Below are 135,518 nucleotides of genomic sequence, written 5' to 3' on the forward strand. Positions count from 1 at the left end.
CTACACTCTGTACACCTGTGACCGTATCACCACCCACACAGACGACGTCATCGTTAAGTCTGCGGACGACACCACCTTAGTGGGTCTCATCTCTGGAGGCGACCAGAGGGCTTACAGGGAGGGGGTCCAGAGGCTGGTGGGGTGGTGTGCAGATAACATCCTGGTCCTCAACACCTCCAAGACAGAGGAGGTGATTGTGGACTTCAGGAGGAGGAAGACTGATCTGCAGCCCATCTGCATAAACGTTGAGTGTGTGGAGAGGCTGTCCAGCTTCAAGTTCCTGGGTGTGCACATGGACGCAGACCTCAACCCGGGTGGTGAGGACAGCACAGGGGATTGTGGGCTGCAGTCTACCAGATCTGGACTCAGTTTACACTGCCCGAGTCCAGAAGAAGAACTGTTTGTACCACTTCCATCAGGAAGGCGGTACAGGAACATTAAAACCAGCACCAACAGACTCAGGGACAGCTTCTTCCCCAGAACTGTTAAAGCAATAACCCCCCTACAGTGAAACACTCACGTCCCACCCCCATACAGGACCTCACACACACACCCTCCCCCGTCTATCTGCATACACACATAGTCTGGCACTAAGTGCACTTTGTTTTTATCTACCTCATTTTGTATTTTGTATTTCTTTCTTAAGTGTGCAATTTCAATTTTCTCCTATTTGTAACTGTGTTTTTAAGCTGAGAATCTGCACAAAATTTCGTTATGCTTGCATAATGACAATAAAGACTCTTGAATCTTGAATCTTGAATCTTGAATCTCAAGTGGAGCTCTAACACCTCGGCGGTCGTGAAGAGGGCCCGACAGCAGCTCCACTTTCTGAGGATCCTCAGGAGGATCAACCTGAAGAGGGAGCTACTGACCGTCTTCTACCGCCGCTCCATTGAGAGTGAGCTGACGTACTGCATCTCTGTGTGGTTCTCCAGCTGCACCCTGGCACACAAAAAGGCTCTACAGAGGGTTATTAAGACCGCCCAGAAGATCATCGGCCACCCTCTCCCCTCCCTACAGGACCTCCACAGCACCCGCTGTGTTCTGAGAGACAGCACACACCCAGGACACCGGGTGTTCGAGCTGCTGCCCTCTGGCAGACGTTTCAGGGTGCTAAAGACTCGGACTAACAGACTGAGGGACAGGTTTTACAACAGGGCCAAAGTCCTGTTAAATGAAACCATCTGACACCATCATGTGTCGTTCCACCCACAGGCAAGACGGGTGCAATAAACATGTGCAATAAATGTTTTCTGTGCAATATTTTGTTTTATCTTTTTTTATTGTGTTTATAGTGTCTCACTTTTTGATAAGTGCATTTTTAATTCAATTTCAATTCAGTTTATTTATATAGCGCCAATTCACAACAAAAGTTATCTCATGACACTTTCCAATGTGAGCAGGTCTAGACCAAACTCTTTAATTAAATTGTAAATAGAGAGAGCCCAACAGTGGCGAGGAAAAACTGCCTTTTAGAAGGCAGAAACCTCGGAGCAGACCCCGGCTCAAGATGGGCGGCCATCTGCCTTGCTTAGTTATTTATTTATTATTTATTGGATACCTTTGCACCGAGGGGAGAATTGTGTCCCAATTTCGTTGTACTAAAGTACACTGACAATAAAGACTCTTATCTTATCTTATCTTATCTTATTACTCCAAGCTGAACTCATGCAGCTGTTTGTTGAAGCAGGTATTGATTTCATTACTTATTTCATAAGCATATTTATTAATTTGAACAACTCCAACAGCAACAGAGCTGAGCGCCGCTTAAAGCTCCACATGTTCTCCCTCTGTACCTGGATAGCACCTGCCCTGGCAGCAGCACCTGACACTGTGCTGTCCTCTTCTGTCCGCCTCACCATGAACGCCTCGTATTCTGTGTTGTGGTTTAACCTCAGGTGTTTCACGAGGTTTGTGGTGTTGCCACAAACATCACAAACCGCGTCTTGGCTGTTCAGGAGCCGAAATCGCTCCACACATGACATGACATTGTGTCTACACACTGAGACTGACTGGCTGAGCAGCGTGCCGCATTACGCACTTACAGGGCGGAAGAAAAAGTAGTTCCCACCAACCGCGTATCATTTAGACAAGATCTCAGTAGTTTAGTTACTTTCCACTGTGTTCCTGTTAATGATTTACATCACCTCAAATGACTGAAGTATCAAAAGTATCGATATTTTGATTTTAGAATCGATTTAGAGCATGAAGATCCTCAGATAAAGGATTTCAGTATCGATCCGCACATCACCTGACCGCAGTGCTGCCGCCACCTGCCTTCAGGTGAGGCGCAACAGGTAGTTTGTGTTACTTTCACTTCCTCTCAGCTGCTGACGCAGATTATTTAGTGGCTCCGCACTCAAAGGTAAACGTGTGTTTTTCTCTCTGTTGTTCTCTAATGACTCGTGTTATGTGACTGTTTGTGCCTTCCGGTACTTTGACTCGATCCTCAGAGTCCAAAGTGTTTGAATGTGTGGCAGGAGTCGAGTCTGTCGGCCGACACGATCGACCGCTCGGCTCTTGTGCTTTTTAGCAGAATCAGAATCAGAATTCCTTTATTTATTCCTGGAGGGAAATTCTTGTTCTTACAGACATTGCACCTGCAGTATTCCCGACCAAGAAAGGTGAAAAGTGCGGAGTATAAAAAATAGGATAAACAATAAAGACAGGATAAACATAAACTAACATCTCAAAGTACAGGTATTTACAAAAACTGTATTCAAATTTTTTAAGAAAATTTAAAATGCAGGTATGTACATGTGTAGAAAACCAATATATACATTGTAAAGTGAGTGTGTCGGTCACAGTGCTGAGTTTAACAGTTTGATGGCGACAGGCAGGAATGATTTCCTGTGTCGCTCTGTGGTGCATCGTGGGAGTATGAGTCTGTTGCTGAACGAGCTCCTGTGGCCGATCAGCACATTGTGGAGAGGGTGAGAGGGAAAGTCCAGCATCCTCCTCTCAGACACCACTGTCAGAGAGTCCAGTTCCTCTCCCACAACATGGTGGCCTTCTTGATGATTCTGCTGAGTCTGTTAGTGTCCCTCACCCTCAGGCAGCTGCCCCAGCAGGCAACGGCATATGTGATGGCACTGGACACCACCGACTCATAGAACATCCTCAGCATCGTCCTGCAGATGTTGAAGGACCTCAGCCGCCTCAGAAAGTAGAGGCGACTCTGGCCCTTTCTGTAGACCATGTCCACGTTCTTGCACCAGTCCAGTTTGTGGTCAAAGTACACCCCCAGGTATTTGTACTCCTCCACCACCTCCACAGTGTCCCCTTTGATGTTGATAGGGGTCACTGGAGCCTTAGTCCTCCTCAGGTCCACCACCAGTTCCTTGGTCTTTGTCACATGGAGCTGTAGGTGGTTTTTCCCGCTCCATGTGACAAAGTTGTCCACTACCGTCCTGTACTCTCTCTCATCCCCCCCAGTAATACACCCAACCACTGCAGAGTCATCAGAACATTTCTGAAGATGGCAGGACTCTGTGCAGTGCGTAAAGTCTGTGGTGTAGATCGTGAAGAGGAAGGGAGAGAGGACAGTCCCCTGTGGAGCCCCGGTGTTGCTGATCACTTCATCTGACAGGCAGCACTTCAGACGTACATACTGCTGTCTGCCCATCAAGACGTTTGAAAGAGTGAAAAGCGGCTTCAGCTGTGATGCTAACAGCTGCTAACAGTCAGGAGTCAGTGGGAAAGCTTGTTTATTCTCACACTTTGTTTGTTTGTTTGTTCGGGAGAAAATACATAAAGGAGGGCACGTTCATTACCGTAAAGATGAGAGTAGAGCCGCACTGCAGTCTGTCCGTCTGTGCTGTGTGGGTCATGAGCTCCATCTCCACAGAACTGCTCAGACTGGTTTCATGTTTCTACACTTGGATGTTAAAGTTTGAACGGGGCTTCACTTTAACTTTGTGAAACAAAAGGACAAAAAGCCAAAGTCTGTCAGCCTTGAAGAATCCAGCAGACAAAAGGCTGTTCAGAACGTCACTTCTGAGATGTTACAGTGAAGCCCAACTTCCTGTTTTTTGTGTGATGGAGACGTTGTTGTCATGAATGTTGGAGCTCTGACAGCATGTTGTTGTGTTTGTGTGAAGGTGTGGGCTCTGCTATGAATCAGTGTGAGGAGACAGAGGAGGGAGTCCCTCCCTCTAAAACCACTCTGTGTGGGGAACATGACAGCCAGACCAAAGCTCAGAGGTGAGATGAGGATCTCTAACTGTCCATGACTCTTCTCCATGTCACAGCTCAGCACTCACATCACTCCACCATCATTATTCACACTCAAAGCTCTGTGTGTGTTGTGTTGAAGCCCAGAGCAGCAGCAGAGACCAGACTGTCCTGAACCTGAACCCAGCTGTGTGTCCATGAAGAGTGACAGGTCCATGGTTCAACCAATATATTTTAAAGGACGACTTCCTTCAGAGACTCAGTAAGTCAACACAGTCCCAGTTAGCAGGAACTTTCCCATAACTTCCTGTGATCCTGGCTGCTTCAGATTCTTCTTCATTGACTTCATATTTCTTCATATTTACTGAGGAGCTGCATGAGAGCAGGTAGAGACCATCATGGATTTGTTCTGCCCCCCCACATGCTGTCCCTTCACTTTGATTGTTCCTTCTAATCAACTCATCAAGTGAACAAAATAGACGAGGTTGGATTTTATTTTCCAGCAGCTTTTTTCAGTGTCAAAGATTCAGAGCAGTTTGTTGTTCACTCTCACTACAGAGCTGGGCTGAACAATTGAAATCAGCCAATAGCACATCTGGACTGTTGACTCCTTCAGGCTGTTCATTTGAGGTACATGACATCAGGGTCAGTTAGAGTCCACATCAGAAAGCAAAGGGAGGCTTCCAGTGTGTCGTCATCACATTCACACTGAAGTCAAAATGCTGTTTGCTGACGAGCACATTAACTGTCCCCTCAGTCCTGCATGAAGGCTTGCAAATCCTCATGAGACAGAGGAGCGTCCCCTCCTGTCCTGCTGTCCTCCTGCCTTTGTCATGTCTCCCTGGAGAGCTCCTGTTCCCTCCTCTTCCTCTCTCTGACCTTCACTGAGATGCTCACATCTCCAGGAGTCGGCAGAGCTTTGAATGTTTTGTCTCCAGCTTGACCATCAAAGTGAAGGTTTGAGAGGCGCATTAGTTTGTCTGTGTGTTTCTATCAGTGTGGACCAGCAGACAGCAGACTCTCCTGTACCCAGCTGTGTGTCCATGAAGAGTGACAGGTCCATGAATGAACCTCTTAACTTCAGAGGACACGACTCTGCTGAAGGAAGGTAAGAGTTTAAAGCAGATGAGTTTGATGTTCTGCAGCTTCTCCTTCTATCAAGTCAGTCCACAAAAAGATCTACCAGTTGGTCTCAGCTTTCAGACTCCACTGGCTCCAGATTTGTCATTACAAAGTTACTGTAAGGCAGCTGCTCGGTGGTCTCAGTCTGCTGATTCCAGCAAAGGTTTTTCAAACTCATTTTGTTTCCTGTAGCTTTTTCACTTTTCTGTAAGCAGGAGATTCAGTCCACAGAAACACATCAGTTTTCCAGGAAATTTGGATGAAACTCCAAATTTGACCAACCAAACACTTTGTCAGCAGGTGACAGTGAGCTGCTTCTTAGACCAACCTGAAGGTGGCCTCATTGGAGCCAGAAAACTGGATCAGCTGATCCTTGAAAAGCAACAAGTGCTAAAATGTGTGTAATCATCATACGTCCTGTTTTCTCCACAGAGTTCAGCAGCAACAGTCAGATGTTCTCAGTGGTCAGTCTGTCCAGCAGAATCCAGCAGACCTGGACTCCATATTCATGGTGTGTAAATGTCCAACAACAACTTTTAGCTCAGCTCCAAATCAAATCAACACAATTTTTATCTTTGTTTCATTCTTTTCCAGCATCTTGAGGAGAACGTTGTGACTTTTGTGAAGAACGAGCTGAAGAAGTTCCAGAAGGTTCTGAGTCCAGATTACCCAGAAAGCTTAGAGAGGCAGTGTGAGGATGAGGAGGTGTTGGATGGTGAGGATGAAGAGCAGAGGAGCAGCAGCACAGACGCATTTCTGAAGATCACACTGCACTTCCTGAGGAGAATGAAGCAGGAGGAGCTGGCTGACCGTCTGCACAGCAGTAAGAGGATTTTCCACACTCCACTTTTCTCACATTAACACCAACATCCACTCACTGATTTGTTGTGTTTTCATTCAGGAACTGTTGCTCCAGTTTGTCGACGTCAGCTCCAATCTGAGCTGAAGAAGAAGTATGAGTGTGTGTTTGAGGGGATTGCTAAAGCAGGAAACCCGACCCTCCTGAATCAGATCTACACAGAGCTCTACATCACAGAGGGAGGGACTGCAGAGGTCAATGAAGAACATGAGGTCAGACAGATTGAAACAGCATCCAGGAAAACCACAAGACCAGAGACAACAATCAGACAAGAAGACATCTTTAAAGCCTCACCTGGAAGAGATGGACCAATCAGAACAGTGATGACAAAGGGAGTGGCTGGCATTGGGAAAACAGTCTTAACACAGAAGTTCACTCTGGACTGGGCTGAAGACAAAGCCAACCAGGACGTCCACTTCACATTTCCATTCACTTTCAGAGAGCTGAATGTGCTGAGAGAGAAAAAGTTCAGCTTGGTGGAACTTGTTCATGACTTCTTCACTGAAACCAAAGAAGCAGGAATCTGCAGGTTTGAAGAGTTCCAGGTTGTGTTCATCTTTGACGGTCTGGATGAGTGTCGACTTCCTCTGGACTTCCACAACAATGAGATCCTGACTGATGTCACAGAGTCCACCTCAGTGGATGTGCTGCTGACAAACCTCATCAGGGGGAATCTGCTTCCCTCTGCTCGCCTCTGGATAACCACACGACCTGCAGCAGCCAATCAGATCCCTCCTGAGTGTGTTGACATGGTGACAGAGGTCAGAGGGTTCACTGACCCACAGAAGGAGGAGTACTTCAGGAAGAGATCCAGAGATGAGGAGCAGGCCAGCAGAATCATCTCCCACATCAAGACATCACGAAGCCTCCACATCATGTGCCACATCCCAGTCTTCTGCTGGATCACTGCTACAGTTCTGGAGGATGTGTTGAAGACCAGAGAGGGAGGAGAGCTGCCCAAGACCCTGACTGAGATGTACATCCACTTCCTGGTGGTTCAGTCCAAAATGAAGAACATCAAGTATGATGGAGGAGATGGGACAGATCCACAGTGGAGTCCAGACAGCAGGAAGATGATTGAGTCTCTGGGAAAACTGGCTTTTGAGCAGCTGCAGAAAGGAAACCTGATCTTCTATGAATCAGACCTGACAGACTGTGGCATCGATATCAGAGCAGCCTCAGTGTACTCAGGAGTGTTCACCCAAATCTTTAAAGAGGAGAGAGGACTGTACCAGGACAAGGTGTTCTGCTTCATCCATCTGAGCGTTCAGGAGTTTCTGGCTGCTCTTCATGTCCACCAGACATTCAACAAATCTGGTGTCAACCTGCTGGTTGAAGAATCATCAACATCCAAGTGGTTTAAACTGTTGAGAAATGACTCAAAACTAACTCATCTGTACCAGAGTGCTGTGGATGAGGCTTTGCAGAGTCCAAATGGACACTTGGACTTGTTCCTCCGCTTCCTCCTGGGTCTTTCACTTCAGACCAATCGGACTCTCCTACGAGGTCTGATGAAACACACAGGAAGTGTCTCACAGGCCAATCAGGAAACAGTCAGGTACATCAAGAAGAAGATCAGAAAGAATCTGTCTCCAGAGAGGAGCATCAATCTGTTCCACTGTCTGAATGAACTGAATGATGGTTCTCTGGTGGAGGAGATCCAACAGTCCCTGAGGTCAGGAAGTCTCTCCACAGATCAACTGTCTTCTGCTCAGTGGTCAGCTCTGGGCTTCATCTTACTGTCATCAGAAGAAGATCTGGACGTGTTTGACCTGAAGAAATACTCTGCTTCAGAGGAGGCTCTTCTGAGGCTGCTGCCAGTGGTCAAAGCCTCCAACAAAGCTCTGTAAGTGAACACAGAACTGCAGATTCTGACTGGATCACATGTGACGGGTTGTTCTCAAATAATATGTGTTTTGGTCAAATAAGAGTCGAAAAATGGAGTTGATAGGTTGATCAGTTGAAAAATCTGCAAACTGTTAGAATCACATCAAAGACCCGGACCCAAAGTGCAGACCCTGACACCAGAGTTGAGGTGAACAAAAGGAACTTTAATGAACTTTAATGAAACAGAAGCAGGCAAACAAAAGGCGACTGTGAGTCCTGGTAAAAATGGTCCAAACAAAGAAGATCCAGAAACCATAAGCAACACTGAGACCACCGGAAAACAGAGAACGTAGGGTTTGCCAGGGAACTCAGAGAAACACAGCAAATCCACAACAAACACAAGGACAGCACAGGTGTATATAGGTGATGTAACAAGACACAGGTGAAACTAATCAGGGAGGAGCAAACTGTCAAAAAAGGAGGGAAAACAGACAAAGACAGGAAATGACAAGCTAAACAAGACACAAGAGGAGACAAACTAGAAAATAAAAGTGAAAACTAACTAACTGAAACTTCAACGTGACATAAACTGTTTCTTCACTTTCGCTGACCCTCCACAGGAGTGAGATGAATTAACTTGTGAAGGGTGACCCATAACTGTTATATAGTGAGTCATATCAAATATACAATGAGATGTTTTCTTATATGTCCTGTATGTTTTGTTTAGGCTGAGTGGCTGTAATCTGTCAGAGAGAAGCTGTGAAGCTCTGTCCTCAGTTCTCAGCTCCCAGTCCTCTAGTCTGAGAGAGCTGGACCTGAGGAACAACCACCTGCAGGATTCAGGAGTGAAGCTGCTGTCTGCTGGACTGAAGAGTCCAAACTGTCAGCTGGAGACTCTCAGGTCAAGACTAATTAATTTGTGCAGGATGAACCATCATTGTTTTTTGGGTTTGTCGTTGCTGTTCTCCAGTAATTTAATGACCAACCTTTTCAGATATATATAGATCTAAATCTGACAGAAATGTTTTCTTATGTGTCTTCTATGTTTTTAGGTTGAGTTGCTGTAATCTGTCAGAGAGAAGCTGTGAAACTCTGTCCTCAGTTCTCAGCTCCCAGTCCTCTAGTCTGAGAGAGCTGGACCTGAGTAACAACCACCTGCAGGATTCAGGAGTGAAGCTGCTGTCTACTGGACTGAAGAGTCCAAACTGTCAGCTGGAGACTCTCAGGTCAGAATTAATTAATTTGTGATGGATGAACCATCACTGTTTTCTGATTTTGTCATCACTGTTCTCTAGTAATTTAATGATCGTTTATTTCAGGTAAATATAGATCTAAATCACATGAGAAGAGAAGGAGGGGTCTTTTTCAAACAGTTAACACACCAACACAATGTGTGGAAGAGGAGCTCCATGTTAGGGGGGCAGCCGTGGCCTAGAGGTTGGAGAAGCTGTGATTGGAGGGTCACCGGTTCAATTCCCCCACCCGACGGGCAGGAAGAATTTGGGTGTGGTGGAGTGATTAATGCGAAAAATGCCCCCCCCCCCCAATTAGCCGGCTGATGTGCCCTTGAGCAAGGCATTTAACCCCCCAATATGCACCCCGGGCGCTTCATGCTGCCCACTGCTCCTGTGTGTGTTTCACTGCATGTAATTTGCTGGGTGTTGCATGTGTGTGTTCAACTAAGGATGGGTCAAATGTAGAAGTCAAACTCAGTGTGTGTATGTAAAAATATATATACTGTCAATAAAGCTGATTCTTCTTCTTCTTCTTCATAGAAACATTTTCTTGTCCTGTATGTTTTGTTTAGGCTGAGTGGCTGTAATCTGTCAGAGAGAAGCTATGAAGCTCTGTCCTCAGTTCTCAGCTGCCAGTCCTCTAGTCTGATAGAGCTGGATCTGAGTAACAACCACCTGAAGGATTCAGGAGTGATGCTGCTGTCTGCTGGACTGAAGAGTCCAAACTGTCAGCTGATGACTCTCAGGTCAGGATTAATTAATTTGTGCAGGATGAACCATAATTGTTTTCTGATTTTGTCATCACTGTTCTCCAGTAATTTGATGACTGTTTTTTTCAGATAAATATAGATCTGAATCAGACAGAAATGTTTTCTTATATGTCCTGTATGTTGTGTTTAGGCTGAGTGGCTGTAATCTGTCAGAGAGAAGCTGTGAAGCTCTGTCCTCAGTTCTCAGCTCCCAGTCCTCTAGTCTGAGAGAGCTGGACCTGAGTAACAACCACCTGAAGGATTCAGGAGTGAAGCTGCTGTCTGCTGGATTGAAAAGTCCAAACTGTCAGCTGATGACTCTCAGGTCAGGTTTAATTAATTTGTGCAGGATGAACCATAATTGTTTTCTGATTTTGTCATCACTGTTCTCCAGTAATTTAATAACCGTTTTTTTTTCAGATAAATATAGATCTAAATCAGACAGAAATGTTTTCTTATATCTCCTCTATGTTGTGTTTAGGCTGAGTGTCTGTAATCTGTCAGAGAGAAGCTGTGAAGCTCTGTCCTCAGTTCTCAGCTCCCAGTCCTCTAGTCTGAGAGAGCTGGACCTGAGTAACAACCACCTGAAGGATTCAGGAGTGAAGCTGCTGTCTGCTGGATTGAAAAGTCCAAACTGTCAGCTGATGACTCTCAGGTCAGGTTTAATTAATTTGTGCAGGATGAACCATAATTGTTTTCTGATTTTGTCATCAGTGTTCTCCAGTAATTTAATAACCGTTTTTTTTTCAGATAAATATAGATCTAAATCAGACAGAAATGTTTTCTTATATCTCCTCTATGTTGTGTTTAGGCTGAGTGTCTGTAATCTGTCAGAGAGAAGCTGTGAAGCTCTGTCCTCAGTTCTCAGCTCCCAGTCCTCTAGTCTGAGAGAGCTGGACCTGAGTAACAACCACCTGAAGGATTCAGGAGTGAAGCTGCTGTCTGCTGGATTGAAAAGTCCAAACTGTCAGCTGATGACTCTCAGGTCAGGTTTAATTAATTTGTGCAGGATGAACCATAATTGTTTTCTGATTTTGTCATCAGTGTTCTCCAGTAATTTAATAACCGTTTTTTTTTTCAGATAAATATAGATCTAAATCAGACAGAAATGTTTTCTTATATCTCCTCTATGTTGTGTTTAGGCTGAGTGTCTGTAATCTGTCAGAGAGAAGCTGTGAAGCTCTGTCCTCAGTTCTCAGCTCCCAGTCCTCTAGTCTGAGAGAGCTGGACCTGAGTAACAACAACCTGCAGGATTCAGGGGTGAAGCTGCTGTCTGCTGGATTGAAAAGTCCAAACTGTCAGCTGATGACTCTCAGGTCAGGATTAATTAATTTGTGCAGGATGAACCATAATTGTTTTCTGATTTTGTCATCACCGTTCTCCAGTAATTTAATGATCGTTTTTGTTCAGATGAATATAGATCTAAATCAGACAGAAATGGTTTCTTATATGTCCTGTATGTTTTGTTCAGGCTGAGTGGCTGTCATCTGTCAGGGAGAAGCTGTGGAGCTCTGTCCTCAGTTCTCAGCTCCCAGTCCTCTAGTCTGAGAGAGCTGGACCTGAGTAACAACCACCTGCAGGATTCAGGGGTGAAGCTGCTGTCTGCTGGACTGAAGAGTCCAAATTGTCAGCTGGGGACACTCAGGTCAGGATTCAACTTCTGTTTAACAGATGTCCATGTCAGTTTTTTTGGACATATACATGCTGATGTCACTGATGAGAGCCACCAATCTGTTTGCTTCTCTGTGTGTGTGTGTGTATCCAGGTTGTCAGGCTGTATGATCACACAGGAAGGCTGTACTTCTCTGGCCTCAGCTCTGAGATCCAACCCCTCCCATCTGAGAGAGCTTGACCTGAGCTACAATCATCCAGGAGACTCAGGAGTGGAGCTGCTGTCTGCTGGACTGGAGGATCCACACTGGAGACTGGACACTCTCAGGTATGAACAGACAACAAGAGCTCACACACAGTTTGTCTGTCACAGTGACAAGCTGAGGACTGTTGGTTCACAGTGTGGACCAGCAGCACTGCTGATAACAGTGAAGACAGTAACTGATGTGCTGAGAGTCCCTGTCCCCACTGAGACTGACCTCCTAACTAATATCACACCAGGATCTGCTGTCCATCATTTACTGACCACCACACACACTCTGTGACAAATACAGTCAAAAAGGATTTATGAATAAAATAATATAAAGTGCTGATGAACCATCATGCAGAATCCTCAAGAGGTTCAAAGTTCAGTCTTGACAATCCGTGTACCTTCGTTTCAGTTGATTTCCTGTTGTGAAACAAAAATTGCAAAATGAAAAAGATTTAGTTTGTTAAAATAAAATCTCTTCTTTCCATCACTGGTGACATAAAACAAAGCAGATAATCAGAGTTCAGTCAGGTTCTGCAACAAGGACTCTGACTGCATCCCAGCAGCTGGAGGCTGTTGATCTAAATACACAACAGTGAACATGCATATCAGGAAGTGGATCTGCTCTCCTCCAGTAGTTCATTGAAGACCTGATGTGAGTTATGAAGGAGATGATGCACAGGCAGACATGGAGCTCACACAGTGTTGCCTGTGCTGCTCTTTGGGCCACACAAATGGATGGAGAGGCCACGAAGCAGAAGCTGACCATCTCTAAGGTTCTTCCAGCACATCAAAAGGCTCTGAAGGTTCTGCCTGATGTCCTCACAGTCAAATCTGTCCTTCAGTGTCTTCACTGCTGTGTCTCAGCATTTCTTTTCCACTGGAAAGATGACTAAAGGCGAGCGCAGACCAGCTGGAGACTGACGGCGCTCAGTGGCTTTGGTGTTTCAGTGTGGACTCTGGAAGCTCCTGACAGGCCAGATCAAACTTTCTTCAATTGCTGATCAATCAGGAAAGGAATCAAACGTGAGCTCAAACTGAAGGTCAAAGAACAATCGATCTATCAGAAAAACACATATTTAGCAGGTTTGTGTGCATCATGAATCACACAGTTTGGGAGCTTCATCACATGTGAGTCACAGTCAGAAAAGTGGACGTCAGCTGGTTTCTTCTTCTCTTGTTGTTTTCTTCTGAATGTTTGATGTCAAGTTGAACTGAGTCTGTGTATGAAATGTGTTTTCTAAATGCAGCTGTTTTGTCTTCATGGTGGATCTGAGTGAAGGTTGATGAAGATCATTGATGAGGAAGCTTCTGAAGGTTCATTCTGACTTTGTTTCTTCCTCCAGGGTGGAACATGGTGGACAGCAGTGGCTGAAACCTGGTCTGAGGAAGTGTAAGTGTGTGTTGACTTTGATTGATGAAAACAAGGCAGCACATGTTAAAGTAGTTTCAGTCTAAAGCTTGTGTATCTGCATTCAGCTCTCAGTTTGATAGAAGATCCAACAAGATGAGTCACTGTGAAGTTTTGATCTAATGAACAGTCAGTCTGTTAATGAAGCAACAAATGAAGCCATCAGGTGTGTTAGATGATAAACTGCTGCTGTATTGTGTCTTGTTCTCTCCATCAGATGCCTGTGAACTCACAGTGGACACAAACACAGTAAACACAAACCTCAAACTGTCTGACAACAACAGGAAGGTGACATTTGTGATGAAGAAGCAGCCTCATCCTGATCATCCAGAGAGGTTTGACTGCTGGCCTCAGCTGCTGTGTAGAACTGGTCTGACTGGTCGCTGCTACTGGGAGGTCGAGTGGAGTGGAGGAGTTTCTGTATCAGTGACTTACAGAGGAATCAGAAGGAAAGGAGACACTGATGACTGTGTGTTTGGAGGGAATAATCAGTCCTGGAGTCTGATGTGCTCTGATGTTGATGGTTTCTCTGTCAGGCACAATAAAAGAAGAACAGACCTCCACTCCTCCTCCTCCTCCTCCTCCTCCTCCTCCTCCTCTGTCTCTCACAGAGTTGCAGTGTATGTGGACTGTCCTGCTGGCACTCTGTCCTTCTACAGAGTCTCCTCTGACACACTGATCCACCTCCACACCTTCAACACCACATTCACTCAACCTCTTTATGCTGGATTTGGGTTCTGGTCGTTTGGTTCCTCAGTGTCTCTGTGTTCAGTGTAGGAGGGAGAGTCTCCTCCTGTTAGAGAAACACACACACACACACACACACTTTTTGTGAGGCACACTGACTCATTATCACAAGTGTTTTTGCAGTTTAGTGTTTTTTGAAATAACTTGAAATCCTTTTAAATCTGTTCTCATTCAGGTTTTGTAACAAAGATTTTAGTTTGATGTTTTCTGTACTTTACAATCTGAACTGATTTCTCACATAAATAAGCGTGTTTATCCAATAAAATCAGGTTCCAGACTCTCACATCATCTAAAGATTTTTTCTTGATCACTTTGATATTAATGTTGATGTTATTGGTGTGTAATTGATCCTGGGAAGGTTGAAAGCTGTCAGAAATCCTTCAGAGTCATTTCCACAGTAAATCTGTGTATATGAATGGATGGAGGTGAGTGTCAGTGTTCCAGGGATATAAGAAACATGTTGATGAGACATTCTGACACTTCTGTCAAAAATCAACTCATATTGTAAAACATCAAAATGTTCATTTTCATGCATTTTGTCTTTCTTCTTCACTTCTGCTGTTTGTCTTAAATTTGGGCTGAATGAGACGTTTTTAGCACTACACTTCCCATCATTCTTTGGGTGATGTAACAGGAAGTGTAGTGTTGCAGTGGAGTCAGTCGCTGTGTGTCTGTAGTTGCTAAACTTCCCCTCAGGCCCTGGTACTACAGAACAGCATCCGTCACACAGAGGCCACTTGGAGAGCAGGAGAGTCAGGAGTGAGAGTCACAGTTGGACATGTTTAAAGCCTCTATTGCAGGGGCAGCTGTTTGAAAATGAGTTCAAGTGACTTGGGGACTCGTTCACAAACGAGGGTGGATGGGCTCAACCTTGGAGACAGGATGAGGAGCTCATAAATCCTGAAGTTCATCCATTATACATCCTTGAGAGGAACACTAGGGGGTTGTGGTCTATAAAGACCTGGATGGGTTTAACACTCAACCCCAGGTAAACCTCATAATGCTGTAAGGCCAACAGCAATGCCAGAGTCTCCTTCTCAATAGTAGAATACTTGATCTATTAAACTTGTGAGAGAAGTCACTTACAGGATGGCCAGTACCTTGATCCTTCTCCTGCAGGAGAACAGCCCCAGCTCCAGCAGCACTGGCATCAACTTCAAGCTTAAAAGGTCTGGAAAAATCTGACAGACAGAACAGGGGTGCAACACAGGATACCTTTAAGACTTTCAAAGGCCTTTTGGTACTGACCAGTCCACACAAAGGTCTGGGAAGGACTGGTCAAAGCAGTTAGCAGGGCTGCAACAGAAGAACCGGTGATAATATCCAGCCATTCAAGGAAACGACACAGCTGTCTCCTAGTGGTAGGTACGGGGAATTCTGCAATAGCTGAGACCTTGGTGTAAACAGGACACACTCGTCCACTACCAACCTGATGACCAAGGTAGAGCACAGTACCTTTCCCAAATTCACATTTGGCAAGATTTAAGGTAAGGGATGCAGCTGAAAGGCACCTGAAAACTTCCCTTAATGTAGTTACATGACTTACCCAGTCATCAGAGTAAATAACAATGTTAAAGGAACCTGCCAATATCCTTTTAACAGGTCAAGCTAGGTGACATATGTTGCAGGCCCAACTTCAAAAAGGATGTGCATCTGGCACAGTGACTGCATTCACTTTGTGATAGTCAGTACAAAACCTGGGACTTCCATCAGACTTAACATCTAGAAGACAAGATGAACTCCACAGGCTTGAACCTGGTACTGCAAAGCTATTCTGCACAAGATCGTCAACCTCTTTCTTCATGATTTCCCTCTTAACTGGATTAACCCAATAAGCATGCTGCTTGATTGATCTGGAGTTAGAATCAGAATCAGAATCAGAATCGTCTTTATTGCCATGTAAGTGAAGAGGTTTCACATTACGAGGAATTTGTCTTGGTGATTGGTGCAAACACAGAACGTAAGAACGAGTAACATATAATAGTAGAATAAAATAAAATAGAATAAGGCAAAACAAAGTAAAATAAGATAAGTAAAATAAATATGGTTCTGGAGGTAGTACAAAAGTGGAAGTGGTAGTACAAAAAGGACATACTCAGTACATTGTCTTATTTTTTACTGTTTAGTATTTTGAGTCTACATAATTTAATTAATTGTTACTACATTTATATCTATTGTATTTTGCTGTTTAAATTTCAATGGGAACTATGTAATGTGGCGTACTTTACATGCAGGTATGGTGAGTTATGGTTAAAAGTGGCGGAGTGATATGAAAGGCATTTTTGCGGTGCGCAGTGTTGAGTGTTGGTACGCTTGGCTTCATGGAAAGAAATGATAAAGAGAGTGACTGAATGCTACAGAAGAGGTCGTCTCCGTGCTCTAACTTTACCCACAGCCCTTCGATAGCTTAACGACGTAACAAGTAAGCCAAGAGTTACAAACCTCCAAAAACCCCGTCTTACACTGGTGGCAGCGGGTTTGTTTACTGCTAATCTTTGCAGAGTTTTGACTTTTGCCGGAGATTAACGAGCCGACTGCCTGCGCGACGACGGCGCCTTTTTTTCCCTCCTCACCGTGAACTGCTCCTGCTTCAAGCTAACGCCAAGCTAGCGACTCAGTCAGTGTGCTGGTGGAATGTAACGGACTGTGGTGGACATTAAGTCTTCAAGATAACAACAAAGCAACACAACAGTGAGTTACAGAGACTGACAAAGTGGATATAACGTTTTCTGCTCTCTTCGTGGGTTTTCCTGCTGCTTCATGTGGGAGTACTGCTGCTGAACTTTTCTACGGAGGGCGGTTGCGTGGTAAAGTTGTTTATGTGTCACTGTGGAAACTTCTACTGCAAAGTGGACTCACCTGGCTCACCCAAGCTAAGACTGTTAAGCTGCACAGGCCCATTCTGAACTTTAACTGTATTTTTATGAGCTGTGCCCTTGCCAGTTCATACAGTGTGCACTGACAATAAAGATGGCAAATCACAATGACCTTTGGAACGAACTGCCCTTTCCTCTGAGCTGTAGCCACGTTATGCCACAGTTTTGTAAAGGGGATTTTCCTCATGTTTTCATGGGCGATGGAAAAGAGGATTTTTCTAAATGGTGCAGACGTTTTGAAGTGGCTGTCGACGCTGTGCCTAATTATGATGAAGATAGTTTTGCTAAACTGCTGCCCACACGCCTTGGTGGTGCTGCTTTTAGTTACTGGGATGGCCTACCTGATGCAACTAAATCTGACTACAACCTTATGAAAGAAAAACTGAAAGCTGTTTTTGGACAGACTGCTTATCTTTCTACATTTCAAAGTTATGTCAACGCACGCACTCGCTTACCTGGAGAGGCCCTTCCAGTTTTTGCTGCTGAAATTAGTCATCTAGTGGAGGAAGCTTTTCCCACGTATGGACAAAATGCTAAAGATGGCGAAAAAATTCAGACGCTTCATTGCTGGACTTGAGCCATATCTTCAGCTACGTTGTCATGAGCAGGGTGTCAAAACACTGGATTCTGCACTTCAGTTTGCACAACAGATCGAGACAGCTCACCAAGCTAGCAGGGTGTTTTCATCTCCAAACACTCTGCCATCTTTTCCTCAGGCTCCTGCCACTTTTACTATCCCTTCGTTAACACCTACTCACCTTTCTACGTCCTCTACATCTCTCAGTGTCCACTCTGCCACCTCAGACGATCTTCGTAAAATGCAGAAAACACTGGAGACACTCTCAGAAAGAGCTGAACAATTACAGCTAGAGGTGAAACATCAGTGACAAGACACACGACGTGGCTCATCAGACCACAGATCTCGTCAGCGGAGCCTCACTCCTGATAGTGCACAAGGCCGCAGCCATTACTATTCCTCCGACAGAAACGCCTATAGAGACTCCTCCTATGACCGATATTCAGCTCGAGATAGCTCCTACAGACATCCACGGCATGAAAGAGACCGCTAAGGCAGAAGGGATTCCTACACTGGTTCTGGATCATCTGAGCGCTACACACACGGTTACAGCCCATCACCCAGAGACTACACTCTGGCATGGCATGGCCGTTCTCCTGAACGCTGTGAGGACAAACATCCCTCACATTTTTGTCATCGCTCCCATCGCTCTTCAAGTCCTGGACATGTACGCTTCCACTCTCCTACTCACACAAACAAGGTAAATTACAAGTAGTTGACAATGTGGGCCAGTTGCCAGCTACAGACAATGACCAGGCCCATAAAGACAGTAACACCCCACCTACTGACAAAAAGATATGTGTTAGGTGTGATAGAAGACACCGTTGTGCATGCTTTTGTTGACACTGGAGCAGACATTTAAGTCATCAGTGAAGATTTTAGGATGTCTACAACTTCTCTCTACAAAAAGCCCATAGTGAAACAGTTTGTCCCTCTCACTGGTGTCACAGGTGATCTTCTGGTTCAATCTCAGTCAATTTAAGTATTGCTCACAAGCCAATGACACATGCCCTTCAAGTTGTCAGAAACTGTACTAAACCACTGATTCTCGGTTGGGATTTTCTGGTTGCTAATGGCATTACTGTAAACACACGCAACATGGCTCTCATAGTAGATGATAAAGTAGTGCCACTGGTTAGCCCACATCATTATGTCCCAAAACTGACCAATGTTATAGTATCTTCTACAGAAACAGTTCCAGCCATGTCAGAGATGGTCATCACAGCTAAACTAGATGTGCCACTCAAAGGACTAGTACCTCATGACTATGCAGGTGTGTTTGAACCACACTACACTGATCATTCATCTGCTGGTTTTGCATGGACTGTAACAAAAGTTGAACAAGATTCCGTCTATGTGAAAGTAGCAAACCCCTCTAGTGAGGAAGTCATGTTACATTGTGGTACTCGGATAGGAACTTTTCATGCCACATCTGGCAACAACAACAACAACGACGAGTACACTGTGATGGAAAGTTCTGTGTGTAATGTTAACATTCAGCAGCCTGTCATATCCAAGCAAACTGTACTACCTGATATTTCAAACCCAGACCTTACAAGTGTGCAACAAAAGAAACTGAAAGACACTCATTCTCAGATGTGTTCAGTCAGCACTCACATGACTTTGGAAAGACAGACCTGGTCACACACAAAATCTCAACTAGCTGTGACACTCCCATCTCACAAAGAGCTTATCGTACCTCTCCTTCCATTGAGAGCAGAAATCCAACGTTCTTGTTTTGCGAGGTCTTCACTGGACAACATGTGTCATTTACCTCAATGACATAATTTGCATGGGACAAGACTTTCTGCAAGGGAGGCAACCAGGATCAGGTCCCACCTGCTGTGACACAGAAACTCTGTCTGAACGGGAAGAAGACACAAACACATTTTTATGTGTCAACACAAATTCATCAGCCAATATGGCCGCTTTTTGATGTCACATCCGGTGCCGCTACGAATGGACGCCTGCCAGAGTTGCTCCGTGTCTTTGTGTTATGTTTTATTAATTTCTTTAGTTAGAATTCTCTCTTTTTGAATAACTTATTTTAAACATAGGGTGCTTTCTTGTGGTTTTTTCTTCCGTTGCCATTCTGCACCTTATCTGCCATTATCTGCCGTTATCTTTTTACAGTACTCAGCTATTTTTTATATTACTCTGTTATTTTATATTTTGTGTGATAACTTGATACTTTCGTTTGCTTCTTTGTACTGCAACCCTGGCACAACAATTTCCTGTGGGATCAATAAAGTTCTTATCTTATCTTTTGCAAATAAGTCACTTTCTGCTCAATGAGAAAAACTACCACTTTATCTGGTAAAGTATTCTTGAAATCCTCACAATCCTGATGTGAATGTGACGTCACTAACAGTAATGTGTTTATTAGACAAGATTAAAACACATTTCTGACAGGACTTCAGTCAGTAACTTTAACTCGTCTTTTTCACGAGTTAACTGTTAGTTTGAGTGTACGTGACAGTGAAAAATCTTCTTCTTCTTCTTCTTCTGAGCTTGTTGATGCAGTTTGTGTTTGTCAGTGTCTCCAGCTGCGGTTCAGACTGACTGACAGACCTTCAGTAACACTGCCACCTGCTGCTGACTGGCAGCACTGCAGCTCACACTGGCTCTCTGCTCTCACGTCAGACTGACGTTTCTGGATTTGGATTTGAAGGTATGAGGATGTGACGGCTGTCGGTCGGACGAACACCAGCAGCGTCTGTCGGCGTCTGCGGACGAAGAAACAAAGTGTGTTTGATCTCATGTGGAGCTGAACAGGTGAGACCCCTGACAGGTAACACGACACACCTTTGATGAAGAAACTGTTTGCTGTCACTCGTTATGTTGGGAGCTACATAACAGACTTGTAGATGAGAGCAGTGATGCATTCTGACAACACTGTTGTTTCCTGTTTGTAGGTCTGAATATTCATGAATGAATTCACTAATGAGTCTATGAGATGTGACTTTTGGTCCAAAATGAGCCTTTTCATGTTGAGTTTATTCACATTTCATCTGCACCAGGAAACAAGTCAGAACTTGAGCTGAGCTGACTTCACTGCTGAGAGATGAGGGACAGTCAGAACTGGTCTGACAGCCTGAACTGGTTTTTATCTTTGACTGAAACTCGATCAGCTGTTTATTCTCTGACGGTACAAAACGACACCCAGCAGTGAATCAAAGAACTCCTGCTGCTTGTTGTCTTCACCAGGAGACAAATTTAGGAAAGTTCATGTTGTGATGTCAGACACTCGAGGAGGCGGGGCTTGTGTTGTGGTCCCTGGGTTTGGTTTGTCAGGTTGGTGCCTCTGATTGGCAGGTGTGTGTCACAAACCTCCTGCTATCAGAAGTGTGAATCTTTTAACTGGTGGACCCCCATCGTCAACAGCAGCAAAGCGTCCTTTTAGTCCTGACCCACAGACTGAATCCAAAGACTTCCAGAGTGTCTGTGAGGAAGCCCAGAGGTTTCTGATGGGAAACTTTGAACCCTGCAGTCTGGGTTTAACACTCGCCACCGTCTCTGTCAGGAAATGCTAATATGGTTTGTGTTGCTGTGGTGGGACAGGACTATCAGTCCAAGATAAGACAGCAGAGAACTTCAGTCAGGGCTTTCAGCTGGAGTTTCTGCTTCACAAGACAATAAAAATATGATGAACAAAGCAAATATGACGACTTTCTTATTTCTTTATCGTCATGGAGCCACAGGCACTAAACTCAGGAACTGAACTATAAACCCAAACTTTGCGTTGCACATTCCTGATGATGTTTCCACTGAATCTGAGGGGCTGAGATTACAAGTTGGACAGAAAATCGATCAAAAATGTGGAGTTTGAGTGGATGTAATGAAGACTTGTAGAGGTGGAAGAGGAGAACAAAAACTCCAGAGAATGGAAGCTCCAAAGTGGAAGCTCTTTTCTGTTTTAGAACAAAGATGTGATGATGTTTCAGTCAGATGAATTCATGTCCTCATGTTGACTCCAGTTCCACCCAGTGATGTTAACTGTGTGAATGATGGAGAAGTTGTTGCAGCTACAAGCTTCATGCTGACCATCACTGAGGTTCAGACTTTTCCACCACAGGAACTGAAGGCGGTTATGCTTTGGTTTCCACTGTTCTCTCCTCACGTTGGGGGCGACTTCCTGCAGCTAAATGTCAGCTCAGCTCAGGATGTGATACTGAATCCAAGTTCATGTACTCTGAGGGGGAACTGAATCCAACAGCCACAACACAGAAAACACAGCAGGACGTCCACCAGCAGGACAGCAGCAGAAATCTTGTAACGTGTGATGGAGACGTTGTTGTCATGAATGTTGGAGCTCTGACAGCATGTTGTTGTGTTTGTGTGAAGGTGTGGGCTCTGCTATGAATCAGTGTGAGGAGACAGAGGAGGGAGTCCCTCCCTCTAAAACCACTCTGTGTGGGGAACATGACAGCCAGACCAAAGCTCAGAGGTGAGATGAGGATCTCTAACTGTCCATGACTCTTCTCCATGTCACAGCTCAGCACTCACATCACTCCACCATCATTATTCACACTCAAAGCTCTGTGTGTGTTGTGTTGAAGCCCCGAGCAGCAGCAGAGACCAGACTGTCCTGAACCTGAACCCAGCTGTGTGTCCATGAAGAGTGACAGGTCCATGCGTCAACCAATACATTTTAAAGGACGACTTCCTTCAGAGACTCAGTAAGTCAACACAGTCCCAGTTAGCAGGAACTTTCCCATAACTTCCTGTGATCCTGGCTGCTTCAGATTCTTCTTCATTGACTTCATATTTCTTCATATTTACTCAGGAGCTGCATGAGAGCAGGTAGAGACCATCATGGATTTGTTCTGCCCCCCCACATGCTGTCCCTTCACTTTGATTGTTCCTTCTAATCAACTCATCAAGTGAACAAAATAGACGAGGTTGGATTTTATTTTCCAGCAGCTTTTTTCAGTGTCAAAGATTCAGAGCAGTTTGTTGTTCACTCTCACTACAGAGCTGGGCTGAACAATTGAAATCAGCCAATAGCACATCTGGACTGTTGACTCCTTCAGGCTGTTCATTTGAGGTACATGACATCAGGGTCAGTTAGAGTCCACATCAGAAAGCAAAGGGAGGCTTCCAGTGTGTCGTCATCACATTCACACTGAAGTCAAAATGCTGTTTGCTGACGAGCACATTAACTGTCCCCTCAGTCCTGCATGAAGGCTTGCAAATCCTCATGAGACAGAGGAGCGTCCCCTCCTGTCCTGCTGTCCTCCTGCCTTTGTCATGTCTCCCTGGAGAGCTCCTGTTCCCTCCTCTTCCTCTCTCTGACCTTCACTGAGATGCTCACATCTCCAGGAGTCGGCAGAGCTTTGAATGTTTTGTCTCCAGCTTGACCATCAAAGTGAAGCTTTGAGAGGCGCATTAGTTTGTCTGTGTGTTTCTATCAGTGTGGACCAGCAGACAGCAGCCTCTCCTGTACCCAGCTGTGTGTCCATGAAGAGTGACGGGTCCATGTTTCATCCTCTTAAGTTCAGAGGTGGACACGACTCTGCTGAAGGAAGGTAAGAGTTTAAAGCAGATGAGTTTGATGTTCTGCAGCTTCTCCTTCTATCAAGTCAGTCCACAAAAAGATCTACCAGTTGGTCTCAGCTTTCAGACTCCACTGGCTCCAGATTTGTCATTACAAAGTTACTGTTACTGCTCGGTGGTCTCAGTCTGCTGATTCCAGCAAAGGTTTTTCAAACTCATTTTGTTTCCTGTAGCTTTTTCACTTTTCTGTGAGCAGGAGATTTAGTCCACAGAAACACATCAGTTTTCCAGGAAGTCTGGATGAAACTCATGGTTTGACCAACCAAACACTTTGTCAGCAGGTGACAGTGAGCTGCTTCTCAGATCAACCTGAAGGTGGCCTCATTGGTGCCAGAAAACTGGATCAGCTGATCCTTGAAAAGCAACAAGTGCTAAAATGTGTGTAATCATCATGCGTCCTGTTTTCTCCACAGAGTTCAGCAGCAACAGTCAGATGTTCTCGGTGGTCAGTCTGTCCAGCAGAATCCAGCAGACCTGGACTCCATATTCATGGTGTGTAAATGTCCAACAACAACTTTTAGCTCAGCTCCAAATCAAATCAACACAATTTTTATATTTGTTTTATTCTTTTCCAGCATCTTGAGGAGAACGTTGTCACTTTTGTGAAGAACGAGCTGAAGAAGTTCCAGAAGCTTCTGAGTCCAAATTACCCAGAAAGCTTAGAGAGGCAGAGTGAGGATGAGGAGGTGTTGGATGGTGAGGATGAAGAGCAGAGGAGCAGCAGCAGAGACGCATTTCTGAAGATCACACTGCACTTCCTGAGGAGAATGAAGCAGGAGGAGCTGGCTGACCGTCTGCACAGCAGTAAGAGGATTTTCCACACTCCACTTTTCTCACATTAACACCAACATCCACTCACTGATTTGTTGTGTTTTCATTCAGGAACTTTTGCTCCAGTTTGTCGACGTCAGCTCCAATCTGAGCTGAAGAAGAAGTATGAGTGTGTGTTTGAGGGGATTGCTAAAGCAGGAAACCCGACCCTCCTGAATCAGATCTACACAGAGCTCTACATCACAGAGGGAGGGACTGCAGAGGTCAATGAAGAACATGAGGTCAGACAGATTGAAACAGCATCCAGCAAAACCAGAAGACCAGAAGCAACAATCAGACAAGAAGACATCTTTAAAGCCTCACCTGGAAGAGATGGACCAATCAGAACAGTGATGACAAAGGGAGTGGCTGGCATTGGGAAAACAGTCTTAACACAGAAGTTCACTCTGGACTGGGCTGAAGACAAAGCCAACCAGGACGTCCACTTCACATTTCCATTCACTTTCAGAGAGTTGAATGTGCTGAGAGAGAAAAAGTTCAGCTTGGTGGAACTTGTTCATGACTTCTTCACTGAAACCAAAGAAGCAGGAATCTGCAGGTTTGAAGAGTTCCAGGTTGTGTTCATCTTTGACGGTCTGGATGAGTGTCGACTTCCTTTGGACTTCCACAACAATGAGATCCTGACTGATGTCACAGAGTCCACCTCAGTGGATGTGCTGCTGACAAACCTCATCAGGGGGAATCTGCTTCCCTCTGCTCGCCTCTGGATAACCACACGACCTGCAGCAGCCAATCAGATCCCTCCTGAGTGTGTTGACATGGTGACAGAGGTCAGAGGGTTCACTGACCCACAGAAGGAGGAGTACTTCAGGAAGAGATCCAGAGATGAGGAGCAGGCCAGCAGAATCATCTCCCACATCAAGACATCACGAAGCCTCCACGTCATGTGCCACATCCCAGTCTTCTGCTGGATCACTGCTACAGTTCTGGAGGATGTGTTGAAGACCAGAGAGGGAGGAGAGCTGCCCAAGACCCTGACTGAGATGTACATCCACTTCCTGGTGGTTCAGTCCAGAGTAAAGAACATCAAGTATGATGGAGGAGCTGGGACAGATCCACAGTGGAGTCCAGACAGCAGGAAGATGATTGAGTCTCTGGGAAAACTGGCTTTTGAGCAGCTGCAGAAAGGAAACCTGATCTTCTATGAATCAGACCTGACAGACTGTGGCATCGATATCAGAGCAGCCTCAGTGTACTCAGGAGTGTTCACCCAGATCTTTAAAGAGGAGAGAGGACTGTACCAGGACAAGGTGTTCTGCTTCATCCATCTGAGCGTTCAGGAGTTTCTGGCTGCTCTTCATGTCCACCAGACATTCAACAAATCTGGTGTCAACCTGCTGGCTGAAGAATCATCAACATCCAAGTGGTTTCAACTGTTCAGAAATCACTCAAAACTAACTGATCTGTACCAGAGTGCTGTGGATGAGGCTTTGCAGAGTCCAAATGGACACCTGGACTTGTTCCTCCGCTTCCTCCTGGGTCTTTCACTTCAGACCAATCAGACTCTCCTACGAGGTCTGATGAAACACACAGGAAGTATCTCACAGACCAATCAGGAAACAGTCAAGTACATCAAGAAGAAGATCAGTGAGAATCTGTCTCCAGAGAGGAGCATCAATCTGTTCCACTGTCTGAATGAACTGAATGATGGTTCTCTGGTGGAGGAGATCCAACAGTCCCTGAGGTCAGGAAGTCTCTCCACAGATGAACTGTCTCCTGCTCAGTGGTCAGCTCTGGGCTTCATCTTACTGTCATCAGAAGAAGATCTGGACGTGTTTGAGCTGAAGAAATACTCTGCTTCAGAGGAGGCTCTTCTGAGGCTGCTGCCAGTGGTCAAAGCCTCCAACAAAGCTCTGTAAGTGAACACAGAACTGCAGATTCTGACTGGATCACATGTGACGGGTTGTTCTCAAATATGTGTTTTGGTCAAATAAGAGTCGAAAAATGTAGTTGATAGGTTGATCAGTTGAGAAACCTGCAAACTGTTAGAATCACATCAAAGATCAGGACCCAAAGTGCAGACCCTGACACCAGAGTTGAGGTGAACAAAAGGAACTTTAATGAAACAGAAGCAGGCAAACAAAAGGCGACTGTGAGTCCTGGTAAAAATGGTCCAAACAAAGAAGATCCAGAAACCATAAGCAACACTGAGACCACCGGAAAACAGAGAACGTCGGGTTTGCCAGGGAACTCAGAGAAACACAGCAAATCCACAACAAACACAAGGACAGCACAGGTGTATATAGGTGATGTAACGAGACACAGGTGAAACTAATCAGGGAGGAGCAAACTGTCAAAAAAGGAGGAAATAAAACTGAAAACTAATCCATCATTGTTTTCAAGTTTCGTCATCACTGTTCTCCAGTCATTTTATGACCATTTCTTTCAGATAAATATAGATCTAAATCACATAGAAATGTTTTCTTGTCCTGTATGTTTTGTTTAGGCTGAGTGGCTGTAATCTGTCAGAGACAAGCTGTAAAGCTCTGTCCTCAGTTCTCAGCTCCCAGTCCTCTAGTCTGAGAGAGCTGGACCTGAGTAACAACGACCTTCAGGATTCAGGAGTGAAGCTGCTGTCTGCTGGACTGAAGAGTCCAAACTGTCAGCTGGAGACTCTCAGGTCAGGATTCAGGTTCTGTTTCAGAGATCAGCCTTTACATCCAGACTGACATAGAAGATGAAGTGGATTTAAAAACAGATGACCAACATTTGTAGTATTTAACAGTGTAGATTATACTAAAAACACTGTGTGACCAATTTTGTCCAAAAGATCGATCTTGAACGTCCACAGTCTAATTCTCAGGCTAATCATGGAGATTGTGGAATTCAAGGTCACTTCTGCCTCCAAACTTTCCATAACCTGATTGATGAGCAGATCCACACGACCTGAACAGATCAATAAAGTGATGAAACAAACTGTACAGCAGAAAGAAGAGATGCTACACTTTTAATATTTTGTTTTCTTGATAACTAACCCCTTTCCAACATTTTGCCTGCATTATTATCTTATTACCGTGTGGCTCAGGGAGATGATTTGCTGTTTTGTTGTTAACACGGTGACAATACAATTTACTAAAATACAAACAATTTATTGTCATTACACTAAATGTACAATGAAATTTGGTTGGCTGTGCCTAATGTGCTCACAACAATTACACGAGCACCAGTCATGACAACATTCACATTCACATGTTATTAAACATGAAGTACAGAATAACAGATTAAACAGTAAAGATATATTGCACTGTTAACATAAATACATTGAACTGTCAGATCAGATATTTGACCTGATCAGTGTGTGTGTGTGATCCCTGGGGTTGAAATTGGGATTTGAGACAGACTGGACTCTGCAATGTCGTATTGCTGCCCTCTAGTGTTTGATTTCACTGCTGTTTTGACAGTTACTCATTAACTCATTAGGGGCAGCCAGTGAGATATGATATATTTTATGTTGTATACAACAGAAACCTTATCAGAGTTTGTCTTTATCACTAAATCTCCTTCAGGCTGAGTGGCTGTAATCTGTCAGAGAGAAGCTGTGAAGCTCTGTCCTCAGTTCTCAGCTCCCAGTCCTCTAGTCTGAGAGAGCTGGACCTGAGTAACAACCACCTGCAGGATTCAGGAGTGAAGCTGCTGTCTGCTGGACTGAAGAGTCCAAACTGTCAGTTGGAGACTCTCAGGTCAGGATTAATTCATTTGTGAAGGATGAACCACAACTGTTTTCTGGTTTTGTCATCACTGTTCTCCAGTCATTTAATGACCAGTTTTTTTCAGATAAATTTAGATCTAAATCACACAGAAATGTTTTCTTATATGTCCTGTATGTTTTGTTTAGGCTGAGTGGCTGTAATCTGTCACGGAGAAGCTGTGAAGCTCTGTCCTCAGTTCTCAGCTCCCAGTCCTCTAGTCTGAGAGAGCTGGACCTGAGTAACAACGACCTGAAGGATTCAGGAGTGAAGCTGCTGTCTGCTGGACTGAAGAGTCCAAACTGTCAGCTGGAGATTCTCAGGTCAGGATTCAGCTCCAGTTTAACAGATGTCCATGTCAGTTTTGTTGGACACATACATGCTGATGTCACTGATGAGAGCCACCAATCTGTTTGCTTCTGTGTGTGTGTGTGTGTCTCCAGGTTGTCAGGTTGTATGATCTCACAGGAAGGCTGTACTTCTCTGGCCTCACCTCTGAGATCCAACCCCTCCCATCTGAGAGAGCTGGACCTGAGCTACAATCATCCAGGAGACTCAGGAGTGGAGCTGCTGTCTGCTGGACTGGAGGATCCACACTGGAGACTGGACACTCTCAGGTATGAACAGACAACAAGAGCTCACACACAGTTTGTCTGTCACAGTGACAAGCTGAGGACTGTTGGTTCACAGTGTGGACCAGCAGCACTGCTGATAACAGTGAAGACAGTAACTGATGTGCTGAGAGTCCCTGTCCCCACTGAGACTGACCTCCTAACTAATATCACACCAGGATCTGCTGTCCATCATTTACTGACCACCACACACACTCTGTGACAAATACAGTCAAAAAGGATTTACGAATGAAATAATATAAAGTGTTGATGAACCATCATGCAGAATCCTCAAGAGGTTCAAAGTTCAGTCTTGACAATCCGTGTACCTTCGTTTCAGTAGATTTCCAGCAAAATGAAAAAGATTTATTTTGTTTGTATAAAATCTCTTCTTTCCATCACTGGTGACATAAAACAAAGCAGATAATCAGAGTGCAGTCAGGTTCTGCAACAAGGACTCTGACTGCATCCCAGCAGCTGGAGGCTGTTGATCTAAATACACAACAGTGAACATGCATATCAGGAAGTGGATCTGCTCTCCTCCAGTAGTTCATTGAAGACCTGATGTGAGTTATGAAGGAGATGATGCACAGGCAGACATGGAGCTCACACAGTGTTGCCTGTGCTGCTCTTTGGGCCACACAAATGGATGGAGAGGCCACGAAGCAGAAGCTGACCATCTCTAAGGTTCTTCCAGCACATCAAAAGGCTCTGAAGGTTCTGCCTGATGTCCTCACAGTCAAATCTGTCCTTCAGTGTCTTCACTGCTGTGTCTCAGCATTTCTTTTCCACTGGAAAGATGACTAAAGGCGAGCGCAGACCAGCTGGAGACTGACGGCGCTCAGTGGCTTTGGTGTTTCAGTGTGGACTCTGGAAGCTCCTGACAGGCCACATCAAACTTTCTTCAATTGCTGATCAACCAGGAAACGAATCAAACATGAGCTCAAACTGAAGGTCAAAGAACAATCGATCTATCAGAAAAACACATATTTAGCAGGTTTGTGTGCATCATGAATCACACAGTTTGGGAGCTTCATCACATGTGAGTCACAGTCAGAAAAGTGGATGTCAGCTGGTTTCTTCTTCTCTTGTTGTTTTCTTCTGAATGTTTGATGTCAAGTTGAACTGAGTCTGTGTATGAAATGTGTTTTCTAAATGCAGCTGTTTTGTCTTCATGGTGGATCTGAGTGAAGGTTGATGAAGATCATTGATGAGGAAGCTTCTGAAGGTTCATTCTGACTTTGTTTCTTCCTCCAGGGTGGAACATGGTGGACAGCAGAGGCTGAAACCTGGTCTGAGGAAGTGTAAGTGTGTGTTGACTTTGATTGATGAAAACAAGGCAGCACATGTTAAAGTAGTTTCAGTCTAAAGCTTGTGTATCTGCATTCAGCTCTCAGTTTGATAGAAGATCCAACAAGATGAGTCAGTGTGAAGTTTTGATCTAATGAACAGTCAGTCTGTTAATGAAGCAACAAATGAAGCCATCAGGTGTGTTAGATGATAAACTGCTGCTGTATTGTGTCTTGTTCTCTCCATCAGGGGCCTGTGAACTCACAGTGGACACAAACACAGTAAACACAAACCTCAAACTGTCTGACAACAACAGGAAGGTGACAGCAGTGAGAGAGAAGCAGCCTCATCCTGATCATCCAGAGAGGTTTGACTGCTGGCCTCAGCTGCTGTGTAGAACTGGTCTGACTGGTCGCTGCTACTGGGAGGTCGAGTGGAGTGGAAGAGTTTATGTATCAGTGACTTACAGAGGAATCAGAAGGAAAGGAAACACTGATGACTGTGTGTTTGGATGGAATAATCAGTCCTGGAGCCTGAGCTGCTCTGATGATGGTTTCTCTGTCTGGCACAATAACAGAAGAACAGACCTCCACTCCTCCTCCTCCTCCTCCTCCTCCTCCTCCTCCTCTGTCTCTCACAGAGTTGCAGTGTATGTGGACTGTCCTGCTGGCACTCTGTCCTTCTACAGAGTCTCCTCTGACACACTGATCCACCTCCACACCTTCAACACCACATTCACTGAACCTCTTTATGCTGGATTTGGGTTCTGGTCTGACTCCTCCTCAGTGTCTCTGTGTTCAGTGTAGGAAGGAGAGTCTCCTCCTGTTAGAGAAACACACACACACACACACACTTTTTGTGAGGCACACTGACTCGTTATCACAACAAAGTGTTTGAATTTAGTGTTTTTGCTGACTGCACTGCACACACACAGTTTGAAATAACTTGAAATCCTTTTAAATGTGTTTTCATTCAGGTTTTGTAACAAAGATTTTACTTTGATGTTTTCTGTACTTTACAATCTGAACTGATTTCTCACATAAATAAGCGTGTTTATCCAATAAAATCAGGTTCCAGACTCTCACATCATCTAAAGATTTTTTCCTGATCACTTTGATATTAATGTTGATGTTATTGGTGTGTAATTGATCCTGGGAAGGTTGAAAGCTGTCAGAAATCCTTCAGAGTCATTTCCACAGTAAATCTGTGTATATGAATGGATGGAGGTGAGTGTCAGTGTTCCAGGGATATAAGAAACATGTTGATGAGACATTCTGACACTTCTGTCAAAAATCAACTCATATTGTAAAACATCAAAATGTTCATTTTCATGCATTTTGTCTTTCTTCTTCACTTCTGCTGTTTGTCTTAAATTTGGGCTGAATGAGACGTTTTTAGCACTACACTTCCCATCGTTCTTTGGGTGATGTAACAGGAAGTGTAGTGTTGCAGTGGAGTCAGTCGCTGTGTGTCTGTAGTTGCTCCACTTCCCCTCAGGCCCTGGTACTACAGAACAGCATCCGTCACACAGAGGCCACTTGGAGAGCAGGAGAGTCAGGAGTGAGAGTCACAGTTGGACATGTTTAAAGCCTCTATTGCAGGGGCAGCTGTTTGAAAATGAGTTCAAGTGACTTGGGGACTCGTTCACAAACGAGGGTGGATGGGCTCAACCTTGGAGACAGGATGAGGAGCTCATAAATCCTGAAGTTCATCCATTATACATCCTTGAGAGGAACACTAGGGGGTTGTGGTCTATAAAGACCTGGATGGGTTTAACACTCAACCCCAAGTAAACCTCATAATGCTGCAAGGCCAACAGTAATGCCTTCTCTCCTTCTCAATAGTAGAATACTTGATCTGGTGCCTATTAAACTTGTGAGAGAAGTCACTTACAGGATGGCCAGTACCTTGATCCTTCTCCTGCAAGAGAACAGCCCCAGCTCCAGCAGCATTGACATCAACTTCAAGCTTAAAAGGTCTGGAAAAATCTGGGGCTGACAGAACAGGGGTGCAACACAGGATACCTTTAAGACTTTCAAAGGTCTTTTGGCACTCACCAGTCCACACAAAGGTCTGGGAGGGACTGGTCAAAGCAGTTAGCAGGGCTGCAACAGAAGAATCGGTGATAATATCCAGCCATTCCTAGGAAACGACGCAGCTGTCTCTTAGTGGTAGGTACGGGGAATTCTGCAATAGCTGAGACTTTGGCGTCCACAGGACACACTCGTCCACTACCAACCTGATGACCAAGGTAGAGCACAGTACCTTTCCCAAATTCACATTTGGCAAGATTTAAGGTAAGGGATGCAGCTGAAAGGCATCTGAAAACTTCCCTTAATGTAGTTACATGACTTACCCAGTCATCAGAGTAAATAACAATGTCATCTACGTACGATCAACAGTTCGGAATACCTCCTAGCACCTCATTTACCAGCCTCTGAAAGGTTGCAGGAGCATTACACATTCCAAAGGGCATTACTGTGTACTGGAGGAAGTTGTCAGGGGTCACGAAAGCAGAAATTTCAGAGGCACGTGGCGTTAAAGGAACTTGCCAATATCCTTTAAACAGGTCAAGCTAGGTGACATATGTTGCAGGCCCAACTTCATCAACACAGTCATCAATGAGAGGCAAAGGATGTGCATCTGGCTCAGTGACTGCATTCACTTTGTGATAGTCAGTACAAAACCTGGGACTTCCATCAGACTTAACATCTAGAAGACAAGATGAACTCCACAGGCTTGAACTTGGTACTGCAAAGCTATTCTGCACAAGATCATCAACCTCTTTCTTCATGATTTCCCTCTTAACTGGATTAACCCGATAAGCATGCTGCTTGATTGATCTGGGGTTAGAATCAGAATCAGAATCAGAATCATCTTTATTGCCATGTAAGTGAAGAGGTTTCACATTACTAGGAATTTGTCTTGGTGATTGGTGCAAACACAGAACGTAAGAACGAGTAACATCTAATACTAGAATAAAATAAAATAGAATAAGGCAAAACAAAGTAAAATAAGATAAGTAAAATAAATATGGTTCTGGAGGTTGTACTACCTCCAGAACCATATTTATTTTACTTACTTAAGTGGAAGTGGTAGTACAAAAAGGACATACTCAGTACATTGTCTTATTTTTCACTGTTTAGTATTTTGAGTCTACATAATTTAATTAATTGTTACTACATTTATATCTATTGTATTTTGCTGTTTAAGTTTCAATGGGAACTATGTAATGTGGCGTACTGTACATGCAGGTATGGTGAGTTATGGTTAAAAGTGGCGGAGTGATATGAAAGGCATTTTTGCGGTGCGCAGTGTTGAGTGTTGGTACGCTTGGCTTCATGGAAAGAAATGATAAAGAGAGTGACTGAATGCTACAGAAGAGGTCGTCTCCGTGCTCTAACTTTACCCACAGCCCTTCGATAGCTTAACGACGTAACAAGTAAGCCAAGAGTTACAAACCTCCAAAAACCCCGTCTTACACTGGTGGCAGCGGGTTTGTTTACTGCTAACCTTTGCAGAGTTTTGGCTTTTGCCGGAGATTAACGAGCCGACTGCCTGCGCGACGACGGCGCCTTTTTTTCCCTCCTCACCGTGAACTGCTCCTGCTTCAAGCTAACGCCAAGCTAGCGACTCAGTCAGTGTGCTGGTGGAATGTAACGGACTGTGGTGGACATTAAGTCTTCAAGATAACAACAAAGCAACACAACAGTGAGTTACAGAGACTGACAAAGTGGATATAACGTTTTCTGCTCTCTTCGTGGGTTTTCCTGCTGCTTCATGTGGGAGTACTGCTGCTGAACTTTTCTACGGAGGGCGGTTGCGTGGTAAAGTTGTTTATGTGTCACTGTGGAAACTTCTACTGCAAAGTGGACTCACCTGGCTCACCCAAGCTAAGACTGTTAAGCTGCACAGGCCCATTCTGAACTTTAACTGTATTTTTATGAGCTGTGCCCTTGCCAGTTCATACAGTGTGCACTGACAATAAAGATGGCAAATCACAATGACCTTTGGAACGAACTGCCCTTTCCTCTGAGCTCCAGCCACGTTATGCCACAGTTTTGTAAAGGGGATTTTCCTCATGTTTTCATGGGCGATGGAAAAGAGGATTTTTCTAAATGGTGCAGACGTTTTGAAGTGGCTGTCGACGCTATGCCTAATTATGATGAAGATAGTTTTGCTAAACTGCTGCCCACACGCCTTGGTGGTGCTGCTTTTAGTCACTGGGATGGCCTACCTGATGCAACTAAATCTGACTACAACCTTGTGAAAGAAAAACTGAAAGCTGTTTTTGGACAGACTGCTTATCTTTCTACATTTCAAAGTTATGTCAATGCACGCACTCGCTTACCTGGAGAGGCCCTTCCAGTTTTTGTTGCTGAAATTAGTCGTCTAGTGGAGGAAGCTTTTCCCACGTATGGACAAAATGCTAAAGATGCTAAAAATGCTAAAAATTCAGACGCTTCATTGCTGGACTTGAGCCATATCTTCAGCTACGTTGTCATGAGCAGGGTGTCAAAACACTGGATTCTGCACTTCAGCTTGCACAACAGATCGAGACAGCTCACCAGGCTAGCAGGGTGTTTTCATCTCCAAACACTCTGCCATCTTTTCCTGAGGCTCCTGCCACTTTTACTGTCCCTCCCTCAACACCTACTCACCTTTCTACGTCCTCTACATCTCTGTGTCCGCTCTGCCACCTCAGACGATCTTCGTAAAATGCAGGAAACACTGGAGACACTCTCAGAAAGGACTGACTGACAGACCTTCAGTAACACTGCCACCTGCTGCTGACTGGCAGCACTGCAGCTCACACTGGCTCTCTGCTCTCACGTCAGACTGACGTTTCTGGATTTGGATTTGAAGGTATGAGGATGTGACGGCTGTCGGTCGGACGAACACCAGCAGCGTCTGTCGGCGTCTGCGGACGAAGAAACAAAGTGTGTTTGATCTCGTGTGGAGCTGAACAGGTGAGACCCCTGACAGGTAACACGACACACCTTTGATGAAGAAACTGTTTGCTGTCACTCGTTATGTTGGGAGCTACATAACAGACTTGTAGATGAGAGCAGTGATGCATTCTGACAACACTGTTGTTTCCTGTTTGTAGGTCTGAATATTCATGAATGAATTCACTAATGAGTCTATGAGATGTGACTTTTGGTCCAAAATGAGCCTTTTCATGTTGAGTTTATTCACATTTCATCTGCACCAGGAAACAAGTCAGAACTTGAGCTGAGCTGACTTCACTGCTGAGAGATGAGGGACAGTCAGAACTGGTCTGAACTTGTTTCTATCTTTGTCTGAAACTTGATCAGCAGCAAAGCATCCTTTTAGTCCTGACCCACAGACTGAATCCAAAGACTTCCAGAGTGTCTGTGAGGAAGCCCAGAGGTTTCTGAAGGGAAACTTTGAACCCTGCAGTCTGGGTTTAACACTCGCCACCGTCTCTGTCAGGAAATGCTAATATGGTTTGTGTTGCTGTGGTGGGACAGGACTATCAGGCCAAGATAAGACAGCAGAGAACTTCAGTCAGGGCTTTCAGCTGGAGTTTCTGCTTCACAAGACAATAAAAATATGATGAACAAAGCAAATATCAAGACTTTCTTATTTCTTTATCGTCATGGAGCCACAGGCACTAAACTCAGGAACTGAACTATAAACCCAAACTTTGTGTTGCACATTCCTGATGATGTTTCCACTGAATCTGAGGGGCTGAGATTACAAGTTGGACAGAAAATCGATCAAAAATGTGGAGTTTGAGTGGATGTAATGAAGACTTGTAGAGGTGGAAGAGGAGAACAAAAACTCCAGAGAACCGAAGCTCCAAAGTGGAAGCTCTTTTCTGTTTTAGAACAAAGATGTGATGATGTTTCAGTCAGATGAATTCATGTCCTCATGTTGACTCCAGTTCCACCCAGTGATGTTAACTGTGTGAATGATGGAGAAGTTGTTGCAGCTACAAGCTTCATGCTGACCATCACTGAGGTTCAGACTTTTCCACCACAGGAACTGAAGGTGGTTCTGCTTTGGTTTCCACTGTTCTCTCCTCACGTTGGGGGCGACTTCCTGCAGCTAAATGTCAGCTCAGCTCAGGATGTGATACTGAATCCAAGTTCATGTACTCTGAGGGGGAACTGAATCCAACAGCCACAACACAGAAAACACAGCAGGACGTCCACCAGCAGGACAGCAGCAGAAATCTTGTAACGTGTGATGGAGACGTTGTTGTCATGAATGTTGGAGCTCTGACAGCATGTTGTTGTGTTTGTGTGAAGGTGTGGGCTCTGCTATGAATCAGTGTGAGGAGACAGAGGAGGGAGTCCCTCCCTCTAAAACCACTCTGTGTGGGGAACATGACAGCCAGACCAAAGCTCAGAGGTGAGATGAGGATCTCTAACTGTCCATGACTCTTCTCCATGTCACAGCTCAGCACTCACATCACTCCACCATCATTATTCACACTCAAAGCTCTGTGTGTGTTGTGTTGAAGCCCCGAGCAGCAGCAGAGACCAGACTGTCCTGAACCTGAACCCAGCTGCGTGTCCATGAAGAGTGACGGGTCCATGATTGCAGAAATAGATTTTAAAGGACGACTTCCTTCAGAGACTCAGTAAGTCAACACAGTCCCAGTTAGCAGGAACTTTCCCATAACTTCCTGTGATCCTGGCTGCTTCAGATTCTTCTTCATTCACTTCATATTTCTTCATATTTACTCAGGAGCTGCATGAGAGCAGGTAGAAACCATCATGGATTTGTTCTGCCCCCCCACATGCTGTCCCTTCACTTTGATTGTTCCTTCTAATCAACTCATCAAGTGAACAAAATAGACGAGGTTGGATTTTATTTTCCAGCAGCTTTTTTCAGTGTCAAAGATTCAGAGCAGTTTGTTGTTCACTCTCACTACAGAGCTGGGCTGAACAATTGAAATCAGCCAATAGCACATCTGGACTGTTGACTCCTTCAGGCTGTTCATTTGAGGTACATGACATCAGGGTCAGTTAGAGTCCACATCAGAAAGCAAAGGGAGGCTTCCAGTGTGTCGTCATCACATTCACACTGAAGTCAAAATGCTGTTTGCTGACGAGCACATTAACTGTCCCCTCAGTCCTGCATGAAGGCTTGCAAATCCTCATGAGACAGAGGAGCGTCCCCTCCTGTCCTGCTGTCCTCCTGCCTTTGTCATGTCTCCCTGGAGAGCTCCTGTTCCCTCCTCTTCCTCTCTCTGACCTTCACTGAGATGCTCACATCTCCAGGAGTCGGCAGAGCTTTGAATGTTTTGTCTCCAGCTTGACCATCAAAGTGAAGGTTTGAGAGGCGCATTAGTTTGTCTGTGTGTTTCTATCAGTGTGGACCAGCAGACAGCAGAATCTCCTGGACCCAGCTGTCTGGGTCGGAGAGGGTCCATGGATCAACCTCGTAACTTCAGAGGTGGACACGACTCTGCTGAAGGAAGGTAAGAGTTTAAAGCAGATGAGTTTGATGTTCTGCAGCTTCTCCTTCTATCAAGTCAGTCCACAAAAAGATCTAAAAGGTCTCAGCTTTCAGACTCCACTGGCTCCAGATTTGTCATTACAAAGTTACTGTAAGGCAGCTGCTCGGTGGTCTCAGTCTGCTGATTCCAGCAAAGCTTTTTCAAACTCATTTTGTTTCCTGTAGCTTTTTCACTTTTCTGTAAGCAGGAGATTTAGTCCACAGAAACACATCAGTTTTCCAGGAAATTTGGGTGAAACTTGTGGTTTGACCAACCAAACACTTTGTCAGCAGGTGACAGTGAGCTGCTTCTTAGACCAACCTGAAGGTGGCCTCATTGATGCCAGAAAACTGGATCAGCTGATCCTTGAAAAGCAACAAGTGTTAGATTTACCTCTACAGGCTGTAATCGTAGATAGAGGCTTGATAGCCCAATTGGAAGAGAGAAATAACCCCTGGATTAATCTTACGTTAAAGATTTGGCAAAAAGTGGTTAAAACAAGCGAAATTCACAACATGCTCAGGCTCTTTAGATGGTGTGCTTATGATACAGAATTTATCCCCAATAGAGGGGATAAAAGATTTAAGTCCTGGATACAGAAAGGCCTTACAACCTACCTTTCATTCACACACAAAAACGCAATACAGAGTTTCCAATACTTGCGAGACAAACATGGCCTAGAACAGGGGGATTTCTTCAGGTACCTTCAGCTGCGACATTATTTCAACCAGAAGTGCAGGCCTACTGACTTCTCAAAAACAGAGTCGGAATTCTTCAGGATTTTAAGGTCGGCCCTCGATTCGGTTCCCTCCAAATCAATCTCAAAATTGTATAATGCTCTGTTTCTGATTAAAAATGAAAATACCTTGTACATTAAGGAAAAATGGGAAAAGGAAGCAGGAATAGAAATTTCGGAGGAGGCGTGGGGGGAAATATGCAGCTTTCAGTGGTCCTCAACTAACTCTATGGAGTGGAGGGAACACTGCTGGAAAAATATAGTAAGATTTTTTAAGACCCCCCACCAGGAAAGATACAATAATGAAGGTTCAATCTGTTGGAGACAGTGTGGGTCAAGGGAGGCAAACCACTCACACATATTCTGGGAATGTCCTAAGCTGAGTTCATATTGGAAGGGTATCTATAAAATATTGTGCACAGTATTCAAAATTTATCTACCCATGGACATAGAGTCACTTTATTTGGGCCATATAGTGTGTTTGAAACAGAGGAGGGATATAAAGCTACTCCAGGCCCTTTTGGCGGCGAGTAAAAAATCAATCACCAGAAGGTGGCGAACTACAACTCCGCCTACCATACACGATTGGTATGGGGTAACCTTAGAAATATTTAAGATGGAAAAATTGACTTACTCTCTGAGGGCTCAAAAAGATAAATTCTACCAAATTTGGCAAAAATGGATTGATTTTGTAACCCCAACGAGAACAGATTTTGTATAACTTTGTATAACACCCGGTTTTAACAACTTTCCCTCTATAGTTGAGAAGAATGTAAAAATGTAAACTCCCTTCAGTTCAATTGTATATAGTTACTGTTTTTTGAAATAAGTGGGTGAATACGGATGAGCAGTGTCATCTTAATTATACGGACTGTAAGGCATTTAAGGACTGAGTCTTGTCACTGGAAAACTGCGACATCTGGATGTTTTCTTTTTCTTTTTTCTTTCTTTCTTTTTAAATTTTCTTTTTATTACATATGTATAGGACTAAAACAAGGAAAATGGGCAGAGTGTGCTATGTAAAATGTCGAAAAGCTGTAAGTTTAATTGTGGTCTTTTTCCAAATAAAAAGATAATTACAAAAAAAAAAAAAGAAAAGCAACAAGTGCTAAAATGTGTGTAATCATCATACGTCATGTTTTCTCCACAGAGTTCAGCAGCAACAGTCAGATGTTCTCGGTGGTCAGTCTGTCCAGCAGAATCCAGCAGACCTGGACTCCATATTCATGGTGTGTAAATGTCCAACAACAACTTTTAGCTCAGCTCCAAATCAAATCAACACAATTTTTATCTTTGTTTTATTCTTTTCCAGCATCTCGAGGAGAACGTTGTGACTTTTGTGAAGAAGGAGCTGAAAAAGTTCCAGAAGCTTCTGAGTCCAGATTACCCAGAAAGCTTAGAGAGGCAGAGTGAGGATGAGGAGGTGTTGGATGGTGAGGATGAAGAGCAGAGGAGCAGCAGCAGAGATGCATTTCTGAAGATCACACTGCACTTCCTGAGGAGAATGAAGCAGGAGGAGCTGGCTGACCGTCTGCACAGCAGTAAGAGGATTTTCCACACTCCACTTTTCTCACATTAACACCAACATCCACTCACTGATTTGTTGTGTTTTCATTCAGGAACTGTTGCTGCAGTTTGTCGACGTCAGCTCCAATCTGAGCTGAAGAAGAAGTATGAGTGTGTGTTTGAGGGGATTGCTAAAGCAGGAAACCCGACCCTCCTGAATCAGATCTACACAGAGCTCTACATCACAGAGGGAGGGACTGCAGAGGTCAATGAAGAACATGAGGTCAGACAGATTGAAACAGCATCCAGGAAAACCACAAGACCAGAAACAACAATCAGACAAGAAGACATCTTTAAAGCCTCACCTGGAAGAGATGGACCAATCAGAACAGTGATGACAAAGGGAGTGGCTGGCATTGGGAAAACAGTCTTAACACAGAAGTTCACTCTGGACTGGGCTGAAGACAAAGCCAACCAGGACGTCCACTTCACATTTCCATTCACTTTCAGAGAGCTGAATGTGCTGAGAGAGAAAAAGTTCAGCTTGGTGGAACTTGTTCATGACTTCTTCACTGAAACCAAAGAAGCAGGAATCTGCAGGTTTGAAGAGTTCCAGGTTGTGTTCATCTTTGACGGTCTGGATGAGTGTCGACTTCCTCTGGACTTCCACAACAATGAGATGCTGACTGATGTCACAGAGTCCACCTCAGTGGATGTGCTGCTGACAAACCTCATCAGGGGGAATCTGCTTCCCTCTGCTCGCCTCTGGATAACCACACGACCTGCAGCAGCCAATCAGATCCCTCCTGAGTGTGTTGACATGGTGACAGAGGTCAGAGGGTTCACTGACCCACAGAAGGAGGAGTACTTCAGGAAGAGATCCAGAGATGAGGAGCAGGCCAGCAGAATCATCTCCCACATCAAGACATCACGAAGCCTCCACATCATGTGCCACATCCCAGTCTTCTGCTGGATCACTGCTACAGTTCTGGAGGATGTGTTGAAGACCAGAGAGAGAGGAAAGCTGCCCAAGACCCTGACTGAGATGTACATCCACTTCCTGGTGGTTCAGTCCAAAGTGAAGAACATCAAGTATGATGGAGGAGCTGGGACAGATCCACAGTGGAGTCCAGACAGCAGGAAGATGATTAAGTCTCTGGGAAAACTGGCTTTTGAGCAGCTGCAGAAAGGAAACCTGATCTTCTATGAATCAGACCTGACAGACTGTGACATCGATATCAGAGCAGCCTCAGTGTACTCAGGAGTGTTCACCCAGATCTTTAAAGAGGAGAGAGGACTGTACCAGGACAAGGTGTTCTGCTTCATCCATCTGAGCGTTCAGGAGTTTCTGGCTGCTCTTCATGTCCACCAGACATTCAACAAATCAGGTGTCAGTGTGATGTCAGGAAAACCATCAACCTCCAGGTTGTCTCAATTGATCAGAAACAAACAAGAACAAACTCATCTGTACCAGAGTGCTGTGGATGAGGCTTTACAGAGTCCAAATGGACACCTGGACTTGTTCCTCCGCTTCCTCCTGGGTCTTTCACTTCAGACCAATCAGACTCTCCTACGAGGTCTGATGAAACACACAGGAAGTGTCTCACAGACCAATCAGGAAACAGTCAGGTACATCAAGAAGAAGATCAGTGAGAATCTGTCTCCAGAGAGGAGCATCAATCTGTTCCACTGTCTGAATGAGCTGAATGATGGTTCTCTGGTGGAGGAGATCCAACAGTCCCTGAGGTCAGGAAGTCTCTCCACAGATGAACTGTCTCCTGCTCAGTGGTCAGCTCTGGTCTTCATCTTACTGTCATCAGAAGAAGATCTGGACGTGTTTGACCTGAAGAAATACTCTGCTTCAGAGGAGGCTCTTCTGAGGCTGCTGCCAGTGGTCAAAGCCTCCAACAAAGCTCTGTAAGTGACCACAGAACTGCAGATTCTGACTGGATCACATGTGACGGGTTGTTCTCAATTAATATGTGTTTTGGTCAAATAAGAGTCGAAAAATGTAGTTGATAGGTTGATCAGTTGAAAAACCTGCAAACTGTTAGAATCACATCAAAGATCAGGACCCAAAGTGCAGACCCTGACACCAGAGTTGAGGTGAACAAAAGGAACTTTAATGAACTTTAATGAAACAGAAGCAGGCAAACAAAAGGCGACTGTGAGTCCTGGTAAAAATGGTCCAAACAAAGAAGATCCAGAAACCATAAGCAACACTGAGACCACCGGAAAACAGAGAACGTAGGGTTTGCCAGGGAACTCAGAGAAACACAGCAAATCCACAACAAACACAAGGACAGCACAGGTGTATATAGGTGATGTAACGAGACACAGGTGAAACTAATCAGGGAGGAGCAAACTGTCAAAAAAGGAGGGAAAACAGACAAAGACAGGAAATGACAAGCTAAACAAGACACAAGAGGAGACAAACTAGAAAATAAAAGTGAAAACTAACTAACTGAAAGTTCAACGTGACATAAACTGTTTCTTCACTTTCGCTGACCCTCCACAGGAGTGAGATGAATTAACTTGTGAAGGGTGACCCATAACTGTTATATACTTTTATATTTTTGTTGTCATTTTATTACTCAATTAACTTCCAGTGTGAGTCATATCAAATATACAATGAAATGTTTTCTTATATGTCCTGTATGTTTTGTTTAGGCTGAGTGGCTGTAATCTGTCAGGGAGAAGCTGTGAAGCTCTGTCCTCAGTTCTCAGCTCCCAGTCCTCTAGTCTGAGAGAGCTGGACCTGAGTAACAACGACCTGCAGGATTCAGGGGTGAAGCTGCTGTCTGCTGGACTGAAGAGTCCAAATTGTCAGCTGGGGACACTCAGGTCAGGATTCAGCTTCTGTTTAACAGATGTCCATGTCAGTTTTTTTGGACATATACATGCTGATGTCACTGATGAGAGCCACCAATCTGTTTGTTTCTTTGTGTGTGTGTGTGTGTTCAGGTTGTCAGGCTGTATGATCACACAGGAAGGCTGTACTTCTCTGGCCTCCGCTCTGAGATCCAACCCCTCCCATCTGAGAGAGCTGGACCTGAGCTACAATCATCCAGGAGACTCAGGAGTGGAGCTGCTGTCTGCTGGACTGGAGGATCCACACTGGAGACTGGACACTCTCAGGTATGAACAGACAACAAGAGCTCACACACAGTTTGTCTGTCACAGTGACAAGCTGAGGACTGTTGGTTCACAGTGTGGACCAGCAGTACTGCTGATAACAGTGAAGACAGTAACTGATGTGCTGAGAGTCCCTGTCCCCACTGAGACTGACCTCCTAACTAATATCACACCAGGATCTGCTGTCCATCATTTACTGACCACCACACACACTCTGTGACAAATACAGTCAAAAAGGATTTACGAATGAAATAATATAAAGTGTTGATGAACCATCATGCAGAATCCTCAAGAGGTTCAAAGTTCAGTCTTGACAATCCGTGTACCTTCGTTTCAGTAGATTTCCTGTTGTGAAACAAAAATTGCCAAATGAAAAAGATTTATTTTGTTTGTATAAAATCTCTTCTTTCCATCACTGGTGACATAAAACAAAGCAGATAATCAGAGTTCAGTCAGGTTCTGCAACAAGGACTCTGACTGCATCCCAGCAGCTGGAGGCTGTTGATCTAAATACACAACAGTGAACATGCATATCAGGAAGTGGATCTGCTCTCCTCCAGTAGTTCATTGAAGACCTGATGTGAGTTATGAAGGAGATGATGCACAGGCAGACATGGAGCTCACACAGTGTTGCCTGTGCTGCTCTTTGGGCCACACAAATGGATGGAGAGGCCACGAAGCAGAAGCTGACCATCTCTAAGGTTCTTCCAGCACATCAGAAGGCTCTGAAGGTTCTGCCTGATGTCCTCACAGTCAAATCTGTCCTTCAGTGTCTTCACTGCTGTGTCTCAGCATTTCTTTTCCACTGGAAAGATGACTAAAGGCGAGCGCAGACCAGCTGGAGACTGACGGCGCTCAGTGGCTTTGGTGTTTCAGTGTGGACTCTGGAAGCTCCTGACAGGCCAGATCAAACTTTCTTCAATTGCTGATCAATCAGGAAACGAATCAAACGTGAGCTCGAACTGAAGGTCAAAGAACAATCGATCTATCAGAAAAACACATATTTAGCAGGTTTGTGTGCATCATGAATCACACAGTTTGGGAGCTTCATCACATGTGAGTCACAGTCAGAAAAGTGGACGTCAGCTGGTTTCTTCTTCTCTTGTTGTTTTCTTCTGAATGTTTGATGTCAAGTTGAACTGAGTCTGTGTATGAAATGTGTTTTCTAAATGCAGCTGTTTTGTCTTCATGGTGGATCTGAGTGAAGGTTGATGAAGATCATTGATGAGGAAGCTTCTGAAGGTTCATTCTGACTTTGTTTCTTCCTCCAGGGTGGAACATGGTGGACAGCAGTGGCTGAAACCTGGTCTGAGGAAGTGTAAGTGTGTGTTGACTTTGATTGATGAAAACAAGGCAGCACATGTTAAAGTAGTTTCAGTCTAAAGCTTGTGTATCTGCATTCAGCTCTCAGTTTGATAGAAAATCCAACAAGATGAGTCACTGTGAAGTTTTGATCTAATGAACAGTCAGTCTGTTAATGAAGCAACAAATGAAGCCATCAGGTGTGTTAGATGATAAACTGCTGCTGTATTGTGTCTTGTTCTCTCCATCAGATGCCTGTGAACTCACAGTGGACACAAACACAGTAAACACAAACCTCAAACTGTCTGACAACAACAGGAAGGTGACATTTGTGATGAAGAAGCAGCCTCATCCTGATCATCCAGAGAGGTTTGACTGCAGGCATCAGCTGCTGTGTAGAACTGGTCTGACTGGTCGCTGCTATTGGGAGGTTGAGTGGAGTGGAGAAGTTTTTATATCAGTGACTTACAGAGGAATCAGAAGGAAAGGAAAGACTGCTGACTGTGTGTTTGGATGGAATAATCAGTCCTGGAGTCTGGAGTGCTCTGATGTTGGTGGTTTCTCTGTCAGGCACAATAAGAGAAGAACAGACCTCCCCTCCTCCTCCTCCTCCTCCTCCTCCTCCTCCTCCTCCTCCTCCGTCTCTCACAGAGTTGCAGTGTATGTGGACTGTCCTGATGGCACTCTGTCCTTCTACAGAGTCTCCTCTGACACACTGATCCACCTCCACACCTTCAACACCACATTCACTCAACCTCTTTATGCTGGATTTTGGCTCTGGTTTGGTTCCTCAGTGTCTCTGTGTTCAGTGTAGGAGGGAGAGTCTCCTCCTGTTAGAGAAACACACACACACCTACAATCTGAACTGATTTCTCACATAAATAAGCGTGTTTATCCAATAAAATCAGGTTCCAGACTCTCACATCATCTAAAGATTTTTTCCTGATCACTTTGATATTAATGTTGATGTTATTGGTGTGTAATTGATCCTGGGAAGGTTGAAAGCTGCCAGAAATCCTTCAGAGTCATTTCCACAGTAAATCTGTGTATATGAATGGATGGAGGTGAGTGTCAGTGTTCCAGGGATATAAGAAACATGTTGATGAGACATTCTGACACTTCTGTCAAAAATCAACTCATATTGTAAAACATCAAAATGTTCATTTTCATGCATTTTGTCTTTTTTGTCGAGTCTGTTTACTCCTGGGCCTGCAGGAGGATGTGAGCATCATGTGCTCGGATGGAAACAAGGCTGATGGTTTTTGCAGTCCCTGTTGGTCCCCAGCAGGGTGCAGGAATACTTTGGATTACTGAGTGTTGCTTTAGCAGCAGCGTTTTCATGCGACTCGTCCCAGGCTTCACTTCACTTTTATCCCCAAGTTTACGAGCTGAAGTGGTTGGAAACTGCTGTGGCAGAGAAAGCGGGAGGCTTAAAAAAACGATGCCACTGCCTCTGTGATGCTATTAATCTTTAACACCATGAGAGGAGAAGACATCCACAGTGTCATGTGACAAACTGCACTTTACACTCTGCCGGAGGACACCGGGACACCGACACGTCCATCAGACGCCGTGTGAGACCACATTACAGAAGCGGTCCCGGACTCAGACTGGACCCGGACTGCCCCGGAGGAGAGACGCCACAGCTGAGTGAGTGACTTCACCACAGATCACACGTCCAGTCGTAAAGCTGCACCGTTAAGGGTTGGTTTGTCTGTGAGCTGACTCACAGACGACAATGAAACTGACGGATGTTTTCCAGCATGTTGAACCTCCCCGGGCTGCCGACGTGCACGCGGTCCGTACGTTCAGTGTGAGGATGACTGTGAAACTGCTCAAGTGAAAGTGAATCTGAACATCTGTTTGAGGAGAGATGCTCTCTCTTCCTGCGGTTACAGATCTGACAGGAGGGTTTGTTTTCACTGTCCTACCTGCTCAGGTTGATGTGCGCAGAGTCTGCGTGCTGCTTTTAAATCTTTAATAAAATATGGATTAGTTCAGGTTTAAACATGTCTTCTCCTTGTTTACCTGCAGCTCTCTCTCTCTCTCTCTCTCTCTCTCTCTCTCTCTCTCTCTCTCTCGTCGTTTACTGCACTTGAACCATAAAAACACATCTGACTCTTATATCCTGTGCAGGTTCAAAATGTTAACCAGGTGGTTAACTTTCACAGCTTTTCTGGCAGGCTCAGCGAGTCCAGGAAGAGCAGCTGTCACCGTCGCTCCGGCCTGCAGGGTCGAAGGTCATCCGGAGGCACAGCTGACATTAAACTGTGGAGACGGCACGAACGCAGGTCAGTGAAGGGGACACATTCAGCATCAGAAGCACGAACAGCACTGGGATGAGTAATCTGTCAGCACATTATGTTTACTTACTCAAATCTGACTTGTGGGTACTTTGTGCAACACTGAGTGAGTGTGTGTGGTGTGTTAGTTTGTAATTAGAGAGTGATTTCAGACACAAACCAAATCAAAATGCACTAGTTGATCTCTCAACACTTCACTGATCGGTCTGAAGGAGCTTTGGGTCCTACTTAAATCTGTGGCTCACAGAGATAGTTTCATTGTTTTAAAAAGGTTAAATAATTTCCTGAAACTGCTGGACTCAAAAATGTTACCAAAAGTTACTGAGACAGAAGGAAAATATGCATTTTTTTAGGGACTATTTTCAGTGGCGGATGAATCCACATCTGGTGCAACGTGTGACTGTGCAATAAAAAAGGAACAACAGTGTGGCTCGCTGATGGGTTTTGTATTGTTTAAATTTGAATATCAAATATATTTAACGTAATTAAATATAGTTGATATAATATAGTGGAGCTTTGATATGCACATGAAGCTCGTTACTCAGGACTTTCAGTGTTTCTGCATGGCTGTCACACATCAGTGAATACATGAGGCTCTGTGACTTCTCACCTGTGGCTCCTCCTCCTTACATGTGTAGGTGTGGTCCAGTACTGGCACACCCCCTTTGGAGATCTGCACAGGCCTGGTTTCCACAGTAAACTGGACCCTGTCTTCATGCATCAGGACGGAAGCCTGGTGGTCCCCAACGCCAGCGTTCTCCATGGCGGCTGGTACTACTGCCTCCTGCAGCACACAGAGGGAACTGCACTGTGGCCCTACAAGCTCCACATCAGTCCCGATACTCAGAAGAACCAAGAACACGGCCAACATGAGCGCCGCAGCAGCTGTGATGCGTTCAGGTGCAGGAGGGATGTTGGGTCTGAGGCGGAGCGACAGGCAGCCGTTTCAGACGGGCAGTTTGCAGGAGCCGTGACAGCATCAGTGCTGCTGACGTTTGTGCTGGGCTTCAGTGCTGGGGCTTTGGCCAGGACTCAGGTTCTCAGGTGCGTTCAGGTCCTCCCATTTCAGCCTTTATTGACGCTGGGATCAGATGTCCAAATCTGACATTTCTGTTCAGTTACTTTTTTGTTGGTAATTGCTCTGAAGAGGACGTTCTATTAATGGACGGAGCCTTTCTATGTATTTTGGATAATGTTATCACAAATGATCCACAGAGGGACAAATTGAAGTTTAACTGCTCAAAATCTTTTCACATTTGAACTTAGCAGAAAAATCTGTACATTAATAAAACAATTTGCATCTAAAGTATCTCAGTTTAAAATCTTCACCATGAGAAGACGGCGTGTTAATGTAATGACTCCCACCACGTTTCTCTCAGGTGTTTAGGTGCAGTCACTAAGAGGCTGCAGTCACCACGGAGACGACGACAAACCGACACACCTGACCATGACCCCGAGGTCACCATGACAAACCTGCCCTCCATGTACAACAACCAGGTCTTTGAGGCGGCGCAAACCGAGTCGCCGATTTCGTCGACGGCCTCGTCTCCACCCGCCAAACCTCAGAGAAGCTTCCGGACCAAACGACACGAGGAGCAGGAGGCCGCTGCTTATCTGGAGGGATGCAACTACATGGAAGAAGAGGAGGGAAGGATGGAGGAAGAGGAGGAGAAGGTGGAACGAAGGAGTCTGGAGGACAGCAGTCAAGCATGTGATGGGGAGACGGCGGAGGACGAGGCAGAAAGAAAGTTCTACCTGTTAGAAGACGAAGGGAGTCAAAGTGAAACAGATGAGGACAAGTTCAGCGAGGGAGGAGGGGACAAGGAAGAAACGAAGGCAGATGAAGAGGAGAGTAAGAGCGAAGAGGGAGGGGAGGGGAGGAGAAAAAGAGAGGAGGAGGAGGAGGAAGATGATAAAGAGAAAGAAGGAGACGATGGAGAAAATATGAGGAGAGAAGAAGACGCAGAGACAGACACCTGCAGCAAAGACGATGAGATGGACGGTAAGAAACAGGAGGACACAATGGAAAGAGGAGGAGACCTCCCAGCAGCGTCCTCCCTGCCCCGCCCACGTCGTCGCAGCCGCGTCATTCGCCTGTACCAGTATGACGACGAGGGACAGCGATACTGCCACCTCCCCGACCCCGTCCCAGACGAGCCAGGCCCCGCCCCCAGGCTTAAACATCGCTCCGTCTCTCTGACACGCCTCAACGCCATCATGGACACCGCCTCGGGTGGTCCACTGAACAGCAGGGAGGCGGCGGGGGAGGAGAGGCTCCACTTCCACATGGACATATGACAGACAGGAAGTGCAGGCTTCCTTTGGTGAATTACAAACTACTGCGAGACACCGAGCGAGAGGCTGTGCCAGTCATTCAGAAGCAGCCTGCCACACTTCCATTTCCTCTTTATTAATGTGAAAACATCTACAAACAAGACACAAAATGGGAAAAAAATAATTATCAAGAAAACAGAAATTCCACAGCACTCAGTTCATTTTTTCTGAAAACTTTTTCTTTTCTCCAAATTAAGGCTATAAAAAGTCGGTGTGTTGAGCACAGCTGGGACGATCTCTGGGGGGACGCGGGTGATGTCCACAGGGACGATTCAGGAGCCTGTGAGCGTGTGTGTTAGCTGTTGGAGTCCATCAAAATGTTGACTTGGCTTTGAGTTTCGTCTTCCTCGGAGACGACAGAGATCCCTCCTGTGTTTGTGGTTTTTGTTTTCTCTCCCTCTTTCTCCTTTCTGGTGTTGTGATGCTGTCTGCTACGATGCCGACCAAGTTTTTAGCCATTCCACAAACTCGTCTAGCAGCACCGGCCCTGAGGACAGCAAGGACACAAATAATATTAATATAACACAGGAGTGATTGGAAATGTCATGATCACACAAGTCACGAAATCCTACGCAGGAACCTCAGGAACCCGATCCTTCGAACAGTTTGTACTGATGATACGTTTATCTGCAGCTGTGCAGGTTTAAACACATTTAACAGCAAAAGAAAAAAAAACTGCACAAGATTCAAATGTTGATTTAGAATTTGAATGTAAATGAGGCCTCAAACTCCAGTGAAAACTGAAGAAATCCTGATGAGCAAAACGTCAAAATAAATAAATATTTTACCATAACGAGTCATCGGTGGTACATGATCACTTTTGTTAGAAATGCTTTGTTCTGGACTGTCACATCTCTGTAATATAAAAATGAGCTTCTTCCATTTACAATAAAAACACTTGTTTGTTCAGACAGCTCTTGAAAACAGCATAAACTGGTCTCTAATGTGGATCAGCGTTCCCACGTCGACAGATTTTGTTTGAGAAAGTTGAGACAAATTATTAGCAAAAGTTTTGGCATTTATATAAGTGACTACCTTGGTAATTTATTCTTATTTTAGCACTTCAGTCTGTCTCTCAATTATTTCTTAAAAAGGCAGTGATGACCTTTGAGGGAGTGAAGCAGGGTCTAAATGGGGGATGCTGTCATATTAGCTGGGCTGCATGACCCAGGATCATATAACCTTTGCTCTGCTCAGTGAGAGCACACAGCAGATCTCCTCTCTGTCCACCACCACAACTCAACAACACACGAGGAGCCACAAAGCTGGATTTATACTTGATGCAAAGGGTTAAAGGGAGGAATCTGAGAGGTGACTGCAGCGAGCAGGAGGTCTGCAGGCAGGATGACTTTGCTAGATGTTACTAAAACAGGAGACAATAAGTGATAAGTGAGCCTTCTCTCAACCCGCTGCATGTCAGCTTCACTGCCTACAATCATGGCCGCCTCAGAAGCTTGACACAAAAGCAGCCCACGCTGACCAATCACAGCTCTAGTGTCAGCTATAGGTCGGCACAACATCCACTCTTCATTCAGAAGTAGAAATCCAGCTCAAGTCTCCAAGCCTGTCGCATCACAGAAAGCTGCTCATATACTCACAAGCTCCGTCTTCGTCGTAGTTACTGAGGTCTGTGTTGATGGTTCTGCTGAACTCCAGAACGTTATACCACTGGTCCTTATTCATGCCCTTGTATTTGGACTGCTGTGGGAGAGACGAATGGGAGACAGGAAGTGACAGCGAGGGGGTGAGGATGAAACATGGATGGGCACATTTACACACTTGCTTTGCTGGTAGCTGAATAATTTTTTCCCTCTGAGACAAACTGAAGTCCTTGTACATGCTTTCATATCCATGCAAACACATGAGAGCAAAGTGTTTTACCTCCAGGAACTGGTGGAAGACTGGGAAAAGAGGCCAAGTTCTCCCCAGCAGCAAGGCCAGCATGGACTTAGCTGTGTCCATGTCCAAAGTCCTCTGGTCCTTATCCTGATGACAGGACAAAAGCAGCAGTGAGTGGGAGGTGCTGGGACCACTTCAGGCTCTGCTTTGAACCCACGGACGCCTGCTTTTGGTCCCTCAGGTAATATTTAACCTGACTGTTAGAAAACAAGGCTGCACACTCAGGAGGAGTTTGTTACTCTAAAAACAGAAAAACAAGACAGCAAACTCACTCTGGCGAAGTCAAAGGCGTATCTGTAGATGTTTTTGAAGACCGCAGAGTCGTTGACCTGATTGCGCAGGTAATCCAGTTTGCTCTGTAACCTCTCTGTGCAGTCACACCTGTGAAGAACAACACGTCACACAAACACACGCAGCTTTTCTCTGTTGTCTGCTGACAGTAAGACAGCGAGGCGAGACGTCCGAGTCTCAACAGTACACAAACACAGCTTTCACCTGCAGTATGTGGCTGATGATATCAATGCACACGTCCATTGTTAGCAACAGAACAGTGAAAGCTATAGTGAAAAGTTTTCTTACTGTAGTACTGTCATTCCCCTGAGCCACTCGTCCTTTGTGAAGAAGCCCATGTTTGCTGCTTCGAGATGCCAGGCTAAAACTAACATGATAATCTGCAAGGAAGAGAGCATCGATAAATGTAATCTTCACCACTGATGCATATGAAGAGGATCATCTCACTGTGTGTCAGAGGAGGAAGAACACTCAGATACCACAGTGCAGCAATAAGGCGGTTTAACTACTTTATGTAGTTAATCTGCTGGGCAGCTTGTGAATTTCCCTTCAGGGATGAATCATGCATTATCTGAATCCATGACTTTAGATCATAATTTACTTGTTGATTATATTTGAAATAATTAAACTAAATCAGCAAAGTAATGAAAGACTTGCTCATATTGTTACTTTCTCACTCTCTCCTAAGAATCCAGCTTCTCTGTGAGGAAAGTCGCTGTGGCAGCTGATCTGCTCCCTGAGGTTCGAGGGATTTTAATGCCAAGTTACCGCTCAGCTAAGTGTAAACCCGACACATGCAGGATAAAGAGACTCACATTCTCCGGTTCCACTCCAATGTCTTCACAAAACTTCTCCATGGCCTCCGGGCCGACCACCTTGTCGGGGCCGGCGTACTCGTGGAACCAGGCCAGGCACTTCTTGTTGGAGAAGAGCTTCTCAGAGATGGGCCGGGCACCACGGATCTGAGGTCGAGTGAAACTACAACACAGACCGAAGGTTTATGCTCAGGATCACAGGTTTAAAATACTAACATTGTGTGAAAGGTGCTCAAAACGATGCAGTGTGCTGTGCTGCTGAATTCTCAGGAGGTGCTTCTGATTCTATTTTGTCCTCCCAGTTTAAAGCCACTGCATCCAGGACAGGCTTAAGGCACCGAATGAACCTGCAAGTTTGATGATTCTCTGCAACAGTCGTCCTCCTGTGCACTGAAGCAACGCTGATTAAGAGGACAAGTATGTGCTGAGTGCCAGTAAGAAAGGAATATAACTATGAAAACACACACACACACACACACACTATGCCTACTGCCAGATGAAAGACAACCCTGCCAGTCCTTTTCCTGGCTCTACTGCAGGGTTCAGTCAGGCCGTCCTCCCCCACCAAGAGCCTCATTAGTGTAACCAGCTACTCATTAGAGGTTGAACCAACATGCTACAAAAACACACCGAGGACCCAAACTCAGCAATGAACTACAAACCTGCACTGCTGACAGATGACCAGAGAGGACAGACATACAAAGTTATAGTGTGAGTGTCTGTTTACCTTGTGATTTTACACTTGTGTTCATTATCATCAGCATCAGGGAGCTTCCTCTTCTTCTTCACAGGCATCACTGAACCTTTCATGGGCTTCACTAGCTGGGCTACGCAAAGGAAGAGATTTTTTAAGTCACATGTTGGTGGGAAGTAGTGGAATGACACACCCACACACACACCTATAGAAGACAATACACAGGAATAATTGATAATCTATGTCAGGATGTGAGTCATACCTGTGTACTTCTGGCTGCCTTGTCCATTCAAATCTAAGAGCTTCTGGAGGAAAAGAAATCAACATCTCAACATTTTGATAACATTTCAAGACTGAGATATTGTACTACAGTTTAAGTTTATTTAAAAATTAACACAACTGCTTACAAGTTTATCCAGCATAGCTCAGACTGTATTGACATCCGCCAAACAGCCTCAACTGTTCGTACATAATAAACACTATGGAGATATCATTAGAACTCAAAACAATGTCAAACATACACATGCTGGACATCACTTATTTTTCATAATCATTAAATCCTAAAAAAAAAAGGTCTGGTCACAAGTGAGTACCGAGCAGCATTTGGACTAAACGTTGAGAGTTGGCTCAGCTGTATTCAGTAGTTTTGGTGGGCAAAGTTTGTCAGAATAAAAAGGCCCAATTTGCAAACGTTACAACAATTGGGAAAACAATTTAGTTCTGACAAAGATGTAAATGTAACAGCTTTAAACCAACGTTTAATGCACATATTATATAAGATTAGGGAAAACTGGGTTAGTGTTCCCTTTAATTTTTGAGCAGTGTGTAACGATAACATCTGTGACGCTTTGAACCATTTTTTAACGTAAATGACGGTACACGACCACTGCGTGACTGCTGCGTTTAAAGGCTGTAGTACATGAGAAGGATTACATTTATGTGCGAATAAAATAATGTTTTTGACCCACTGAAGCAATATTTACTTTCAGGTAAAACCGGTAAAGAGTAAAAGGCTGAGATTTGTCTGGGGAAATCAACAAGTTCATCAAATTTATTGAGTGAATATAACACCCTGACGGCGGTTTCAATGTAAGTTATCATTTAAACGACTTTGGGATTCTTCCCTATGCTAGCTGAACATGGCTAACAAGGATGACTAATACTACAAATCGTGACTAGACTTCGCATCTGAATGTCAATTAGACTTCGCAGAGACACAAACTACAATATAAAACATGTATTTTGTTAATTTTTACATTCTTCTGGACAGCCAGGATTCGCTGCTTGGAGACCTCTTTTGTTTGCTAGCTAGCGGAGCACCGCTCGTGTCGGTGTCAGAACCACTCGGCTAACGTTAGCTAGTTTGTCAACAACAACGTCATAGGTTCTTCAAATTCAGTCGAACCCAATGAAAACAAAGTACACGCGAGTTGTTTGTTTACACCATCAAAAACGAATAACGTCCTTTAAATACTTCCAGTCACTTACTTTCTACAGTTTGTAGCTGCCTGACAAGTCAGTTCTCTTGCTTCGCCGGGATTTCGACTGTCGCCGGCGCTTCCGGGGAGTGGACGATACTACCGCTTTATGGGGGTGTAAGGCGAAATAAAGATTTTCATGTCTGGGAAATCGTTTGCATAAACGACTTTTAGGAGGATAATTTAAAAAAAGGAGAATTTTTAAATTCCTATTCAAAGAATCATGCGTTTATTTTAGCCAACAGTGAGCAACCCAAGAAAAAACGTAAGGATAAAGTATACCCTACCGGACTGAAAAGGTGAAAAGGGCTTCTTTTTAAAGGAACAATTCTTTATTTTTGGCACTCACATGGAGATCTCACAATTTACCCTGTGCACACTTTTTACTGCAGGTTGTAATCTCTTATCACTGTCACGAATCCATGTACTTTTATGTTTTGGGATTATATGGTGCTAATATATTTTTTCACTGCCGAGCCACAACAATCTAGAACACCTCAACTTTTATGCATCTCTTAACAGTCTCTAATCGAAAAGCATATAAACTACAACTCTTCTCACTGTGAAGTTCATTTTATGTTTATCAACAGCTTATTTCGGTATTTACCTAATTATTATTTTATTATAATTATATTATTATAATTATTTTTTATTTGTTGGTACTATCAGCTGAAGCAGCTCGAGCACAATGTCGTCTTTGGCAGTAGATGGCAATAGCAGCTTTGTAAATGTCAGTGACAGGCGCTGCTTTGCAGGCGGGTCTACCGAAAGCGTGTGGCGCTAAAAACTACAAGTCCCAGAAACAGACTAAACATAAAGTCACCGGAAGTTAGGCAGTTTGGTATAAATGCATTTCCGCGTCCGTAGAGGGTCCTTTCCTGTCTACGGCCTATCGGAAGATGGCGGTGCAAATCTCCAAGAAGAGGAAGGTTAGCTATATTTTACCCAGTTTTCCTTACACAGACAACGGGTTTATATAAAAATCGAGTCATGTTGGTTAGGATACAACCATTTCGCATTCACCTAGATGTTAATCGAGCTTGTCCACCTTCTGTCTGGAGAGGATTAATCCAGATGCTGCCGGCGCTGCGTCCCCTCATTTGGCGAGCTATCATGGCTCTGTCCGCCGCAGCCGGGCTCGAGTTATAAACCGGGACATACAGATTTACAGCCCGGTACTCTGTTAAAGCTCTGACTCGGGCTGTGTGCAAGGCATACAGCAGACCTCAAACCTTGTGAAATCTCTCTGCTCGTCTCCTCGTAATTGTAGTTTAAATCTAATGTGGTTTAGCTAGTTTAGCTAGCTTGATAGTCAAATGAACGGACTCCGAGAGACACCAACCGACAGAAATTAGGACGTTTGGGGCAATAGCAAATGATATATGTAATTCATGACGTTTGAGTTAACAAATTAATATCTAGACTGTACAGTTAATTTTAAAAAGCAGTTAACGGCTGACCGTTGCAGTCATATTTGGATATTTTGGAAGTGAACTAAATGCTCGTTAAATCAGATCTAATGTAAAGTTTCGTTATTTTTGGTAGCTTAAAGAATATCAAAACATGTTAATTCTACTAAGTATAGCTGACCCAAACAGTGGAGCATCCATTCTTGGGTCTAACTTAAAGCTCACAAGTATTTGAGAGCCACATGATCTGTATTATATTGATCAGTCCTGTAATTCACATTATCAGTGCAAACTACCTCTGAGTGATAGTCTGTAAGTAAATACTATTAAATGCCTCCAACAGTACTCATACACCCTACTTGCAGTCTGTATGCGTCCTATGTTTTTCCCCTGGGTGATGGTTTTATGGTAGGGATGCTGACCCTGTACTCTCTTCTTAGTTCGTCTCAGACGGTATCTTCAAGGCCGAGCTGAACGAGTTCCTGACTCGTGAGCTTGCAGAGGATGGCTACTCCGGTGTGGAGGTGCGTGTGACTCCAACCAGGACAGAGATCATCATCCTGGCCACAAGGTGAGCGCGTCGACTCTCATCACGAAAATCGTAGCATGGCGTCTCTTTTTTTGCACTAAGACTAAAAGAGAAACAATTCCTGGACTGTAAGCTGGCATTTTGTGAAATAGATTTCAACGTCTACTCAAAGCATGTTTTCATCTATCGTGCTTCAAAATGTTAACGGCTCATTGTCAGGGCTTAAGCCACATGCTTCAGCTCTGTCATACAGCAAAACTGAACTTTGAACACGACAGTGAACTTTTTCATTAGATGCTGCTGACTGGCCCAGGAGAGTAATCCATGATGTTGTTAACAATCTTTAGGACCCAGAATGTTCTGGGAGAGAAGGGCCGTCGGATCAGAGAGCTGACTGCTGTGGTCCAGAAGAGATTTGGCTTCCCCGAGGGCAGTGTGGAGGTAAGGAAAGCAGGATGAAGTGCTCTCTGATGTAAAAACACAGTATTGTGGTAATGACAGTGTTCTAAGAAAACAAGTTAACTTTATTTGACCCACAGTAGGGAAGTTTGTTTATTATATTCATGATATATATTGTTTATTATGGTTGGATATGGGGAAGTAAATTCCAGACGATACTATAGGTAGCACTTAGCTGATCTCAGTTTAAATTTGTGTAAACTTAAATAAATTCATACAGACTTGTTAGATTTTAAGACATCTTGCTTCAGAATAAAGTGCATGTACGTGCACAGGCTTCAGAATTTTGATTGTCCTCCCTTCAGTGATGATACGATGACGAGACAGAGCAGGACTCAGCCTGGTTCTGGTGGTTACTGGTTCAGGTCCACGTTCTGTGGTTCTGCTCCAGTTCCCTGGAGCAGGGAGCCCTTTTCAGTTGAAGACACAGAGGCATTTGTCTGAGAAGGGTTGAAACATCAGGAGTGTGTTGTATTTCCAAAAACAGATCCAAGAAAGATTAACCTCCTGACGGTAGTTGTGAGATTTTCTGTTCACTTCTCAAAACAGGATGCATGTGAAGTCTCAGACAGAGCAGATTTATGTGTCTGCATGTTAATCCAGTGTAGTGAAAACTTGATGGTACGCACTCACCCACTGAATGAATCGCTGAGCTGTTGTGGCCCTGACCTGAAGTTTTACATTGGCAGGATGTTTGACTGAAGTGTCTCCCCTCTCTGTTAGCTGTATGCTGAGAAAGTTGCCACCCGTGGTCTGTGTGCCATCGCTCAGGCAGAGTCTCTGCGCTACAAGCTGCTGGGAGGCCTGGCTGTGCGTAGGTAAGCACTGCTGTACGACAGCTGGTAGGGACTGACTGTCACCTCACCTCACCTGTGGCTCGTTGTTTCAGCTGTTCTACGACCCCAGTTCCAAAGAAAAGTTGAGATATGTGCCATCGTTTGTAAACAACAGTTTATCATCACACCTATACACAGTGGACAGTTTGGCTTTAATTTAAGTTGGGCAGCTTGTGTCTGATCTGCAGCAGTTTGGATGTTTACGCTGTTGATTTGATTCAGTACATCCCCAGACTGTGATGCAAACTAAATTTGATTTGAATGCAAAATGATGTGAAGTGAATAAAGTAATGTTCACAACGTCCACAAAGTTTATTTTAATATTGGGCAAACTAGAGTTTTAATTTCATTGCAGTATAAAATGGGGAATTCAACTGGATAATAATTTCATTGTTTCATACAGAGCCCTGTTTGCCCTCAGGGTGACTTGCTTGTTCTGTATCTTAGTTTTTATCCCTTCAGTGATGATACGATGACGAGTCGGATCAGGACTCAGCCTGGCTCTGGTGGTTACTGGTGCAGATCCACGTTCTGTGGGTCTGCACCAGTTCCTCAGAGCAGGGAGTCCTTTTCAGGTGAAGACATTGAGGCATTTGTCTGAGAAGGGTTCAAGCAGTACACATGCATGCACACACAAACTCCTCCTACCTGCTGATAGTAACGTAGTGGAGGCCCAGCAACGAACTGATGATATCAACCTCTAGTTGTTCACACTGTTCTTACCCTCTTTTCTCTCAGGGCTTGCTATGGTGTTCTGAGGTTCATCATGGAGAGCGGCGCCAAGGGCTGCGAGGTCGTGGTGTCCGGCAAGCTGAGGGGTCAGAGGGCCAAGTCCATGAAGTTTGTGGACGGCCTGATGATCCACAGCGGAGACCCCGTCAACTACTACGTCGACACAGCAGTCCGCCACGTCCTGCTGAGGCAGGGTGAGTACAGCTCAATAACCGCTGTGGCTTTTCTGTTGGGTCCCGTTAGAAATCCTAACGCCACGATGACAACCCGACCAAATGAGACTTCGCCTTTGGGAGGAGGATGCACTTTTATTGAGGCTTGGTGCTAATACGTGTTTGTCGACGTGCCTTTTGGTCATCCTCAGGTGTGCTGGGCATCAAGGTGAAGATCATGCTGCCCTGGGACCCCAGCGGTAAGATCGGCCCCAAGAAGCCCCTGCCCGACCACGTCAGCATCGTGGAGCCCAAGGAGGAGACTCTGCCCACCACACCCATTTCTGAGCAGAAGGGGGCCAAGCCAGAGGTGCCTGTCATGCCCCAGGGAACACCTGTACCCACCGCATAAGAGGGTAAGAGACGGTGGGGTCCCAGCACCAGCAGGCTGGGTTTCTGGGGCTCGCAGTCACCCTACTTTAATCTTTTTGGATGTTAACACTGAGGCAGTGATGGAGTAATAATCACCTTGTCAGGATAATCGGTTATCTCCATCATGACATAGTGACTCAATATTACAAGAAGACATCTTTGAAGTAATTGTGATCATAAGAAAAGCTACTTCAAAACAGTTTGGCTGAAGCTAGTGTTTGTTTGTGACGTAGGTGTGCCTTTCAGGTGAACAATTAGAAGGCAGTCCAGGAAGTAAAAGTCAGACTATCTGTTTTTGTCCCTTCAGTGATGATACGATGACGAGTCGGATCAGGACTCAGCCTGGCTCTGGTGGTTACTGGTGCAGGTCCACGTTCTGTGGGTCTGCACCAGTTCCTCAGAGCAGGGAGTCCTTTTCAGGTGAAGACATTGAGGCATTTGTCTGAGAAGGGTTCAAGCAGCATGCAGACCTGCTGTGAAATAACCGAGGAAAAGTGACTGTAGTGAATCTCAGTGATGATTGGTTGATGATTGGTTGATGACAGGCCTGAGAAATGGACCAAAGCAGAGCGGCGCTGCTTGTCATAAATACTGCAGTACAAATACAGCGAGTCTTTTAACGCACGTAAAATTGCCACATAGCTTTACCAAATGTTTAAAACGGTATTGCTCCAGATGTAGACGAAATGAGATAAATATCTGTAGCGTTTTTGCTTTTGGCTAAAATAATTAATGTATTAGAAAGCAGAAGTGTGTTTATAACCTGGTTAAGTCTGATTGTTTTCTCTCTTTGCAGGTTTTCAAGTTTTCCACCAGATGGAAGCAAGACCCCCCCACTGTTTTTTGTGTACAAAAACAATAAAATCTGGAAAATACATTCATTTGTTGTTGTTGCTTTGTTCACACATCCTGTGAAATAAATTAGCGAGGTCATTTCACTCAAATGTTTGACCATAAAGGCTTGAAAGTAGACTACAGCCTGGTGTGACTTCTGCTCTTGAATTTCCAAACCTTTTTAACACGTTGGACGCTCGGGTAGTGGATTATCTTGGGAATGACTACGCAAGAGTGTTTCATTTCCTCGTGTTTGTGTTGGACAAAAGTGGCTCGAGCTTGATCTTCCTTGAAAGGAGTGACGTTTAAAGTCACGTGAAACCTACCTGACGCGAGAAAGCAAGATGTCTCACTCTGCGCTATTTCCTGTGAGAGAAACAGTCCGCATGCGCAGCGAGCCGCTGCTGTGAAAGTGTGAGGGGTTTTATCTTCATATTTAAGGCATTAATAATATGAACACGATGGTGATGTTTTCTAGTTTGGCTGTTAGTACACCATATCTAATATCAGTGTACGATGCCATTAAATGCACCTTAATATTTACATGTTATGTCAAAACACGAAATGCACCAAATAACATGAAGCTGTGGGATTTATAAGAAGATATTTATATCTGTACATGTGTGTTTTAGTGTCATGCAATTCCGAGATAGCCAAGAAAATGGTCAAAGATTTTTACCTCTGAGTGACTCATCCACCTGCACTAAACCCTCAGGTCCGGGTTTAAGCCACGCCCCCTGCCTCCTACCTGTCGAAAAGTGCAAAAACTTTCTCCTGCTCTCACCTGGACTGAACATTTGAGTGAAGATGAGTCTGCCGGACTACAGATCAGCTGAAAAACAGTCGTCACCCGCGGCTCCAGTAAGACAAACACATTTTAAACATCAGTCTGGAGTTTAGTGGAGATAAACTTTCTACCTGTTCGCCTACTGAACAGGTGCATGGAAGCACAGGCACGCAGACAGGACAAACTTCTGTTTACCTGCACGATGAGCTCATTATGTACTGCAGGTTCTTTTTGCCTTTTGGCAGTTTTAAGGTCTGGAAGAGGTTGTTTAAAGTGGTCTGTTTAAAAGCCGACGTGTTCTACAGGAATTTGAAATCCGACTTCGAGGAAACTTCCGAGTTTATCAGCCGGCACAGGAGTAAACCTTCATGTGTCGGAGGATTATAAACCCTTTAAATGTGACTCAGAGCGAAATGTACATTTAAGACCACGTGATGAATTGTAGTGGAGTTTAAAAGCTCGCTTCTTAATGGTAGTGGAATAGAAACAAAGTGACTTAAAATGGTCGTAAGGGGAGGACGGCGTTCATCGCGACGCTTTTTACTTTCATTTGAATCCCTCAGAAACCTTTAGGCTAAGTTCAGCTTGAAATGGAAGCCTGAGGTGCCAGCTAGGAAGGAAGTGCCCTCACTCTCCTTACGCTCATTTAGTCCAACACAATGCGGATTATCAAATACCTGCTATGCACCTGTGATGACCATCTCCAGTGGCGGACTCAGGCTGTCTGAGGGCTAAAAACAGACAAAGGGGCACCAGCATGCACAAAGTTTGTGATGCATTTACAATGAAAGAGTTAAGACCAGATGAACATTAGAATAGTTTTATGTGACTCAGATGTGACAGCTTCTGCATGTAATTCCAACACACAGATTAATGATTTAAACACTTAGAGACACGTGGAGGGAAACTAATTTTTTATCATGCAGGCAGCCAATACAACGTTTTCTCCACTTCCTCATGTTCTGTCCACTGAAAGGACGTCTTAGAGGACATTTTGTCTTTTTTTTTATCCATTGAAAGGATTATGAAGTGTGAGTGTGTGAGTTACAATCAGATAGGTTAACACATGGATTACGACAAGATGAGTGAGTGGAGGAGAACAACGTGGCTGTTGTTGCACAGTAATCCTCAGGTTTACAGAGCAGTTTATTGTGTATCATTCAGTTGTTATTATTCACGGTGACTGACTGGGCGTTCCAGTATTATCAACCTGAGCAAATCAATATGTAGGTGACGCCCTTCCACTGTGCACACAGTGAGCGTGTGTGTGTGTGTGTGTGTGTGTGTGTGTGTGTACAGCTGATTGTTCAGTCTGCAGCATCAGTTATGTTCTGTGTAGTTGATATGATGGCATCAGTCATATTAAATTTGTCACTTGTTCTCAGGCTCCAAAGTTTTCTCACTCTTTTCGCATCTGAACTTCATTATGTTGAATATTAGATGTTTTTTAGTCTTCTGTCATTGTAAATTTCCTCGATCGAAACAGCACTTTGGGATTTTTCTAGATTTCTATTTTCTGATAGTCAGTCAATTAAAAAATCGATTATTAGCTGTAGCCATAAATTTCGTGTTGCACCAGCACAGATATTATCTGTAGTGAGTGATGCAATGTGGATCATGGCATCTGGTTAAACTTGACTTTTTAAAGATAAAAACCAAACAGTTGTTGCCTCCTGCTTGAGAGGCAACTCAAACATCTTTTACTATGAAGTGAATTTGTTTCCTTCTCGTGCAGCTGCAGATCAGATCTTCAACAGGCCACGTTAAAATGGAAGCACGATGCTGAAAAGCGGCAGTGCACAGAGGGAGGGTGAAGCTGAAATAACCTTTCCGCTCTGCAGGCTCCAGTTGTGCAGCTGAACGTCGGGGGTCACCTGTTCAGCACGTCACTGAGCACGCTCAGGAAACATCCCGACTCCAAGCTGGCCGAGCTGTTTGGCGGACAGTCCAAACTACACGCCGACGCACAGGGACGTTTCTTCATCGACCGCGACGGTTCGCACTTCGGTGTCATCCTCGAGTTCCTGAGGTCGGAGCAGCTGCCCACAGAGAACATCCAGGAGGTCCGAGTCCTCTGGTCCTCCTCCTGTGATCAGCCCAGTGCAGACAGAAATCATGAAGAACTCGTCTGCACGTTGAGGTGCCGTTTAGTCTTTAACAACAGCGTGACACACAAACCAACGTGTGTGTGTGTGTGTGTGTGTGTTTGTGCAGGTCCACAGGGAGGCGGTGTACTATAACATCAAACCGCTGATCAAACGTCTGGAGGAAACTCCTCAGCTGTTTGGGGAGCTGGTGGGAAGGCAGCAGTTCCTCTCCAGAGTCCCGCACTACAAAGAAAACATCGAGGTGGGCGACGTTCACTGATGGAGTGACAGCACAGAAATCCACTTCCTGTCCAGAGAGCTGTAACCTTTGAACTCATAGCCCTCTTCAAGTTACATGTCAGCTGATTTGCACCACATCTTTTATCCTTTATGCGTTGATGTAGCTTGAGTTTTTTTTTCTTCTTTTGTAAAGTGAGGAAGATTAAAACTTAAAACAACAAAGAAATCAGAGTTTAACTACTCATTGACACATTTAAAGATGGCCGACACTTCTCCACTTCCTCCAAATGTACAAAAGCGAAGCCAAATCATCGCAGATACGAGTGCTGCCATCTTGTTCTGGTGATGTCATCTGGAGCCAGAGTCTGTGCAGCAGTGACTGGGAGGTGGAGCTGCGGTATCGAGTTCCTCCCTGGGTGGTCCAGATGCTTTGGCTTGGCTTTTGAGCAGCTGTCATGTCGACCATCTTTATATACAATCAGTGTAACTATGGAACTGAATATAACTGCATTAAACCGTCCATGTGGCTCGATTCAAGCGAAATGAGTGGAGTCCAGCGATGCTTCGTTCCCCCTCATCGACGAGTGAGCTGCTTGCCTGCTGATGAATAATTTCACTTCTGTTCCAGGTGCTGATTCGTATCGCCAGAGCCGAGGCCATCGCCACCCGCCACTCCACCATCATGATCTGCGTGCTGCGGACGGAGGAGGATTTGGGTTTCTACGAGAACGCCATCAACAGCCTGGAGGCGGATAAGGAGTCGGTGGTGACGTTCGGACCGTGGAAGGCCGTCCCGTCCGTCAAAGACCTGCTTGACTGTGTAAAGATGGACATCGAGAGTCAGGGCTACAGCGTGAACATCCAGCATCACGTCATGGAGAAGAGCTTCCTGTCCAGGAGCTACAACTTCTTCTACAAAGTCGTGTTCACCTGGTGGTGATGAGACGGGCTGCGTTCCTGTTTTTAATCGGCGCAGAAGTGAAAGCTGTACATACTGTTTCTGAAAATGACCAACAGCCTTGTGATAAATAACATTTGTTCAAAGCTGGTTCGGTTTTTCCTACACACTTTGAAGTCATGCTGCATGTAAAAAAAAAAAAAAAAGAAATTAAAGGGAGTTTTGATTTGGAACATCTTAGACACAGGAGGTCAGTGAAACGTCTGTAGATAATGAACTTGTCTGAAACGTGTTGAATCTCTGTTAGACATGTTTTAGAAATGTCCATTAGATGCCGCTGTGTCTTCAAATAGTTTGCCTCCTTACAGGAAGCTAAGGGTTAGTGAGGTAAGCAAATGTAATTAAATTATCCCAAACATCCTAACAGGTAACATTACAGCAGTCTGAGAGCCTGCAGGGGGGGTCTGATCTAAACATCCCTTCCAAGATGTCACGATTTCAAACACACATAAGTTTCTCCTTTACAAAAATATCACGAATTCCACGAAAAGGGTCCTCGACCGCAGAGGAAGCTCTCGGCGTCCCTAAGAAACTCCTTTGTGCTGGTGTTTAAAATAAAAAACTAACCTGAATCTCTCTCAGTTTGGAGCTTGAGTTTGCGTATTGGCTTTGGTGTGAAGTCCAGTATGATATGTCGCCCCGGGGAATTTCAGTGAGTGAGGAGAAACACTGCGTCATTTAAACAACACCGGCAAACCCACGACCCAGTTTAAAAGAAGCAAAAAGGTCATTAAAAGCTGCACCAGCATTTCAGCAGTGCAGGGTATGGCAAACCGCCGTGCCTTTATGTCACACCACTTCCTGTGTGAGCAGAGGGGGAAAAAAACAACAACAAACAGCAGGTACAAACACTGTCCTGCAGCAGAGAGGTCAGAGGTCAGAGCGGGCCGCGATGGTGTCCATCGGGTGTCCATCAGGGGTCCATCGGGTGTCCATCAGGTGTCCTGCTGCTCTCCAGGTGTCAGCTCAGTGACTGATAATTAATGTCAAAATATGCTCATGTTTCTCAAATCAAAAGATCATGAAGCAGCTTTTAGATTCAGTGGGCTTCAGCTGATATTTGTTATGTGCAAGAGATTAAATTCGAAGTGTACTTGGAGCTTTTAAGTGGGACACTGAAACTGACTATTTGTGCAGTTTTTAGGGTTAGCAGCAGAGTGACAAAATGTTAGAGCCTTTACATAAAGTTTAAACTTCATTAAAACATTTATTGGCTAAAGCACAGGGAGGATTTCACTGCAGGTTGATTTTGTTCAGGCTTATGTTCATTATCGAATGAAAACAGTTTCATCAAAATAACCTCCAGCGTCACGGAAACCTGGAGGCTTCGCTGTTCGCCGTCTGATTACGTGCTGACTGGGCTTTCTGTCCAGTTGTGTGGCTTTTGTGTGAGAAAACTGAATGCTGTCTGTCTGTCCACCACTTTGACCCGCACTGAAATACCTCATCAGGGTTTTTTGCTTTAGTTTAGCCTTTTCCTGTTTTATTTCAAAGGTGTCACTTTCACGTTATTTTTTTTGTGCTTCACTTCCTGTCTTCCCTGATCAGTTTCACCTGTCCCCGATCGTCCTCCTGCGTTTGTTGTCCATCTGTGTCCCCATGGTGACAGGTTAAGTTTTTGTCTGCTTTGTCACCTGCCTGTTTTACTGTCTTGAGTCAGATTTGTTATTAAAGTTTGTTTCTGTCGTCGAGAAGTCTTACATTTGGGTCCTTTTTGCACAGCCTTGATAGCTATATTAGGTCAAGATGTTCCAGTTTGTCCTGTACTTTGGTTAATGACTTTCCCATCAGCCTCAGCTCTACTCCTGTGTCTCCGGCTGATTAGCTAACATGCTCCTCTAACCTTAGTCACACCTGCTGAGCAGAGACGTGCAGGTGTGTGTACCTGTGTCTGCTGAGCATCACCTTGCGAACACGAGTCGTCTCACCTTCACTCGATCGTGTACTTCGTTCACACGTTGGTCTGCCTGGATGCTCTCACGCTCCTGGACAACATGTTTTTAACTTCACCAGAGCTGTTGGAGGTAAACGAGACAAACAGTTTGGGAAGATGTGAAAGGTTTTGTTGGTCCTCTGCTGCAAAATCAGGCCAGAGCGACTTTCCTTCCTTTGTTCAGAGAAACGGGAGGTGTGGACAGTAGCTTCACCACAATGCGTCACAATCAGACTTCCTCTTAAAACCCCCCACATGGAGAAAAACTGCACACTGTTCAGTTTCACGCCTTCTTTCACATAAGAAAAGTGAGAGTAGAAAAGGTCACAAGGTGGATGCTGCTGACTGGCTTTAAGTTGAACATTTCTTCACTGTCATGTGTGTTTCACCTCCAGTGTAAACATGTTTCAGCTTTTTAACGCTTACAATTATTTTAAAACGGAGTCAATGGCACGGAGATGATGTGTCATTTATGCGTGAGTGATAACAATTTTAGTTATTCTTAAAAAATCAGTGGGTCACTAAAATAAAGAAGAAAATTTGTCCTGGACACTTAAATAGAAATGAACAATTAAAAATAATTCACTCTGTATGAAGTTCAGTCCGTTGGTTTGGTATTCATTTTTACATAAATGTCCAGTAGCTTGAAAACAAATTGTGGACTTTTTTTAAAAATTTCTTTAAAGGAATCCTTAAAGGATTAACAATAATAAAATATGCAATCTGAACTCTTTAAAAATGTACATTTCAGTTTCAGTACAGTTTCATTATGTCCAGTTTTCAGTTTGCTGTCCTCAAGGTCCACTTTGGACCCAGAACATCAGGCTTTGGCTGCCTGACGTGGTTGTGACGTCTCATCAACAGCACCTGCTTGTCTCAGGCCGCCGTCGATCCCGCCGCCTCCTGATGAACGGAACTTATTGGAGAAGCGTTGATACACAACGTGATACATGGTTTTGCAGAAATGTGCACATTATATAATATTGTCTTGAATAACAGAACGGTAGTTTAACAAAACAGCCTCAGGTCAAAGCCCACTTAGGAGCTTTTTCCAGAGCTTTCAGCTGCATGTGATGAAGCTCTGGAGAAAGCTGATAACACTGATTTGCTCTGTGTTGGTAGAGTAATGTTAGAAGTTATTTGCTAATAAATGTAACACGTAGTCCAGCAGCAGACTAAGCTCATCGCTCTGTCCTCGTGACGGTGAGGATGAGGGCAGGTGTGTGCGTGTCCTGTTCACTTCAGCGCCACACAGGAAGTGAAGACAGTCGTGTAGAAAGCTGCTGCCGCCGCACAGAGACAACCAGAGCTGCTGCACAGGAGACAACATGACGGACATGCACACCTTTCTGCTGCTCACCTGTCTGCTCCTCACAGGTACGCTTTTGTTTGTTCTCTTTATGGTTGGATTTCATTTGGCTGATGTAGAAGTACTCAGATACTTTTCTTAAATACTATAATACAACGCTGGAAAAACACTTCACTTTAAGTAAATGTCCCGCATTCAAAGTAGTACAATCATAAATGTACAGAACTACTGGTGGAAAAAAGGCCTGATGTTGTAGTAAGACACAGACAGTTTGTGAGAAGCATCTTATTGTTGTAGCTGCTCCACCAGATTAATCTGAGAGCCAGCAGAAGATTCCTGAAGGACAGACAAGAAGAACACATTTCTGCTACATGAATCCGTCTTAATATTTGTGGACATTTTCTCTCAGCTTATACTGGATAAGTTGACATCAGTCTAAAAGATCACAGATTTTTTGTGTAATGCTGGTCACGATTTACTTAAATCAGAAAAAAAGACTTTGCAGACTGATCACACGACCTTTCAGTCTTTGTGTTTCCAGGTATAAGGTGTGAAAAGGACTCAGTGTTTGTGTACAGCAGACTTGGAGGTGAGGTGATCCTGCCATGCACCAAACCGGTTTCCCGGGACTGCTCCCTCATCTCCTGGACCTTCTACATAGGAGGCCAGGTGCGGTACACTGTCGAGGTCAGCAGGGGGCAGGTGAGGATGGACTCAGACAAGTCCAGCCGCATGTCCGTCACATCCAACTGCTCACTGAGCCTCCGGGACCTGAGGGTGGACGACGCCGGCTCCTACGTGTGCCTGTTGGACCGACAGCCCGTCACTGACGTTTACCTGTCCCTCCTCACCATCACTTCACTTTCCACCATCACTGAACTGCAGCCTGGAGGAACCCTCAGCCTGAACTGCATCCTGTTCACGTACTACGACGTCGGGAGCTGCAAGCCTTATTCCAGCACGTTCAACCTCAGCTGGGTGGCTGAAGATGGGACTCAGCTGCCCGATGACAGCAGGTTGTCACTTTTCTGTCAGCAGTCACTGCTGCCTTTGAACAACGTGTGAATGTTACAGCCCAAAGGAAAATTTCCTTTTATTTGTCGAAATGCCTGTTAGTTTTATTTTTTTAAGCATAACTTATATCTTCTAAGCTTCTCATTTCATATGAAATTAAGACCCTTAATATGGACTCCTACTTCAGCCTGGAAAAGAAAAGAGAAGAAAAGAATTTTGGGTTAAAACTCTCTTATCAATTAATTAATTATTTTTTCAATGGAACTCGGCTTCCATAAATCCTAATTAAGATCAAATCTGAGTTTTCTTAACATTTGGGCTCATTTCAAGTTTTATTTCTCTTTTTTCTCAACAAATCCCTCAAAAACCCACAAAACCAGCAATGTGTTGGTCCGACGTCTCCTGTCCAGTGCTCCATTGGTTCCTACTGGAGAAGCAAATCTTCTCGTCTTTATTATATAGTTTAAATCTTAAAACAAAGCTCACTGATTTCCTAAAACAGCTCATTACTTTAGCTATTAGCAAAAGTCACTAAAACATGATGAAGAAGGAGGGGACTATTTTCAGCGGCGGATTAATCTACATTGGGTGGTCTAGTGAGTACTTGGGGCATTGAGTTAAAATAAACACGTTTCTCTGATGATCCTGCACAGATACGAGCTGATTGGCCACACTCGCTGCAACATCACGCTGGTGACTAACCTCGGGAGGGAAGACAACAACAGGAAGTGGAGGTGTCAAGTGAACACCAAAGACAACAGCAGGGTGTCGTTTCTGGACTTCACATCCACCTTTTTGTTTGACGGTCCTCCCTCCAACCAGAGTCTGGTTTCTTCATCTGTCTCCGACCGTCTGGTCCACCTGCCCATCAGCCGCATCATGCTCTGCGTGGCTCTGCCGCTCATGGCGTTCATAGTGGCAGTCGTCACACGGAGAGAAGACCGTCAGAAGGCCAAAACATCCGCAGCTGCCATCGAGCTCCAGGAAGTCAACTGACTGTTCATCTCTGCATCCGTTCTGGTGTGACTGCAGGCTTCAAGGAGCTTCTGTCCTGCACGTCGTCTTTCCTTTATGAGTGCTAAGATTTGGGTCAAACTTATCAGCAGGCCTGTTTCATAGAGCTTATAGATATAGCAGTTTGCAAATGTATGTCACATACTGTATTTTTATCAGGAAAAATGACAATAGAACAGACAGAAAATGAGAGAAAGTTGTTTCATGCAAAAGATGGCGTGATATAATTTGCTTAATATGCACACAGATTGCCTCAAAGTTCAGAATAAACCTCGTTTTTTGTATTTATTTATTTTCTTGGCATTGAACAGCTTTGAAATGTCATGTTTTACCATTTGGGCGTCAAGCCATCAAAGTCCTGCAGGAAACGTTGAGCCACTCATGTGTTCCTCCGTCCCATCGGGTTAAGGAGCAGCAAGCTCATTCAGCTGGAGTTTAAAACCAGGAGTGACTTTGTGAATAAATCTGACTTGATTCTGTTGTTACAGAACACAAATATGTGTGTTTGTGTGTTTTGCTTGTGTATTTGAATGGTCTGTAATCATACACAATAATGTCTTAACCGCAGAGGGATAAATCCAACCTCAAATGTAACGCAGGCAGATCATAGTAAGAGTACAGCTGATTACTGTTCAATACTTTTACTCACGATGCTCACATGAAGTCAAAGGTCACTTTAGTAAAAAGTGGATTTAGTGAGTACGTCAAAAGGGGCGTAATTTACGAAACGCGTTTTACTTTTCTTGCCGTAACTACGGGTCGGTAGGGGGGACAATATTATGTCGCAGCTGAAGAAGAAGCTTGGTCTATCATTACCTGAACATGGCAGCACATCTGAAAAAGCGAGTTTATGAGGAATTTTCCAAAGTTGTACAGGTGAGCACATGAAAGCGACTCCTGAGCTGTTAGTTAGCTGAAGCTAAGTTAGCCTGTTAGCTGAAGCTAAGCGGCTAACTAGCGGAGGCTAACACAACAACAGCCGGCCGCTCACACGCAGCTCTCCTCTATGGGCTTTGTACGAAATAAAAACTGTTGTTTAGTGACAGCTCTAAATCTCCGTTGGGCTGCTGGTTGTCGTCCATGTGTCTAAACTAACCCAAACAACCCCACACTGAATACGTAATCAGACGTTAGCTAACTGTTACGTGGAAGATAACACGGCTAACGCTACACGTTTAGTAGTAACGTTAACTTAAACACGTCCCTTGTGTGGCGTTTGCTTGCTAACTAGATGCGTTACCCCGCTGAAAGCCTTAAAGACCGGGTGTTTTCTGACTCAGCATTTTAATTTAACCTGTATGGTTATGAGGAGGTCGTTATTACACCTTCAAACCGTGTAACCGTGTCAGCTCGTGGTCTCCGTTTGGTTGTGTTTATTATTGGACCGACACTGAGAGCAAATTGGCTAAATGTTAAGTGTTACAAGGAACCAGAAGGACGCAGCGACGGTCCAGACTGACAAGAGTAAGGAAGGGAAATACTGACTATACTGCACACCTTGAGGGGAGATGAGGACGCATTTTGCATGTCAATTCAAGCTGTTTTATGCTGGCAGATCCCCCATGAAGAAACTCCTGCCAAGAAGCTGCGTCTGTCCAAACCCAGCAAGTCTGCGGCTCTGCACATCGACCTCTGTAAGGCCACCAACTCCACTGACGCCCTGCAGTACCTGCTGCAGTTCGCACGCAAGCCCGTGGAGACGGAGAGCGTGGAGGGGGTAGTCAGGATCCTGCTGGAGCACTACTACAAGGTAAGGAACTACGGGTTGAAACCAGCCATGTGTGTGTAGAATCTGTTACTTAACTGGGAGCTTTATAAACATAAACTCTGTTCAGCTGTATTAAAATAGCTCTGTTGTGCTCATACGTGCCCAGTGGTGCCTTTTATTGAGATTATATTTTGCATTGAAGAGATAAAAACCAGTAGTTTCCCAGACAAAACACATGTGATGGTGTCCTCCCCCAGGAGACGGATAACTCTGTGAGGCTGAAGATTGCCTCCTTGCTGGGTCTGCTGTCCAAAACGCAAGGCTTCAGCCCCGACTGCATCATAGATGATGTCATCAACACACTCAGCAATGAGAGTAAGACGCATCAAACATGTCAGCACTGGAGTCACTCACTGCCTTACACATCAGCTGAGAAAGTCAGAATGCTGCAGGTCTAATCTGCAGCAGAACCACCTCTGGCAAATCACTTCAACACTTACTAAAGTTAACAAGGTGTTTGGTTCTGTTGCTCCCTGCAGAGTCCCATCAGGTCCTGGCCCAGCTGCTAGACACTCTGCTCGTCCTCGGTACTCAACTACCTGAGAGTCCTGCGGTCAGGCGGAGGCTCGTAGAGGTGGCCTGCAAGGTGCCCCGCAGACGGCCTGCACACAGCACTCATCACAAAGTGTTTTCTTACTGTGTGCACAGGAAAAACTCAACTCTTTTTCTCTGTCTGCCTCGCAGCACATGTCTGACATGTACTTCGGGGTGAGGAACAAGTGTCTGCAGCTGCTGGGATGTCTCGGCACGGTGGACTCTCCTCTGACCAAAGACAGCGAGGGACCGGGCGCATCATTAGGTCTGTGCCACCACTCAGTGTCCTCAGTGTTCGAGACCATACGTTTGTTTTTGCAGAATTAGTAGAATTGATTGGAAATTTGACTTTAAATCGTCTGTCTGTCTGTCTGTCTGATTGTGGTTCTGTGTTGCTCCAGGAGGAGTGAGGGATGTCCAGAGTATCATCAGCGACTACTTTGGAGACCAGGACCCCAGAGTCCGCACTGCAGCCCTTAAAGCCATGGTAGGACACGTCCAACCCCCGCGCTCACCAGCCAACACCACACACTATGAATTTACATACAGAAAAGCCAGTCCACCGTCTTCTCGCATAACTGAGCTCATTGTGTCTGTGCTTTAGCTGCAGCTGCATGAGAGAGGAATGAAGATCCATGAGATCATTTATGAGCAGGTAACCGCACAGGAAGTCAACACACCTTCCTCACAGTGGACACGTCGTCTTGTCACATGTTGTGCAGCGTGTTACTGTGGTGTCTGTGCACCAGGAGGAAAGTAACGATAATAACAACAAAATTGGTGTGTGTGTGTGTTTGCAGGCCTGCAGGCTGCTGTCAGATGATTATGAGCAGGTTCGCTCTGCAGCTGTGCAGATGGTTTGGGTGCTCAGCCAGCTGTACCCTGAGAGGTGAGAGGACGCTGGTACTCAGAGAGACTTTCTGACTCTCCTCTTTGTGTGTGAGCATCGCAGGCTTTCTGGTGGGAGGCCTCCTTCAGACCGCCAGCTGTTTCCAGCCCTCCCCTGCAGAAAGCAGCGTATAGAAGCTCAGATCCCTGAATGCGTGTGACCTTCTATGATCTTATCTGTTTCAGCCTGACAGCAAACTGTTCTCATTGTTCTGTCTGTCCAATCAGCATTGTGCCCATCCCGTCATCCAATGAAGAGATTCGACTGGTTGACGATGCATTTGGGAAGATCAGTCACATGGTCAGCGATGGATCCTGGATGGTCCGAGTGCAGGCCGCCAAAACACTGGTGAGGCAGCAGGACAACACGCACGCACACACACACAATATTCACACAACTGTTATCATTTTGGGAGAAATTTGCCTTTACAGCCACAGTCATTATTAGTCCAGCCGTGTCCCTCCTTTTCATTTTTCATCCTCACCGACTGCAAAGATGAAGTTCAGTAAAGATTTGCAAACAGGAATGAATGTTTTCCTGTGCGTCAGGGTTCGATGCTGCAGGTCAGTCCTCACTTCCTGGAGCAGACTTTGGATAAGAAGCTGATGTCAGATCTCAGGGTGAGCGACTGACGTTTGTCACTTTCTTACTGACAGTCTGTCATCACAGTGAAGTCCAGTCATGTCAGTCAGCACACTAACTGCCTTTTCCTCCTCCGCTCGTGTGTCCGTGTGCAGAGGAAGCGCACGGCCCACGAACGGGCCAAAGACCTCTTCATCTCGGGAGAGTTCTCCTCTGGCAGGAAGTGGGCCGACGACGCCCCCAAGGAGAAACTGGACACAAACACTGTCAACCTCATCGCCTCAGGGGCCTGCGGTGCCTTCGTTCACGGCCTGGAGGACGAGATGTTTGGTACGCATACTTTCAGTCCATGTTGTTCAGCTCCCAGTCTCAGGATGTTGCTGATAATTTTGACATAAAAATGATGATTTATTTGATTCGGCCTCAAAAGAGGCCATCGTGTTACAAAGTGTCGTTTAGGCTTTTGTTTTGATTTCTTCCAAAGTTTCATCATGTCGGCAAACTACACACTTAACATCTAAGAAGGTCAGAGAATGTGATTTTCTGTGGTTTCAGTTCTTTCCTCTCTCATGTTTTCTCTGTCTTTATTCAGAGGTTCGTATCGCGGCGGTGGAGGCCTTGTGCAAGCTGGCTCGCTCGTCTCCGAGCTTCGCCGAAAAGTGTCTGGACTTCCTGGTCGACATGTTCAACGACGAGATCGAGGAAGTGAGGCTGCAGTCCATTCATGTGCTGAGAGAAATCTCCACCCACATAACCCTGAGAGAGGACCAGCTGGACACCGTCCTGGCTGTGCTGGAGGTACACGTTGCAGGTACTCAGTATTCAAGCCTGGTAAAACACACACACTAATGGAGTCGCTTTCGGCCTGCAGGACTCGTCCCGGGACATCAGAGAAGCCCTCCATGAATTGATCTGTTACACCAACGTCTCCACTAAAGAGTGCATCCAGCTGGCCCTGCTGGAGCTGCTGAAGAACCTCAACAAGTATCCTACGGACCGCAGCTCCGTCTGGAAGTAAGACTGAATAAACGTGTCTGAGGTCTTTGTGACGTTTTCGGACAGTTTGGGAACTGCTTGTTTTGCTTGTGTTTTTGTTGTTGTCTTTCTCCGTCAGGTGTCTGAAGTTCCTGGGTTCCCGTCACCCGACGCTGGTGTTGCCGTTGGTTCCTGAACTGCTCAGCACGCACCCGTACTTCGACACACCGGAGCCTGACATGGACGATCCGGCTTGTATCCTTCACGTACCTGAAAATCCAGCACCTGCGTTCGTGCAGGCAGAGCACACCCGCCTCGTCCTGCGGCGGCTGAACGTCTCCGTGTTAGCTGTCCAGTTCACTGGTTTGATTTGGTTCAGGCAGCAGCTTACGGCCACAGCGAGCTTCAGTCTGTGGATACGTGAGCGCCCGTCGAGTGCTGGCAGCTCCAACAGAACGTGCACTGCTGTGATTGGTCTGTTTTCCCGAGTCCGAGCTGTTTGTGACGTCCTGCTGTGGACTCTGGTTGTCTCCCTTGACTCTAACCGTTGACCTCAGACATTGCGGTGCTGGTGTTGGTGTTCAACGCCGCCAAGTCGTGCCCCACCATGCCGTCGCTGTTCTCCGACCACACCTTCAGACACTACGCCTACCTGAGGGACAGCCTGTCGCACCTCGTCCCGCCACTGAGAGTGAGTCAGTCAGCAGTATTACTGCAGTCCATGTTGACAGTCCAGGAGGTTGCAGGGCCAACCAGAGCTGCAGTTGACAGCTACAGACTGTAATCGCTCATCGTAAATACCAACAGTTTGTGTGTTTCGTTTTGTGAGACGGATGGTCGTTCACACGCGTCGCTTCACGTTTTCAGGACAGTCGGTGACCTGCTTCCTGTCTCTCCTGTCTTTCAGTTGCCCGGCAGCGGTCTGGACTTGGTGGACTCGCGCTATGGTTCTGGTTCTGTGGAGTCGGCTCAGCTGTTCCTTCAGCAGAGTCTGAACAGGGTCAGCACCATCCAGAACCTGGAGGCCCCTGGAGCCCAGGACCTGCTGGACTTCACCATACGGTACACGAAGCCCCGCTTTAGACGTACTTTGGTGTTTCCCCTCTTGGTTTTATTTTGCACCACACAAGGATTTTTGCTTTAACGTATCATGAAGTAAATGTTGATTTCACAGAAGAAATCAGAAGAATCAGTAAGAACCCGAAGTGACGTCTTCACGTTTCTTCTTTTGTCCAGCGTTAACTATTTTTGATTAGTCGAATATCAAAATAGCCAACTAATTTTCTTCTGATCGACTCATTGTTGCAACTGTGATATTGACCTGTCTTTCTGTCTGTCCGTCCGTCCATCCGTCCATCTGTCTGTCCGTCTGTCTGTCAGAGACCTGCGGCGTCTCGGGGAGCTGCAGACAGAGCTCGCTGGAGCTGCTGATTTCTGTGCGACATACCTGCGCTGCCAGCTGCTGCTCATCAAGGTAGGAGTGTGTGTGTGTGTGTGTGTGTCACATGTTGTGGTATGTGATGGCGTCTGCACGGCGTTTTCAAAGTGAGGCCCTCGATGTCTTTCCCTTCGCTGCGTTTCTTCAGGCTCTGCAGGAGAAGCTGTGGAACATGGCCGTCCCTCTCTGCCTCAAACAAAACGTGACGGCCACAGCAGCAGCTCAGCAGGTCAGCACTCACACGCACACACACACACACACACACACACACACGCTGGTACTGCTGCACCTGTGAGGTCATGTAGGCTGACTGTTGTGTGTTTGCAGATCTTAGAGGAAACCTACAAGCTGGAGTTCTTGTACGGCGGGTTGGACAGCCGGCAGGTGGCCATGATACATCATGTTCGCCTCCAGGCCAAAGCCCTGCAGCTCATCCTGACTGCTCGCACCAGGCAGGGGTCAGCATGCACACACGCACACACACACACACCATATACATTCACATGTGGACCACAGCTGTATGCAGCTGTTTGTCTGTGCTCTCTCTACAGGTTGGATGCTCTCATCAGCAGCTGTGAGAAGTTCCTGCAGGACCTTGAGTCTTTCCAGAGGTAAGATCTGCACCTGGTGGTGCGTGAGGACATTAGAGCTTTGGTTTGGGAGTCCAAACAAACAAACAAACAGTAATCTGTTTAGGTTCCAGCACACCTGACTGAATGTTTTCAGGTGTAGTTTCAGAGAAGAAGTCAGACGTTAAGATTTCCAGATGTGAGGAGAGTGAAAGCTGTTGAATGCGGCACAACTAAAGCAGCTCCTGAGACGTCTCTGTCTTTGTCCCTACCGCTCACTGTGTGGGGTGGCCTTTGAGGGCGGAGTCTTCGTGTGCAGGGTTTACAGTCTGCACTGTGGACTTGGTAGACTCGGTAGACTCCTTACCGGGTTTTGTGGGTCCACACAGACCTGTCGGTCCGTCTCTGAATGCTCTCCTGTTGCTGTGTTTTCAGGCTGTTTCTGACGGAGCTGCACCACCTCCAGGACAGTTTTGTGGACAAGCTTTTGGAGCTGATGCCCCGGCTGTCGTCCTGTAAGCCGGTGGAGCTGGTGAAGATCCTCCAGACCACCCTGAGACAGAGCAGCCTGCTGCAGCTCAGACTGCCCGAGCAGGTAGCACAGCCAACTTCCTGTTCGCGCATTCACAAACACGCCATCGCATGAGTCCCGTGTGTTTCTCTGCTCGGCAGCAGTCGTGTACACGTTGATAAACGGATGACGTCTTTTATTTCCCCGCCGGCTCACAGATCCATCTGGCGACGGCCACCATCATAGAGCCGACGGGGGAGTCTGACAACCCACTGAGGTTCACGTCCGGCCTGGTGGTGGCGCTAGACATTGATGCAACGCTGGAGCACGTCCAGGACCCTCAGAACACTGTGAAAGTACAGGTCAGTTTGAGTACAACTTCAGCAGATACTTTTAAATTCACAGAGTGCAGGATTTGTCCAAAAACAAGATTTAAAGGTGCAGTAAGCGGCTCTGTGGATTGTCTTTAGTGATGGGGTCATGATGTCTGCAGGTTCTGTACCCAGACGGCCAGAGTCACGTGATCCATCCTAAACCTGCAGACTTCAGAAAGCCTGGACCTGACCGACACAGACTCATCACGCAGGTGTACCTCTCACACACGGCCTGGACAGGTTAGTGTAACGTGCACACACACACACGCGCACACACACACACACCTGAGGTTTCTGTTTTACTGACACACGCCAACGTTTTCATCTGCAGCGACTTTTCCTGCAGGTGTAAAGACTAAGAGATCAAATTGTTTACTTTAACGAATAAAATACTGTTGGTGTGTTGGGTCATGAACCTTTTTATTAAAGCACACATCAGATATGACAGGAAGAGATACACACCTCATCATTTTCAACTTTCCTCTCGTCGTTCTCAGTCTGACTTTCCTTCATTGACTGCGTCTGTCCTCTCCGTCTGTCTGTCTTTCAGAGCCGTCTCAGATTGAGGTGCGCCTCCTGCTGGCCTACAGCTCCTCCTCGACCTCCCTCTCCTCCCCGTCCTCCGCTTCCAAGCTGGGATGGAGCGACAGCACTGACGGCCTCCCGCCACCAGAGGCCGCCGTAGAGGGGACCATTCCGTTCAGCAAGCCCGTCAAAGTCTACATCATGCCCAAACCTGCCCGACGTTAACTCGACCTGTTGGTCAGGACTGAAGTCGTGTGCACATTCACAAAAACTCACCTTATAAAGTCAGACCTTTGCAGAAAGGGTCAAACTTTTGTCTTTTTTAGAAATCTGGGATGTGTAAGAGTCATTGATGGTTAAGTTGTAGGAAGCACAGGAAGTTACTCGAGTTGTGTGTTTTTGTATGGGGAATATTTTTGTATCTGCATTTGTTGTTTCTTATAAAGACACACGATGGCGATGATTCATTTTCTGATTTTATTTCGTGTAGCAAACAAGCAGGAATTCATTTTCCCCTCATGAGGAATGAGGATTCGTGACCTCGTATCAACACCCCATCTGTCCGTTTACCCGACAGCTGAACGGTTTTCGCTGTGCAAACTGACTTCCTTCCTGTTTAAAACACACAGACTGATCATCTTCCTAAATGCAGCTGGAGTCAGAAACACTGAGGCCTTCTGAAGTTCTTCTCTCTGACTTCACTCGACTTCTCTAGACTTCTGAAGCCTTCCCCACTTCAAATGTTCTACAGTCACTCTGAACAAAAACACTGCGTGCTGCAGTCTCGCGTCAGCAGAGGCAAGCATGAAGTCGTTAACAGGTGGAGTGGAAAACTCCTCCCACTTTGGCGCCCTGGCAGGCCAGTTTGTTGTATTCAGCGACGGCCTTCTGTGTCTGCAGGACTCTGACGTCGACACCTTTCTGCTTCACGAAGTCCAGAGTGGAGGGGGGAACCTGAGGGAGGAGACGACAGCACAAACCCAAAGCACTTCAGACTCAACAAATACCGACTTTTACTCAACCTGCTCGCAACCCTGATCTTCACACAGTGATCGTGTGTGGCCAAAACGCCGTTAACCTACACTCAGCGCTGTGCCTGAACGCACCGAAGAAAAAAATCACTGCCATCTGCACTACAACCCCTGAGAATGATTTAAATCCATCATATCCACGACCTCTGCCCTAAAAGCATCAGTTTAACAGCTCACAATGCTTTAACTGTTGGAGACATCATTTAAAATCTTAAGTCTAAAGTGATGCAGCAATGAAGCTTCTCTTCAGGATCTCTCAGCTCAACGTTGAAATCAGAAACTGATGGTTGGTATTCCTTGTCTTTTCCCTCTGGATAAATCACACATTTACCTGCAGAGCCTCACTCATGCCTCTGCCGATGACCAGGAAGTCGACTCCCTTCTTCAGCACCTCCTCCAGGTCGGCGGGTTGCACTCCTGGGTAATGCTGGAGCGGGAGGAGCAAAGGAACGAGTGAGCGAGTCGGGTTCGGTCTGGATGAAAAGTGTTCTGTTCACACTGTGATTCCTGTATGTGTTGTTACTGTGGTTCCACTCACGTCGGTTCCAGTCTCTCTCCAGTCCCAGGCCCGGCTGCCTCCAGGCCACACCTTACAGTCCTTGTAGCTGGACGAGCATCCCTTCACCTCCATGTGGCCCCAGGAGAGCGAGGCGATCTCTGGAGAGGACATGTTGGCGGTGGCGCCTGCTGTAAGACGATGAGGACACACAGAGGTAGACGATGACTCGGTCCACCACACGAGCACATTACAGCAGATGTTGTTTTTCATTGCTGTCAGCTCCTGCTTAATATCAGATATCAAACAGCCACAAAGTTTCCCACAGCACCAGCCAGTCTACAAGTTCAGTGGGGCCACTTAAACGTGGAAACGGAGTTTAAACTCTGCACGTTTCCTGCCAAAGAGTTGAAGCAGCCAAGCCAAAAGCTTCCACTGCCAGTTCTGGTGTTATTCATAGGAGCTGACTGGGAGCTATTTTAGTACTGGTTCCAGACCGGCTCACGCTGCCCACCAAACCATTAGCAAACTGTAAGTCCGAATGTGCTGCAGGGTTCAATAAGCTCGACAGGTGAAAGGCGATGAGAGAAGTGGCTGCTGTCAACAGTTGAGAGGATGACGACTGCTTACCTTCTCTCTGTGTGGACACACACCTGGACACGAAATTACTCTTCCTCCTGCAATGAAAGGGAAACGCCGCTCAGTTTCAGTCAGACTCATACAAGCCAACCTTCAGCAGTGAAGAAAACAAACACGTTCTCACCGGTCGATTCATAAGATCACCTGCTCTAATCAAAACCCGAAATGCTGTAGTTCCAACTCTGACTAACTTCCCCTCACAGTTGCTTTCAGTGCTGAACTCTTAAACTCTCGCGTCTTTTTATTCTCGGTAACGTCGAATGTGACGTCACCATACAGTCGTGATGGGCACGGCGGTTCACTAGAATCAGTTCACTGAAAAGATTCGTTCAAAAGAATTGTTCACCGAATCACCAAATCATGCAGTGCTGGCGGGAGGAGCTTGGTCATTAGGTGAACGAATCTTTTTAGTGAACTGATTCTAGTGATTCAGTACACCTAAAGGAACTGCACTACTGCCATCTTATTTTCCACACCATGAGGAGGGGTGCACCGCTCCTGGAGATGCTGCAATACCAGGTCGATGCGTGGAGTGGACGGAGCAAGCCCCTATTCCATCTCCCTGTTCCAAAAATCAATTTAATATATGGTCCCCGGGTAGGGGACGTATCAGATATTAAACTGATAAGAACAGATACTACACTTGATCTTAGCCAAAAGGCCGAGAAGCGATGCCGCTAAACTGTCGGAGGTCAGGACGCCTTTCTCCGCTCTGCCCCTCTCACTTACGGGTCTGCAGGACCAAAAACAATCCGAGTAATCCAAGAGTTTCCCCTGATTCCCCGACAGACGTCAGGGATGCTACGGTGTTTGAGAGCGTTAAAGAGTGGCTACAAATAAAGTTAATTTAGAGATTTTCAAAAACGTAACACATTCGACTCCTCGGCGCTTCCGGGTCACGTGGTGCCTTGCGATCCAATGGGAATTTAAGGCGGGAGAATGGCTGTTTTCAACACGTTCGCAGGCGTATTTTTCCATTGACGTCAATGTCAGCACGTAAAATATCCACCATGACGGAATCCACCCGCGGGTGAACAAATAATGTGCTTTTTACGACACTGTGTCTCTATTTTCAGGCTCCGGCGAACGTCAGACCAACCGGCAGACAAACACAGCAACAAAATGATGCCGCCACCAAAACGTCTAAACTGAAATGAGACTGTTGTTCGTGCTGACGGAAAAAACTTTTATTCTATGAGCGACTTTCAAATATAAGACTGCTGTACAATCCAGATTGATAGAATTAATCATATATGTGTTTCAGTATCACACAAAACACAGTAACTGCTCATGCTAATCACACTTTCTTTCCACATGTTATCAGGGGAGAGCGCGAACGCAGTCCCCCACTACCACAAATTATGCAGTCGAGATTCCCACATTTGGGGAATTCGCAGGGGTCAGCACAGCCGGAGTGCAATGGCCGAGCCTCGCCCTGGGTGAACCACCTTCTTGATCATGGTGTCTCCCCTGCCAGGTAAGTATGAGTTTTCATTGTTACGAGACCTCTACTGGTTCTGAGAGAACGTGTTTTCTGTGACGGTTTGCTCCGCCAACTCAAAACATACATATTCATAAGAACAGGAGGGCATATTTAACTCCAAACACTTACAACCTACGCAGTATTTTTGGTACGTTTGGTTTAAAAACACGATATGAGAGTACGGTTTTTCCCATCATGCACTGCACAGTCTACGCTGCATTTCCATAGGATGACAACTGCATAAAACGTATCATAAACTAAAATGATGCTAACAGTGTTAGCACAGTCGCAACAAACGCAACTATTTGCGTCGCACATAACAAACTAAACAGTCATTTGTCTTATGCGACCTTCAACTTTGACAAATAGTTGAAAGCTTCCGGTCCCTTTACGGAGACTCAACAGCTCACGCACCGCCGCGCTCTGTCGCACCTGTCGACCTGTTACAAGTCCATTTTATTTACTGCTATTTGACTCCAAATGACCACTACACCTACGCTACTCCTCCGTGTAATCACTATTAATGCTTTATTTGTTAACGCTCCGTCTACTGTTTTCACTGTTATTGTGCCCTCTACTGGACTATCGGATAACAGCCGTCATTTGTAGTATTTTACCTCAAAGCAACTAAACGGTAAACCAAAACACTTTTGAACTCTTCGTAATGCCGCTGTGGACACACTCACACAGGGGATGAAGGTACCGACAACCTTTTCTCCTGCTTCCTGAGATTTTCAAAACTCGCCAAAGTAACACCTGAGGCTGAAAACACGGCGGAGACGCCGCCAACATCTAACCACGGTCAAACTCCCAAAAAAAGACATGACAGCTGCTGCATCACACGATAAAGGCACACGTATTTATAAATTAACTTACCCGAAAACACCCCGACACCAAACACATCCTTAGTGCCCCGTTAAGGAGGAGAAACTCGACAGTTCTGGTCAGTGTGGTTGTCTTATGGAGAGGAGCTCAACACCGCCCCCAGCGGCTCCATCGGGTACAGGAGGCACGGGACACTGACGCAGTTCACTGACAGCAGAGTACATGTACACCTCAAAAAATTAGAATATCAAGAAAAAGTTAAATGTTTTTGTCACTCATTTCAGAAGGTGACACCAATATATTATATAGATTCATTACACGTAGTGTGAAATACCTGATACCTTGAATTTCCCTTAGCCAACACTGTAATTTCCCAGTTGTGGGACTAATAAAGGATTATCTTAAAAGGAGGCCCAACCAAGTATTGAGTCCACAGAAATGAACATACTTTTCAGAGGCCTGACATTTCTGTTTAAAATCCTTTTTTAAATATATATATGTATTTATTATTTTAAATTAATTTTTAATCCTTTTTCTTATGTAATATTTAAATTTTTTGAGACACTGAATTTGGGTTTTCATTATCTTTAAGCCATAATCATCAAAATCTTAAGAAATAAAGTTTGGAAATATTTCACTCTGTGTGTAGTGAATCTACAGTATATGATATTCTAAGTTTTTTAGAAAAATAAGTACGAGACTACGAACCTTCTCCCCACATGCAATAATCAGACATCACACGGCCCATTTTCACAAGTTTACTGTGATTTATTTTGACGTTTTAAAAGTAATAATTAACAGCCATCATCACATCTCAAACAGGGCCAACAGCAAACATCAGAACACGTCATAAAACACCGACTTACTGTACAGTAAAGCAGTGCTGCGTTCAAATGTTCCACTTAGTGCAGCACACACAGCAAACAGGCAGTGAAATGAGCTCAAAATACAAGAAGTAAACAACCACCCGAGACGCACTCGTGTGTTTTTATCCTGAGATTCCTCAGCTCCCACACATCTGAAGAACTTTAAAACTGAACCAAACCTGATATTATCTGAGCTGCTAAGCTGCGATTTGTCCTGCATAAATCACAGAGAAATTCAACATTAATCGACAAACACCTCGTACCGTTTTTGTTTAAAGAAAGGACAGAAAACCTTCATGTTAAATGAAAGCTTCCTGCATTCAGCTTAGTGAACATGTGAGTGAACATGTGAGTGAACAGGACAACACAGGACAGCACGATTCAGGACTCATCCAGTCCTTAACGCTTCGTTTTCTACGGTCCAACCAACGACTGCGACTCTGAAATGAGCTGAACGCCTCACGCTGCTCTTTGACCAGGAGGCTCAGGTGTCGGCTACTCACCTGCAGAACGGACCAAAGCAGGATGGGGTCCTGGTTCAGGAGTCTGCAGAATCGAAATGTGACCGACGAGCATAAAAGTGACTTTCTCCCACAATGGCAGCGCAAACAAAACCATCACCTCACTCTCCCTTTATGAAAAGCACATCATTTCTTAGTCAGCTTCAACAAGCACAAAGTCTGCGACACACACACTCCAAACATCCCTCTGGTTTAGGCAGCAAGCAACCTAACGCCCTGCAACGAGCATCTACTGCATACTATTATATTAAAGATTTTTCCCAAGCAGGCCTGCCACAGGTGCAGTCCGAGTCCATCACCATTTAATTCTTAATGGTTTGGTTGATGGTTTACTGAGTGTTCGCCCAGTCATCCCCCCATTGGGAGAGGACGTCGCCCCCCTCCCCCTCCCCGTCTTCGGCCAATCACATGGCTCGCTGCCGGAGGGCCCCCGGACTGTTTCTGCTTCCTGTTGTGTCGCTGTTCTCTGGCAGCAAAGGGCCGAGCTCTGAAAGGAAAGGAAAGAGAATCGCTTTGTGTTCAGGTGGAGTCAGAGGACGTCTGTAGCTTAGCTTAGCATAAAGACTGGAATCAGGGCCAAACTGCCAGTCCAGCACTTTGAGGCCCAACAACACGTTGTGTCTCGTTTGTTAATGTTTCTATAAAAACTCCAGTTCTCAGCCTTTTATCTCCAGCTCGTTCGATGGTTTGTGTGTGTTTAATTAAACACAGCAGCCGGACAGAGAGGGAGGCGCACCTGTCTGTGTCTGGGACACGGCAGGTATGCTGTGGAGAACAGGTTTGGTCGGGTGGAGGAGATTTTCACCGACACACCTCCACCTCTAACTCTAAAACAACAAGGCAAAACCACAGCGAGACTGCGAGGGAGACGCATGTCAGTGGACACAAATGTTCCCGTCTCGTTCTCGGAGAACCTCTTTGTGTTGTGGCGTGTGTGTGTGTGAGGATAAAACGACTCGTGACACACTGAGGCTGCGCAGGAGCGACTCATTCTTCAGTTTAATCTGTTACGGAATAAACTCGAACTGATCTGGTCTCACCACGCGTCTCTGCGCTCACCTTTCATCTCGGTTTCCGTCTTGCTGCTGTCATCTCGTTCACCGTCGCTCGGACGGCCGCCGCCGGCAGAGTCGGCGGCTTTGGTTCTGACTTGCTCCTGTTTCCCCGCGGCCCCGGTGGCCTTGTTCCCGTCCATCGAGTCCATCTTCACCAGACACAGAGTCTGCAGCAGACCTATGGCGTCAAAGCTTTCCTCGGTGTAATCGCCTCGTCTCCTCAGCAGCTCCAGCACCTGACAAGGCGACGCAGCGGGAGGACGAGGAAAAAAACGATGAGTCATGTTTTGGTTGCTAAAAGCTGTATATTAAACTATTAGCCTCACTGGTGAAGTTTGTGTGTGGATTCAAAGCTTTGAAGTGAGGAGTGGGTTTGGGCGCGGTGACACACCTTGATGTATTTGTAGGACTTTAGTTCGCTGATGTTCTCCTCCAGGAAGAGCAGGTACAGAGAGAGGTCGTCCCATTGCCTATCGGGGGCTGGCAGGACGCCCACGGTGGGCAGCAACTCGTATGTTTCCAGGAAGTGGGCGTAACCATGGCAGAAGAGAGGACGCAGGCCGGCGTAGATCACCACAGGAATCAGTGCGATGAACAGGACCAAGTTGACCATGCTGGAAACAGAGCCAAGCAGAGACGAGGCGTTTACTGACCGGCGGAAACGGGAGCCGTCGGGGAGACATTTGCTGGCCTTTCCGGTCGACCCTCCCAACACACACGATGAACCACGTGCGTTTCTGACGTAACCACACAGACAAATACCTCAGCAAAGAGAAGACTCCCACGGCGATCAGCTTACACTGCACCTTGTCGGGGACGCTCAGGTCGGACTCGAGCAGGCCGACGCGCAGCGAGCAGCCGAACTCGTCCGTGACGGAGGCCAGGCGCAGGTAGTAGCCCAGGTAGACGCAGGCGCACAGCAGGGTGATGAGGGTCAGGCCGCGACACAGCAGGTAGTAGAACAGCAGCAGCCGCGTGCACCGCTTGGTCATCAGGAACTTCTCCACCAGCGGGTAGTTGAAGCAGCCCTCAGTGGGGTCGCTGCAGGAGGAATGAGGAAGGGATTTCATTGGCTGGCTTAATAACTATGGCAACATCAAAGAGATCACCTGTTTTCCTGGGAATTGGGGAAACACTAAACCTGAACCTGCCTGACCCCAGACGTCCTCCTCTACCTTTCAGGGGTGAGCAGTCCTGAGGCGGCCATGCGTTTGGCCAGAGTGACGGCGCGGTTGTAGCAGCGGTCCAGCTCCTCCATGATGAAGCTGAGGTCCGACTGGAGGAGGGGCGCCGCCGAAAACCTCCAGAACAACGCCGGGGTGTACATCAGCACGGCCACGAGCAGCAGGATGTAGGGAAAGAACTGCAGAGAGGAGATCGACAAGAATCACACAGCAGTCCGAGTCTCCACCAGGAGGCGCTGCTCCACCTTCAGCCCACATCACAGAAGGTACAAAGATTTCAATCAGCAGAAACGCTCTGGTGAAGTACAAACACCTGAACTTTCTGCTTGTCATCCATCGGTCGTCTTGATAACTAATAATCGCTACTGGCTCTGAAAAGATCAAACTGATCCAGGAGTGACGGCTTCAGCAGAGCGTCAGGACTGCGACTGCGAGTGTCGGATGTAGTTTGTTTCAGTGCACGCAGCATGTGTGTGTGTACCTTGTGCCGCCACAGAGGTAGTGTGTGTGTGTGTGTGTACCTTGTGCAGCCACAGAGGTAGTGTGTGTGTGTACCTTGTGCAGCCACAGAGGTAGTGTGTGTGTGTGTGTGTGTACCTTGTGCAGCCACAGAGGTAGAGTGTGTGTGTGTACGGCGGCCCAGCAGAACGAGTCCACATAAATCGCCTGCCTCCAGGAGAAGTTGGTGGGAGGGAAGCAGCTGATCTGAGTGCCTGTGAGAAACACCAAAGTGAGTGAGGCTGCTGGTCGGCACGACGCCCTCAAACGCATCACGGCAATTCAGGCTTTTCACAGTAAGAGCAGCTTTTCCGATCTGGACTTTGTTCTCGCTCGACTCACCCACTGAAACTTCTTGAGCGAAGGCCAGAGAGATGAGGAGGAGGGGCAGGCCCACTGCCACGCAGGTCACCATCTTGTCCACAGCCAGCTCCGTCCGGACGCTGCGGTATCGGGTCTGGTTGGGCTCCTTCAGGAGAAAATCGCTGAACACGTACTCGGTGGCCACGTGGGCGATCGCCATCTCGCTCGCTCGCTCGCTCTTCTGTTACCTGCAGCACATAAATAACAACTCCTGCAGACAGAACAATCAAGAAGCACCGGGATCAGTTCTCTGTGCAGGTCTGCAGTCCTGTCTGTCAGCCACATCTCATTTGACTCGTGGTCACTGGTGAACTACAGCTGACGGTCACATGCAAACGCTCACCAGTCTGCTGGCTGCTACTTCCTCAACTCGCCCGCCTGGACTCCCGAAAAGTGAGAAATGCTTGTGATTGTGTTCAGATTGGCTCTTTTGTTCAGCCAGCAGACTCTTCATTTACTGTCAGAAATGACAGAGAAAAGCAACAAATCCTCACACCGAAGGAGCTCGAACCGGCAAACGTGTGATGTTTTGGCTTGAAAAATGACCGAAAAGTCAAATCAAAGTCTTTGGCGACTAATTTCCCATCAGCTCAGGCTTTACTTTGATTGGGACTTCCAGAGCTGGTGAAGACGATCACCTTGACGACCGTCCCACTTGTGTTCACCAGCCACATGTCCTTATTCACCTTCTCGTCTCCTGCAGCGTCGCTCTGGGATCACGTGTGTCCCGCCAACACACCTCTGCTGTCTGAAAACCTCGATGACACATTTTTCACCTGACGTCACACCTCCTTACGTTTTCTTCTTCCCGTGCACCGTCAGTGCACGCGGCTCCATGCTCAACCAATAAGGATGCAGACAGAGACTTGACAGCAGGTGTAACTTCTCACTTGTTGTTGATAGAAATATTTCTTAAAGATCTGGTTGAGTCTGTCAACACAACCTCGTTTCACTCGAGGCTTCTCTCTCATGTTGCGTTCAGGTTGTGCCTGCTGTGGGCTCGGCCTAACAGGCTGATGGTTGCTATTCCGGTCTCCTCGGTGCGAGGCCGGCTTACTTCAGGGACCCGCTTGAGGTTAGAAATTGTCAAACACGCTTGTTAAACTAAAACTGGAAACAACTCGTGACTTCCCGCACACAACATCAACAGGCTCCTTTGTTTAGCTACAACTGGGTTTGGTTTTAGTTCATATTCTTGTGCTGTTTAGTTGTTGTGTTTTCACATCTCTTAAAAAACCGCGTTAACTTTGAGCAAAGTCATTTGGTGAGCATCGAGGAGGCGTGACGGAGCAGAAAGCGAACGTTAGAACTAAACTTTAGCATCACTTTTAAATGACGCTGAAGTCACGTAAAGCTGTTCAGTAAGTTGACCTCAGTGACTCGTCTTCAGGAGTCCGAAGAAACCACCGCCAGTTAATTCAGAATGACGTTAGCTGATTGTGATTTATCGTAAAAAAGTGATGATGAATCTGAACTCACCTGCCGGTCGACTTTCGCTGTGAGTAATTTGGTTATTAACGCGTCATGGCAGAAGTTACACAACCTGGTAACTCACAGGCCTTTTCCACGGCTGGCGCTAAATAAAGTCGCACACAAGACATTCAACAGATGAGACAATGAACTCAACTTTGGAGTCTTCTTCCTGTAAGACGGAAAACTCCTTCCGGCCTTCCTTAAAAACAGATGCCTTCAGTGCAGCTCTGATTTTCCAGCTGCGATGCTGCCTTCAAATGAAGCTCGTAAGTTGTGCTTATCTGAAGGTAATTAGTGTTAGACTCATTTCTCATTATTACCAAGCGTGACGCTGAAACGCCGACATGAACAAAATTAGGAAGTCATTATTTTAAAAAATTAAACAAAAACAAAAATCCGTTTTCTGTCAGCTGTAACAATAAATAAATAAAGTGATCAGCACAGGACTTTACATGGACATGATATGACAGATAATGACATATTTAAATTAGATCATAAGGTAAACAATAAGATAAGCAATAAAATAGAACGGACTGTATAAAAGTATAAGAAGAAATCTGAATTTAAGTTTATTTCACTACCACATAAACATTCAAAGATTCAAGTATTGTTTATCATGTTACAAATGAAATGCAAAGAAATTTTCTTGTGGCTGCACTTTCTGTCGTTTGGTTTGTTATTTATTCTTTGTTTTTCTTATAGTTTCTTAGTGTTTGAATGTCCATGTCAGAACAGTTCTTTTCTTTTCCGTCCTCAGTCTGCTACAACATTTGTCCAAAAGCAACCGAAAGAGAAACTGAGAAATGCAAAGAACCAAGACATACAAATCAAATGACAGGCCGTGCAGTCACGGTGAAACCGATTTTTACACTTTTGTTTGTCATTTTTCTTGTTATGATAGCAGTTTTGGGTTGCAGTTACTGGTGGTTTATGATCCCTCTTTGTGCTTTTGGATTAGGACGTAATCCACACACTGGATGTGCTGTCCTCCCTCGGGATCCCATCGTCTGCCCCCCACAGAGCAGCTGTAACGAGCAGCAGGGCAACATCTGGATTAAATCTTCAGCCGACATCACTGATGTGTTGCAATTTCATAACAAGACTGATGTGACGATTTGTCTACTTTACATAAAACTCAAACACATACCTTCAGTTTTTCAAATATCACAAAGCATTAGAAATTCACCATTACACTACATCATGAAAAACATGCACGATCAACAACTTTATTCATGAAATTGTGTTACCAGGTGCAACATAATTCTATTCAAAGGGATTGGGCCTTTAACAGGTTTTCTATGAAGCCAAATCATGATGTGAAAATGTCGATAAGTCTCAGCCCTCGTCTGAACTGGTTCATGTTTGAGCGAACGGCTGGCCTGCGCAATTTACTCAGGAAGATTAGGATTTTCCCCTGTGATGATAACATTTCCAACAAGCCGCAAAGGCAGCATTATCCTGGGCAGCGTGAATACGCAGCATGCAGCCATACGCAGTAAGGTCACACACTGTTACTGACTGCATCTAAACCCAGGCTGCCCATATATAATTTCAAATCAGGAGAAATAAAATGGCAGTTCAGATCCATCCCTCACTTCCATCCACGTTGGGTTCCTAATTTTAACGGAAGACCGGAGAGTATTCATACGATTCAGAAATGTTTTATTCTGCAGAAATTTGAGGCACAAGAACCAAAACCATTTTGAAATGTTTTTGATGTAAGTCTGTCGCGTTGAATTCTGGGGATTTCTCACTCAGCCCTCCCTGGTCCTCCCAACTTCTCCCAGGGGCGTCAAGCTGTTGTAAAACATACGTACTGCTACCGGAAATGGAAGGATTGTCTATATAAAGGCGTAAAACACTGCATCTCAGAGACACAAAAAATAAGAATTAAATACATCGCACGTAAGAACACAATGAAAGGGTTTAGCGTTAGTTCACGGAAGTAAGCGTGACTAGCTACACTCAAACTGATGGGCAGAGAACGAAGCGGTTTTATTTTGTAAGTCACACCCGGAAGCTGTGGGTTCTCGCGTCGTCCATCTTGACACCGGTAGATGCTTCACTCCCTCCATTCATTTCACTCGCACACAGTCGCATCCTAGCAGCGAACCCTCCCCTCCTATTTCTCTCCGCCTGGAAAGATGGCTGCTCCGGTGGTGGTGAGAAGCTCCGGCCCGGCGCTCTGCCCGAGCTTCGCGGAGGTCTGCTCGTTCCTGGAGCGATACGGAGCGGCGCTGGATCTGCCCGAGATGACTTTCCCGCAGATGGAGAGGTATCTGCGGGACACATCGACAGGTGAGAGATCGGTGGTAGTGGTGGTGGAGCGGCGAAGAAGTCGTAGAAAGCTGCGACACTTGAAACCGAAGGAGTCCTCCACCACCACCATCACCATCATCATCGTGATGATGATGAGGATGACGAAAAATGTTGAGTGTGTGGTCCGGATTCAGAGTTTGGTCAGCGAGCTTCAGGCTACGCTTTCTTCCCGGTTGTTGAGTCCGTTTTCCGCTGAAAGGCAGTCAGTTTTGTCCAAGTTTGTGGGGAAACGCTTGGGCAGAGAGGAAAGCGCAGGGCGCTAATGTAATGCTAGCTCCACTCCAAATTCCACACACTTTTGGACGATGTTGTTGTTTGTGCTAAAGTTAAGAGGAAACGGATGCAGGCGGGGGCAGAGGATTTTACAAGCTGCCCCGCTGGGTTTCAGTAAGAGTCGAGTGACAGCTCGTCGATAATGTTGTCACGGCTAATATTGATCTGTGAACGTTAAACTTGGTGTGGGGGCCATGATGCAGCACAGCCTGGTGACCACACACAGCCAACCAGTTAGCTCCGGAGTGTTGTCAGGTGTAATTTTTCACCGGCCTTGCCGCACAGGTACACACTCGGGCTGGAATGACGTGAATGTCCCCGGTGTTTACGTGTTGATCCCGTGCTCACGGAAATCATATTCCCCCCTTTCGATCTGCTCGGAGCGACTGTTGTTATCTAAAAACAGTGGATGGTATTTTTGCCATTGGTCGAGTGGCTGTCAAGTCTGCACAGGCGCAGTAGGTGCCCTAGCTGCAGGCTAAGTGGCTATTAGCATTAAGGATTCCGTCAACTTTCAGTTAAAGTACAACACGGAGTCGTACAGTTAATTTACCGCGCTATCATCTCTGAAGGAGATGTATGACACTCGAAGCTGTCGTGATCGTAGCTTTGCACATCACGTCAGCCATCCTTGCTCGTTAGCTAGCTAGTTTCTCATTCCCATTAGTCCTGTCGCTTAGCTTCTTCTCCCCGACTTTGTGGGGAACAAAGTTAGACGTTAGCGGCTCATGTTGAAGCTGCAGCTGTGACTTTTCTGTGGAATTTCAAAGTCAGACGTGTTTAAATGCGTTCTCACAGTCGGGATTGTGAGTCATATGCTGAAAATGTTAAAACGTAGAAACTTTCACTTCATCGTGCCAGCAGAGAAAACTGGAATTTCCTGTACATTCACGGGCTCCGTGACAGTCTCACCTGAGACCAAACATCAGAGCCCTTTTTTACGTCCCGGCGTTTTATTTTTAGTTATTAGCGTAATCAGAAACGGTTATTTCTGTTCTATGGGTTTTCATTAGTTGTTTTTTAATTTTGTTTTCGAGATAAAAAAATAGTTTTCACCAGTTTCAGTATTTTCCAGTGTATAGTATGAGGAAGTTTGGAATTGGTTTTACAGCACAAACATCACCTCAGTCTCAATAAAAATATGCACTGTGTTTGGTCTTACGTTATGCTTTATGGTTTTGTATTTTAGAGTTTTTTTCATGCCTGATTTTAGTTTTTGGTTCAGTTTTTTATACAGTGCAAAGACAAAATATCTGATGTTCAGACTGTTATTTTTTGTACATACCCACACATTCTGAATTTGGTGTCAGTAAAGCTGCGAGGGCACTGTGGACACGTTCACGGCACACGTTGTCGGTGGGAGACGAGGCTGATCTGCAGGCACGTCAGTCTGCCACTCACACTGTTGGACTGTGAAGCCACGCTGCTGTAACACACGCAGAATGTGGCTTTATTGTCCTGTTGACGTAAGCACAGATGTCTTCTGCGTGTTGCTCCTGAAGCCGTCATGGTGCCTTCACAGGTGGCTGGTTTTTGAACGTTGCACTGGTAACAATCTGTATGGTCGTTTTTCCTCTCTGGCCCAGAAGATTTGACGTCTCAGACCACAGCAGACTTTTCCGCTGTGTGTCAGTCCATCTCAGAGGAACTCGGGCTCAACGGGGTTGGCGGCGTTTCTGCTATGCGGCGTTTGCTTGGCCTGGTGGCGTCTGAACTTCATTTGGAGATGCACTGACATGTCAGTGTTGACTCACAGTGGTTTTCTGAAGTGTTCCTGAGCCCGTGAAGCGACGGCCTTTTGTACAGTCAGGTTTTTAATGCGGCGCCACCTGAGGGATCTCAGCATCCTCCGAATCCTTTGGTGATATTATAGATTGTTGATTATGTTGAGTCCTGAAACCATTTCAAGGTTTAATCTCATTGTTGACTCTCAACTCAAGCAGGTGATTGTTTTTGTTTTCATTTGTTGTGTAGTCCAACACTGTAACACGCAAAATCCTGCTTCTGTCTCATGTAAAGTAAGTAGAAACGCCTTTCACCCTCCTAAACGGCACAGTCAGCTACGGGAAAGACAACCCCGTTCTGATTGTCCTGCTTGTTCTGATTGTCCTGATTGTCCTGCTCTTGTTGGACTTTGTGAAACATTAAGATCAACTGTTTCTGATCGTCCCGTGTGTTTTCCAGTTCCCAAACCTCTTGTGGAGCTCCACATCAAGCTGCTCAGAAAACTGGGGAGGTCCGTGTCGACTGACCGCTGGGAGAAATACCTGGCCAAGGTGAGCAGCAGATTCCCTTCAGACTGACTGCACCTGACGTGAGTAACACGTCGAGTTTGTGCTCAGGTTTCCCACCTGTGACCACACACCCCAACGCTAAAGCCGAGTTAGTGGGGATGAAAAGCAGCCGCGGGTGTCGTTTATTTTGGAGGACCATAACAAACTCTTTGTGGAGTTTTAAGTGGACTCACGATAAAAGAAGACGTTGGGACGGAGAACTTGTGTGACGATACGTTGTCCCTGTGTCCTGTAGGTTTGCCAGGAGCTGAACAGTACCTGGGCGTGGGAGCTGGAACAGAAGGGCTACCAGGAGATGTCCATGGAGTGCAAATCAAGCATCCTCAAAGTATGACCCGACCCCAAAGTGCATCCAAAAGACCGAATGATCTGCAGTCAGTAGGACCACGTTAACCAGCTCCCTCCTCCTCCTCTCCCCGCTCGTTTATTTTGTTCACCCTGCAGTATCTCTGCGAGTGTCAGTTCGATGACAACCTCAAGTTCAAGATGGCGATTAACGAGGAGGACCCGGAGAAGATGCGTCTGCAGCCTATTGGTCGGGACCGGCAGGGCCTGATGTACTGGCTTCAGCTGGACCAGGAGCAGAACATCCGGCTGTACACGGAGGAGCAGGACGATCTGGACGGATCCACCTGGAAGTGCATCGTCAGGTAGGACTGTAGCCTTCATCTGGTGGATGTAGCTCTCATAGCGTGTCTACGGGTGGCACCAGGGTCTCAGTTTTTCTCCGCTTGTAAAAGTAAATACATAAATACAAAACTTTTTAAAAAGTTGTTGGTTTAGTTCATATCACAAAGTTGTCAGCCTGAGCTTGAGGTTAACCTCAGTACTTTGGTCACCGGGTCTCCTCTGAAGGCCACAGTGTCTCTGCAGTTCACCCCTTTGTGTTTGAAGTCTTTTCAGATTCTGCAGTCCCGTTGTTTCCTGTCCTGTTTAAGCTTCTTACCCCGACTGTCTTCTCAGGACACGTAACGACCTGGCTGAGGCTCTGGAGCTGCTGAAGGCCCAGGTCGATCCAAACCTGAATCGGGACCAGAACCAGAACCAGAATCAGAACCAGGCTGGACCCCGGAGCACCAGCCCCTCAGAGAAAGATGCAGGTGTGTTTGGTGTGATATTGTTTCAGTGGATGGAAGTCATCAGTGGACTGAGAGCTCCTGAGCGTATGAGATCGGCTCTTTTAATGCCAAAAAGAAAAAGAAATACTAAAAATAATCAGCAGCTCTGTTAGATCAAACAAGCGAACATTTCAGCATCACACATCGTTTTCCTGCTTGTCGCGCCTTCGTTCCAGCGATATTCTCCCAGTCTGACCAACTCGACATCTCTGGAGAGAATTTCTTGAAATTTGAGTCCACTTGAACTAAAAGACGAACTGATTAGAATTTGGTGGTCAAAGTTTGCTGTGAGCTCACAAAACTCGTTTTCAGGCACAACTCGAGAATGAAAACACTCGTTATGACAGCATTCCGCATACGCATGCAAGCAGTTTGGCTGTTTTTTTGTTTTCTCTCATTGAACTTAGCACGCGAAGTGACCACGAGCGCGTTGGTTCTGACGATACTGAACCTCAGCTGATTGTTGCTGTTGCTGCACGGGGCGAAACTCTTAAGTAACGACAGCACGTTTCTCCCACTGGACTCAAACATGTTGGCGTGTTGACAAAAGTCACCGCAAAAATGATTTGTGAAGGACAGAGTGTGTGTGTGTGTGTGTGTGTGTGTGTGTGTGTGTGTGTGTGTGTGTGTGTAGGGCGTGAGGCCATCGGAGGCGCCAACCCCGAACCCTCCAGGACCACAGAGGAACACATTGAGAGTAAGAAGGTTGACCCTGTGGAGGAAGAGAAAATAAGACCAGGTAACTACAGAAGCTGTCCCAGCTTCCTGTTCTGTTCACTTCAAACGCCACACTTTTAAATTGTAAGTGAAGTCTGAATATGGTGGTCAGCTCAGCGTGTTATGAAACACGTTGAGCTGAAATACGCAGTTTGCTTTATTGGAAAGAAGCTCCAGATGTTGTGCTTACGTGTCCCAGTGGACACGTGGACGCCGACTGGTTGCCGCTGCTTTCTCTGTCATACTCGCCACATCCAAGAGGAACGGAGAGCAGCCTTTAACGTCTTGTCCCATCGTTGTTTTGTCTTTTTGTTTTTGCAGTAGTGAAGCAGGAGGAGCCCGTCAAGCAGGAAAACACTGAGGTGAAAGAGGAGAAGACGGAGGACAAGCCGCCTGTCTTTGATAACCGCGTGAGCACCATCACCACCGTCATCAAATCCGAATCCAGGGACGCTGACGCCCCCAGAAACTCCGTGTCTGTCGTCATGGCGCCGAGTGCGGCTGCAACCAAACCGGACGTGAACAAGGAGGAGGAAGCGGAGCGGGCCGTCGTCCGGAGCAGCCAGCAGGCCAAGATACCACTGAAGAAGAGGGAGCTAAAGCTCGCAGAGAGCTACCACAGCAACCACCTGAACAACAGCAACAGCAGTAGTATTATTGTTTGTAACCCCTCAGTGATCCAGACCAAAGACAGTCATGGGAGGGAGGGGAAGGTACCAAACTCCCTAGTGCCCCCCGCTGGCCAAGCTGCCTCACTACAGCAGCAGCAGCAGCTAGTGGTCACTGCATCGAGGCAAGAACTGACCAATGGGAGAGCAGCGTCTCTGCTCCTGCCGCACAAAGAGGGTCAAAATGGAGTCATAGGCGTCATAGGTCAAGTGGGCGTCGTAGGTCACGTCGGGGTCATCCGCAGCCCGTCTGAGCGCCACAGAGCCCCCGGCGCTGAGCAGCAGGAACAAAACGGGCCGAGTCTGGGCCCCAGAGCTGCGGAGGAGGAGCGCGAGGTGAGCCGACGTTCGGTGCTGGTGAGGAAGGGAGCCGCTGAGGAGGCGGCGGCGGCTGCACTTCCTCCTCATGCAGCGACTGAGTCCCACAAACTACCGCCGTCATCCTTAAGGTCTGATCACCTCCCCGAAGCTGTCGAGCGAAAAGCGGACTCTCTTAGTGTGTCCTCGCTGTCTCAGTCCACAGAGGACCCCAAAAGACAGACAGCAGAAGACCTGGGTAACAGAACGACAGAAGAACAGTCGGACCGGGAGAAGAAAACCGGGCACAGCAGCCATCAACAGAAATGTGACGGCGTGGATGAGAGAGAGGAGAGGAGAAAGGAGGCGTCCGGCTGCTGGGTGGCAGAAGAAGAAAGTAAAGATGACAGCGAGAAGAACGAAAGCACTTTAGGAAAGTTGGAGGCAGAGTCGGGGAGCAGCGTTCCAACTCTAAAAGCAGACCAACAGGATAAAACAGACCAGCAGGGAGACGGAGTCAACGGTGGGCTGGCAGCCCCGTTCAGGGTGAAGGACTGTGTGCTCGGGTCAGAGGACAGGCAGCCTCCGCTTGAAGAAGCCTCCTCTGAGCTGCAGAAAGAAGGAATCAGGCTGAAGATCAAGATCCCTCCTCACCGGAGAAACAAGCTGAGGGGAAAAGGAGGGAAGGAGGAGAGAGAGAGGAAGCAGGAAGTGCAGGAGGAAGGAAGGCCTCTGAGGAGATCTGCAAGGATTTGCAGGTACATGTGGAACAAAATTCACACAATTTGATTGGCTGGTTCACAATAAATTCAGTCTAATCTGTAATCTTTTTCTTGAAGCTCATCTGCTTTGCCAACCTGCAGGCCGAGCTCGAAGGCGGCTGAGAGCCCGAGAAAGAAACCGCAAAAAAAACAGGCCACCAGAATGAGGGAGGAAGAAGAAGGAGAGGGGGAGGAGGACGAGGAGGAGGAAGAGGAGGAAGATGACGAAGAGGAGCAGGACTCGACTCAAAAGAAACACAGAAAAACAGAAGCTGTTGGTCAAATCAGGAAGCAAAGGGTAACCAGCTTGTGTGTCCTGTGACAATGAACACATTGTTTATTTTTCTGCTGGGTTTCTTGCTCTCGTCTGTTTAACTGCTTCTCTTCTTCTGTTGCGTTTTAAGGGTAAAAGGAGGCACCGGCGCCCGCGGTGGTCCAACATTCGCTCAAAGAGACGCAAACTGAATGAGGGGGAGGACAGAGGGAGGAAACGAGGGGAGGAGGAGAGCGAAGGAGGAAGCGACTCGGAGGAATCCTGTAAGTCGGAGGAGCTTCCCAGCGAGGACGCCTGCAGCCACTGTGGCCTGCCCAACCACCCCGAGCTGGTGAGACAGGAGTGCGACCCACGTCGTTTGGTCACGTTATTATCGCTTTAAAACGTTTTGAAAAGCCAGTGAGCCGTCACGGAATTAAAATGTGTTCATTTCACCACAGCAGAGGCTCCCGACGAAAACATGTGCACACATTTCTGATAAAATCCCCTGATGTGCATCTTCAGTTATTTCACTCTGTGTGTGTGTGTGTGTGTCCTCAGATCCTGCTGTGTGACTCCTGTGACAGTGGATACCACACCGCCTGCCTGCGGCCGCCGCTCATGTTGATTCCAGATGGAGAGTGGTTCTGTCCGCCCTGCCAGCATGTGAGCTGAGTGTGTGTGTGTGTGTGTGTGTGTGTGTGTGTGTGTGTGTGACGGGGAGGGACCGACACATGGAGCGCCTTTGTTTTTGTTTTACACCTGTGGATGATGAAGGCACTGAAAACAACCTGTCACACCTTTTAGTATGACCACGTGTGGCGTTTAACAAGTTGGACACTTTGCCTAAATGCACTTTAGACTCAGATACGCTGCAACCAATTTCCTGAAATTGAAGAGCTGCAGGCTTAACCACAAAAAGAACAACGTGTGTGTGTGTGTGTGTGTGTGTGTGTGTGTGTGTGTGTGTGTGTGTGTGAGACTGTGCAGAGCCACGGGGCTGCAGGACGCTCTGAACCTGCAGCGAGCTGTTTGGACTGATTACTGTTTCATTGTGTTGAGTTCATGAATTTTGGAAAGTTTGGTCCCTGAATGTATTTTGTGGGCGGCAGACTGGTGCAGTGGTTAGCGCTGTCGCCTCACAGCAGGAGGGTTCCAGGTTCGAATCCCAGTCTGGGCCCTTCTGTGTGGAGTTTGCATGTTCTCCCTGTGCCTGCGTGGGTTTTCTCTGGGTTCTCTGACTTCCTCCCACAATCCCAACATTAAGTTAATTTGCTACTCCACGTTGTCCCTAGGTGTGTGTGTGTGTGTGAGTGGTTATTGTCTTTGTGGGTCCGCCTGCCTCTTGCCTGTAGTCAGCTGGGATACATTCCAGTGACCCCGATGGATAAGTGGTATAGAAAATGGAGAGATGGATGTGTTTTGTGTGTGTGGAAGTAATAAAACACATGATTCACAGTTTGGTGAGTGTGTGAAGACGTTTGTGTGGGGGGGGTGAAGAGTGTCAGAGTGTGAGGACTTCACACGCTTCACTGCTGGAAACCCGACACTAATAAACTGATTTGTGCCGTTTGGTTTTCCTCCCCTCAGAAGCTGCTGTGTGAGAAGCTGGAGGAGCAGCTGCAGAACCTGGACAGTGCCCTGAAGAAGAAGGAGCGAGCAGAGAGGAGGTACACACACACACACACACACACACACACACACACACACACATTCTCTCTCTCTCTCTCTGATGGACTCAATAACGTGTATTTTGACCCTCCTCTCTTGCCGTCTGTCCAGGAGGGAGCGGCTGGTGTACGTGGGAATCAGCGTGGAGAACATCATCCCTGTGAGTGACTGCGTCTCTCATCCGAGCTTCCTGACTCGATGTGCAGATGCTGCCAATAAAGCTGGGAATTTCAGAACCTTTTGACAGTCGAAACTTGTGAAAACCAAACCTGACGCTCGCTCGGATGTCGGAGGAATATTAGTTTAGATTTTAACTGGCAGAATTAAACAGAATTGTGTTTGACTGTCTTAGGAGGGAGATGAGGAGGAGGAGGAGGAGGAAGAGGAGAAGTCGGCGAAGAAGAAAGATTCCAAAAAGAGCAAAAACCTGGGGAGGAGATCAACCAGAACCAGGAAGCACATCAGCTACAGGTGGGTGGGGCCCGACCGGGGTGACAGGGTCGGTAGGCAGAACCGTAAGTGGACGAAAAGTCAGTGCAGAAATGCTTCAAACCTGCACTCCTTCTAATGTCCAGTAGGGGGCAACTCCACCGGTTTCAACAGGAAGTCTGATTGTACGTGAATGAGCCCGGATCGTAACTAATGACCGCTGTGTTTGTGTTTGTGTGTTGCAGGTTTGATGACTTTGACGATGCCATCGATGAGGCCATAGAGGAGGACATCGGGGACCTCTGTGGTGGTGAGTGGATCAGAACCCAGTGCAGATAAAAGTCTGCTGAGCCGTTACCCTTAAAGGGCGTTTCATACAGCTGAACGCACTGAAATGATTCATTGATTCAATGATTCAGTGATTCTTTTGCAGCTTGAATCTGTGGCTCCTCCTCTCTGTCAGTTTGCAGGACAATAAAATCGTTCTTAATGTGTTAAAATGGCAGCATTATTTTGAAGGAGTGCCGAGCAGCCTCCACTTCCTCCACAGCAACTTCAGCAAACCTGAACAAACCTGTTGTGATGCAGGAGCAGGACAAGACAGGGACGTCATGGCTGTCCTGTCGGAGGACGGGAAGGAGAGCCAGCGGCCAGTCAGAAGCCAAGCTCGTTCTGCCAGAAACAGGAAGAGGCGGAGACTGAACGACCTGGAGAGCGACAGCACGGCGGCAGAGAGCGAAGACGAGTTCATGCTGAGCAACAGGTAACGCAGACTCATCGCGGTCTTCTTCTCTCTTCCAAAAATGATTTTCTTCCCTTTGGCTGATTTCTTTTCATGCGCTTCCTCCCGCGTAGCTCAGAGGACGAGGATTTCGGTGCGTCGGGGGCCGATGATGATGAGGAGGAAGATGAAGATGCGGGCAGCGAGGTGGGCAGCTTGGACAGCGGGACCCGCCCCAGACGGGCACCGAGAGGCGTACCTAAACGGCTTCCCAGCAGGACCCAACGCAGGGGAAGGAAACGACTGAGGCGGCGGAGGAGACGCTCGTCCGAGGAAGAGGAGGAAGACAGCGAAGAAGAAATGGGTGAGACCTCACGATGACATGAAATCCTCCCGTCTGAGAAGCTTTGCATTCATTCGATTCATCGTCTGATTAACGTTTAATCGATGTGAACTTTCTCTCACCGGACGTCCTGTCCAGACTCGGATCAGTTCAGCGACATGACCGACAGCGACGCCGACAAGAAAAGGCGGGGCCTGAGGCGGGGCCAGCGCCAGCAGGTCAACTACCGCGAGACGTCTGAGTCGTCGGACAACTCGAGAGCGTCCACCAACAGGAACAAGGTCAAACCTCGCGGCCGACCACGCAGAGAGCGTCTGTCGAGCGACTACAGCGACGGTCAGTCCCCGCTGGATTTCAGTAATCATCAATCAGACCCCGAATCCAAACATTTAGTGTCCTGACGCTTCAGGTTTAAGCTCCACCCACTCTGAGCTCAGGTGCGCTTCACACGTCTGATTTATCTTTTCTTTTTCTCTTAGTGTCGGCGTCTTCCAGAGACTCGGATGATGAGGACGACTATGAAGACGAAGAGGAAGATGAGCGGAGGAGGAGAGTGAACAGGAGTAGGAGAAGAGAGGAGGGAGACCTCAGGAGAACCAGGAAGGGAGAAAAGCGCAGCAGGAGACACGAGGAGGAAGAGGAGGAGGACGAAGAGAGAGGCAGACGGCTGAAGAGGAAGCTGCTGGAGAAGGAGGAAGACAAGCAGAGGAGGTTAAAGCGGACGGACAGAGAGGAGGAGGACCCGGAGATGATGGGCAGAGGGAAGAGGAGGGAGATTCTGTCCCAGCAGCGGCGCCAGCGACTCGCTCAGATGCTGAAGAAACGGCGGCCTTTGACGGAGGACGAGGAAGAGTCTGAGGACTCGGAGGACTCGGAGTCGTCTTCGGAAGAGGATCGTCCGATCCGCAAAAGACTGAACCGCATCGACTCCGACGACGATGAAGAGCAGCATGACGAGGAAGACGAGGGAAGACAGAAGGCCAGAAAGTCTTCAGCCGTGGAGAGGAGGCCCGACAACAGAACCGACAGCGACGCTCAGGAAAAGGGGAGGGGCCGCAGCCTGTCTCCGTCAAATGGACATCGGACCTCCAGGGGTCCTGGCGTGCCCAGGGACAGTGCAGGATCAGGCAGGCAGGGCAGGCACAACGGCCCCTTCCATCCAGAGGAGGGGGAGCAGGAGGAGGAGGAGGAGGAGGAGGAGGAGGAGGAGGAAGAGGGCCACACAGACTCATTAAACTCTGTTCAGAACAGTCCGCAGTCATGATGGCTGCATTTGTATGAGTAACGCTCGCATCTTTGTTTTTCTTTTAACTGTCAGACCTTTTTACCCACAAACCTCCTGTGAAACTGGACGTCTCTCCCCGCACCTCCTCCTCCTCCCCCTCTGACTCTCCTGTCTCGCTCTTCCTCCTCGCTGTCGTGTTGTAGTCGAGTGCTTTCCACCGTCACGTGCCGTACGTCACCGCGTTCACGCTCGTCTTCGTCACCCGCGGCAGCCGGACCAAATGCAGCCTCCCGCCAGGACTGGCAGCACTTCCTGTCTAAGTGGACGCACTCGCGCACATGTGGAGGTCACCGTGACCACGTCCCTGCACTCCTGAGTCCTGGACGTCTGGCCGGCGGGTCCACGTGGCAGGGCGAGAGTACGTTCGTCCCGCTCGGGCCTGATCGAATCAGAACGCAGGAATCTGTTGGTAGTGGACTTCATCCTAAAGCACTTCGTCACTCTTCGTCATAGCACTCAACAACCCGCCGCCGAGGCGAGCGTCAGCATCAAAGCGAACACTCTGGATCACGTGACCTGATCCCCACAGCAAAACCTCATGCAGAAAGTTTTTATTTGCGGTGGTTCTGAGTTGTCTGTGTTTGTGTCCTCACAAATTACCCAGCAGCCCGAGGGCTGAGACGTCCAGCAGCGGGGGAACACGTCAGCGGGCACAACACTCCACTGTGTTGGCGTGATGATGGCAGACATCTTGGATACCCCAAAACCTGCAGGGAAAAAAACAAACTCTCTGCACGGTTTGATCCTCTGAGAGTCGTCCCGGTTAACATCAGGACCCTGAGCACCTGGTCCAGTGGTCCATGAGTCCTGAGACTAGCCAGGCCCCAGCTCAGGGTCCTCTCTGTGTCCAATGAACGTTTGTTCTGAAGTGTCGGTTGGACAAACCAGACGCGATGAGGTCACATCCGGATTTAGACACAACAACTCATCACCGTTCAGTTCGGGCTGTAAAGGATTCGGCGCTTGTTTCCGAAACATTTAGGAAGTTAAAAAGCCAATTTTGTAAAATGTTTGGCGTTTAGATGCAGACGGAGCATCCAGTTAAACTCCCTGAAGGTCGTGTAGTTCGAAGAACAAAAGTCTTTTCCTTACATTCAGATGAAAGTCGAAAGCACCTTCTTTGTGTTTTTTAAAGAGGCCTGTTGAGGCCTGGTAAATATCTGAAATCAAAGGTTTTGGTTTTGTTCTGAGCAGCCACATGAGAGCTTCACACACACACACACACACACACACACACACACACACACACACACACACACACACACACACACACAGACAGGTGTTAGTCGTGATCTTTTTGACACTGGCGGCTGGACGAGGTGCTCGTGTTGGATCCGGGTCACATTCGAGACGCGTTCGGGTTCAGACTCGCAGACTCGGGCCGGCGGCTCCACGTGTGCTGTACATACTTTGCCTGTTCGCTGTTCCTTGTAAGATAATTGATGTTCTGTTCTCTTAGTCCTCTTGTAAAATATAGTGTTATATTTTCTATATGAAGGAGAGGAGGGGAGGTGCTGCTGTGAGCGACGTGCGGATCGATGAGGTGTTCAGCTGTTCGATGGCAGGTTTGATTCGTGTGAAGTGAGCCCGTTCACCAGGCGTGGGACTGTGGGACAGGTTCAGCCTGACCCCTGAAGGTCACCGCAGGACCGTGTGGGACGGGTTCAACCCGACCCCTGAAGGTCACTGCAGGACCGTGTGGGACGGGTTCAGCCTGACCCCTGAAGGTCACCGCAGGACCGTGTGGGACGGGTTCAGCCTGACCCCTGAGGACCACTGGGGGAGTTTCTAAAGCTTTGTTTTTACTTTGAGGCTCAGGTGAGGAAACGCTGGTCTCCAGCAGCCGCCTGAGCTTCTGATTGGCTGTAAGGTTTCAGTCTAAAACGGTTTTATCTGGTCAAGTGCCGGCATTTTGCTGATTCTTCCTCGGGTGCAGAAAGTTTCTTTTATTTCTTTCTCTCGATTTAAAAAAAGAAAAGTGTATTGACTTACACTGCAGCGATCAGTCGACCTTCGGGTAGAAAGGAGATCAGTCGCCAGCTGCTTTAAAGGTTGATTAATCGTTTCAGTTATGTTAAACCAAAAATGTCAAACATTTTTTGAAATACTGACGACGTTTAATCTTCCATCTTTTCCATCTTTAACTGTTGTCACAAAGAAAGCTGATCTACGTTGTTGTCCTGTGGGATGAACCTGATGATGCTGCTGCTGTTGAGCATCGATTTGTCGAGTCCAAAGCTTCAGCTTCAGTTTGATGAAAGCAGCCGGATGTGATCTGATTATTTCCTCTGAGACTGAAACATCTCAGCTTTGATTATCTTTAATTGGCCTTCGTCCAGTTGGGTGCGGATGCTCAAAGTATTTAAGTTTACTTTTGAATCTTCTTGACTCTGAAGTTTTTCAGATGCAAGAAATTATTAAATTCTAGCAATGTTTCCTTTTCTTTGTGACGCAACAACAACAACCAGTTAGGAAAGTGAAAAGCATCCACTTTTATGCAGTTTTAAGAAGTGTTTTGTCTCTTAGGGCCACGCTGATCATCTCATCAGAGGAAACAAATGGGAAAACAGCAAACTGAAGATGCACATAAAGAGAAGCTCACACACGAAGGAAGTTTATTTTTTCTACTTTCATTCTATTTTAAAACTGACTGGTGAACTTTTTAGTGACTCGGGCACTTTGTTACTTTCTCCTGTATGTGCTGATCTTATGATGATGATGTGCAATCTGTAAACAAGGTCAGTAACTCGTAGAGAAACGTCTGTAGCCACGTGAGTCCTCATGTATCGGATCACTGAATCGCTGACCTCTGAAACTCGCTTCATGACAGCATCTTTTATGGTAACTTTGAACAACATACTGTAACGATTAACAAACAAAAATCAAGGCTTATATTAATGGTTTACTGTTAGCGTCGGAGAAAAATCTCAAAACGATCAAAACCGGTTGATTTTTTTTTTTTTTTTGTCGGGTTTTAGAAAAATCATCACTTTTGTTTGGCTCCTGCAGAAGAAGCTCAGTTTGCCAAAAGCATCAGTTTAAGGTCTCGTTGCTGAGGGGATCGTATGGGCCCTCAGCTCTCACAGGGCTTGTGGCGTTGGCTGGAGTTCACCGCCGGCTAAATTCACTAGATGTTCTTTCAGGTACTTTCCTGCCACTGTTCAGGTGATGGGAATAAGATAGAAGCTGTTTGGCAGCTGGAGAATCCCCACCCCACACACACACACACACACACACACACACACACACACACACACCCTCACCCTCCAAAATGCAGAGCTGCAGCATCTTCATCATCTCAATCCGAGAAAAATTACGAGCTCAAGTGGACAAACAGAACAACAGTCAGCTTGAGTCAAAGCCGACACTTTTGGAGCATTGGGTTTGGTCAGTTTTCTCTCATCATGGTGGAAAACTCTTCCACTCAGCATTTGGACATTCAGGAGGGTGAAACCCTCTGGTGACTCTGATTTAGCAGCAAAGGGAGCCTAATGTGAGTTTATGCCAAATGCCCCACATCATTCCACTGAGCTGATGTCCATCTGTTTGCAGTCTGTTGGTTTCAAAATGTTCAGTCTGGATTCAAACAGGCTCCTTCCATTTCTCTGTTGTATTGTTACTGTAGTATCGCTGTAACATAAATGTTTTCTAAGTTATTAAAACCAACATCCCCAGCATCTCCTCAAAAACACACCGTGTCCGTGCCTTTTGTCCTGTTCCCCAGACGATTCACGACACCGTGGCTCAGTTGAAATTCAGTATAACTGCTGTGAGGGTCTGCGAGGTTTGAGGCTTAATCTTTGGTAACCAAAAAGAATCACTTTGATGAACAACTAACCAGCTGAGGAAGATTTAATAGTTCAGCTGAAGCAGCCCTGAAACTGAGGCTACAAGCCTTTATGTTATTTCTATAATGTTATAGTGCCATACGGACATTTAATTGAATTAAATCTTCAAGAAAATAAATTATAAGCAGTCATGGGTTTGTTTTATTGTTTATTTGTTCATTTCCTAGTCGACTTCATTATTTAGATTTTTTTCTGTTTTAATTTGATTGTTTTTGTATTTTAGAAAAAGTTTCACTAAAACAACAAGGCTTTCAAAGGCCGGTGGTGCTCCGAGTATTGCTTTTAATTTCGTGCATCACCGGAAGTATACGCGTGGAATTGTGTGGACTTTACTAAGTGCAGTCAACTATATAGCCTTGTGTACGCCCTCTGGTGGCGACAATATGTAAGTACAGCTAATATTAAAACGTATGATAGTATCTTTATGTTATGTGTTTTACTGGACTTATTTACTATGATACACGATGTTCACTTTGACATCTGAAATCAATACAATTATATTAAGAGAACTGTGACTTCTGTAAGCCTTGGTAACTTAGCTAATAGTTCTCTGAAGCTAAAGCTCAGACGAGGGTGACGATTATTTTCTCATAGTTTGTCATAAGAAATGTTAGCCCTCCCAGCTCCTGAGTGCCTCAGACGGAAAATCTAAATAGGAGAAAGGAATTGTGATACGACAGAAAAAGTGGGGAAGACCATGAAGAAGCACCACGAAATACACACGTTGTTTTTAATAACGACGCATGAAGAAAGGCGCAGAAGGGAGGAAGTCATCATGATAAGACTCAGACTGGGTCACATGGGATTCAGCTCCACTCGATAAGTGCGGGGATTGTGGAGTTGCTCTTTATTTTCTTCAAACTTGGTCGGTAGACTCTTGGAACTGACAAGCGCCCTCTTGTACAGTAGGTGGCGGTATACACCCTACAGTTGTTCCACCGGTAAAAGGAGAGACGAAGAAGAAGAAGAAGCGTCGCGGAAACGTCGACAATGTTGCCGCGATATTTCAGCTGAGGAGTTTTCAGCGTAGCACCGCTAGCTTCCACAACATTTGGCTAACTTGTTATTTTCACACTTTTCGCTGCTTGTGGTGGCTTCTCTGAACGGCTCGGCCTGGTTTGGTTAATCCGGGAGAAGAAGCGCAGCAGCAGGCTTCGAAGCAGTTTATCCGCCTCCAGCTGTCGAGCATTAATTTACCGAGACGCTATCCCGGGTTACATTAGCAGGCTTTGTCACACGAAAGAGGGCACACAGCTTCTTGTCCGCAGACGTTAACCGGTTTCGCGGACGATGGTTTTACTGAAAAACCTCCGTCCTCCCACCGAGGGTGTGCGACATGAGCAAGCCGAGACCACGGCGGTGATGGACGGCCAGAAGCTCGGCTGCGGGACGCTCTACGTTGCCGAAACGTAAGTGATGAACATGGCGCCCGTTTGTGCTCTTTAAACCAGCCGTTTTGACGTGTACGTTAGTGTTTCACCGGTGCCTGATGCAGACTTTGTGTTTAATCGCTGTTATACTGGGCAGTAAATGTAATAACGGCTATGTGCTCGCACACGCCGCTACTCCTCGTGCCAAGCACTTCCGGTGTAGTCCTTTTCAAAATAATTGCTATTGAAGAAATGCAGACGTGACATTACGGAGTGTCGTGGATTATTGTGATACTCTTACCGAGCTTTACTAAACTCATCAGTTATTCTGTTAGTCAGTCGACGGAAGTCTGACTCTTCCGACAGTCACTTAATTGATTCAGTGTTGTTCATCGGGTAAAAGTGCCAAACATTTGTTGCTTTCCCATATGCGATGGGAGCTGAGCGATTGAAGATTTCACTCGGCTTCTGGGATACTGCAGTGGAAAAATTTCACCATTTTTCTGACATTCAGTAGTTGAAACTAGCAAATAAAGGAAGAAAATAATCTTGGGATCATTCAGTACAGCTGCAGCTTCGCCTCCATTTGCAGTACAACACTTCTGACTTTACCTTCCCTTATGTCTGTTTTGTGTTTTCTTTTCCTCAGGCGCCTGTCGTGGTTCGACGGCTCAGGGTTGGGTTTCTCTCTGGAGTATCCCACCATCGGCCTGCACGCCATCTCCAGAGACGTCAGCGCGTACCCACAGGAACATCTGTACGTCATGGTCAACGGCAAACTCGGAGGTGAGGGCGCCGCCGAGAATAAAATCCGTATTGTCTTCCCTGTTTTCTCTGCATGATGTCAGAAAATAAAGGAATTTTTGTTTTGTGCCAAAAATCTGCCACCGATGGCTAAAACTCCTTCATCTAAACACGTGTTTGTTAAATTGTTTGGTCAAAGGAGCGTCTGTATGAACCACAGGACAAAGGAAAATGTTTTTATTTCATGTTTGTGTGCCAGACGCACAGAGAAACAAAACACTTTTACACGTTCACATTTCTGAGCGAGATGAACGTGTTTAACTTCCTGCGATGTTTGAGCAGCTTAGTGCCTTCAGTAGTTTTCATCAACAGTTCCTGTGTCACGCACACGCTCAGTGACGTGAACCACAGTGTGACGTAATGATCCGCGAGTTTCTAACGGCGTGTTTGTTTTCATCCTCTCAGGTGAGAATGAGGCAGAAATGGCAGAGAAAGCAGCTGATGATGAAGACGATGACGACAGCGGCAACAGCGCAGGTGACGACGACGACGATGAGGAAGGAACGATCACGGAGATTCGATTTGTGCCCAGCGACAAGGCGGCGCGTAAGTAACCGCACCATCGTACCGCACACCCAGTCAGTGTGTTGATGTTAATAAAATCAAGTTCTGAAATAAATTATTTAGAAGCAAACTTTGGAGATTCGGTGTAACAGCGTTTGAGGTTCCTGAGCACAGGGGGTCCACATTGCCGCCAGTCTCTCTTACTTTGTGTGTCACATGTAGTGGAGTCCATGTTCTCGGCCATGTGCGAGTGCCAGGCGCTGCATCCCGACCCGGAGGACGACGACGACTCCGACAACGACTTCGAAGGAGAAGAGTACGACGTGGAGGAGGCCGGTGAGGAGGTGCACACAGAGAGTCACAAAACTCACTCTGTCTGTTGTCCCGCCCACGCTGCTTTCTGATTGGCTGCTTTTACAGTAAACAACACAGCGTTCTGATGGGTCTCTGAGATAACCAGCGTGTCCAGTTGTGCTTTCACTGCATCCAGATGTTGTTGCTGTCATGTAATTTGCTTTAATTTGCTTTTTGTTAGTTTTCACTTCACTGGGAGGATTTAATTCACTTGTTTGTGTTTAGAAGTTTGTTGACTGATCATGAATTGTCTCTGTCTTTGTCTTTGTCTCTGTCCGTCTCTCCCTGGGTGTCCGGGCTCTTTGCTTGCAGAGGCAGGTGAGACTTCCAGCACTCAACACTTCACATTTGCTCCACTACACGTCTTCTACTGACAGATACTGTACGTTAATGGACGTTTCCAAACGTCTTCTGGCTGTACTGTACTGAAGCGTGTCCACACCGAGCTCACTGCTGCTGTCCTCCACCACCCAGAGCACGGCCACGCTGACGTCCCCACCTTCTACACCTGTGACGAGGGTCTGTCGGCGCTCACGCAGGAGGGCCAGGCCACGCTGGAGAGGCTGGAGGGGATGTTAGCCCAGTCGGTCGCTCAGCAGTACCACATGGCTGGAGTCCGGACTGAAGAAACCAGCGGCGAGTTCGAAGGTTTGAGTCAAACGCTCACACAGCAGTTTGGACAGAAGATCGAGTCCGATGTGTTCGATCGTTGGTCGTTTTAGAAAATAAAGGAAAGGACCAAACATTTGACAGCATTCGAGTTCCTGCTGTAGAACAGAATCGTTTTCATTCAGGCCGCTTTGTTCAGAGGCCGTTCAGCCGCTCGGAGCCAACACTCCGTCAGCGCTGAGCGAGTGACAATTTCATCCGTAAATCTTTGACCAGTTCAAAGCATCAGAATGAGTGTGTTGATGTGACCTCGTCTGTACCGCACACGCGCCATCGTGACGAAGCTGAGGGGAAGGTTGTGTTTGACCAACGGAGCCTGTGCGGCACCTTTTTAAAGGGGAATTCTGGTGTTTTTAAACCTCGATAGCTGATAGTGAAAACGATCGTCGGTCACTTTGGAGAAAACGAGAAGGTCGGTTCAGTTGATGTTGAGCTTTTTGTGTTGAATCCAACAGCACTTGCAGTATCTGTGAGGTCACAGAGGAGACTGAGATTTGATCTGATGTTGCGCTCTGTTACACAAACCTGCAGTGAAACTGTTTCTGAGACTCTGTTCAGGTTTGGTCTGACTGTTTTGTTGGTTGACAGACGGGATGGAGGTGGATGCAGCAGCGACGGAGGCCGGTCAGTTTGAGGATGCGGACGTCGAGCACTGGTAACTAAGTGAACTCAGCTGCTGCTGCTGCTGCTGTGTGTGCTGTGGCTCATCCTTCTGTTATGTGACCTTCTCTCTGTAGATGGAAGTCCCGTCAGCAGCCAATCAGAGCCCCGGTGTTGCATCATGTGACTGGAGCACTTCCTCACGGCTCCCAGCCTTTACTCCCCTCCTGTTCCGGGCACTTCCTGTTCTCCACCAGACAAACCTTTCCTCGCGTGCTTGAGCTCACCTGTTGCGGCTCCCCTCGTGTGTCCTGTTGTGTTGTAGGTTTTCTGCTCCTCCGGCTGTCGTCTCATCACTAATTTGTCCAAGTCGTCCGAACTCGATTGAGCTTCGGCCCAAATCCTGTTGTTGACTGTAAAAACTAAACTCTTGACTTTGTGTTTGTTTTGTACCTGATGACCAACTTAATATCTGATATTCCTGTCGAGGAGGTTAAAGTCTTTATAAGAAATTGTCAATAAATGCATAGTTTTTGTACGAGTTTGTGCTTGATTTATTGTCATTAATATTATTGTCACAATGTTATCGTGCTCAGGCTCTCAGCTTTCCTTCAGGATGCTGAATAATGAGTGAATTAGCTGAAGTAAACCATCCTGTCAGACAAAAACAACACTCGGCTCAGTGCAGGTTATCACAACTACGACACTAAATGTGTTTTCACTGCACGTGTGGGTCCAGTCTGACCTTCAAAATCAAGTATGACTGCCTGTGATGCTGCCTGAAAAGCAGCCTGGGTGGGCGGAGTTAAACGTTCAAAGCTTAACTCCGCCATGTTTTTATTGATCCAAGAAAAAAAAGGCGTGCAGACATTTTAAAACGACCTCTGGGACAGCAGGGACCTTCAGTGTTTGACGGATCACCTTGGAAAGTTAAAACGTGCTCAGTGAGTTCTTTAATCAGCGCCTGAGCCACCTGCAGGCCGGATGTCCCCTCGCGGTCCACTGCATGTGAGGCGCTCAGGTGAGTTCCTCTCAGTGTTCCTCCTCTTCTGACCCAACAGTCTGTCCGCTCAGGTGCTCTTCTTGGTCTGCAGAGACGGCGGCGTCCTCAGCAGCAGAGGGACGACTTTGTCGAACAGCAGCATGGAGCTCATCACACCTGGAACAGCGAGATATTTGTTTTCGTTAGAGAGCACACACCTGCGTCAGTCCACACACCTGCGTGGCACGTCAGAGTGTCCCACAAGACCTTTTCCAAGTATATCCAAGACTATAAAACTGTCAAGTTCCTGAGCCTTTTCAGGACCTGCAGAGACCCTGACATGAGTGCAGGTGGGGGATTCTTACCCAGCAGTGGACCCAGCCAGTAGACCAGGCAGAGCTCCAGGAAGGAGTTTCCACTGCAGGGGAACTGAGTGGAGAAGGCCAAGGCCGGGTTAAACACTGCTCCTGTGACACGGCCTCCTGAAAACACACACACACACACACACACACACACACCTGAAACACGTGACACAGGAACTTTCTCAGTCTACACACTAAGTCTGCACGTCTGCTTCCCCTCAAAGCCACAAAACTTGTTTTTCTGACAGACGCCAGTAAAGCTGCGTTCATGTTCGAGGACAAACGGGACATTACGTTAAATTCTTCTACACCAGGTGGTTAGAAAGTCATGTCACGTGATCATTTGGTCTTCAGCTTGTGAGCACGCTGTGTTCACGTTCACTTTGACTCGTTTGTCTGGTTGGTTTTGCAGCTTCGTGTCGCTCCTCTGGGCCTCGGTGCATTTAATTTGCATTAATCCACAGCAGAACACAACTCAAACATTTGCTGAAGTGCCAATGAGCAACACGCAGACTCCGGCTGACCTCAGATCGGTCTGATCAGTCAGCCTGAGTCCATACGGACACGATTGTTCACATGACGTTCACACAAACAACAGAGTCGCTGTCGTACCTGCGTACACCACTGTGGCGATGACCGCAGCCACGGCGTGCACGCGGTATTTCTCCTCCACCGACCGCGTGTGCGTGACAGCCGTCTGAACCGCAAAGGCGCACGCGAGCTCCACGGCGGTGGCCTTCGGCAGCGGCGCTTGAATGGCGCTGATGCACCGATAACCGAGCATCCTGTGCCGCACGTGCAGGTCTGACAGCCCAACGCCCCAGACTACCGGCAGCGCGGCTCGCGCGGCGGCGGCCGCGGCGAACTGACACGCGATCCGCCGCAGGGCGCACCCGCCCGAAAGTTTCGCGTGGTAGACGTGCTCGAGCGCCCCGGATGGGTTACCGATGGCCCCGCTGAAGGTGAGCCCGTGGATCACGGCCAACAGGTACGTCAAGGTGAGCGCGAGTCCAGGCTCGATGCCGCCCACGTCGGACAGCAGCTTTAACTCGTGCGTGCAGCAGCACAGCTGAAAGGTGGACACGAGCTCCACCGCGTACACAGAGAGCCCGGTGTCCGCGAGGGCCCTGCTCAGCAACGTGCGGCTCAGGGCGCTCAGTGCGACAATCCCCGCCAGCACCGACAGAGACACCGCCACGTCTGCGGTCATGGTCGGCCTGCGGTCTCCCTCTCGCTGGATGTCGCTTCCTCTGGGGGACGGAAGCCTCGGCCGTGTCGGGCTGCTGCTGCTGCTGCTGCTGCTCTGTCCCGGAGGATGCCTGGTCCAACCGGGAGCAAATGAGCTCCAGTCCGGGGAGCTCACATGGTGCGGAAGTGGATGAGCTCCCCAGTTTCTCCTCCTCCTCCTCCTCCTCCTCCTCCTCCCGTCCTGCTTCTCTGTCCTCCCTGTCTGCCTCTCTTCTGTCCTCCTGCTGTCACACTTCGTGTCCTTCCTCACACAGGACACTTGTCCCTGCTGTCCCGTCCCATCCTTATCATGGAGGATGAGGAGATGATGAAAATGCTTCATCACGTTTGTGACATCGTTGTTAAGTTTGTGCTTAAACCTGTGAAACTCTGACTGGCTGCTCTCGTGGAATCAAATCATTTGATTACATTTACATGTCTGTGTGTGAGATGTGTCGCTCATGATAATTACAGAAATGACAAACACAGCAGTGAGATGACTTTCTGAAGACAGAGCAGCTCCACCTTTCCTCCAACAGGAGGTGGGTGATCACCGTCTCTCCTCTCGCCACAGAGTCTGAATGGCTGAGGTCATGAGAGAAGGCAGGCAAACGTCCCTGCTTCACGCCTTCGGACGAGCTTCTGATCAGCAGGTCTGGGGATCAGGCGGAAGTTGTAAGGATGTGCGGATCCTGTTTGGATGATGAGAGCAGACAGCAGGAGGCTCAGATGTCTGTTTGTTTCTGGGTTTTGTCTTTCAGAGTCAGGCAGCTCGGCCTACGCTGAAACGTTCACGGAGGTCTTCACTCTCACCACTAGATGTCACTGTCTCGTCACCTTATTTAGTACTTCATCCTCACAATAAAGAAAATAAATTGTGTTTTGGTTTACTGAGCAGTGTGCTTTGAGGAGCCAATTCTCTTCGAGAATTTAATGATGATTATCACATTTTTTTTGTTGTTTTTTATTTGGTGTGAAGGAAATCAAATATCAAACTGAATTGCTTTTCCAATGAAGGAACCTTTTGTTTGCATCCAGGCTTGTTGTTTGATTTCTGTTTTAAAAGTAAGAGGGTCTGAGGGGAGCAAACATGTTATAAGAAAGTCAGTGTTTAATCCTACAAGCAACAACGTCTTCACCATCAGTTTGAAGTTTTAAACATTTGTTAAAATGTTGAGATGTTTTGCCCATTAAGGACAAGCTTAACAAAATGACTGACAGACTGAGAACCTCCATCCAAGATCCAGTGTCCACCAATGAAATTCAGTCTTTTCCACCTCAGTAAGACTTTCAGATTGAACTCGATGGTGTCTTGGTCAGAAACGCAGAAACTCCGTTTGCAGATAGTTATACTGTAAACGATTTGACCTTCTTCAGCTGAAGTCATTGTGTTTTTAGTTTACTGGACTGCAGAGAGACAAAGCTGCAGGATAATCCATGTTGTCTGTGACCACACATGTGATGTTGGTCAAAAATATTTTTTCCAATATGGTTAATCTTAATTGATTAATTCAATAATTTCCATTTCATGTACATTTTTAATAGCAAAATAAAAGTAATCCCAACATTCTGTTTTGCTGTTCTGTTTTAATTTAATAGGCTATACCTGATAGACGTTCAACATATGTAGATTAAGTTATTATTTTTTAAAAAGTTCGTACTGAGTATCCTTTTCCTGTCATATAAATCCATCAAATTAGTGCTCAATTTTTAAATTCCTACTTCTTTCTAGTTTTGAATCGAGTAACAGAGTAACACTTGAATGCAACGCCCTTAACGAGAGCTTGAATAGCAATGGGATGTTTGATTTTCCTTCATTGTATTTGAATGTACCATCGCCCAGTCTCTGCTGAAGAGCTGCGACCCAGCGCCGCTGCCCGCCCCAGGACTTTGAGTGGACATCCTTACCAGCCAATCAGCGACGGACAATTCTGAAACGAACCAATGGCGTGTCCGGAGCTGGCTGTAGGAGGGCGGGTGTTTCTGTGCAGCAGGCTTCTCTGTGCCTAGCTAACAATAGCCTGGGATCGGCAAGTTTACTGTTAAAAAGACCAACCAGCAGGGCGACAGAGCGGAGCGGAGCTGATCCGAGAGGAGAGCAGAGTTTGCCGAATACATGAGACGGTGTGTCCCGCTGTCGGAAATTATCACCCAACACTCTGGGATTTACATTTGCGACCAGACAAGTGGTGAGTGAGCCTTTCGACTTTATTTCTAAAGCTCAGATTTAGCCCTCACCTCCATTCTCAGCCGGGCATGGTGCCTTGTGAATTTGGGAGTCGTTTGCCTGAGAGTAGGAAGGGGTTAATGGTTACTGTAGGCTGGGATCACACTATTATTCCCTCATTCTTGATCCACATCCATGCATTAACGGCCCGCAGGCCCATCAGCCCCCACAAAGCGGAGCTGAAGTCGGCCACGACGGGGTTACTACAGTTGGAGGTGGATGGTGTGATTATTTTTTTATTACGCCGGTTTCCTCCCAGTTTATCAGCTGGCTGTGATAGCATGGGACCTTTTACTGGCAAACTGATAACGCGGGCGAGTATCGAATGAATGAATGAATGAATGAATGAAAGAAAGAAAGAAAGAAAGAAATCCTGCCAGCTTTCCCTTTTCCATCCCTGAAGGATACCTCTGACATGATTCATCAGAAGGTCCATGCGGTGCTCAGAGCCTTTCTGCTGTCGCCCAGGAACAAGCACACACTGTGACAAAGCTCTGATTTTGACTCCATTTCTAATTTCTTATTTGGTGTAATAAGTTTCAGTGAGGGAAGTCATCGATGTGTAATCAGAAGTCCACTCCTATCTCTTACATTATTCTGTGTAATATTCCTTTACTCCCACTGCGAGGCCACCGACGTGTCTGCTGGACTCCGTGGGGACTTTTCGGTTCCCCTTTGTGCTCCCTGTGGATTCACCTGCTGGATCATTAATTGCTGCACTCTGTCTTCTAGTTTGAATCCGTGTGAATATGAACACGTGTTTCCAGAGCTCACTAACTCTAACTCTTTGACATTTTTTGGGGGGGATTGTTTCCCATCTCATGAACGCAGACTGAATTTCCAACCCAACACCTTTCGACTCATCTGGATAAATAAACTCATTTCTTTGCCTCTCAGTGCAGTTTTTCTCCGGCCGAGTTGGACTGACGTTGCCCTTTGCCTGCTTGTTATAGAAGGTTTCGCCCTCACTTTCCTGGATATGGAGGAGCTGAAAGCGTGTGAAGCTGACTGAAAGTGTTTCATTGGCTTGTCATTTGGTTTGTCCCTCAAAGGACCCCAAGAGTTCCTGCACCTCAGTTTGAAAGCCTTTGAATTTGAATGGAGTCTGTGGTTATGGCCTGTCAGGGAGGATTAGTTCATATTCAAACCAGGACCCCAACTCAGACTCCTGAGAGTGTGTAGAAGAACATTCTTCAGTGTTCAGATGTTAGATTTGTTTATGAAAATTCATTCTAATAATTATCTGGGTTCATAATTACATCATACAAAATTCAGCTCTTCAGTCCCGCTTGTCACTGATCTTAGACCTGAATCTGAAATGAGCTTTTAAATTAGAAATGTGGGAAAACAAAACTCAGCTCAAAGGCAGAAGCCAGTTTTTCATGACTGCTTAATTACATCATACACAAAACTGTTCATGTAGCTGGAATTGGTTTTAACAAACTGGGATCTCCATTAGGGTTTATGTGCTGGCTTACAAAAAGGACTTTGGGTCCACTGGTCTCAAAACACTGGCAGTGAATCAAACAGTGAATCAGATCTGCGTTTGATCGTATCTGGAGCTGCTTCCAGGCTGTGCCGCCGACCGCAGCGTGCACTCAGGAAGTATTAAACATACAATCCCATAACGTGAGTCTTTGGAGCTTGTCAGTCTGAATCATAGAGGTTAACCACGAGGACAATTAAGTGTCCGCAAGTGAGCCTGCGACTACGTAAGAAATCCGCTTTCCCAACTGAAGCGTGCAGCTCTGAGAGTGCGATCACAGCCGATCACAAACGCCATCGGAGGCTCTGATTCTTTTATTCACACTGGGGCGTTCCCTGCTGATTGGACACCCGTTACGGCTCATCAGGACTACCTGCTTGGGTGTTTCCAGACCTTGTGGTTTGGCTGAGCGGCAGCAGGTTGAAACCATGGCCTGGGTTCTGGTTGTAAGGCAGTGGCGGCACAGCTGTTGCCATGGAGACCTGGGCGTGGCTAAAGGAGTGTTTTATGGCCCCACGTGAAGCATGAGGCCACCCAGTTGTCGCTTTGACACCTCGACAGCGTGGCAGGGACAGAAAGGAAGACCGGGAGGAGTTAATGACCCATTTGGCTCCTGTGGCTTTGGGCTCAGTTACTTCAGGAGAGAGAGGACAGTGTGTGTGTGTGTGTGTGTGTGTGTGTGTGTGTGTTTCTGGCTCACCTGTCATTGAAGATATTTTAAACCCTGAGACAGTTGCTTTGATCTCTGAGTGAATTAGACCTGCTGATCTGCAGTGTGAGTAACTGACAGGGACGAGACACGATGCGCTTCATGTCCACGTCGTGTCAGTCATGTGTTTTATCTTCAGTCTCATTGTTTCATTGTTCTGAATGAGATTTGGGGGGAAAAAGTTGTAATATTTAGCCCACATTTCAGTGGTTTTGTGAATTCAGCATCAAGAAAAGAAAGACACAAAATCGAGCTGTTTTGCTTTAAAGCTGCTGTAGCTATTTTGTTGGCCGTTTCTTTTTTTTTATTTTTAATGTTACAGACAGCAGATTGCTGTGAGGAAGTGGAGGCACGTCGGCCATCTTTACGTGTCAGTAGTACAGACGTAAATCAGCGGCATCACAGTGTTCAGAGTTTAGTTTATCAAAGTTTCCCAAAATGTCAAATTACTTCTTCCAACTGCTACCAGAAACGTTGCTCATTTTCATTTTATTAAACTGAATCTAAATGGCTCATTATGATGGATATTTGTCTTTGCGGTGCTGACGCCTCAGTACCAACACAAATAGTAATACTGGCTGTCGAGCAGTCCGAAGCCTGCCAGCGGCTGAATAATGGATGGTCTGTCTGCCTGGAAGGCTCCTGGAGCTGCTGAGCACGACGTCTAGACGGACCCCGACGGCACAAAACTACCATCACTCTGCTCCACCAGAGGCTGGATCCACAACCCAGAGGAAAGCTGTGATCCCAGGTTCCTTCTTCGGTTATTTTATCTACCTCACTGATGTGAAGGCACATGAAAGACAGACTGACGCTGCTTCACTAAGCTGTTAATAGTATGGTTCAGGATCAGAGAGGAGGAGGAGGAGGAGGAAGAAGCTTTTACAGGTGGAGCTCCATTCAGGGATAATTGAATCTGTTTCCTGTCAGCTCTGATCTGTGTGAGTGTGTTTGCTGCGGTCAGTAGCTCTTACAGTCTGTCGTGCTGCTGCTTCACTCGACTCGGTCGCACACTCGTGCTGTTGGAAACCTTGCAGAAATAAACATTGCGTGTTATGGTAGCACACACGTCTTCGCCAGCTGGTGGGACAAGAGAAGCGACGCCGAAGCGGCATCGGCCTCGAGCCTCCGTGGTCGGCGTGCGTGACGGGAGGTCGTGCTCAGAGTCGAAGCCACAACCTTCACTGTGAATGAATAAGCGATTTCTAGCAAAGTTCCGTATTTCCAGGCTTCTTAGGATGGAAACTCCCCCAGTGCAAATGATTAGAATGAGAATCATGTGACATAACCTGCTGGTTGTCTGAAAATCCTGACAACAGAAAGCACTCAAAGAAGCCGAGCATAAACATAAAAATATCAGCGAGGACGACTGCTGATAGTGAAGGGAGCGAAGGCCAGATCCCTGTGTGTGTGTGTGTCTGTGTGTGTGTGTGTGTGTGTAGAGTCCAGTGACCATATGGTGGAGGAACCACCCACTCATTGGGACCAGCCACACCTTCCACTAACACACACACACACACACACACTCATCTTGGCTTCCCGAGCTTCACACTCACACACCTTAAAACACACAAGCTGAAAGCTGAACGTGTGTGAGCGAGATAAATTAATCACAGAGTGGCAGTGGGTCTGGCATGTACAGCGAGGTTGTGTGTTACAGCTCAGTCCTGCAGTCTCCGGTGTGTGTGTGAATATTTCAGTGTTGAAGTACTGCATTCACACCCTGCAGCCTCATATCCACAGAGAGATTCTGTGTGTGTGTGTGTGTGTGTTGCATCACTACATGATTACACACTGTTTCTATTGGCGAGTGTATGTCTGCTGGGAGATGAATGCATGAGTGTGTGTGTTTTCACCACCATGACTGAGGTGAGCCTGTTCCAGTGTTTGGTAAACACACACACACACACTCACACACACACACACACAAGGTGACTGGGGTCGTGTGTGTGATAATCAGCTGATCCTAATACACAGCTGTGCAGCCAAACATCCCAGTGTGCAACAGGAACATCTTGTCAGAAGTTTCTTTCTTCTACTTTCGACATAAAAACTGAACTTTCTGAACTGTTTCATTTGCTGTCTTATTTGTCTCTTGTGCTGAGTCTAATTAACATTATCCTTATTGGCTGACCCGCCCATTAGCTCATTTCCAAGATGTCCAAGATGACGTCTTTAAATGTTTTGTTTTGTCCACTGAACAGTCCAGAAGTCCAAAGATATTCAGTGTGCAGTCAAACGAATCCTTCAGTAAATCGTCACCTTTCAGGAGCTGAAAGCAGAACACGTTTAGTGTTTTCGTTTGATGAACGGCTTGAGAATGAAATTAGAATTAACTGGCAACAATTCTGATAGACAGAATATTAATCAGCAACTCTTTCCATAACCGATGAATCATTTAATTCATTTTTCAAGCAAAAAATGCCAAAATGTCTGCCTCCTCCATCGTCTCAAATGTGTCACCTGTGGGATTTGGACTGTCGCTAAGACAAAACGAGAGACATTCAGACTCGCATTCAAGTGTTCAGAAAAACAATCGGCAAATTGATTTATAATTTGAAACTGAAACATTTACTGATTACACCTTCCCTAATGTGAGTCCTTTTCACTTTCCTCAGTTCATTTTATACCAGCCGTTATCGACGTCGCACAGATATCTCCGGGTGTATAATCGGTATATGTTGGTATTGGCGCATATCTTGTTTGACATGCATCAATTAAAAAAACAGATTTTACTGATTATAACGCAGAGAAAACATGGCGAGTATCAGCTGACGTTCTCGGTCACATTCCTTAATGGTTAATATGTAACCAGCACATTGTTGTAAGGGGTGACTCAGACGCCGTAATATCCTGACACGCATTCAGAGTAACAAAAAATAAATGACTTCAGTGATTTTCAGATTTGATTTGACTTGGTTACTTGTATATTGACGAGTAAATATTTTACCACACGCAGAAAAAAAAGAAGAGATGAAAATAAGAGATGAAAGAGGTGAAAATAAAAAGTTTCCGGTGAGTGATGAGTTGAGTCAGAGGCTGACCTGACCATAAACAAACACACACACACACACACTCACTCTTGTGGTGCTGCTGCTGTGTGCCTCTCAATAAAGTTTTCACACAACAAATGATCAGCAAAGTCATCTTTGCTTTATGTCTTGATTTGAAAGACAGGATGTTGATTTTCCTTGAGTCAGTGATTCACACGGTGGGCGGCACGGTGGTGCAGTGGTTAGCACTGTCGCCTCATAGCAAGAGGGTTCCAGGTTCGAATCCCGGTCTGGGCCCTTCTATGTGGAGTTTGCATGTTCTCCCTGTGCCTGCGTGGGTTTTCTCCGGGTTCTCCGGCTTCCTCCCACAATACCGAAAACATGCACATTAGGTTAATTGGCTGCTCTACATTGCCCCCTAGGTGTGAGTGTGCGTGATTGTCTGTCTTTGTGTGTTGGCCCTGTGATTGACTGGCGACCAGTCCAGGGTGAACCCCGCCTCTCGCCCGTAGTCAGCTGGGATAGGCTCCAGCTCCCCCGCGACCCTGACGGATAAGCGATATAGAAAATGGATGGATGCATCAGCGTCAGTCGCCACGAATCGCTTTTAAACACAGATAACATCAAACTGGAATTCCTCAACCGTCTTACAGCCCACGTGGACACGACTGACATTTTCTGACATTTTCTGAACCGAATGATGAGCAGATTAATCAATAGTGGAAACAGTCAGTCTGGATGCGGTTACAGAACGATGGAATGTGTATGCGTGGGTCGGGATCTGCAGTCACGCGTGTAAATCCGGCGTGATAATCTGTCACGGTGTTTTCAAATGCCAGCATCATGACATCCTTAGCCTCCCTCTCTCTCTCTCCTTCCTCTCGCTCCTCCTCGTCCTCCTCTTCACCTCCTCATCCCTCGTTCGCTGCTCTCCTCCGGTCTCTCTGACGTGACCGGTGAAGCAACTGTAATGCTGTTAGCTATAAATATCCCTCCATTTCTCCGACTGCCAAACAGAGGAAGTCTCTCTTTGCTATCATCCTCTTCCTTGCTTCTACTTGTTCAGTTTTTCTCTCGTGACGGGATTCTCTCACTTTCTATCTCTTCCTCTCACATTTGAAGAGGAAGGAGGCAACAACTGAATGACCAAATTTGTCATATTTTATCCACAGTGTCTGACCTTTAAGGGAGAAAAAACATCAGTTGTAGTTTCTCAGAAATCAAATGGAGGTAACATGAAATACAAGGGTTTGCTCAAAGTTATCGGGTTAAATTGCGTGCTGGTTGAATTCTGGTTGAACCCGTTCATACTGAAGACGAGAGCCAGATGAAGCTGCTGCTGCTCGTCCGCTGGATGTTTGAAAAGTCTTTGAACACTAATCAACATTTAATGAACAATAAGATTCCCGTTTGTCAGAATGTAGTTGTAATCCACGAGATTTCTGTTCTGTTTGAATTCACAGCATCTGCTGTCACTGAGGTTTGACTCCGCAGTGAAAAGCGCTGAGCAGCTGCTCTGTCAGGCGGTCAGCACTTTGACAAGTCGGCCATCGACGACTGAAACCGCCATCACACTTAGAGCTGAGGTTTCCCACACTGAGCAGGTCAGGTGAAAAGGAGTTTGTTACCTCGAGAAGCTCAAAACGGTCCCTGCCAACCGAGGTATCAAACACAGTGAGTTTCCTGTGACTGCTTCACAATAAAAGCCCCTGTGTTTGACCAGGTGGACGCTTTTAATGTGAAACGTCAGGGGATGTTGGGAAAACTTGGTCTGTGATACAGCTGTGGGAGGGTGAAGGGGATTACGTGCTGCATCATTTCCTGTGAATACATCCTGTGCGCACAGGTAATCTGAATCCAGTCTGGGAATGTGGACTCTGCCACTGACAGGAAAAACTGCAAAGAAGAGAAATAATTACAGCTTGTAATTACATGAATGGCTTCAAAACAGCACGGTGATGTTAAATTGTGACTGTTTTTTGCCATTTTTCTACTTCTTATTTTTCATCGCGTTTCATTTTTCTGTCACTTTCTGTCAGTCCCATCCCTCCCTCTCTCCCTCTCTCTCTCCCTCTCTCCCTCCCTCCCTCCCTCTCTTTGTCCGTCTCTCTCCCATCGTGTCCCTTCCTCAGGGGGACATTTCATGCTGTGTTCTCACCTCCGCTTTAACGGAAAGACAAGAACAACGCCCTCCCTTCCTCGCCAACGCACTCTCCAAATTTTAAATATGGCCGTTCATATTTTCCAAAAACCGGCGGTTCAATACTTCGACAAATGATTAGTTTAATTATAGAAAACAAATCTTTCATAATTCATTTTCAAGCGTTGGGACCCGAGCCGAACGCTGCTCCATCTGACGCTGCGAGACCTTCAGATATTCAGTTTTTCTGTCCAAAATTCCGCCATATTTTTCATGTGTGCGTCTCCGCCAGCTGCTTGTCAGCATCCATCAGATGCCGACACGCCCAGCAGGCGTAATTAGGCTCGCCGCCGTGAAGCACAATCACGCTCACATTTCTCTGCCAAGTGCATTACACGCACAAGCAGTCTGACTTACTGTATGTGTGTGTTCACCTCACCGATGAGACGGGACGCTGGGCAGGAGGGGGCAAAGCCGGTTTAGGATTTCCAGGCTGGTGTTGATGCTTCAGCCCTGAATTGAACTGACAAAGCTAATTTGGAGACAGAAACCCCCGCAGTCCGTCCTAATGACATCGTTGTTAGCAGTGACGGCGACGAATGTTTCATTGTTACAGATTAATAATCTGATCTGATCTGATCTGATATTGTCATGGCAGGCTGACACGGCAGCTGCATCCCGTGCAGTGGGTGGTGGGGTGCGTTTGTGTGAAAATTATGTGGACGGGGAGGAGTTGGCGGCGGCAGACAAAAGGTGCTTCATTGGTATCGTATCATTTTAAAGGTAATCCTTCAATCTGCGAAACGTCAGAAACTCCTCCATCGCAGTTTTCTACGGCGTGAAGTGACGGCTGAACCCAGAGATGATCAGCTTACGGCTAAACGGGGAACAGCAGCAAAGCAGATACGTTTAGGATGTTGGACGTTTTTGCTTAATAAATGGCTTAATTGATTAGTTAATTAATTATCAAAATACTTGCTTGATTTTCAGTTAATTGACTGATTTCATCTAACAGCATGAAACGTGGCCACACAAAAGATGAGATCCTGTAACCGGCACAAGGCTGGAGAGAAACCACCCACACACACATAATGTGCACCCAGTCTTTACGTTTTATCTCCCTTTTGTGTGTGTGTGTTTGCCTAACTCACATAATGGGTTGTGGGTCTGTGTGTGAGACCTGCGGCTCACATGTAGCCGTAGCCCACTGAGTGGATGGATGATTAGCCAAGGCTAACTCTTTGCCAGCTGTCATTCTCTGTCCGCGTGTGTGTATGTGTGTGTGTGTGTGTGTGTGTGTGTGTGTGTGTGTGAAATGTCACATTAACCTGTGCTAATGAGAGTTTACCTTAGTAAGCCATAATCTGGAGCTACATGTGCATAAGCTTCTGGCTGTTGGAAGTTGTGTGTGTGTGTGTGTGTGTGTTGTCTCACAGCATGGTGTGAATGTGTGGACAGCTGCAGGGCCGACTCTCACCTCCTGTCCTCCTTCTGTTTGTCCTCTCAAACCTTCATCTGTTCGGCCTCGTCCCGACCCTCAGCGACACAGACTCGCCGTGTACACACAAATGGCCTCCTCGCTTCTAAGACTGCAGGCCGTTTGTGTGGCGGCACTCCGACCCCCGTCTGCGAGGAAGGACGGAGCTCAGACCAGGCGTTAACGTCCTGGGTGATCCGACCACAGGTGGACATCTTCAGGGCCTGTGATGGGATCTCATTTCTGCAGACAAACAAGTGCAAACAGTGGGACGCACAAAGGCAGGACTTAACGTTCATGTGAAGACCCAAGTGACTAAGGATCTGTTGCAGATGGGGTTTCATAGTTTCTTATGAAGCTCCTCCTCACTCAGCAGCTCACAACACTGAGATGTTTGATGACGAGAGTCTGTGGAATTTGTCCACAGGAAGGAACAAGTAGGCTGTACTGGTCACTGTTTACTGTATTCGTAAGAAAAAAAAAGTCTGACTCGTGATTGGCTCACTCAGGACGGATACCAGGTGATATGTTTGAACACTTCTGTGAATTCTGGGATTGCTTCCACACAAAGAAATGTTTCGATCTTGACATAAAAGATTTCCGTCCGATGCACCATCGCAGTCAGACAGGATGAGATTCCTGTCTTCGTCCCAGAGGTGCTGCAGCAGGCCTGTCAGGCGCTCAGAACCACAGACCGGCTTTGTTTTCAGGAACCTGTCTGTCTTTTTGGACTTGGCTTTGGCAGGGAGACATTGTCGAGTTGAAACTGGAGGCTAACGTGTGCTGATGGGATCTCGTTTTATTGGAACGTGAGGGTTTTGAGCAAGCCAACGCAAAATATAAATGGAGTGTTTTTGAAAAGCGTTTGTGGTTTGGCCTCCCGTCTGTCTTCACATTTTGGTGGAAATCCAGACTGTAGATTTCTGGTGTGTGCAGAACAAGACATGAAAACCAAGTAAACGATTAACTGCATTATTACACCTTTTCATAAACAACAACTTAAAGGACCCGTTGACCCGTGATGAAAATTCGGTCGTTATCTTCTCACCCCGATGCCAGTGGAAAGTCAGGTGAACTTTCTTGGTCCGCAAAACATTTCTGGGACAAATTGTCTATCGGTTTGGGATCTTTTGGAGTCTCTGGAGCCATTTTCTGCTTTTTATTTGAAGTCTTCAGTTGTTGTTGCTGTGAAGCTCCAGAAAAAGGACTAAGAAACGTCACATGACTTGTGGTGAGCTGATAACGAGCGGCTTCTCGTTTCATGTTCGGCCACCGATCGTCATTTCACGTTTCAAAGTACAGTTCAAGTGCCGTCACAGTCACGTCTTTCTCTTTCGGTGCTTTTCACTGCAGGACTATAAAACTGGGATTTTATTAAAGGCCGTAAAATGCTGCTGGCCTTTGCTAACACGTATGGCTGCGATATGAAATAAGCTTAAATTCCTGGTGAAATGCACTGATCGGCAGCCTGACTTGTTCCTGTGTGTGTGTGTGAAGAGCGAATGAAGTGGTTTTAACTGCTGTTGTGTGCAGGCTGCAGGCTGACGCCGCCGCTTCACCTTTCGGTCAACAGGTAAGCTCAGGTGTTCACAGGAGCCACCGGAGTCGCTGCTGAACCAGTTCGGCTTTGTGAGTTAGGATGTGAAGGATGTGGATGCAGGCTGGGCCATCTTGGTTCTGATTTCTGATCTCTGACCTGGAGATGTCTGAAGAAATCCAGTCTGTCTCTTCCCGCCGTGTATCGTCTAACGTAACTGAGCGTTCTGTCAGTGAGGGTGTTTGAGCGTGGAGGTTTCACGATTCGTCTGCTCAGCAGTGGAAACCAGAGAGCTTCACATTATGTAAGCCGGCTGTAATGGGATTCTGCCCCTCCGGCCTGATGGCTCCCAGCATCCACTGCAGCCTCCATTATTTATGGGGTTGCCACGGTAATGGGAGTGGGGAGGGGCGGAGTCTGACAGCTGGTAGATTGGGATGGAGACAGACTCCCCGCCCCCTCCCCGCACACCTGTGTGTGTGTGTGTGTGTGTGTGTGTGTGTGTGTGTGTGTGAGGGGGGTTTCTGTGCTCATGACAGGCCCTCAGAAGGTTTGTCATGTATTTTTTATGTACTGCATCATCATGTGTGCATACGTGTGTGAGCTCTGAATGTGTGTGTGTGTGCTGGGAGTATTACAACTAATACCAACCTACAAACTCAAAGTACTTCATGTTGATGCAGTAGTCTTATAAATCCAGTCTTTGTCCCAAACAGACTGGAGGTCTCTCGATCTGGCCGCCGTGACCGGAGGCTCAGGGTTGTGCGTGTTTGCGCTGCAGTGAAGCGTGACGGCGGGGGCTCCTGTGGTACATTTACACAGTGAGCGCTGCATGCAGGTCGGGCTCAGGACGTTTGCCAGGACCGTTTCAGATCAGGTCGGACGGTCTCGGCCCAGTGAGGAGCTGCTGATCTCAGCACTAATCATCCCATCACGCTGTGTGACCCTGTGATGGTGTGTGTGTGTGTGTGTGTGTGTGTGTGTGTGTGTGTGTGTGTGTGTGTGTGTGTGTGAGTGAGTGATTCATGCAGCGGTTTGCTGTGCTGATGTGATCGTAGCATTTTAGTGTTTGTTTTACTTGTATGAAGAGTTTGGATTAGTGAAACATAATCCAACAGCATCAATCCCATTTCTGTCTTCTCCAGGTGGGAGAGCTGCTGTAGAGTGTGTGTGTGTGTGTGTGTGTGTGTAATGCCTTTGACACAGGTGTATCATAGCTTTGAAGTGTGTGTAACATGAAGCTGATGGAGTGTGTGTGTGTGTGTGTCTGTGTGGTCTCTTGTCTTCAGGGCAGGACTGAGATTAACCAGCAGCTAAAACAGGGAAATGTTGAGGCTGTAACTCAGAGGGTTTTGAGACACTTTTGTCTCTGATTTGTGCTGAAGGTCTCGTGGGTTCGTCCAGAGCCGGAGAGGACAGTCAGACGGTTTCTACGGTGAAAAATGGTTTTGTCCAAACTCCAGTGGACTCAAGTTTCTACTCAGCTTTCCTTCTGTTCTTTGATCCTTCGCTCTTCATTATCCTCTGCCCCCCCCCAGTCTGTCTGTCTGTCTGTCTGTCTGTCTCCACTTTGTCTCTGCTGTACTTTTTGTCCTCTTTTGTTCTGCTCTTCTCTTTGTGCTTGTCCATTGTTCTGTTGATTCCTCCTCTCGTTCATTCGGTGCCGTAAAATCTTTATAAAACCTTCCTCCCTCCACGCGTACATTCAGATGATGAATGGCTGCCAGCAGGAAAACTTTCCGCCCCGATTAAACGCCGTGAGGCCTGGAATGAGACTTTGGACGGAGTGAAAGCGTGGACGTGTCGAGCTGCTGTCACACTTTAAACCTTGTGGTGTCTGAGTCTTTATTTCATCTTGTAGTTTTTGATCCACTCGAAACACAGACAGAGACAGAGACTGTGTGTGGACGGATCCAGGACTTCTGCAGGGTTTGACAAACTTCTGCCAACATCGTCCTCAACAGAATTCCTCCCGCGTCGTGTCCCACAAACCGGCGGCGCTAAGCGGAAACACGATGAATTAGAAAACCTCAGCGACTTTGAATGTCAGTGGTCCTCGGTGTCCTCATCCTGGAGCTTAGGATTCAGCACATCAGACTGTTTGTTGTGGTCCTGAGCTGCTGGTCTGCCGCAGATCTGCAGACCAGCAGAGAGATGAACACCAGTTGTACGGGAGCTCATGAGGGACACAGCTGCTTGTGCTCATTGACTTGTTTTTCTGCTGAAAAAACAGATCAAAGAGAAGAGACGAGACATTTCAGCGAACGGCTTGTGAATAACACACGGACGTCTGCGCTCACTTCACGCCTCATCACAGCGTATCTTCCTCTGTGGTAGAAGAAGAAATGTCAGGTCACGTGCTGTAAGGAGCAACACAGACTGGGTGTCCACACGTGTCCCGGGTCCCGGTGACTCAGACAGCCGCAGGACTTTGACTCGTCAGGCCAGCGTTGAAGTCCTGTGCGAAACCAAAAGCCGACTTTGACCTTTTTAACTCTGTCACATGAGTAACGTGAGTGAAGTCATTTTCACCCAAACTACAGTCTTTTCCTAAACCAAACCACCCGACTGGGACAGACGCTGACTGTGTCCTGTCCTCCACGTCCAAAGCTCATGAAACGTGGGCGGAGTTAAATGAGACGTGAAAAGATTCAAAGTTTCTGCACCACCTGATGAGGCCGCGCTGGAGTCCTGCTTCAGCAACTTATACTCACACAGCAGATAGAAAAGCATAATGAGGGCTATGGACATGATGGAGCCATCACACACACACACACATGCACGCGCACACACACACACAGACACACACACACACTGCAGTGGATGTAAATCAGTCCAATAGCTTGTCGGCCAGCAGAAGGTTGTTACAGTTGGTCTAATACAAAGCTGTGTGTGTGTGTGTGTGTGTGTGTGTGTGTGTGCTTGCATTAAGCCTATTAACATCATTAGACTTGCCACTTAAGGCTCTGCAGTGCACCCTGGGATTGAATCGAATGCTTCGCTCTGGAGTTAGGAGGCGCCTTCACTCTCTGCCCTGTGGTACCAGTAGAGTTCCTGTAACCCGGACCAAGATTTGGTACCAGGAGCTGGAATTCAGTACCGGTACTCAGCAGTACCTTATTGCAGTACTCTCACATACTGTAATATGTGCCTGTAAATGGCATCAGTGTGTCCAGTCAAAGACAGGCAGTGAGTCAGCGCTGATCAATGACAGCTGCTGATTCAGACCTTTGCTGCCATGTCGGCGGGGGTCAGCCGAGACATCACGAAGACTTCTGTAAAGACGTCCTCCTCGCTTCGCGTTCGCGTGGAGGAGGAAGTCACTTCAGCAGCTAACTTTACTGTGGTGTTGTTACTTAACTGCTGACAAATGGAACAGTTTGCACAGAATCGAGTAAACAAGCTGACTTCGCCGAGCAGGTGTGCGACTCGCTGGGCTGACCAAAGACATTAATGAAAGGACACACACAGGAGAGTGTGTGTGTGAGTGTGTGTGTGTGGTCTAAAGGACACACGAGACGTGAAACGTGAGATCTCCCTGTCGGGGGTCTTAATGTGACCTTGTAGTTTATGTTGGTATTGATTATGCTCTGTAGAGCCCTGATCAACCATGTGTGACATCTCACACACACACACACACACACATCACAGCCTTTCCTGCTTTAATCGTGCACACACTCACAGTCTCAGGCTGAACTGTACTGCTCTTATGTATTAATCACAGCACACGAGGTGACGTCTCCAAATTTCTTCTGAGCAAAAGTCACAGGACGGTCGTACTGCTTTGTAAACGGCGGCCCTACGCCTGCAGGAAACACACCACTCGGTGCTCCGCCCAGTCATCCACTCACCTCCACGGCTCATGTCATCGTTTGTCATGATTTTCTGCCACTTCTGGGATGTGAAAAGCTTTCCTACGTGTCCCGGTCGTCAGCGTGGAAGTCCGGACGATGCTGATTGGCTGTCAGCTACAGTCAAGCTGAACCGTAGAGGAGGATTCGGCAGCACCTGGTTCAGCAGTGGCCAAAACCTCTACAGTTCAGCTCCGTGTCCATCACAGTCGGCTCTGTGTTTCCAGCCTGACGTGTGGTCGTCCATCAGTGACGGAGCAGGAGGTCATTGATTTGACTGGCAGAACTGATTATTGGCATTTAGCAGATCTGAAGACTGAGCTGAGCAGGGAGAGATCACCCAAATGATCTCAGCAGGGAGTGTGTTAATACACACACACACACACACACACACACTGAGGCGGGGCTGCACAGATGGCTGTATGGAGCAGGTTCTCCCCTTGTGTGTGTGTGTGTGTGTGTGTGTGTGTGTGTGTGTGTGTGTGATGGGGTGCCTTGCTCACAATAGCCTGCATGATCAATGTGCTGCACACACACAGCCAGATGGACAGCTACTTAATCACATCCTGTGTGTGTGTGTGTGTGTGTGTGGAGGGTGACGTGAACGCCGACATCATTATTTTGTCAGATCCTGATATCAGTTTGGTCAAAAATTCAACTTGTTCGTATGATATTTATTATTTTTATTACGTATTTTGAAATGCGATGCAGTGACGTGTTCCAGATGTCCCGCCGCGAGATGCTGACGCTCATGTAGACCGGGAAGTGAACCGCAGCGTCTCGGTATGAGACTGTGATGTGGAGAGGAAAGCCGGACGTCGGAGCGATGGCTCGTCTGTGGTCCTGGAACATTTGGCTCCGTCACATGTTCTTCTGTGTTCACACTGGAATCAGGACGCTCGCATCTACAAAAACCACATGGAAACTTGAACCACGTCCCGGTGGTCTGAATATTTTTTAAAGGCTGTGGCTCAGACCAGACGCTCCAATGAGACGCCGAGCTGGATGTGATGTCAGTGGCTCTCTGGGCTGCACCGCGGGGCCTCGGATCAGACGGGCCGACTGGTGGGTGACTTTGAAAACCGGTTTCAGGGTTTTTTCTTCTCTGTCCCGAGTTGGTCGATTGGTCAAGACGTCTCTGGGAGAAGTCTCCCAGGGACGTCTCAAGAGGAGGAGTTTACAGAGAGGACGTGCCGGCAAGAATTTATTTCCAAAGTCACAAAGTCATATTTAACCGATTTGACCAAACTAAGATGAGGAAACAACTGAACTGCTGGCCTCCTGTGACGTCTCAGAGTCTTCGATCGAAGCAAACTTCAACAACGTGAAACAGAGAAAAAACATCCAGAGTGAGAAGCCGAGTGAGAGAGCAGCTCGGAGGAGCGAGGATGAAACCTGAGGCACAAAGCATTGTGGGTAAAATGAGCGGAACTGAAGCTCAAGTTCCTTCGGGCAAAGCACAGGCCACCTCCAGCAGAGGGGTGTGTGTGTGTGTGTGTGTGTGTCTCCTGCTAAGCTACAGTCTGTTATTTGGTCGCCCTCTCTCTCTCTCTCTCTCTCTCTCTCTCTCTCTCTTCATCCACACCCTTTTCTCTTGCTCTTTTCTTAATTCATTTCTTCTTTCATTCTCTCTTTTCCTCCCTCCCCCTCTCTCACCCCCCCTCCCCCTCTCTCTCTGCGTCTCTCGCCCCGTCCCAGTTGGGTTTGTCACGTTCTTTGTTCATGCAGAAGAAAACCACCATCCCTCTCTCCTCTCCTCTCCTCTCCTCTCCTCTCCTCTCCTCTCCTCTTACTTCTTCCTCTCTTTCTTCTCATCTCTCCTTCATTTTTATGTTTGGCCACATCCTCATCTTTGACAGTACCATCTGTCTCACACACACACACACACACACACACACACACACACACACACACACACACACACCCTCTGAACAGCTTTAAAACACACTGTCAGCATCTCAGATGTGATTGATAATTAATGAAAGTGCTGACTGTGTGTTAATGAATGTTTCCTGGTCTGTTTAGTCCAGGTGTCCAAAATGGTTTTAATGGGTTGGGCTGCTGTATTTCTGCTCTGTTCTTATTGTTAACAAACAGCTAAATGTGCCGGTTTGCCCCTCAGTCCCGACTGGAGCCCTCAGACTTAAACCGCTTCCTGCGAAGGCTGTGAATCTTCAAAAATAACTGCAATGCAAACGGTTTTCAGCAGCACATTAGCCCTCTAGTGAGAACGTGTGGCGGCAGGACGTGTGTGTGTGTGTGTGTGTGTGTGTGTGTGTGACGCGAGGGAGAAGATCTGTAAACACATCGTGTGGTATCTGAAGAACACTGAGCAGAATGAAGACAGAATTCAGCTTCACGTTGGTCAGGATGGAAGATGACAGGATGAACGTGTAAACCAGAGACTCTCCCAACGTCACAACTTCAAAGACCCAAATTATAATGGGTGTGGTTGGTGTGTGTGTGTGTGTGTGTGTGTGTGTGTGTGTGTGTGTGTGTGTGTGTGTGTTCACTGGGATTTGCACATGCACACGCAGTCTGCTCTGTAAAATATGTTAAAATATACATTTGAAGTCTGGGCCTTCGGTTTGGTCTCGTCGCCGTGACGACGTGATGTTGTAGTCGACTGCAGACAGACGAGACAAAAGTCGTTGTTCAGACGTGCTGTCAAACGTTTTTTCTTCCTCTTTTGTCCTTTTCTTGTGTTTTTGGCCGGCGGGATGCTGTAAAGTCTCCGTCTCTTCTCTCAGCTGTCTCTGTCTCTTTGTCCCTTATTGTTTATGTCTCTTATTTACATCCTGCCTCTCTCTCTCACACACAGGTTGTTTTTTCCTGAGTGTTCCACAGTGTTGAGTGTGTGTATGTGTGTATGTGTGTGTGTGTGTGTGTGTGTGTGTGTGTGTGTGTGTGTGTGCAGTAACAGTGGGAGATCCAGGAGCAGGAGGGGCCCTGTGGCCTCGTCTTGCCCAGAGACACTGAACTCTCCTGGACAACAACTGGGGCGGATCCCCCCTGCTGAGTCTGTGAGCTCAGCTAAATGTTTAACATGGATGGAGGCAGAGAGGGAGGAGTGTGTGTATGTGTGTGTGTGTGTGTGTGTGTGTGTGTGGGTGTGTGTGTGTGTGTGGAGGCAGTGAGGACATGTTTAAAATGCAGTCACATGCACTAATGTATGTGCAGCATATGCATAAATCAGAGAGGCTTAATGTATGGAGGAATGGCTGTGTGTGTGTGTATGCACGTACGTGTGTGTGTGTGTGTGTGTGTGTGTGTGCACGTACGTGTGTGTGTGTGTGTGCCTCTAATTCCAGTAAACGTGGCTGCAGAGGCTGACATGGCGTTTCCAGGAAGTGCTGACATTTAGTGGCGACAGTCTCATGAGATGTGTGTGTGTGTGTGTGTGTTTCTTTGTAATAAGTATTGATTGACTGACAGCCTGTTGATTAGGAGTCTGAGGGAATATTGGTACGTTCGAGCATCACAGTATTTTGTTGTGTCACGCCGCACTGATTCACAGAAACACGCAGTTGACTTTTAATGGAGGATTAATGGAGTCCCGTCGTCCTCACGCGACGCCGCGTTGAGCGTGGAAATGAGGGTCAGCTCGTGACTCGGTTCCACCGTCGGATTTTAGATAACAAACTCAAAGCTGTGCAGAGTCTCCGTTTGTCGCAGGAAGCGCATGACCGGCGGGTAGCAGAGGAAAGCAGGAGAAGAAGAAGAAGAAGAAGAAGAGCGAGACAGAGAAACATAGAGACTTGTGTTTAGCAGGATGGGAGGAGTGTGTTGTGATTCTACATATCAATATGGTGTCTGACACTGTGATATTTTCTCATCAGTTAGATGGTCACTCTGCACTCAGTCATAAACACCAACTGAGTGTGTGTGTGTGTGTGTGTGTGTGTGTATGAAGCTGTAAAGCCTTTACTTCTCTCTACACTCACAAAGCTTGCATTACGCCTGCAGCCACAGTCCTCACCGGACTAATCGTTCAGGCTTGTGTGGATTCCGGTCATGTGACCTCACCGTACCTGTCCGTGATGGAACAACATCATGATGGGGGTCAAAGGTCGGTTTGGGGCTTCGCTCAGTGACTCATCGTCAGGAGAGACGACTGGAAGTCTGTGTGTGGTTGGGAAAACCCTGAAACTCACCTCACTCATCCTCTCATTATTGTTAGGTTGTGTGTGTGTGTGTGTGTGTGTGTGTGTGTGTGTGTGTGTGGGTGGGGGTTTGTTTGATAACAGGGTTCTGCTGAAACTGACAGCAGTGTCTGAAATACGAGACCTGCTATCACATCCCTTCAGTGTGTGTGTGTGAGTGTGTCTCTGTGTGTGTGTATGTTAGATCAACAGACAACAAAGGGAGCATCACTTTCCAGTAAACAGCTTGTTTGCATGTGGCAGACTCCTCCTCTTTGTGTGTCTCAGGCTCTGTGTGTGTGTGTGTGTGCCTTAACCGTATTTCCCACTTCCTCATGTGACTCACCTTGTGACATCACCGTCTGTGGGAGGCAGGATTGGCCAAAAGGCAGACGCAGCCTCTCTGAGTGACGTTCTGTTGTGTGTGTATACCATTATACCATTTTTTGTTTGGTCATTTCTTATTTTCTGAGCAGCCTCTAAAGAGCAGAGAAATACTGACTTCATTGAACAGAGCGCTCTGAGCTCATGCATGGAGCCAAACTCTTCTCAAACTGGAGAAAAATCCTGAGTCGCACTGAAACTTTTATGTCGTAAAACGTTCCTGAAGTTTGACGTGTGGACGAGCTTTGTCAAGTGTGAGAAATTCACTCGGCGTTCGTTCTGCTCCGGATCGGTTTTAACGAGCCGGCACAAGTTTTCTCTTCACACTGAAAAGCCACAGTGGGAAGCTGACTGAGGCAGGTGAGAAGGTGAACACAGGAAGAAGGTCCTGCCTGTGGTCCAGGTGAGATCCCGGCGGACATCGACAGCCGCTGTGCAGCCTCAGCTGTCGGTGACTCTGCAAACTCTCCCAACTGCTCCTTTAAAAACCAGTTTGCTCAGGTGTGGACAGTCGGGGAGCCGATCCGAGACGTTCAGGGAGTATCGGAATATTTTAAATGTTCGATTTTAGTGGAGGACAGCAGACTGAGCGTACGTAACACCTGACGCTGTCAAACTCTTCATGGGGATTAATGCATCACTGATGAATCAGCATCCTCGTGTGTGTGTGTGTGTGTGTGTGTGTTTGATTTATTATGTGCAGCTCTGACCCAAATAGACTGTCCTCGTGGGACTCTGTGTCCACTGGAGCGTTTAGCAGGTTAGCTCCCTGTGTGTGTGTGTGTGTGTGTGTGTGTGTGTGTGTGTGTGTCTTTCTACATCTCACAGCTTTTAGGTCTGAGTCAGTAGACACACACACACACACACTCTGTGGTTCGGTCTCAGTGCGTTTGCAGATCAAATAGACTCAGTGAGCAAATGGAAACTCTTTGTTGTTTGTTCTCGGTTTCCTTTTGTTGATTGGACTTTCTGATAAAAAGCCAACTAAAATTATTCTTTCATGTTGTTTTCTTACATTTCTGCTGTCGATTCAGTGGACACTAGAAGTCTTTCAACAGGGCTGCAGCTAGCGGTTACTGTTACTAGTTATTGCTCTTATGTTTACGATTAATCGCTCAGTCTATAACATTGCTAAAAGTTGAGATGTTGAGTGTTTGTTTGTTTGTTTGTCCCTGCCGCTCATCCTGCCTCCTCTGTGGCTGCTGTGTCTCTGTGCAGGAGCGGCCGGCTGCAGACTAGCTGAAGATGTCTGATAATGGGGAGGTCGAGGACAAGCCCCCAGCTCCGCCCATGAGGAACACCAGCACCATGATTGGCTCCTGCAGCAAGGACCCCGTCCCCCTCAACCACGGATCCAAGCCCCTCCCACCGAACCCGGAGGACAAGAAGAAGAAGGACCGCTCGATCCGATTCATCCTGACCGGAGGAGGCGATAAGAGTGAGTGCTGATCACACACAGACAGGTGGAGGACATGTCCAACATGTTGTCCTTCTGTGTGGACGTCCCCCTCAGGGTGTCTCACCCACCTCACACAGACACGTTAACATTCTGGCTGCTAATTCCACAACGTGATGAACCTCATGGACAGAGTGGCGTCATCTCACTCTCATCCAGAAGGTCATTAAATGTACCGTGAAGCGTTTTATTAGAATTTATGTGGTGTGTTGTTGATGTTTCTGGAGGAACAAACACCCTCACCACGCGTACAGATTACCCATGATGCTTAGTGGGAGGCTGGTGGTCCTGCATGCTTGTTAGTGATCCCAGGGGGATCCTGTTTCCCGCGGGATCACCTCACCAGCATATGGAGCCTCCTTTGTCGTGTTTCTCAGATTGTCTTTGTCCTTTTCCTCCTTCGTCCTGTGTTTTTCTCTTCATTCTCTCCTTCTGTCCTCCATTTGTTCGCTTTGTGTTTCCCTCCGCTTTCTCGTTGTTTCTCCCTCTTCGCCTTTTGTTTTACTGTTTTCCTCTGGATTTGAGCCGTGTCCAGAACTTGTAATGAACCTGGACGTGTTTGTAGCTCCTCTTCAGCTGCTGCTCTGCGTTTCAGATTAATTATCGAATTGTTTCTGCATCTCAGATGCTCTTCTGCAGCCTTTTAGAGCCAATTTAAGACATTAAATCCTTTTCTTTTCGCTCCCAAACTGTTATTGTAAAGGGGAATGAATTACTGGAAAATCCTGCGTCTTTCTTGTTGAAATATAACACGTTAACATGTCTAATCTTGCTTGGAAACAGCACATCTTCTTCTTCATCGGGTTTGAGTTTCCTCGATTTCAAATCAGCTGGTTTTTGTTTCTTCTTTCAGCCTATAAGAAGAAGGAGCGTCCAGAGATTTCTCTGCCGTCTGACTTTGAACACACCATCCATGTTGGCTTCGATGCTGTCACTGGAGAGTTTACTGTAAGTGTGTGTGTGTGTGTGTGTGTGTGTGTGTGTGTGTGCTCCTAAAGTTACCAAACACAACCGCAGTGTGAATCTGTGGTGTGTGTATTTGTGCGTCTGGTGTGTTTACATCACTTTTTAATTGCTTACCAAAGGACTCGAGTTCAGTGTTGCGTGCAAGTGTGTGTATGAATGTGTGTGTGTGCATTTGATACACACACTTGGCAAATTAAGCTTTTTAAATAATCACAGTAGACAAAGACGCTTTGTTCAGCTGACTCACTGCTCCGCCTGACCGAGCTCTCTTAGCTGGGAGTTAAACGGCGTGTGTGTGTGTGTGTGTGTGTGTGTGTGTGCGCCTTCCTTTTCTGTAATCTGGGACACAGTTCCTGCTTCTCCCTTAAACACACATCATCCATATGCAAATAAACATTTGTCATTTGTACTCAGACCAACACAACCTTAACAACCTGAACAAAGCTGAGCAAACAGCAGCAGAGTCACTCACAGTCACAGTCACTCAGGACGTATGGAGGAAGTGATGACTTACTGTGAAGACGTGATGAGACCCTGATGGAGAGGAGGGATGGAGCAGGAAGTGAAGGAGCGTGTGTGTGTGTGTGTGATGGACTAACCCAGACAGACGAGTGGAAAAGAGAGCTTCAAAACAAGGAGATGTGACCCAGTTATGTGACTGAAGTTCAAACATGACAAGACTGCCTCGTTAGGATTCTGTGTGTGTGTGTGTGTGTTGTCTCTTATTACTTATAGTTCATCATATAAATGTTCATGCACATGCAGCATGTCACACTGTGTATGTGTGTGTGTGTGTGTGTGTGTGTGTGTGTGTGCAGGGCATGCCGGAGCAGTGGGCCCGGCTCCTGCAGACGTCCAACATCACCAAACTGGAGCAGAAGAAGAATCCTCAGGCCGTCCTCGACGTCCTAAAGTTCTATGACTCAAAAGAAACGACAAACAGCCAGAAATACATGAGCTTCACAGGTGCGCACACACACACACACGCACACACACACTCACTCACACACTCACACTCACACTTCCTGTTTTTTATAATTTCTCACTGTGTTTTCCCCTGCAGATAAGAACACGGATGCTTACAGCTCCTCCACCACGACGGTAAGGCTGCTTCTGCCAGCACACGAAGTGTCCCAGTAGGGGGCGTCATTGTCTCTGATGAGTGCTTCAGATAACCACCATCCGGTTTCACCTTTCAACACGAGTTTTACATGGAGCCTGTAGTCTGTAGTGTCTGTAGTCCATCAGGGCAACAAGGAAGGACAGCATTAAGAGAGGAAGGAAGGAGATCTGCAGAGTGAGATGATGAGGAGATGAGGTTTAATCTACCGTTTGACAAGACCCACAGGAGAGTCTGAGAGGAGATGAAGTGTCTGCAGACAGACAGGGAGAGAGAGAGAGACAGACAGGGAGACAGACAGGGAGAGAGAGAGAGACAGAGGAGAGAAGAAGGCGAAGAGGATGTTTGTGTGTTTCTTCTCTGTGGCGACGCTGGTGTTTGTGTGACTGTAGCACAAGTCAGCTCTGAAACTTATTAACACGATGATGTGAGGGGTAAGACCTGACGAGGTGTCAGGAC

At 46.5% G+C, this 135,518-nt stretch overlaps 13 protein-coding genes, 1 long non-coding RNA gene, 5 other non-coding genes and 1 pseudogene across 25 annotated transcripts in view; 14 read left to right on the forward strand and 6 right to left on the reverse strand.

Moving 5' to 3' along the window:
• The first annotated feature begins 16,333 nt into the window (after nt 1-16,333).
• LOC124058803 lies at nt 16,334-19,710 on the forward strand. Its single transcript, XR_006843320.1, has 2 exons — nt 16,334-18,137; nt 18,615-19,710. It is a non-coding gene; the product is annotated as an uncharacterized LOC124058803 (long non-coding RNA).
• Nucleotides 19,711-20,218: 508 nt separating this feature from the next.
• Nucleotides 20,219-30,495, forward strand: LOC124058679 (NLR family CARD domain-containing protein 3-like). The gene is made up of 12 exons (XM_046388136.1): nt 20,219-21,884; nt 21,997-22,116; nt 22,852-22,965; nt 23,407-23,485; nt 23,569-23,797; nt 23,876-25,679; nt 26,271-26,444; nt 27,331-27,504; nt 27,660-27,833; nt 27,954-28,127; nt 29,379-29,425; nt 29,661-30,495. Exons 1-12 carry the CDS (start codon nt 21,760-21,762, stop codon nt 30,215-30,217), a joined length of 3,771 nt encoding a protein of 1,256 aa, XP_046244092.1. The 5' UTR covers nt 20,219-21,759; the 3' UTR covers nt 30,218-30,495.
• A 4,498-nt stretch (nt 30,496-34,993) lies between these two features.
• On the forward strand, nt 34,994-44,952 carry LOC124058677 (annotated as a pseudogene).
• A 6-nt stretch (nt 44,953-44,958) lies between these two features.
• Nucleotides 44,959-49,120, forward strand: LOC124058709. Its single transcript, XM_046388206.1, has 4 exons — nt 44,959-45,214; nt 45,701-45,855; nt 46,506-46,911; nt 47,247-49,120. Exons 2-4 carry the CDS (start codon nt 45,708-45,710, stop codon nt 48,163-48,165), a joined length of 1,473 nt encoding a protein of 490 aa, XP_046244162.1. The 5' UTR covers nt 44,959-45,214; nt 45,701-45,707; the 3' UTR covers nt 48,166-49,120.
• dcun1d5 (DCN1, defective in cullin neddylation 1, domain containing 5 (S. cerevisiae)) lies at nt 48,257-53,522 on the reverse strand. Of its 2 annotated transcripts, none has more exons than XM_046388303.1 (9): nt 53,389-53,522; nt 52,163-52,205; nt 51,934-52,033; nt 51,207-51,369; nt 50,680-50,771; nt 50,373-50,481; nt 50,083-50,187; nt 49,800-49,902; nt 48,257-48,688 (listed from the first exon to the last, which is right to left on the reverse strand). In XM_046388303.1, the coding sequence occupies exons 3-9, from the start codon at nt 52,014-52,016 to the stop codon at nt 48,633-48,635; spliced, it is 711 nt and encodes a 236-aa protein (XP_046244259.1). In that variant the 5' UTR covers nt 52,017-52,033; nt 52,163-52,205; nt 53,389-53,522; the 3' UTR covers nt 48,257-48,632. The 2 variants fall into 2 exon arrangements, with proteins under 2 accessions (XP_046244259.1, XP_046244260.1); XM_046388304.1 differs by having other exon boundaries at nt 52,163-52,202; nt 53,389-53,476.
• Nucleotides 53,523-54,156: 634 nt separating this feature from the next.
• rps3 (ribosomal protein S3) lies at nt 54,157-58,804 on the forward strand. The gene is made up of 7 exons (XM_046388301.1): nt 54,157-54,307; nt 55,228-55,358; nt 55,664-55,757; nt 56,499-56,593; nt 57,350-57,537; nt 57,708-57,911; nt 58,724-58,804. Exons 1-6 carry the CDS (start codon nt 54,278-54,280, stop codon nt 57,905-57,907), a joined length of 738 nt encoding a protein of 245 aa, XP_046244257.1. The 5' UTR covers nt 54,157-54,277; the 3' UTR covers nt 57,908-57,911; nt 58,724-58,804.
• On the forward strand, nt 56,075-56,224 carry LOC124060003. Its single transcript, XR_006843485.1, has one exon. It is a non-coding gene; the product is annotated as a small nucleolar RNA SNORD15 (small nucleolar RNA).
• LOC124060004 lies at nt 57,068-57,217 on the forward strand. Its single transcript, XR_006843486.1, has one exon. It is a non-coding gene; the product is annotated as a small nucleolar RNA SNORD15 (small nucleolar RNA).
• On the forward strand, nt 58,229-58,378 carry LOC124060005. The gene has a single exon (XR_006843487.1). It is a non-coding gene; the product is annotated as a small nucleolar RNA SNORD15 (small nucleolar RNA).
• Nucleotides 58,805-59,466: 662 nt separating the features above from the next.
• kctd14 (potassium channel tetramerization domain containing 14) lies at nt 59,467-63,414 on the forward strand. Its single transcript, XM_046388302.1, has 4 exons — nt 59,467-59,622; nt 61,390-61,611; nt 61,763-61,897; nt 62,504-63,414. Exons 1-4 carry the CDS (start codon nt 59,569-59,571, stop codon nt 62,813-62,815), a joined length of 723 nt encoding a protein of 240 aa, XP_046244258.1. The 5' UTR covers nt 59,467-59,568; the 3' UTR covers nt 62,816-63,414.
• A 2,509-nt stretch (nt 63,415-65,923) lies between these two features.
• LOC124058759 lies at nt 65,924-68,599 on the forward strand. 2 transcript variants are annotated; one of them, XM_046388290.1, is made up of 3 exons: nt 65,924-66,143; nt 66,602-67,091; nt 67,743-68,599. In XM_046388290.1, exons 1-3 carry the CDS (start codon nt 66,095-66,097, stop codon nt 68,083-68,085), a joined length of 882 nt encoding a protein of 293 aa, XP_046244246.1. In that variant the 5' UTR covers nt 65,924-66,094; the 3' UTR covers nt 68,086-68,599. The 2 variants fall into 2 exon arrangements, with proteins under 2 accessions (XP_046244246.1, XP_046244247.1); XM_046388291.1 differs by having other exon boundaries at nt 66,617-67,091.
• A 222-nt stretch (nt 68,600-68,821) lies between these two features.
• On the forward strand, nt 68,822-76,731 carry ints4 (integrator complex subunit 4). Its single transcript, XM_046388144.1, has 24 exons — nt 68,822-68,979; nt 69,659-69,853; nt 70,069-70,186; nt 70,351-70,457; nt 70,556-70,670; nt 70,807-70,892; nt 71,010-71,060; nt 71,206-71,294; nt 71,522-71,642; nt 71,843-71,914; nt 72,032-72,206; nt 72,469-72,674; nt 72,748-72,890; nt 72,991-73,106; nt 73,409-73,542; nt 73,759-73,913; nt 74,232-74,325; nt 74,438-74,518; nt 74,617-74,747; nt 74,841-74,900; nt 75,294-75,453; nt 75,588-75,731; nt 75,863-75,983; nt 76,294-76,731. The coding sequence occupies exons 1-24, from the start codon at nt 68,926-68,928 to the stop codon at nt 76,491-76,493; spliced, it is 2,928 nt and encodes a 975-aa protein (XP_046244100.1). The 5' UTR covers nt 68,822-68,925; the 3' UTR covers nt 76,494-76,731.
• On the reverse strand, nt 76,732-80,936 carry aamdc (adipogenesis associated, Mth938 domain containing). The gene is made up of 5 exons (XM_046388322.1): nt 80,794-80,936; nt 78,426-78,472; nt 77,838-77,986; nt 77,631-77,726; nt 76,732-77,222 (listed from the first exon to the last, which is right to left on the reverse strand). The coding sequence occupies exons 3-5, from the start codon at nt 77,967-77,969 to the stop codon at nt 77,082-77,084; spliced, it is 369 nt and encodes a 122-aa protein (XP_046244278.1). The 5' UTR covers nt 77,970-77,986; nt 78,426-78,472; nt 80,794-80,936; the 3' UTR covers nt 76,732-77,081.
• Nucleotides 78,917-79,107, reverse strand: LOC124059995. Its single transcript, XR_006843478.1, has one exon. It is a non-coding gene; the product is annotated as a U2 spliceosomal RNA (small nuclear RNA).
• On the reverse strand, nt 79,756-79,919 carry LOC124059998. Its single transcript, XR_006843481.1, has one exon. It is a non-coding gene; the product is annotated as a U1 spliceosomal RNA (small nuclear RNA).
• A 553-nt stretch (nt 80,937-81,489) lies between the features above and the next one.
• On the reverse strand, nt 81,490-86,844 carry LOC124058712 (pannexin-1-like). 3 transcript variants are annotated; one of them, XM_046388211.1, is made up of 8 exons: nt 86,709-86,844; nt 85,209-85,417; nt 84,924-85,081; nt 84,360-84,547; nt 83,947-84,225; nt 83,576-83,798; nt 83,189-83,420; nt 81,490-82,616 (listed from the first exon to the last, which is right to left on the reverse strand). In XM_046388211.1, the coding sequence occupies exons 2-8, from the start codon at nt 85,387-85,389 to the stop codon at nt 82,534-82,536; spliced, it is 1,344 nt and encodes a 447-aa protein (XP_046244167.1). In that variant the 5' UTR covers nt 85,390-85,417; nt 86,709-86,844; the 3' UTR covers nt 81,490-82,533. The 3 variants fall into 3 exon arrangements, with proteins under 3 accessions (XP_046244167.1, XP_046244166.1, XP_046244168.1); XM_046388210.1 differs by lacking the exon at nt 86,709-86,844 and adding an exon at nt 85,573-85,718 and having other exon boundaries at nt 85,209-85,440; XM_046388212.1 differs by lacking the exon at nt 86,709-86,844 and having other exon boundaries at nt 84,966-85,081; nt 85,209-85,389.
• A 2,002-nt stretch (nt 86,845-88,846) lies between these two features.
• Nucleotides 88,847-101,091, forward strand: rsf1a (remodeling and spacing factor 1a). 3 transcript variants are annotated; one of them, XM_046388121.1, is made up of 18 exons: nt 88,847-89,000; nt 91,479-91,570; nt 91,824-91,916; nt 92,033-92,238; nt 92,552-92,688; nt 93,341-93,445; nt 93,745-95,146; nt 95,228-95,447; nt 95,554-95,754; nt 95,964-96,068; nt 96,993-97,072; nt 97,185-97,233; nt 97,426-97,544; nt 97,748-97,812; nt 98,091-98,265; nt 98,358-98,587; nt 98,705-98,902; nt 99,046-101,091. In XM_046388121.1, exons 1-18 carry the CDS (start codon nt 88,847-88,849, stop codon nt 99,828-99,830), a joined length of 4,416 nt encoding a protein of 1,471 aa, XP_046244077.1. In that variant the 3' UTR covers nt 99,831-101,091. The 3 variants fall into 3 exon arrangements, with proteins under 3 accessions (XP_046244077.1, XP_046244078.1, XP_046244079.1); XM_046388122.1 differs by having other exon boundaries at nt 95,252-95,447; XM_046388123.1 differs by lacking the exon at nt 88,847-89,000 and adding an exon at nt 90,230-91,312.
• A 3,558-nt stretch (nt 101,092-104,649) lies between these two features.
• Nucleotides 104,650-108,538, forward strand: clns1a (chloride channel, nucleotide-sensitive, 1A). The gene is made up of 8 exons (XM_046388299.1): nt 104,650-105,108; nt 105,719-105,855; nt 106,279-106,419; nt 106,600-106,713; nt 107,044-107,049; nt 107,206-107,379; nt 107,989-108,055; nt 108,138-108,538. Coding segments are annotated over exons 1-8 (759 nt in total). The 5' UTR covers nt 104,650-104,989; the 3' UTR covers nt 108,139-108,538.
• A 20-nt stretch (nt 108,539-108,558) lies between these two features.
• aqp11 (aquaporin 11) lies at nt 108,559-110,723 on the reverse strand. The gene is made up of 3 exons (XM_046388298.1): nt 109,957-110,723; nt 109,348-109,464; nt 108,559-109,159 (listed from the first exon to the last, which is right to left on the reverse strand). The coding sequence occupies exons 1-3, from the start codon at nt 110,552-110,554 to the stop codon at nt 109,071-109,073; spliced, it is 804 nt and encodes a 267-aa protein (XP_046244254.1). The 5' UTR covers nt 110,555-110,723; the 3' UTR covers nt 108,559-109,070.
• A 1,838-nt stretch (nt 110,724-112,561) lies between these two features.
• pak1 (p21 protein (Cdc42/Rac)-activated kinase 1) overlaps nt 112,562-135,518 on the forward strand; it is a 35,723-nt gene continuing 12,766 nt past the window's right edge. The window contains exons 1-5 of the mRNA XM_046388190.1: nt 112,562-112,760; nt 132,736-132,955; nt 133,827-133,921; nt 134,758-134,905; nt 135,003-135,040. Coding sequence (XP_046244146.1) covers nt 132,763-132,955; nt 133,827-133,921; nt 134,758-134,905; nt 135,003-135,040 — 474 coding nt within the window. The 5' untranslated portion in view covers nt 112,562-112,760; nt 132,736-132,762. The remainder of the gene's footprint in view (nt 112,761-132,735; nt 132,956-133,826; nt 133,922-134,757; nt 134,906-135,002; nt 135,041-135,518) is intronic.

The sequence above is a fragment of the Scatophagus argus genome, chromosome 5, assembly GCF_020382885.2.
Source record: "Scatophagus argus isolate fScaArg1 chromosome 5, fScaArg1.pri, whole genome shotgun sequence".
Taxonomy (NCBI): domain Eukaryota; kingdom Metazoa; phylum Chordata; class Actinopteri; family Scatophagidae; genus Scatophagus; species Scatophagus argus.

Excerpts from the sequence above, each read along its gene's own strand:
- clns1a (XM_046388299.1), top strand. The coding sequence starts at position 104,990 with ATGGTTTTACTGAAAAACCTCCGTCCTCCCACCGAGGGTGTGCGACAT. Across the intron at positions 105,856-106,278 it reads GGTCAACGGCAAACTCGGAG|GTGAGAATGAGGCAGAAATG; the intron begins GTGAGGGCGCCG and ends TCATCCTCTCAG. Across the intron at positions 107,380-107,988 it reads AACCAGCGGCGAGTTCGAAG|ACGGGATGGAGGTGGATGCA; the intron begins GTTTGAGTCAAA and ends GTTGGTTGACAG.
- aqp11 (XM_046388298.1), bottom strand. The coding sequence starts at position 110,554 with ATGACCGCAGACGTGGCGGTGTCTCTGTCGGTGCTGGCGGGGATTGTC. Across the intron at positions 109,465-109,956 it reads CGCCACAGTGGTGTACGCAG|GAGGCCGTGTCACAGGAGCA; the intron begins GTACGACAGCGA and ends GTGTGTTTTCAG. Across the intron at positions 109,160-109,347 it reads CTGGCTGGGTCCACTGCTGG|GTGTGATGAGCTCCATGCTG; the intron begins GTAAGAATCCCC and ends TCGCTGTTCCAG.
- aamdc (XM_046388322.1), bottom strand. The coding sequence starts at position 77,969 with ATGTCCTCTCCAGAGATCGCCTCGCTCTCCTGGGGCCACATGGAGGTG. Across the intron at positions 77,727-77,837 it reads GGAGAGAGACTGGAACCGAC|CATTACCCAGGAGTGCAACC; the intron begins GTGAGTGGAACC and ends CTCCCGCTCCAG. Across the intron at positions 77,223-77,630 it reads GCATGAGTGAGGCTCTGCAG|GTTCCCCCCTCCACTCTGGA; the intron begins GTAAATGTGTGA and ends CTCCTCCCTCAG.
- dcun1d5 (XM_046388303.1), bottom strand. The coding sequence starts at position 52,016 with ATGAAAGGTTCAGTGATGCCTGTGAAGAAGAAGAGGAAGCTCCCTGAT. Across the intron at positions 50,482-50,679 it reads AGGGGAATGACAGTACTACA|GTGTGACTGCACAGAGAGGT; the intron begins GTAAGAAAACTT and ends TGTTCTTCACAG. Across the intron at positions 50,188-50,372 it reads ACGCCTTTGACTTCGCCAGA|GATAAGGACCAGAGGACTTT; the intron begins GTGAGTTTGCTG and ends TCCTGTCATCAG.
- rps3 (XM_046388301.1), top strand. The coding sequence starts at position 54,278 with ATGGCGGTGCAAATCTCCAAGAAGAGGAAG. Across the intron at positions 55,359-55,663 it reads ATCATCATCCTGGCCACAAG|GACCCAGAATGTTCTGGGAG; the intron begins GTGAGCGCGTCG and ends AACAATCTTTAG. Across the intron at positions 56,594-57,349 it reads GGAGGCCTGGCTGTGCGTAG|GGCTTGCTATGGTGTTCTGA; the intron begins GTAAGCACTGCT and ends CTTTTCTCTCAG.
- rsf1a (XM_046388121.1), top strand. The coding sequence starts at position 88,847 with ATGGCTGCTCCGGTGGTGGTGAGAAGCTCCGGCCCGGCGCTCTGCCCG. Across the intron at positions 98,266-98,357 it reads GAGTTCATGCTGAGCAACAG|CTCAGAGGACGAGGATTTCG; the intron begins GTAACGCAGACT and ends CCTCCCGCGTAG. Across the intron at positions 98,903-99,045 it reads GTCGAGCGACTACAGCGACG|TGTCGGCGTCTTCCAGAGAC; the intron begins GTCAGTCCCCGC and ends TTTTTCTCTTAG.
- LOC124058759 (XM_046388290.1), top strand. The coding sequence starts at position 66,095 with ATGACGGACATGCACACCTTTCTGCTGCTCACCTGTCTGCTCCTCACA. Across the intron at positions 66,144-66,601 it reads CACCTGTCTGCTCCTCACAG|TCTTTGTGTTTCCAGGTATA; the intron begins GTACGCTTTTGT and ends ACGACCTTTCAG. Across the intron at positions 67,092-67,742 it reads CAGCTGCCCGATGACAGCAG|ATACGAGCTGATTGGCCACA; the intron begins GTTGTCACTTTT and ends GATCCTGCACAG.
- LOC124058709 (XM_046388206.1), top strand. The coding sequence starts at position 45,708 with ATGTTAACCAGGTGGTTAACTTTCACAGCTTTTCTGGCAGGCTCAGCG. Across the intron at positions 45,856-46,505 it reads TGGAGACGGCACGAACGCAG|GTGTGGTCCAGTACTGGCAC; the intron begins GTCAGTGAAGGG and ends TTACATGTGTAG. Across the intron at positions 46,912-47,246 it reads GCCAGGACTCAGGTTCTCAG|GTGTTTAGGTGCAGTCACTA; the intron begins GTGCGTTCAGGT and ends CGTTTCTCTCAG.
- LOC124058679 (XM_046388136.1), top strand. The coding sequence starts at position 21,760 with ATGTTGTTGTGTTTGTGTGAAGGTGTGGGCTCTGCTATGAATCAGTGT. Across the intron at positions 23,798-23,875 it reads GGCTGACCGTCTGCACAGCA|GAACTTTTGCTCCAGTTTGT; the intron begins GTAAGAGGATTT and ends GTTTTCATTCAG. Across the intron at positions 26,445-27,330 it reads TGTCAGCTGGAGACTCTCAG|GCTGAGTGGCTGTAATCTGT; the intron begins GTCAGGATTCAG and ends AATCTCCTTCAG.
- ints4 (XM_046388144.1), top strand. The coding sequence starts at position 68,926 with ATGGCAGCACATCTGAAAAAGCGAGTTTATGAGGAATTTTCCAAAGTT. Across the intron at positions 70,671-70,806 it reads GGGACCGGGCGCATCATTAG|GAGGAGTGAGGGATGTCCAG; the intron begins GTCTGTGCCACC and ends GTGTTGCTCCAG. Across the intron at positions 72,891-72,990 it reads GACCGCAGCTCCGTCTGGAA|GTGTCTGAAGTTCCTGGGTT; the intron begins GTAAGACTGAAT and ends TTTCTCCGTCAG.
- kctd14 (XM_046388302.1), top strand. The coding sequence starts at position 59,569 with ATGAGTCTGCCGGACTACAGATCAGCTGAAAAACAGTCGTCACCCGCG. Across the intron at positions 59,623-61,389 it reads AGTCGTCACCCGCGGCTCCA|GCTCCAGTTGTGCAGCTGAA; the intron begins GTAAGACAAACA and ends TCCGCTCTGCAG. Across the intron at positions 61,898-62,503 it reads ACTACAAAGAAAACATCGAG|GTGCTGATTCGTATCGCCAG; the intron begins GTGGGCGACGTT and ends CTTCTGTTCCAG.
- LOC124058712 (XM_046388211.1), bottom strand. The coding sequence starts at position 85,389 with ATGGCGATCGCCCACGTGGCCACCGAGTACGTGTTCAGCGATTTTCTC. Across the intron at positions 84,226-84,359 it reads GGACTGCTCACCCCTGAAAG|CGACCCCACTGAGGGCTGCT; the intron begins GTAGAGGAGGAC and ends TTCCTCCTGCAG. Across the intron at positions 82,617-83,188 it reads GACGGAAACCGAGATGAAAG|AGCTCGGCCCTTTGCTGCCA; the intron begins GTGAGCGCAGAG and ends CTTTCCTTTCAG.